Genomic DNA, 124,405 nt, shown 5'->3' on the forward strand with positions numbered 1-124,405 from the left:
ACACGTGAGTAATATGCACACTGACAATTTGAACAAATTCGCTTCAGTATTTTTCACGTTATAAATTAATACATTTTCTCAATTTTTTAAAACAGTGGATATGATGTCACACTTTACCCACAGTTTTTTGCTGGAGAATCAATATGACGGACTACATAATAGTGATGAAAAGTTGAATATATAGAAGAATGAAAAGTGATATAAAAAACTGTAACTTGCTTGCTACAGTTGAAGAGGTCTTTCTTTAGGGAGCATTATATTGTTTGGCTTGACTTCAAAGTACATATCATGCACAAATCATATCTACTATATAACTGGCCCTCGAAGTAAATAAAGCCAACTAAGAGTAATTTAAGAGTGCTGCGTTAAGTCACATTTGAAGTAAATTTCTCGCTACCTAACCACTATATAATAACATGCTATATAGTTATCTACTAAATGTGTCTAAAGAGCCGCCATCTTATAACATTCCAACATTGTAAACTATTCTAACAAAAAAAACAAAAAAAAATATTCTAACATGCATTTTTCATCAATATTTGATGCCCTTTCTTAGAAAAGTTCGGTGACCCTATATTTTTATTTCAGAATCTTTACCATTACAGTAACCCAATCCCTCTAGCTGGATTTCTGAGTATTTTTAGTGGTAGCAAACTACCCTAAGTAGGCATTAACTTTTTACACCCTCCGGAAATCAGTTATCTAGCGTGTTTAGAGTGTGTTATGATCCTCGCTTTGGACTCAATTCCGGCGTGCGCAGGTGACGACCCCCGCTTTAACTAACTTTGACTTAAAGGAAATATTACTATGACGTTGTGTGTTTCATGACTTCATTAAATAACATGTTTTTTATCTGATAAATGGGCATGTTTACTTCAAGCATTAACAATGTGTTTACCATATTCTGTTTATACTTATCAATTTAAATCGATGGTTTGTGGAATAACTATAGGTAACGGGATGAGCACATAATACGTGAATATGGCTAATCAAATTATTGAAATGTTGGAAACTGTTTGAATACATTATATTAAATATATATTATAGCTCACATTTCAAATCAATAGGATGACGTTATGGGTGGTTTTGGTCATACCGTCCTGTAATGGAATGAAGAGCGACTCGTCTGTAATGGAATGACAATTTTGCTTGGCCAATTAAATAATTGAAATGTTCAAAACTGTTTGAATATATTGTATTAAATATATTTAATGGCTCCCATATCAATTCAAGTAAATAGAGCGACGTTAGAGGGTGGTTTTGGTCATACCGTCCTGTAATGGAATGAGGAGCGACTCGTCTGTAATGGAATGACACGATCGCTTGGGCAATTAAATAACTGAAATGTTGAAAACTGTTAGAATGTATTGTATTAAATATATTTAATAGCTCCCATATCAATTCAAGTAAATAGAGCGACGTTAGAGGGTGGTTTGGGTCATACCGTCCTGTAATGGAACGAAGAGCGACTCGTCTGTAATGGAATGACACGATCGATTGGCCAATTAAATATTGAAATGTTCAAAACTGTTTGAATATATTTTAATAATTATATTTAATAGCTCCCATGTCAATTCAAGTAAATAGAGCGACGTTAGAGGGTGGTTTTGGTCATACCGTCCTGTAATGGAATGAAGAGCGACTCGTCTGTAATGGAATGACACGATCGCTTGGCCAATTAAATAATTGAAATGTTCAAAACTGTTTGAATATATTGTATTAAATATATTTAATGGCTCCCATATCAATTCAAGTAAATAGAGCGACGTTAGAGGGTGGTTTTGGTCATACCGTCCTGTAATGGAATGAGGAGCGACTCGTCTGTAATGGAATGACACGATCGCTTGGGCAATTAAATAACTGAAATGTTGAAAACTGTTAGAATGTATTGTATTAAATATATTTAATAGCTCCCATATCAATTCAAGTAAATAGAGCGACGTTAGAGGGTGGTTTGGGTCATACCGTCCTGTAATGGAACGAAGAGCGACTCGTCTGTAATGGAATGACACGATCGATTGGCCAATTAAATATTGAAATGTTCAAAACTGTTTGAATATATTTTAATAATTATATTTAATAGCTCCCATGTCAATTCAAGTAAATAGAGCGACGTTAGAGGGTGGTTTTGGTCATACCGTCCTGTAATGGAATGAAGAGCGACTCGTCTGTAATGGAATGACACGATCGCTTGGCCACTTAAATAATTGAAATGTTCAAAACTGTTTGAATATATTGTATTAAATATATTTAATAGCTCCCATATCAATTCAAGTAAATAGAGCGACGTTAGAGGGTGGTGTTGGTCATACCGTCCTGTAATGGAATGAGGAGCGACTCGTCTGTAATGGAATGACACGATCGCTTGGGCAATTAAATAACTGAAATGTTGAAAACTGTTTGAATATATTGTATTAAATATATTTAATTGCTCCCATATCAAATCGAGTAAATAGAGCGAGGTTAAAGGGTGGTTTGGGTCAAACCGTCCTGTAATGGAATGAAGAGCGACTCGTCTGTAATGGAATGACAATATCGCTTGGCCAATTAAATAATTGAAACATTCAAAACTGTTAGAATATATTGTATTAAATATATTTAATAGCTCCCATATAAATTCAAGTAAATAGAGCGACGTTAGAGGGTGGTTTGGGTCATACCGTCCTGTAATGGAACGAAGAGCGACTCGTCTGTAATGGAATGACACGATCGCTTGGCCAATTAAATAATTAAAATGTTCAAAACTGTTTGAATATATTGTATTAAATATATTTAATAGCTCCCATGTCAATTCAAGTAAATAGAGCGACGTTAGAGGGTGGTTTGGGTCATACCGTCCTGTAATGGAATGAAGAGCGACTCGTCTGTAATGGAATGACACGATCGCTTGGCCACTTAAATAATTGAAATGTTCAAAACTGTTTGAATATATTGTATTAAATATATTTAATAGCTCCCATATCAATTCAAGTAAATAGAGCGAAGTTAGAGGGTGGTTTTGGTCATACCGTCCTGTAATGGAATGAGGAGCGACTCGTCTGTAATGGAATGACACGATCGCTTGGGCAATTAAATAACTGAAATGTTGAAAACTGTTTGAATATATTGTATTAAATATATTTAATAGCTCCCATATCAATTCAAGTAAATACAGCTACGTTAGAGGGTGGTTTTGGTCATTCCGTCCTGTAATGGAATGAAGAGCGACTCGTCTGTAATGGAATGACACGATCGCTTGGCCAATTAAATAATTAAAATGTTCAAAACTGTTAGAATATATTGTATTAAATATATTTAATAGCTCCCATATAAATTCAAGTAAATAGAGCGACGTTAGAGGGTGGTTTGGGTCATACCGTCCTGTAATGGAACGAAGAGCGACTCGTCTGTAATGGAATGACACGATCGCTTGGCCAATTAAATAATTAAAATGTTCAAAACTGTTTGAATATATTGTATTAAATATATTTAATAGCTCCCATGTCAATTCAAGTAAATAGAGCGACGTTAGAGGGTGGTTTGGGTCATACCGTCCTGTAATGGAATGAAGAGCGACTCGTCTGTAATGGAATGACACGATCGCTTGGCCACTTAAATAATTGAAATGTTCAAAACTGTTTGAATATATTGTATTAAATATATTTAATAGCTCCCATATCAATTCAAGTAAATAGAGCGACGTTAGAGGGTGGTTTTGGTCATACCGTCCTGTAATGGAATGAGGAGCGACTCGTCTGTAATGGAATGACACGATCGCTTGGGCAATTAAATAACTGAAATGTTGAAAACTGTTTGAATATATTGTATTAAATATATTTAATAGCTCCCATATCAATTCAAGTAAATACAGCTACGTTAGAGGGTGGTTTTGGTCATACCGTCCTGTAATGGAATGAAGAGCGACTCGTCTGTAATGGAATGACACGATCGCTTGGCCAATTAAATAATTAAAATGTTCAAAACTGTTTGAATATATTGTATTAAATATATTTAATAGCTCCCATGTCAATTCAAGTAAATAGAGCGACGTTAGAGGGTGGTTTGGGTCATACCGTCCTGTAATGGAATGAAGAGCGACTCGTCTGTAATGGAATGACACGATCGCTTGGCCACTTAAATAATTGAAATGTTCAAAACTGTTTGAATATATTGTATTAAATATATTTAATAGCTCCCATATCAATTCAAGTAAATAGAGCGACGTTAGAGGGTGGTTTTGGTCATACCGTCCTGTAATGGAATGAGGAGCGACTCGTCTGTAATGGAATGACACGATCGCTTGGGCAATTAAATAACTGAAATGTTGAAAACTGTTTGAATATATTGTATTAAATATATTTAATAGCTCCCATATCAATTCAAGTAAATACAGCTACGTTAGAGGGTGGTTTTGGTCATACCGTCCTGTAATGGAATGAAGAGCGACTCGTCTGTAATGGAATGACACGATCGCTTGGCCAATTAAATAACTGAAATGTTGAAAACTGTTTGAATATATTGTATTAAATATATTTAATAGTTCCCATATCAATTCAAGTAAATACAGCTACGTTAGAGGGTGGTTTTGGTCATACCATCCTGTAATGGAATGAAGAGCGACTCGTCTGTAATGGAATGACACGATCGCTTGGCCAATTAAATAACTGAAATGTTCAAAACTGTTTGAATATATTGTATTAAATACATTTAATAGTTCCCATGTCAATTCAAGTAAATAAAGCTACGTTAGAGGGTGGTTTTGGTCATACCGTCCTGTAATGGAATGAAGAGCGACTCGTCTGTAATGGAATGACACGATCGCTTGGCCAATTAAATAACTGAAATGTTCAAAACTGTTTGAATATATTGTATTAAATATATTTAATAGCTCCCATATCAATTCAAGTAAATAGAGCGACGTTAGAGGGTGGTTTGGGTCATACCGTCCTGTAATGAAATGAAGAGCGACTCGTCTCCAATGGAATGGAAAAAAAAACGCTAGACTAATTAAATATTTGAATTGTTCAAACGATAGCAAGGCATTGTATTTTATATATTTTATAGCTTTCATGCCAAAGACATGAAATACATAGACGTCAGTAATCGGTTAATGGCATGACATGGGCGCGTTTCACTCCGCCGCTAACAGTGTGAGTGCGTATGGTGCCAGGAAAGATTGTGTAAATGAACAGTGTATCGACCAAGGCTGTCGCTTTTACAAAAACGGTCTTCGAACGAGCAAACTCTTTCGTAACGGTTCGTAAATTCTCTAAACATAACGGTATTTTTCGTTAGAGCGTGTATCCAGCACTTGTCAGGTGATCACACGTCACGTGACCGCTCTCTAATGGAATGCTCTCTAATGGAACGGACGCGCTCTAATGGAATGGCTCGAGCTAGGTCTATTCGATACAGTGTCGCCCGTGGATTTAACGGCTACGTATACAAACGCATTTTCTCCTTTTCTGTCGGCAGCAATAGACTTGTTTGTTTGATCCTAATGTATTTGCAAACATATTCTTTTCATGTTTTTGTTTGAAATATTAACACTGTGGGGAGGTGTCCACTCATCATTTCTAAGCTGAAAACCAAAACAATCAAACACGCATTTGACCTTACCCTCCGCTCCGACTCTAACTCGTTTTAAATAATACTTTTTTTTTGACGTTAACACTTTGACCAAATCCAAACTGTTTTGTCATTATTCTTATTCTTCTAATGTAACTGGGAAGACAGTATTCCGTATTTAACACGTTTTTGTCTCTCAATTCGTGAACACCATGCTGTTTGCCGAAATACATTAACCACGCTTTTTTTTTAGACACGCTGTTTTGCCTACCGCTGCCCCCTCCGTGATTTAATCGTTTTGTATCGGGATTCCCCAGCTTGTACTTCCCACTGTATTGCACATTTTGTGTCTATCGCAGCAAGAGACGTTTTAGAAATTTTCTTTTACCACCAATTGGGCTTGTAAGTGGGCCAATTTTGGAGTGGAAAATTGCGTTTAAAAAGACTAACGCGATAGTCATCGAGATCGCCATCCACCGCCCGAATTGCAGACCAATTGCAGAAAAAGCGTCATGTAAGATGAAATCGGATAGATGCGATTTACAATTTAAATACTTTAATATTCCAGATCAGTTTTAACCTTTGCGCGTCATCACGCCCTCGCCATGTGCACCCCAGGAAGTAACAATAAATTCACAAACTGTAAATTAGACCCCCTAGGTGAGTCATTGATGTCACATTCATCAAAACATCACGCGTACCGCGGTGTTCAGGGGCTTTAGCAAAACCCCGACAAAGATTCCCTCTTTTTCTAAACGCTGAACTCCGCCTGACACCAATATACTGTAATCATGTTCCTTGCAATTCCTGCAAAATATGAAAAATTAAATTTGTCTTATGAATTGATTCCTCAGTTATACCGCGTTAATTTCAATATTAAGGGCACCGTGCAACGGTATGACGTGACTGCATTCAAGGGTGCCGCATTCCGATCAATGGGCAAAGGTGAAACTTGACAGTCGAACGTATTTTCTCGAATTTTATTAGAAATTGCAACGTTTCTGCATATGGTGTGTAGGTAACACCGGTAACGAATCGACCTTCCAGTATGCGATCAAATCGTGAGAAAATTATCATGCCTGCCAGTGGCTCACGGTGAATTACATAATGGTTTTCTTGTGCAATAGGGATGAAAACTTTAATAAAACTGTTCATCGAAACCCGAACCCAGATTCGATTTACTCCAACTCAAAAACACGCCTTCGTCCCCTTCATATGAGTGAGTCCCACTTAGATTTTTATTCATGGCTTGCAGCTGGCAGATCGCTTCTTAGTTCACAAAACAAACGTCGTGTGCTTGTCGAAATAAAAGCATTGTCCGCGTAAGAAGTAAAATCGGTATTCATTGAATACCTCAAACCAAAGCTAACGAGATGATAACAAAAGTTGTTTAGGTAATTGGTCATACGCATTGTAGCCACTGCTTTTCTAGGGTGAAAAGCTGGTGGAACGATGCTTCGACTTCTTGCACGTATACATTCAAATTGCATTTCAAGAGGGGGTTTACTTCTTTGTATTACCTTTTGTTATCAAACCAGGCGATCTGCTAGTACAATGAGACATGTGATTTATTACGTTACCGTTTTGTCCGACAATCATAGTATATGTCCCCCTCCCCATGAATGAAAAGTTGAGGCTCGCTTCTCCTGCTCGACAATTTGTTAAAATACGAGCCTTCTTTGCAACCAATGGGTGTTGAATAATGACATAATGGGACAATAATCCCACTGCACTATTCAAAGAGTCGCGCTGAAATGATGATTGGGCATTAAAACGGGTCGTACATTTGTAGATATTTTCTATTGGATATCTAATAAGTACAAACGTATACATTTCCGCCTTTGTTTTTATGCAAATCAAGCATACATACACCATGGACATCAATTCTATCTTAGTTAATTTAAAAAGCTTTGTTTCAAGTTCTTGTCGTCAAAAATCCACAAATGTAATAACGTATATGTTTTAGCTTGGTATTCTTTCTGGTCAAGAAGCCGATTGCGAGTCTGCAAATGTCGTGTATACTTCGTTTGATGATGACTGCGAGTACGAGTCTACAAATACTAAGCTTCGCTTCACCGGATTGGCCCAGAACAATCACGTGATTGACGGGTGAATTGATTGGGAAATCTCATTGGGAAACGAGAGGTCTCTCTTGTTGTTGTCAGTTGTTTTGGTTAAGAGAAATTTTGGTTAAGATCCAATTAAATGCAATTAGTCTCTTAAGTGTTCCACAAGCGATAATTACCAAGAAAAGTGTCACCCGGTGTCCTTTCATCTCTGTTGATTATCTCCAATATGGCCGCCTTTAGAAAACATTACGGCGCCAGACTACTCGTTTCAATACAGGTTTTCTATCGACATTAGCCGATAAGAGCCGGTAAGAGAATAACCTGGGTTAACATTTAATATAGTTTAGAAGAACAGGAACACGTTTTGATATGTTGAATAACATTGTGACTTGTTCACATACCCCATACATGCATTTTCTTATTTTTTAGACGTAGCCATCATGATACATTCGAGGAAGATGTGCACTCTAATTCATTACTTAATACAATAAATGTGGGTCGTAGTTGACTCAATGGCCGTTAGAAAAAAATATGCCTTTAGTAGGTGTCGACTTGCTCGCCTCTATAATGATGTGATGCCGTAGTCATATAACCAGTCCCATTCCGTACTTGCCAGACTGTATTACCGAGATCTAAATTGCAATGCAGATTGATGTACGCCTACTCAAGTAGAACTGTTCGAATTTGCTTAGTGGCTGCATCGCATTCAAGTTGCGTCATACACCGCAAAACGTGACGTGTTCTCGTGAACATTGCGTCACTATTTAAAATGGGCGGGGTGACACGTGGTTGCTTCTGTGTAGTGTGCTCACAGCCAACTACAGGGGTTTGAAACGAGATATGACAAAAAACGAAGTGACTCGGGCAAAACTTCGCATCAGCCGTCACGATGGCGCCAAACAACAGGCATGTATCCCTGAGATAATAAAATATATTGTTTTATTACCCACGATGATACTTTTAAGTTTATTTTACGTTATTGTATCATTAAAATCGATTTTAATACACTCGTGATAAAGATACCAGAGTTTGGGATAAAATCTTGACTCTTCACTTGATCACGTTAACTAATATCGTTGGCGAAATTCTGATCGTTCAAGTTGCTAAATACGATGTGAACCTGTGCCTATATTTTTGATAACAAGCTCTATATTCATTTGAACATATCCACTCAATATCTTTATTGTCATCCAAATTAGTGACACTCGATATGGGGTCGCATTTTATATTATATTGTGCAGGGAGTTGTAAACTGAGGCGCGATAGAGAACGAACCAGAACCGTCATTCAAGGTTACACGAAATTCGAAAACAAAATTCGTATACGAACGCTTCGAGTTGGACATTTTAAAAAGCTATCATAGTCCCTCTCATTATTGTATACGCTAGAGGTGTACTAACATACTGCGTAATAATTTGTATTCATTTATTTATTGGTATACAGTTGTCATGGAGATTTTGTATTTTTTATATTTATATGTATTCAGATTAAATTAATGAATAATTTGGAGTGAACTCCGATCTGATTATTCAACACGGTAAACTATTTCTACATTTCACACGAATTTTCCAGATGTTATCGTATAATGTCACGAGTAAAGAAAACCAAATGAGCAAGTAGTAACCGTCATTGTCACGTGATTTAAAAGATGCTTGGATTAGCGTGTTCCGGGTTACAAATGCAAAATGATCAATATTCTTAAATATTGCTTATTGTATAGGAACGAAAACATCGTGATAAAACAATCGTTTTCAGCTCTGAAAGAAATCATTAATCACGGTTTTCATCGAGTTCAAAAGGTCACGCATTGTGACAAAATGATATTAAAAATTATTGCGGTAGCTAATATAAATTCCGCGCCATTCCCTCATAGTGTGTCGAAAAAAAGAAATCAGCAAGTTTGAATTCAAGTTCACTACTATGATATAACGCTTCTGTGATCTTTATTTCGGATAATAACACTGATGTTGACTATTTTCACTACAATTACATCGCGTCGCTGAAAGCCAATAAACTGCCATTTCGCCACAAAGGAGGTTGATTCGATGAGATCAATATGTAAACAAGATCATTAGGAGCTAAGACAAACGAGGCAGGTTAAAGAAATTAGAAGCGCGCCCTCATTTATCACAATCGCACGACCGCTGGCGGCTAGTACATATAATCAGCGAGGATTTCGTACATTTCATATATGTGTTTTAAATGGAGAAATTTATATTATTTCATGACAGCGTGCTTATTTTAATCTCCGAAATCAACAATCATGAAATTAACACATGTTAGCCGCTTGCGGGGCTGCTGGACGTAGTCCGGGGGGGGGGGGGAAACTCCAAATGAAATTTAAAATAATTACCGATGACATTTCACTGCGAACAGTATCTAATATAATTATTGTTTTTACTTCTAACTCCTATTTACCATTTTCTCCTGTATTGCTGTTATCGTACAGAGGAAAAACAACGCAATGATACGGCGATGTTAATATGTTGATAGCTATCTAGTGATGGACTAGTTTCGATATCTATTATTGAGTAAAACAAGAAAATTATGAAAACAGCGTGAAGCATGTGCGTTAGAGGTCATATTAGAACCACGAGGTCCGTGTTAGTAACCAAAAAATAGGCTGTTATCCCGACTACCACACAAGTCAGTTAGTAATTCACAGTCCCTCCGCGGTCTCTTCGGCACTGAAGAAAAAAAAAAGTAAACGGTCTCTTGGGTAGCCCAGCATCGCTGAAATGAAATCTATTTTTCTAGCGTACCTCGAGGGAATAGCAAACAAATCACCGAAATAGCGATGTAGTTGTTGTCTGTGCACATCAGATACGATAGATAGCTAATGAAGTCGTGGATAGAATTCACCCATCTGGAAGTAAACTCGCATCGTGTTAAGGATGTCTCTTTCTTATTTGTATTGTATATTTCAAGTCACACACACACACATGTACACACATACATGGCCTGGATAACCATCATCCGGCGTATCAAAGCAGTATGCGAATTTTTAGAAAAATGTAACTACTTAATAGAATAGAATAGAATAGAATAGAATAGAATAGAATAGAATAGAATAGGATAGAATAGAAATAACTTAGTATTCAAAGAAAAAACACACAAATACTGTAAAAGGCTTAATTATTCACTGGGTTTTAATTTCGCTGATTGGAAAATGCGCTAAACATATGTAAAAATTTAGCATAGAACACATTATCTAAATGATAAAACTGTGAACTTAAAACCCACTGAATAGGCCTGAAATGGTAAATCAGCGAAATTTAAAGCCAGTGAAAATTAGTCATTTTACAGTATCCTTTATTTCTCGTAGCTGTAAATTTTATATGAGCAGTGATTTCATTTCTTTAAATGTAGACGAAATTACTGTAAAACTTTGATGAATATTCGAGTCAATATGCTAGTAACAGACCTGCATCAAAATACATTTGTTGTGTTCAGTGATAAGGCATTTATTTCATCTCATACTGCGCAGGGACAATGTACAATAGCCCATTACACGCGGAGCGTCCATTTCAGGGGATAACAATATCATCACCATCAGGTCAATAAAAGACTTTGAAAATTTAACAAAAAGCAAATGTATATTGAAATTAGTCGAAATGGACTGCCACAATATCGACGGTCTTAGAATGCGACATATGGACCTGTATATTCATCAAAGCGTATGGTCGGTGATCAAAATGTACGAGTCGCCCTGATTTCACTTGCACGTTCCGTTAGATGTACCTGATGTTGATTTCTGCAATCAAATGTGTTTTCGTGAGATATCATTTGTGGAACAGTGATAAAATGTATGACGTCATATTGAAGGGACACTGGCTTTAAATTTTTGATATGTTTGCGAAAAGTTGTTCTGATGAGTGACGTCATCGGTGGAAATTCAATTAGTTTACATCAATAATATACTATTAATATTCGAATTTTTAGTCCATATTTGACAGGTGGAGAAAAGAAGTAACGTACTATCGGGAAATGTCAAAACCTAAAAATAACAAAATGTGTTGAAACAAACACCTTCATATGTATTATCACACATGTACACTTGCGCGTGGTCAAAATGGGAGGTCATTGACTTTTGATGTTACACGAGAAGCATATATACTCCCATAGTATATTTTTCTGTAGTATTGATGTGAAAGTTAGTAAAAAAATATTTTATCAATTCATATGCGGAAAAATGCGGAACGTTGCAGATAACATAGCATTAAAAAAAACCATCGTCAGCATTTAGAACTCTGCAACAGACTTTTTGCATGTGACGTCACGAGGGCTACACCGCGCGATGTTATATGGGAAACTCAGACGAGGATTCAATATGGCCGCCAGTAGGCCAGACAACGACGTTCGAAAGATCGTGCGTGCAAAGTGGTCAGGTTTGTACGATACTCGTGTAAAATAAAGCTTCATTCAGACTATAAACAAATTATCAGTTTAGGGAATTGTGACGACTGATGACTACGAAACACATTGGAGTTTGGATAAATTATGGTAACTGGTGACCCCGAATCATTCGAGAAGTATGAAGATCACTCGTTTTCGCGGCGTAATATTACTGTATCTTAGTTTAGTAACCTCAAAGTAGAATGCCTGGACTGGGATCGAAATTTATGACTGTAAAACAAATCCACTTTTACACTGCCTCGTATTATTTTTCATGATAATGGTTTGAACAATGACCTTAAATCAGTCAGTAATATTCCCAGAATTCCCTATACTCGTATAAGTACTTCATTAACGCTTTAAATTTATGTTCACTACTTTCGCTGAAGGGAGGATTCAAGTGAATATACTTTTTTCTGCATTTTACATTCAACTCGGCAAAAATCAGTGAAATTAAATTAAAAGGTAACATCACAACTCTATATTTGAGCACGTGCACTGTCGTACATGGAGTTAAAGATGCCTTAAAGCAGGAGGGTCGTCATCTGCCACGCGCGCGCGGGAATTGAGTTCCAGGCGACGATAACAACACACGCTAAAAACGCAAAGGCTCATGGGTAGACGCTTGTTTGTAAGCAATGACACGCTATGGCCATCTGACGTATGCGCAGGTGACGACTCCCCTCGCTTTAATTAACAAGTTTCCTTCAGGCATCGAATCTCTAATAACCCTATTAATATTGCATACGTCATAATCACTTACGCTTACAGGATGTGACGCATACACAATGTATCTAATGTCCCCCCCCCCCGTCTATTGCGTTATTTGATACGACGCATGTTCCAAACAAGATAATAATATTCTCATTTTCAATAGTTTTCCTTGATGGAAGAAGTTTTTCAAAAATTGTCGTTAGAGAACAGAACGTAATATCAGCGTCACGTTAATATGGCGGCGTTACAAAAGGTTTTTCAGAAGATATTTTATTGTGGTATCTTGAAATATTTTCTGTCATCGCTTTCGCTTTAGTTCTTGGAATGATTATTCAGAGAAACTCGACTTGAATTTGAGAGTAGAAATATTAAGTGTGCCACGATTGTGAGATTTTACTAATTAGAAAAATCGAGAACTGACGTAACCATAAAAGTGGCACAGTGCGTAACAGATCAATTGAGAACGATATGCGCAGACGATGAAGATATTTTTTAACCTAAATGTTTTCCGTTCAATTTCTGTGTTTTTTCAATGATTTATTGCAAATATAAATAAAGTTTATTGTCTGAAGAAGGTCTATGAGAATTGTGTTCAATGCCAAAACAGTGATAAATACGTCTGTCGTGTTTGTTTGCGAATTTTGCATATTTGAACGTACCCATGAATATTTAATCACGTGGTGTATTTCTCAATGACGTAATTTGAAACGAACATTATTATTGGAATGAGTTGTACTGAGTATTTGGAAACCCTTCACTCCATGTCAACCGAAGTTATATACTCTTACTAGAAATTAAACAACAACAGGATAAAGGAACGAGTAAAATACAGTTTAATAATGACGAAAAACAAGACGAGAAACACTAGGCAAGCCACGACATCACAATAGTGCCGGAGGTGTGCCAAACATCAGCAATTCTCACATGATGCAAAACGAACCAGAAACTACAATCACTTAATCCATTCGTTACAATATTAATATTTGATGTCGACTGACAGCTGACGATGGAGTCTATCATTGGATAATCAGACGACTAGTTGCTCCGTTCTCTATATTTTATAACCCCTATACGGTTTGATAACAATCATTTACGCTTCAATCCATAGCAAGAAAACTCGAGTTGCATGCATGCTCGATCAGACACAATCCATCGGTAAATAGCGCACGAAGTGACATCTACATGTGTATGCACGTACAGTTGTCAAATCTCTAGGGGGCAAAGGTCATCATACAACTAGCCTACAACACACATCAAGTCAAACGAATCCTTTAATGTGCTCTCAAATCTCTTCAACCAAATATTGTGAGACCCCAATTTCCTGGGGAGTCCGATATCGATACTAAGTCAACTGTATAGTAATGACTTCTATGTCAAGATGACGAGCAATTCTTCTCATCTATAAATGTATATCTATATTATTTTTATTTTAAACGGGTTAGTTCCTTACGGGCACGTTTTATCTCCACCAGTGGGCCCATCCCTCCTTACTTCATCTCATCTCTTCATCATCCTCTTCTCAAGCCGAGACGATTTTTCTGTGTCCTCATCTAACGACGTTTCGCAGTGACGTTCGTCAAACGTCTTGACACTAGGGAACGAACCATTATAATCAATAGGGATTTGGTTTGTGTTTGCCGTGTTTGACTTAAGTTCTGACCTTTCGGTGTTTGTTTTTGGTCAACTCCGAGGGAAATGTACATTGACACTTCGGAGACGACAGAGGATACATTCAGAATAGTCTTACATACACGGCTGATCCACGCCATTAGAAATAATTCTTGATTTTTGCCGACGTTTTCCACGGCCGTGCATCCTCACGACATAGCGACGTGCTATAGCCCCGGTGACCTTCACCGACTTTTCCCTAAAACGAGACGTCGATTGAAAATAATCGATAGCGTGGAAGAATTTAAACATTCTTCATGATATAAATAGGTAATCTGGAATTGTACATTTCATGTATGATGTATGTACCCACGATGCACCAAACACTTCTGGTGGTGGTGTATGTCGGAGGTCGGGGGAAGATGACGTAATTGACAATGGAGCTTGAAAAGACAGAAGACGGCTGTACTATTTTATTCAATCACTATTTGTTTTAAAAAATAACGGGTGATACAAACCGAACGTCAGGTCGAAGACTCGAGATGGCGCGAATAACCTTGAAACGGTAAAATCTATATGTCTGTCGATATTTGATGTCGCCGAATCCCAGGCTCAAATCAACTTTATAACAAAAATGCGTCGAAAAAAAACGGAATTACTTATAGATAAGTCAGACCAGTATTGACCCGGTCACCTGTTCTTTTTATGAATCATTGAACCGCCTGACATATTCTAAACTACAAGTAGCAGTTAAAAAAACAAAAAAAAACATAGCTCTCGATAGCTATGGATGTGTAATATTTGGTGACAGGCCGGGACGGTGACGTCAAATTAAGAGAATAACCTTTTCAATCATTTTTCACACACTTCTTAATATTGTTTGATATCGAGTTAAGGATTGAAAATAACAAAATATGATGAGGCGCCCGATGTTGTAGCCTGAGGGCAAACAGATGTTTGAAATTGTACTCAAACACTCACACTGACAGCATAATAACCATGACATTGATTGTGTTCGTCACGATATTGCGAAGAGCTTAGTTAGGTAATTGGTTTGAGGATTTTATAATGGCTGTGATGATCTTGAACGCATATTTGCATACCATCTGTGGACAAATACCTTTGTTTAGATACTAACTTTCATGTTAATTGCCCCTGGTAATGATATCGCTTCGCGATGTCGGCACATTGTCAACGTTGCAGTAATATATTATGACAGAAAGGAACAATGAACCCGTCAAATATCAATGATGCCACTTACTGTGAGCCAAACAACGGAAATTGAGATAATAGTTTATTTTCATTTTGAATGCAGTTAATTACAATGTTTTGTTTTTCAAACGGAAATTCTGCTGTATTTATAATTAATTTGTTAAAGCTGTTGAATGTGGTCGTGACGAAAAACTGGAAATTCGCTTGAACTAATGTTAAAACTGTATAACTGACAGCAGACAAAGTTCAACTAAGTTGTTATTAATATTCCCTGTATTGTAGTCAATATCAGCTCGGATGTATTGAATGTCCCGGATGTCCGACGTCATCACTGAACCGAACTAGGATATATACTAGTAGTTTATTCCCGGGAGGCGATAGTCATAACTCTCAGCGTTGCTACACGACGTTCTCGTAATATTTCAAGTTGGTGACCGACAATGTGTCATGGAGCATTTTTTTTTTACTTTTATGAATTGAATCTACTCATTAACCTAGTTCGACATGTGATTATTTTCTTACTTTTACAATTGTATGTCCCAATACACAAAAATATGTCGTGTTTATTATATGTCGCATCTTTATGTTTTACCACGCTACCTTCGCTGAAACATTGTTAGAATGTCACTAAAGCTTATGTGCGACATTTCGTCGTAGTGGGCAGTGCGTGAAAGGCGGTCATCATGCAATAACCTTAAACGTTAACGAAGACGTATGTCAGGGGTGCAGAGGCGGCGGCACGGAATTTTGCAAGGAGGGGCGAGATCGGATCACCATTCGTCGCGCCAAAGCCGCTAGCTTCCGTCCTAGGGGGTCCGGGGGCATGCTCCCCCTTAAAAATTGAAATATATACCCTCTAAAACGCTATTCCCTGTTTTGAGGGGCAAAATTCGCTGACACAAAGGGTTTCAGCTTGATTTTAGTGTGCGACGCCCCAACATTTTTTGAAGGGGATAGTTGCCCATCGCCTCCCCCCCCCCTCCCTTGTGCCACCGCCACTGGAGAGTATTGACTTGGCAAAAACACATCTCAATAAGTCTACAGAATGTTCAACTGTACAAGTAGATCATTATAGAAAATATTTAATTTTTGCTTTGCGTGTTATTTATATCCAAGTCTAAGCTATGGTCACGAGTTCTATCCATCCCACGCTTCTGTTCAGCGTTGAAGTCGGCGATATGTAATTACCTGTACTCGACTGACGTAAATATCTGGGCGGCCAATGAAGATGTGTAATACGACATCCATTAGTGTGTTCACTTAAACATAGTATCGGCAAAATATTAGAGACGTCTCATCTGTCTCAAAAGATTCCGAGTTCTCATTTTAGCTTTTAGCAAGAACGCTAGTTGTTGCTCGTGGTTAAAAATAAGCGTATTGTACACTTGCGTAACTCGGCTCAAAGTTGTCTAGAGTAACTGGCGAGGAAGAATTCAGAGCTTTTATGAATGTATGCGAATTTTGGAGAATTGTGATTAATAGTGTAGCAGCTGGGATAATGTTGTTTGAAGTTGTCGTGGTACATTACGTTACAATCAAATATTATGTAATCGTCAACACATCCAATTTTAACTTGAAGTTGCCTTCATCTTTTCAACAACTTTCAGCTTAGTATTATGAAATTCTCCCACTTTCCGCACGAACTCCGTTTTAAGTTGGAGGTAGTACAGTCTTTTAAATTATGGTCCTGGGTAGTAGACGGACACAACTCACTAATGCCTTTTGTGTCGTTTTAATTAATAAAATATGTCTTATTATAAAAACGATGTAATAAAACATTCATATGATATGTTATGAATTCTAGGGTGGCGATGTTGGGTTTCTATAAATAAATTATGAAACCATACACTATCAATAATATGAGGGAGACTTGTACATTGCACACGTGAGGTTCAGGAGACACTCCAAACGTCACCCATCCGAAAATGGTTACCAATTCAGTGACTCTGTCAATTCCCAGGAAGCGGGCTGTACACACGGGAGGAAACAAAAATAGTTGAACTTTCATGATTTTAACCGCTAGGGCTTGAACTTGAAAATGTACGCTTTGTGTCATATGCATACCAATGACCCCTGATCCACGTGTCACGTCCCCTCTACCAATGTCTCAATTTAAGAGTGAAAATACTCTACACTAATTCACTTTATAAAAGAAATAAGGCGACATCAGCACTATTTTCAGGCACGTGGGGTCGTATAGAATACACCACAGTCAAGTCAATTTCCTTTTACGCTGTTCGAACCCCGAAATCCCCGATGTTCAATATATATACTACCTGAATGAGTAAGGTAGTTCCGGTGATAAAAATCTATTCCACGGCCGTTTTTTTTCAGTTGTTGTACGTTTTCTGACAGAAAGCTTCGACTTCTACGGAGTATTCTTCAAGATGTATTGCTCATTGGGGTATACCGACATTGCTCGCCAACGATACGAGGATCGATGTATTCCCCAGGGCCGCAGCGAGATCGAAATCTCAGAGTGAATATCGACAATGGAACATGCACTGCAATTGCAGATAGTACTCGGCGACATGTCGATCTTGCACTCACTAAACGCGACACCAACTTTACCTCATACGCACATGTAAACACATGGCTGAGTATAATTACACTATATAAACACAATTTTTTGGAAGACAAATTACGGACAAGTCTGACATAATTAAAAGTTTAATCGGATTGCCACATAGTACATGGACTCGGGTTAAGTATTGAGGTGGAAGAGTTGATCTGAATCAAGTTCAATAACGTGGAATACTCTGATAGCGATGATGCATCCGTGACTCGTGAACAAGATTGAAGTGGAGGTATTCATCTCAGTGTTATGGTAACTACATCAGAGAACTAATTTTTATAGTAGTAGCCTTCTAGGAAAAGAAAATGGTATTATATAGAATAATGTACAGAATAGGACAGATACATGGCAAACCCACAACATCCACAATAATTTCTTGATGTTTCCGATATCCTGTAAATGAGAATTCAAATTTGCTTTTATTATTTTTGACAGGTGTAATAAAAAGGCGACGAGACCGGTTTCCGCAGGGCAGTAAGTGGTATTATGAAAATTGTTTATGATAAACTCGAACGGACAGGGGAAAAATGATGAAACTGCGAAGTGTCATTGCTGAGTTGGTTTGTGATGTCGCGGTATTGACACGTCACAGTGATGGACACAGCGTGGAAATTAGATGTAAATTGTAAAATAGGTAAAAAGATAAACCCGATTCCAGTTATCGAGATGATTTCTTTTCAAATCAAACGGAACTATTGAATCCGTCCGCTTCCTTCCGACACAATCATCATAAATATACCCCAACCTTGACCGATTCCTCCTCCCCCAAAAAGACAGTCTGAATATTCACAATACGAATTTCCATCGATGTTTTCTCAACTCACGACCCGATTTACAAGCTTGATCGAGAGGATCACACCCTGTCGCTATGGCGACGTGAAATAAAGAGATACTAATTTCGCATTGATGAATAGTTTTGCAGTTTGGTGTTAAAACGGGAGAGGCGCGACAAAAAGAGACTATCACGGAGTTGGACAATGGTTTCGTCGAGTGAGAATTCTTGGTATGGCGAACTATAGGAATCCATCACGTACACATTGTGCCGACAGACAATAGACCGTGAAGCGATATTTGTGCCAGAAGCGAAAATCCACGATCAGGTCGTGAACTCTCGATGTAAAAAAGACAAATTAAACAAATGATTTGTGAAATTTACGTGCGGTTTGAAAAAAATCATGCGTTTTGTTGAATTATGATTTTGATAAATGACGTTGTCAATCACAAGTTACACCTGCTATCAGACAGCAAATGTACCGTAAGATTCCACAGAGCGGAGAGATAAACACCGCCGCCAACGGATAATAGCAGAGAGCTCGTAAACTCACAGCACACACCGCAGACCGAATATGTCACTTCATAATTTCACCATTACGTTTTTATGCTATAACACAGAAAATGAGGAAAAAAAAAATTGGTTCATCGGACAATTTGTGGATATACGAGAGTCTGGATGTGAAAAAGGTTTCGAAGTGAAAGTATACAAGATATATAAAACAATCATTTCAATTTACCGCGAATTTTCACATATTGTCCTTTATAGGCAATGGAATTTATCACGAAGATACATTTTTTGCGGAGTTTTGACTGCAACAGAAAGCAGCTCCAGCACGTTACAACCTTGAAACAATAGGGTCAGTGAACGAAGATAGTGTAAAATACTTTTTGCTTGGAACTAATTTTCGCTAAAGGAATGATTCAATGAAAATAAAATCCAGTGAATATACTTTTTTTCCCCTATATTCTACATTCAACTCGTCAAAAAGTAAATTCCATACAAAACACCAAAAAAGTATTCCAGTGAACATAAAGTATTGTACAGTAGTTTGAATGCGTGTATGCAGCGTCCTTAACCTGGAGAATTTGTTACTTATATTACTCGGACGAGGGCGCTAATTACTAATAACGCAGTTGTTAGCACCGCTGTCGACGAAGTCGAGCGGAGCTTATAGTATTACTGATTGGCCGTCGTCGTCGCCGTCGTCAACTTCACATTTTCGACTTCTTAAAAACCACAAACTGTATAGCTGTGAAACTTTGCAGGAAGGTACTTTGGGTGGTTCTCTCAGATTTGTTCATTTCGTGTGGATATGTTCAATTGTCTTATTTATAGTGAATATTTTTGTCATTTTTGATCAAAAATGCTATTTTCGACTTCTTGAAAATCGCTAGCCCAAATGCTTTGATACTTGGTATGCGATAAATGACCTTGAGTGGACCTCTCTCAGATTTGTTCATTTTGTGATGATATCTTTAATTCTCTAATTTTGATGAATATTTTTGTCATTTTTGGTAAAAAGTGATATTTTCGACTTCGTCTAATTGCTTTGATATTATATATACTACATAGGTACTACATGTAGACCTCTCAGATTTGTTAATTTCGTGGTGATTTTGTTCTTCAATTATCTAATTTTAATGAATATTTTTGATAAAAAGTTATATTTTCAAATTGCATTGAAAACAGCGGAGCTATCTCTGACAGGCTGCTAGTTAAATATTTGAGACAATAGTATCCACTTGGAGACTGTGTTACTGAAACTACCAGCAATTATTTTTCGTAATTAACAGTATAGCCGTGACGGGAAAACAAGTATTCATAAAGAAGACTGTATTGTAGGGGAATATGTTGGTATACAAATCTCTGCTCCCGCAACTGCACCGGTGATTAATGTGAAATGTATTATAGAACGTACTTGCCACAGACGGTTGGGATCAACACTAATTTGAATACACCAAATATTGCAAGCAATTCTGAAGAGTTGCATTCCTGTTTAAAGCATGCCTTCTTGTGAACTTTCAGATGAGAACTGTCCTTGTCGGACTATTGTCATAATTTTAGTCTAAAAATAGTCAGGATTGTAGGAGACAGAATAATACAGTAGTAAAGTGGGGGAGTCGTCACCTGCGCATGCGTCAGATGATCATGGCGTGTCATTGTTTACAAACAAGCGTCTACCCATGAGCCTTTTTAGCGTGTGTTATCGGCTGGGACTCAGTTCCCGCGCGTGCGCAGGTGGCGATCCTCCCACTTTAAGTGAATTACGACTATCAGAATGAACTATTTAGCGTAGCACTCGCACCAGACGTGATTTACATAGTACATAAAAAAAGAATTGTCTAAATTTAGGAAAAAGTAACGAGAATTGAGAAAGGAAGGCATATCCAGGCAGACACCCTCATAAAACAGAGGATGAAACGTTCAAAAAGCATTAAAAGTTTTGTAAACCGGAGCTTCACAATACGAAATGAAATTGCACAATTTTTCTTTGGAGTTTCTTGCACATGCATTACTTTTTGGTTTTTGTTACCTACACATTTATTGCAACAACTGATAGAAATGTTCACTTTCTGAGAATGCAATAAAATGATACTGAATCTGGGTCACAATCTTCTATTATATACATCAAGAGCTGTGATTTAAACAAACAAACAAACCAACCAACTCACACTTGCTGAAATAAAACATGCATAGCCCATCTGCTAGATTTTATTACCTAGAAAACACCCATGAAATGTACAGTCAAGGATAGAACACAACCATTCTCAAAATGGCCACCAGAGGGAGACAAACATGAAGCGCCAGCAAAGTGCATGTACAACTTTTACCAAATCTGGCAAAAAATGCATATTTTGGTGCAAATTTACTGGAAAATGTAACTGCATGATTGGAAGTGCATTATTCTAATGAGGCAGAGAAAGCATATACACAGTTGAAAATACAGTGATAAATAGTATTATATATGCACAAGACATTGATGATGTATTGATAGCAATAGGGATAAAACGTGATAACAATGATCTATGATTCAAACATTTTCTAAGCATGCTACTTTAACACACTATACATCATCTGAAAGGTTAAATATATGCAAATAAAGAGTGCATATGCTGTACCAGAGTCCCTTTGTCCCAGTACCAATGTTTGTCTAAAATACCCGATGAATTTCACTATTGTGCTTTTTAGGCTGTTCTAGCTACAACGAAAGATGGCATGTCTGTAGTTATTTGGTCCTGCCACAAATACTAGGGCAGATAAAGAAATCAATGTGAAAACGCATGTGATCGTCTAGCCTACTGTCTTGAATCACAGGTCATTTGCACTACTGAAAAAAGGGGTTAAAAAAATTGGTATGGGATATGTACTCCTGTATTTATCGTTATATTATTTAGAAGATGTACAAGTTGTGACAGTAGTAAGCTTAGTAACTTTAAAAGAATATCGGAACCACAAATTAACTCATTTTACCTCTGTTGCTATCCAAAAACAATTACAGTACTTGTTTTGTTATGTTATTATCACTATGAGAACCAAGGTGCTAATTAATGTACAAATACAATGCCAGATTACTTAACACCCAGAGTTGAATGAAGTTTACAACAGTTTTGTAATTACCACCATGACCACCAATGCAGTACTAGTATATTGTCAACCCCATGACACCTAATTGCCACAGCTGCAGGGGACAAGCATCCATTTAAGCATCCTTCGCACCATGTGCTATGAGCAATGTGTCACAGCAGACAGGTGGTACAAGTTTCCCCTTGGTCAGCATACAGATAATATACTTCCCAATTTCCATTATATTTTCCATTATATAAACCTCAAATTGACAATATAATATTAGTTTTGGTTTTCAATTGACTAGGTTTTAATTGCACCATTTGAAAAGTTATATTTATTACATAGAATCCACATGAATATATAAAATTACAATAGAGCTTGTGTGTGAATTTGCAACCCAGACAATTAATCTAAATTTATATACCAGATAGTAGTAAAGCTGAAAGACAAATCTTCCATAGGAAATGCAAAATATTGTTTACCTTGGGAAATAAATTGTTTTGTCAGTCAAGAAACCCATTAAAAAATATAGACAGAAATATACAAATCTTGTTGAAAGACTAAAGTTCCTCTATAAAATATTATTTCTAGAATTCCCAGCTAAGTAAGAAAATAAATGAACTTTTATTCAGAAATAACTACATCAATGAATAAACAGGCTCATATTTACCCACAATGCCCTGTATGTAAACTAGCATTGCCATATGCAGTGCCTACTATGGTCTTTGTAAATGTATCAGAAAGCATCAACGTACGTCCAAATTGAACAGAAAATTAAATAAAAGCTGTGTTTGACTGCAAACGCAGTAAAAAAAAATCAATATTACTCTTCAGCCTTTTCAAGATGTCAAAAATATTGTTAAAGGCAGGTAGTCATCGCGCCATGCATGCACAAGATATATGGGTCTCATATAAACAAAGATGGCGACTCTGACTATTGCGCAAATTTTTAGGTGATTGGAAGGTATCTAAGGAGTGCAACAGTAGAAATTAGTGCATGTCGCGCCCAGGTCAAATCTCATACTTGTGATTTCCATTAGAAGAGCACATTGGATTGTGGAAAAATCAATGTTTATCAACACAAATGTCGCACATGTGCAGCGCGACGACTGCCACCCTTCAAACCCTTATCCTGAAAGCCACAAGTATTTTTACATTGATTAGATGAGGATCACAACCTGTGCACAATTGTATTTTGTCCACAATGGTTAAATGCAAAACAAAGAATGAATCATTATTTCACAAAACTTGGCAGAATACATGGTGGTAAAAATGCTAATAAAATAAAGGTAGATAATTTATACATGATATTTTTACCTGCATGTAAAAATGGTATAAACCAATATTTGTGTTACAGTGGCTATTAAGATTAGACAATGCCACTGTACAGCTTATAAGGGGTGAAAAGGTTGGTCAGCAATATTACCTTACAAAGAATGGTGGATGAGGAAAAAAAACTGTAAAAGTTTTTTACAAGTTGTCACAATGAGCTGAGATAATTTACTGTTAATTGGAAGTGAAGATTTCTAAAAATATTTCAGATAAACCATATTTATTTCAGAAAAGTATCTCCAGGAACCGATGACTACTCGTGTAGAAGGGAAGCCAATTTTAAAGATTGTGTTTAAGTACAGTTTTATTTTATTTTTGATGATGAGAGAAGTAAGAAAGAAAAACTTGTGTAAGTGACCATGCAAGGTACATTTTATTGGTCTTTAATTATAGGCCTATTAATAACCGAATGCAAATGTAATAATAGCTTGTCATATGACAAAACCAGTGTCAAACGGGAGGTCACTGGCCACTTTTAAGATGGTGTTTATGAACAGATCACTTAAAAAGTAAAGTCTGTGTGTCCAAAGATGGCCACTATGAGAAAGTCTTCATAAAGTTGGTTACTAACACAGACTTATTGTTTCTTATACATTAAAGTCAGAATCTAATCCAAAAGAATAAAGATATATACATTTTCCAAATCAAGTGTCATATTGCAACAAGGTGATGTTGTGATAACTGTACAAGTAACAAGTGCAGTGATTAGTGGATACAAATATTATCCACCAATCACACACATTGTTACATGTCATTGCAAAGCAGCTGACCAATTGCAGTCAAATTTGTCATCTTTTGACATGTGATTGGTCAACATACCTCACATCAAGAAATTATTACACATCAACAAGTATATTCTACAAATTTATATCTAATGATCTCATCAAAGAATTACCTGAAGTATCAACAGATACAAAGGTGTCCTAAAAATTTAAACTTGGTAGAAAATATTTGAGATGTAGTAATGCATGTAGTTTAAACTTTATCATCACAGTTTATTCGCGACTTTGCATATACTCTTTCAACAATCGTTTCACTTCTTTCCAATCTCTTTGTGTGTGACCATTTTTTAATTTGGATCTCTCATTTTCCACTTTTGCCCATTTTTGTTTCAGATATCCCTCTCTGACACCTGCATTCACATGTGTATTTTGTGACTTGTACACATCATTTTTAAGGGAATTTTTATCCTCATTTTTGTGAGGTGTGTAAACATGACTGAGCATCTCCTTTATGAGGATTCTTCGTTCTTCTGGGTCTAAAGATTCATCAAACATTGGATCTGGATCGTCCTTATAGATGTCAATAGAAGGGACATTTTCTACCGTGCTACTATCAACATTAGAGATTTCATTCCCGTCAGTATCAATAACCACTCCATTAAATCCATCATCAGTGTCGATATTACCATCAGCAACGTTGTTGTCCGAGTTTGGTGGCAACTCCACGTCATTAGCGAGATTTTGTAGCTCTACAACGATCTCTTCATTGGAAGCTTGTTCCTGATTATAAATTTCAACAATGGTGTCTGGATCACTTTCACCAGCTTGGTCTGGGTTGACTGCAGTGTTGTCTGTTTGTGTACTAGTTTCTTTATCGTTTTCGTCTGACTTCCCACCAGAACTTCCTCCACCAGAGTTTTTTTCCTCATCGCCTGCAGTTCCATACAGTGTCATCCCAAACATTTTCAATGATGCTGTCAATGAATCACGAACTCTCGGCATTGTACCCGGCTTCTCAATAGGTGGATTCATGTACGCTACTTGCGGATCCGGAATATATCGAAATTCAAGCGTCCAGATACCATTAGGGGTTTCACCCCAATTATGAACTGTCATGAACGGCCAATCAGTGAGGCCATCTTCGTTTTCATCCCACATCCGTGTTGATAGTAGTTCTGATTTTGTGCCGCTGGGTGAATACAGGTATATGCTTATATCACCGCGGCGTGGTGAAATGAAACTTATATGAGCTTGAGTGTGTTCTAGCTGTGTTATAGTACAATCAGTTACTTCCAATGTGATGTTCTTAGATGTACCTTTGGCTACTTTGCTGTGAAACAAATGAAACAATATATTATTATTTATATATATTTCGCTTCTAAGGAAGGTAATGAAAAATGCTATAGATTTTAAACATAATGGGGACATATCCCTGGAATCAAAATTAATTTATGATTGGTCATTACAGTTTTATTTTCAAATTTGAGTGTGAAAATAATTCCCCATTTTGAGTGTGGTAATATTGTCAATAGGCGACTTTCTGTTGACTGCAAGATCTTGTGTATTGTGTGAAAAGTGCACACTTAGCTTCTGTCACAAAAATCAAACAATTTGATTTTGAATTTGAAATTATTTCTTTATATACTTCAATGCTAAAATGCTGAATGAAATTTTTTAGAAGGAAATATGGAATTGAGATATCCTTACTTCATTGAAATTTAAACATTATTAGCATAGAAATATCCATAAAGATCTTTCGCATTTGTTAAATTATACAACATGTTTTGACATCACTATGACGTCTTTGCTTGTCCTGTTTTTATGATTTATTTCAGGCATAATGCAGATCACAGTGAACAGAAAATGGTCTGTTATTTACTTAAACGGAAGGATCGTCACCTGCGTACATGCAGGAATTGAGTCCCAAGCAACAATAGCAACACACGCTAAAAACACAAAGGCTCATGGGTAGACGTTTGTAAACAATGACACGCTATGGCCATCTGACGCATGCGCGGGTGACAACTCCTCCACTTTAATATGTAATATCTACAATGAATGTTTGAGTTTCTTTGATGACAACTATATGTATACAGGTGAAAAATAATGATAATTTCACCCAAAATGATGAATGAGCGAACGAACGAACGAACGAACGAACTAACAACCCCCCCAAAAAAGGACAGGAAACTGTAACTCACACATCAAAGAAATTCTTCCTATCGATATCACATTGCAACTGAGGCCCAACATGTTCCCATGTCATGGCTAGCTCTACCATTTTACCAACGTCCAGTAAACCAAATCCAAACTTGTGATTCAAATGAAATCCAGCACCGTTGATACTCCATCCTTCCTGGGTTGGGTTTGGAATGTTACTTCCATGAACAACGATATGTTGCACATCTCTCCAGGTGAGATTAGGACTGCAATAAAGAAACAATCAAACTTATTTAAATCGACACAGACAAATCTTGTTTGATGGGAGTTTCATGTGATGTATACTGTAAACCACTCATTTTTGCTGCAAGGAATTTTTGAGAGTTTATATAATGTTATAGCATTTGTGAAGACGAAATTTCAAAAAACACGCTAACACAGTTACAAAATTTTACAATTTTTACTGACTCGTGAAAATTTGGCTCTTAAATAATTAAAGTGGTTTACGGTGCAATGAATGGGAATACTTTCTACTTTACCCTCCCCCATCCCTTACTATAACCCTTCTGCCCCCTAATTAAGTTGTATATGCCCATCCAGATAACTATTGGTGTCATCAAGATGGGCAATACAATTAATTTGAAGGGCAAAAAGAGGGTTGGGGTTGGGGTAAAGTTAGGATTAGAGATGGGGGAGGGGTTACATTGGAAAGTCTTTTCCAATGAAGACAAAATAAAACTTTTATATCATCATATCACCTTTTGCAATTAACAGTAATTATTTACGGACATTTATAACCAAATAACAAAGAGAGTCAATTGAAAAAACACAAACACATTCTTCAGTACTAATAATTAACACATTTTAATATGTACACATTAACAGCATGGAGCAGTTTTAATTGCTGTAATGGTCTAAATTCTACTTAGTATTACATTGTTTTCGGGCTGGTGCCATGTATTTATTTACCAAATCACAATTGTTATTGCGTGTACCGCTGCCATGTATTCATTCAAATTTATTGTGTAATGTATAACATTTAGCTCCCTCATACCTCTTAGGAGGAAGTAAAGGGAAATAAATATATTATTATACATCTGTCACCGTAACGCCATAAGTTACAGCATGCTGTTTTTTGCAGTATTTTACGGGGTATTTTCATCCTATCATATTTGGAAATGCGAATTCCAAATATGGAATGATTACGCGCGCAAGCATCCTCTAATAATAATAAAAACAAACATGGCTGCCCCCAGGGTTTGATCGAATTCCACACAAAGAAGTTTGCTGATTCTGTTCTAAACTTTTTGGATTTCAGCATTCTCATGATGTATTATTGGGAGGAAAAGATGTATAATAATAAGGTCATTACGAGAATACCGAAAATAATGCACTCAGACAGTATGCCGCTGCATCGACCTCTGCTGTGCATTGATTGATACTCTCGCTGTACTGTCTTCATGCATACTTTTCGGTATCCTCATAAAAACCTCATATTAACAGCGACTTACTTGGCCTCCAGGACTACAGCTATTGAACCAGTAGCAAAAGGTGCAGCACTTGATGTACCAGTGAAGTGTTCTGTACACTGATGATTTAAAGAAGTTGTAATCTACAAAAACAAAGAGTCAATAGATTAGCAAAACATCCCCTTCTTGACATGAAACATGATTACTGACAACATAATAAATGTTTTGACATCTATAATTTGTTTTAAGAAATCTGTGAGTTATAAATTTCAAGATGTACACAGTGGTTTGAACTCTTTATGGTAAAAAAAAAAGAGTGAAGAAGTGAATATGACCATTGAGGGCGCTCTACAAAATGAGACACTTATGATTCAACAAGTGGTTGCCAGTGTTAATGCACCCTGAATGATCATTAAACTTGATGCACTGTAAATTCGTGAAGTAGATACATTAGCTATGTATAATTAGATGAGTGAATACAACTATAAAATGCTGTGAGACAATTAATACCAGAGTTTTAGCTGGGAATGTGCAAGTATGTAATGATTTGGAGGAATATGGTACATCATATAATCATTTTTTTGAGTACTAAATTAGTTTACATTTTCAGTGAGTTTCATCAAATTCACTCTTTTTGATTTTGGTACAAAATTTGTTTCCAGTTTAAATATAGGTAAATTTGGTCCACATTTTCTGTTATTTTCACTGAAGTTAATCTTAATTATGGAAAAAAAAACGACAAAATATGACATAGTTCTATTTTTTGACAAAGAAACTTGTCCTGTCTTGAATAAAAAAAAAAGTGGAACTTACCACCCAGTTATCATCAGATTCCAACATAACCCCCTCAGGTGCATTGTGTGTTGCACCAACTAATGTGACAGCCATGACAGGGGAGCAGGACTCAATAAAAAATGCACTGTGTCCTTGTCCAGATATGGCACCAATGCCAATGGTGTATATACTACTAACATAGCCATCAGCTGCACAGTCGTCATCAGTCAGGCCACCATTACCAGATGCCCAAACATAAATGCTGCCTTTTCCATCTCGCCCCTAGAATTGAACACACAATGACTGAAATTAATCAAGATACATCATACACACTGAAATCATCAAAAATCTATTCATCACTAGCATTACAACTGCACTCTGATACTATTTAGTTTACTAGTATGTTTTCAAATACTAAGTTTCTCTCTTACATGGTAGTAGGGTACCATTGAATCTTTTTAACTATTTTCTTTTTTCTAATACCATATAGCTTTATTTTAAGTAGCTGCTCACAAAATCAAGATGAAAAAAAAAAAGTATCATCACCGAGCTAATTTTTGTACTGCAAAATGTGTCAGAAACCCATGATGGTGAACTGCGTCTGAACGGGGACTAAAAATATAGAACCCTAAAAAAGTGCAAGAAAGTGTTTTTTTGGGAAATTTAAACCCGAGATAATTATTTATTTTTTTACTTACATTTTCAACTCCATTCTTTAAAGCTTGAAAGCCCTCTTCCCCAGGTCCTTCAAATGTCTCACCATCATCCATAGGACCCCAACAACAGTTATAAATATCAATGTAATCAGAAGCATGGCTGAGTGCTGCAGCTTCAATGGCATCAGTAATTGGACCATCCAATACACGAATACCTATAACAAAATATCAACACATTATGACATCATCTTCACCATTAACATTCGGTCAGAGGCTACGGTGGGGGAAATAGTGACATACTGTAATCGCTTATTTTTGCTGCTAGAATTTTCTCGTTTTGAAGTTTTTGTGGCATTTGTGCAAACAAAATTTCATGAGATAGAATCACTGCTACAAAGATCTACAATTTTCACTGATTTGTGGGAATATTTCTTTTGAAAAATTAAAACATCCAGCACTCAATATTGTGTAATTTGGCATCCTATATAACTGCATATCTGGATTCATGAAACATATAACCACCTGATCAAAATTTCAAATGTTCCCTTTGATTTTACAAACTACTGTAAAACATGTCTTTATCGCGAGCATGTCTTTTTAAGCGAATTAAGCAAGAGAACTGATTTGCTAATTCAAGATGTTGCTAATGACTTTATTATGAATTCAAAATGGCCGACAAACAAAGTCTTTTTCTCCACACACACTTTGTAAACAATACAAAAAAAAAAAAAAAAAAAAAAAAAAAAAAAAAAAAAAAAATCGGACTGACATGATAGATACACTTTATTGAAAAGTAAATCAACACAAAAAAATTAAACTTATTCATTGTAGTCATTATTTCAATAAAAATAAATAAATGAAGTGATACTGATATATTATTACGGAAATTAGTAGTACTTAGTAATTTTTGAGTCCCAATACAATGTTCTGGATGTAACGCAGCAACGATACCCACTTTTTCAAATTTCTGTTGAATCATTTATTTTATCATTGCGAACAGAATCAAATTACACTTGACAGTTTTTCTTGAGGTGGTGATAACTGCACATTTGTTTTGACGTGCAACAGACAAGTCTTGTGAAAATAGAAAATCAACAATCACAAGAGAGATCGCTAAATCAACATTTCGCTATTACGTCATTTTTCCACAAAATTGCATGACGCTTTTTTCAACATATTTTACAAGATGTAGGCCACCAACAAGTTCCATGTTAAACCTTTTGCTTCGTTTACATTGGATGCAGAACTGCATGATGGAAATAAAAATCCTGAATGTTCACTGAGCATATAACAAATTTTTGTTTGCATTTTAGCAATTATCCTCTTAATAAATCATTACTACAAACATAATAATAATAATATTAAAATGTCATGGAATACTGCAAATTATGCACTCACATTGGCCTTTGCTACACACTGGACAATACGATCACCATACTGTTTAAAGCATACCTTTCAGTATTCTCATTGAAAAACATCATCAAAACATATATAAACTATTTGTTTGCTTACCTCCAAGGCTGACACCATATGCCACACCCACACCACAAATACCATTATTAGCCTCGGCTCCGACTTCACCACCACACTTTGTACCATGACTATTTGAATTGAGAGAATCACATGTTATAACCAAAAAATAGAATGGTTACCGCTAGTTTTTTTTTTGATTTGTGAAGATCACCAACCATGGTAGCCGTCACTGTGAATCCCTGCCTTAATAAACACTATTAATAGTAAAATGTTTTTATTACTCAGAATTTTTTACTCTCGCTGACTCATGGCGATTGAGAAAATTTGAAAGTTTATAATGTTGTAAAGATTCAAATAATTTTTTTTTTCTCAACCAATAAACTCAATGTTTTGTAAAATAATAAAATGATAGTTGATGATAGAAAGTTCTCCTTTCCTTATTACATGGTAGCGTGATTCATCTGCTTGTAAATGTACTTACTCATTTTCTCCTTCCAGTGTTGGAGAGTCGTTGGGATGCGGATCTTGATCACCATCATTAACACCAGGGTGTGGACTGTATGGATTGGTTAAATTGTTGTAATCATAACTGGCATTCAAATCCTGAAGTATTAAAAAGAGTACAATATGTACAAATTTATAATTTAATTATTTCTGTTAATTGTGATATTGTAGAAATTATTTAACAGGCTACATATACTGATTGGACAAGAATTTATGGGAAACTCAGATACGTACATTAAATATAACTTTCCAAAGACATAAAAGTTCACTATTTTGATGTTTTCAGCATATTCACAGGGTTTTAAGTTTTAAATTTGCCATGGAAACAATATTTTATTGTTATTTTACATAATTATTCAGATTAAATTTAGCTGATTCTAATTATCAGTGAAAATAAAAAAATTAAAACCCAGTGAGTAATTAATGCATTTACAGTAGTTTTGCTCCTGTAGCAGCAAAATGAGTCTATAACACAAGTTATAAAATTTTGACATGCAAGTCATCTGCCAATAAAGCATAAGGAATGACTTGTCACCCTTCAATGATGTATTGCTTTCATCTACATCTGTTACACACCGGAAATTCACCACCACTAGAAGGCGCTATTAATAAATCTTGAGGTCACGGGGCTTCCCCTGACTTAGATTTATTTCTTGGTCATTGGCTGAATTGCAGATTAATGCCTACAGTTCAAAATAGTCATTTTGACGGAGTCTATGGTGGGTAATTCAACGTAGTGAATTTCACTGCCACTAGAGGGCGCTATTATTAATAATGGAGTACTCGTTGAAATATTACATAGGAAATGCTGGGTATGTTTAAGGGTAAATGCCATCAAACAAACATGTATTGAATTATCTTAGTAAGTAATCAGTCATACTTACAAAGTTGTCATCCAAATCAGGATGAGATCCATCAAGACCTAGAATTAAAAAATAAATAAAATATATTTATTACAATACAAATTTTAAGAGCTATCCAGGCATATTTTTGTGACTTTATAGCCAACTTTTGTACATTTCTGGCCAACATTTGTGGCTTTTCACAGAACTTTTGCTACTTTCAACCTATTAATTTTGAATATCTAAGTAGATACCCTAATTTAGGCGTCCTTTTTGCAACATTTCAATTCTTCATGGCTCCAAAATTAGAATACATTTAGCACAATTTGTTGCAAGTGGCGCCTATTCAAGGGTCATAGGGTCAAACAAGTATGATTTTTTTTATTTGCACCTTTTTGGTTTGTGGAATTTGGGGCATCAAGAATATATAACTTCTGGTTGAGTGTTAATTGGAACAGGAATTTTTTTTAGAAGGATTGTCAACAAAATGGAACAAGACATATACTGATGAAGAACCAGGTGATTTATTCATGTAAATGTAAACTTTATATACAAAATAAACAAGCAGTGATCAACACATTTTTTTGTACTTGACATGAAAATTTATTATTACAGTTTTCAATACAACTGTCAGGTTAGTGATTTAAAAAAAAAAGTATATTATCAAAATTTTATGAAAAATTAAAACAAAATAGTGTGCATGATATCACGGTAAAATAATTAAGAAAAATTCCTGGAGTTCAAACATCGTCCACATTAGGCGGTGGAGTGCCTGGATTATCTTCTGTAGGACGTTTGGCAAAATAATTTGTAATAGAATTCATTGTCGAGTGGCGTTGTGCATCACGATGCGAGAAAGAGTGATTCATCAACTATATTGGTCCTATATTTATACCGTAAAAACAAAAGTGTTTATCACAGGTACGTGCCAGACTCGAGAAACGATGTCAGGAAACCACCCCGGCAGCGGTTATCAGTGTCAGACTAAACGAGTATCAGTGTAAACGAGTATCCGGTGGCCAGCTTTCGGGACTGTATGCCTAGCACGAGAGGCGAGAGATAATTCATACTCAATTATTCGAAAGTAACTGGCCTCATCGTTCAGTCGAGAGTTACGATTAATCCGGGATAAATGTCTTTAAACAATCTTGTTTTTAATCGTACAACCGAGATTTGTTTTGCCAACTGTACCAAAAGTTGTGCTCAAACACTCCGCAATATGTTGCAATAGAAGTGCGTGAAAGCGGCGTTTTGATTGGATGTTAATGTGACCTCCTGTCAAACGATGCACAAACTAACACATTAAGGCGGTCCTTTCTCACGCGATGAATTCGTGAGACTGAGAGGTAAAAAAAAGCAAAAATATATAGTGGTCTGTAATCGTTTTTTTAGAATGAGAACTATCTGTTTTCCACATTTAATGTCAACAACATTACATTTAGAAAGAAGTTACAGCATGCGCATAATATTTACATACACCCAACTTCCGCACCCGGTAGGTAATTACCGAGGGACTTAGCAACATCCCCAGACACTTTCCTAGACACTCCAGTGACCGCTGCAGACGCAATAAAATTACATACTCGCTCACGCGACAGTTAATCAAAACACCGGACGCGGTATGCCTTTGATGCTTTGTAGGTACAAAAATCATTGCTGTGTAACACTTGGAAGAAATATAATACGAACATAAAACTGGGAATGAATATTAACAAGAAATGATAAATGTAAATTCCTTTGATTGGTAGTTTATTGAAATGGCATTGTTTTGTCTCGTGCGTTTTTCTTTTGCCTCCAGACGCCATAAGCTCCTTTGGTGTACTGCGTTCACTAAATTTTCTTGTTTTAATTAGCCATGACGTCGTTTAGTTAGGAAGCTATCAGACTTTTAGATAAGTCGCTTTGCATCATACCAACTATGGCAGTACATGTACATCAGAGATCGAACGAAATACGGTACCGGTATATGACTGTGCCCATGTGATCATCGCTCAACCAAAATTGTGAAGTTGTTTTTCGTTTGCATGGATTGGTAATTCACACTTGATGTACTAGGTCTGAAACAAAGAAAGTGCCTTTCTAACAGGAAGTCAAGCTGTCTGGATTTGACCGGGAAATTTAACACATGTTCTTAGCTTAGTGCACTTTACAACTTCGATACATTGTGTACAATTTCAGGTTTGGGTGACGCCTAAATTAGAATTCTTTTGTTAGGTTTGACCTTTGGGGGACGCCTAAATTAGAGGGACGCCTAAATTAGAGTACATACGGTACTCAACTTTGACTTTCCAGCTAACATAGTTTTGAATAATTGGTTGATTGTAATTGACATAGTTTTGAATAATTGGTTGATTGTAATTGAGATGCTAAATCATTGAGTTACGGACATCAAGTTATGAAAACATTACAAAACTGATCACACCCAAATTTTTAAAAAAACATTGCCAATTTGAGAAACCATGCCCAAATTGTAACTTAACATTCAATTAACAGTTAACAAAACTTTGAGTTACGACAACATAGATTTTTGTTTTGTTTAGTGTTTTATGTTGTCTGTAACTCAAAGTTCATTTAACTGTTTATTGAACATAGAGTTACAATTTTGGTGTGTTTTCAAAAAAGTCGGCATGGTTACTTTTGTAAATTGATCCTTTGATAACTCAATGACCATAACTAGAACAATTCAGCAACTCATTGTAATTAATTTATAATTTGTAAACTAACCATCATCCACAATGGTAGCAACGATTCCTTTCCCAGTATAACCTAACTTCCAAGCCGGCATGACATTCAGATCCATGCCTTCCACCGCACCACCTTGTCCAGTGTTATGCTAGGTAAAACAAAGATGAAATATGCTTTTTAGTGAATTGAACATGATGATTAAAGGATTAAAGCGAGGGAGTTGTCACCTGCACATGTGTCAGGTGGCCATAGCGTGCATTGTTTACAAACAAGCATCTACCCACGAGTTTTTGCGTTTTTAGCGCATGTTGTTATCGTCGCTTGGGACTCGATTCTCGCACATGCGCAGGTGAAGACCCTCCTGCTTTAATATTCAAATGATTAGAATAATTACTTTTATGTTGGATTAAATATAAAAATGTTGAGACTCACCAGGTACCATTGTTTTGGATATTTTGGATCATTAAATGGCATATCATAATCATCTCCAGTGTAATCCGGTGACAGCACATCAATAGTGGGGATCAGAGTTTTCCGAGAAGAAGATGATTTCTCGCCACGCTTCTTCCATTCATTTTCAATATCCTTGTTGACGTGAGCCACCCTAGTTCTTGTCGGTTGGTGCTCAGCTTTTTTCTCATCTTTGTTAAATGTCTGAGCCAGCCAGTCTTTCAAAATTCTATCAACTTCCCCAGCACCGTACTCACTCCTCTTACTCTGCAAAACATCCACAAGAACATCAAATTAATATTTTAAAATAAAAAAAATGTTGTAATCATAACAGTAGCACATACACAAATTAAATTTTTTGGATCCTTCAAAATGTGAATCATGATTTGTATATATATTTATTTTTAAAATATTGATCAAGTCCAGTAGGCCAATGGGATATATTTCACCTGGACCAAAACCAACAAAGACACTGCAGAAAAAATCATCAAAATGTGCAAAAATATAAGAGCAATGAAACCTTCTGCATCAAACTATCAACTTGAAACATTTTTTTCCAGCAAAAGATTCAATTGTTTATATTTTTTCAAAAAACACTTTTCCGAAATTTTCGAACTGCCTGGAAATCACCCCTGACTGGCCGTTAAAGGTCATATTTTCCACCCATTTTTGAAAAATAAAAAACTGTTCATAGTTTTCATAGACAGATTTAGGATGGCAAATCATTTTTCAAAACTCTTTATTTTTTTTAAATAAATTCATACCTTATGGGTTATCTTCTTTAATAAATCCAATTTCTCCCTCAGTCGATCTTCCAGCATTTGGTTTGTTTTCTCATCGTCTCGCTTAACACGTACCTTCAACTCTTGTTGGGTAGCCTTTTTTATCTGCAAGTGAGCAAGTGATAATTATTAAAAATAATATTATTTACAGTACAAATTTAAAACATCATTACATCATAATTTCTACTCAATCATAAATTCAGTTCTGTTAGAGGCCACATGGTTACACACTTTCAAGATGCATTAGGAATTTGGGTAGTCCCAGTTGGCATATATTGTCAAAAATTTTCAGATGCAAAGAATAGCATTCAACACACCTTTATCTGATTCGTATTACACATCACCCCATAGTAAAAAAACACAGAAATATCAAAGTAAAAAAATCTTACCAAACACAATAAAGCCACACCATATATATAAAAGTCATCAATTGGCTAAAAACAAGTCACATGTCCTGATTTGAAGTTTTTTAACCAATGGAATAAGATATAAAAGCAGTCCTGCCTTGAAAACACCTGTTGATTCATAATGAGCAACTTACCATAGGATGTGACTGTAATAGCTCTGTCAAATCTTCAGCACCTCGTTTTGATCTTCTGGATTCTTTGAGATGTTGAAAATGATAAGAACTATCAGAATAACTGAGCTGCAAAATAAAACACAAACAGTAAACAATTTTGGGTAAAACATAGATTGGTTTAACTGATTTGACCATATTTGCTGGTATATGCATCATTTTGTAAAACAATTCTATGCTCACCAGAGGTTTTTCTAAAAAAAAAATGCATAAGAGAGCACTGCAATTCAGCCGCTTCACCAAGACAGGGAGATTGGGTTCTTCCTACCAGGGTGTGGAGTTTTTGATAATTCTAAGTTAAAATGGAGCATTCTCTGGCTTCCTTGCTGTCAAAATTACTATCAGACAGGTCACAGTTAAAGACTGTGGCCACATGTGATCCTGGTCATTTAGAATTTTATGGTTGCCAGAGAATCTGCTCCCCAGGGTAAAGGGGCACATGGCCATGCCATGAGGACGCTGCGCCCATGTTTCCTTGTTTAAAAACCCCTGCTCACAATCGTACACATCACTTTAGTTTTCCTGAAATTAACATAGTCAAAAGCTGTTAGAATAGGCAAAAAAAGGCAGAGGCTGTCCATTCACTGAGAATTTATTCATTTTGCAATAATTGTACTCCTGACCAATGTAAAAATGTTGACAAAACAAAATTGAGGTCACTAGCCAATTTTTACAAGCAAATGGTTTATATTTATTATAATGTTTTTACCATTGGTTCTTATAGTTGATATTGTGTCATTGTTGGCTAGTGACATTAGGTAAAAATATTTTTTTTTTAAATTAACTGTCACAGAGTACTCCTTTTTACCCTGAATTATTTAAAAATATCTGTTTTATTGGATGGAATGGTTTTAATAAAATATTTTCTGTAATACTGTTAGCATAAGATACTTGCTTCCATATTAATCCAGTCTGGTCATGAGATTTATGATCAATGGTCTCATTATTTTTAACTTATTTTTTTTATGATAGAATCATACTACTGTAAAGAGATTAATTATTCACTGGGTTTTAATTTTGCCTATTTCGCTGACTGGAAAATGTGCAAAATTAAAACCCAGTGAATATGTAAAATTTAGCATAGAACAATTATCTAAATAATAAAACCATGAATATAAAAACCCAATGAATATGCCTGAAATGGTAAATCAGCAAAATTTAAACCCAGTAAAAATTAGTTATTTTACAGTATTATTTACAATATCAAACATTTGGAACAGTGAACAGCGTAGGAAACAATGTAGTAATGCAATACAGGAATGGCAGTATTGTATGGAATTCTCGGTATGACGCATTGCATCTTATTACCATATGAATTGAATCTGATTAATACAAGTACATAGAGTATCTAACAACTCCAGTAACCAGACAAAGAAAAAACAGTTTTGAATAAACACATCACTAGGTAAATTTAAACCAAGACTACTGTGTCAGATTGAAACACTATTGGGTGTATAAAATTCGTGATTGTTTTTTTTAATATAGTTTGTTCAAGCCTATTGAAGGGCAAGTATTATTTCTGTTAGGGGAGGGAGTTGTTTATGGATGGAAGGGTTACTGCAAGTGACTAGATCAGCATTACCGTTGTAACAGACAAAATCGAATTGATCACCTAAGAAAGTGCAGTGTGCATGCGATTTTTTTTCTTGTTTTTTATGTATCTAAAACTTTCCAGACTCCAAATTTGACATGCTTTAACTATGTCTTGTGCATCTTAGCTTATCACTACTAGACTAGACTAGACTAGCTTGAATAAGCTATTTGTGTGACCCCACCAGAAACAACAATATATACTATATATTACTATCATTATAATTACTGCTATTATTAATTTTAGTATTTCTTTATTTATAATTTACTATTCAATGTATACACTGTTTCTGGTAAAATAAATTCCATTCACTCAAAGAGACATAATATATATTTACGTTTATGGTCTCTGTATGTGTCACTTAAAAAGTTCATCATATCTTTTTTCAATATTTGCCAGAATAAAAAAAATAGGCCAATGGCCTGTTGCTCAACGGCTATTGTACAAAAGATTAGTGCTGTATATGACAAATACCCCAAAAGGCAGTGAGTGAGACAATAAAACATAATGCTAAAAGTGGAATTTTTTACAAAAATAACAAAAATATTCGATAAAATTAGAATCAAAGAGAGCCTTAAAAGAACTCCAGCATGTTGAGAGAATAACATAACATGATATTTGCAATTATCTGAATTCGTAATACTTATGGACTTAGGGTTCGTTGAGCCAAAAATTACCAAAATTATTTAAATTGGCAGACGAAAACAAATAAAAATGGGGAACAGATTACAAATACAACATGTATAAAATTATGAATGCTTGCTTGCAATATATACCATATTAGCCGGTGAAAGCTAGAGTGTTACTAGGTAATTGAAACAATTTGTTTTTGGATTTGGTTACATACCGTTTTTCAAAATAACAATTTTGTGAATTTAGTTTTAAAAAATTCATAATGTACTCGTTGATTTACAATAAAAAAAATACAATCATCTTCAAATAACAAATACTGTTCAACAATATCATTAAAGGGTGACAGTCGTCACGCCACGTCCTGTTCAATATGGGACTCATAGCGACATACACAACGCGTGTAAAATACATTGTTTACATGAAATTCGAACATGCTCTGCGCGGAGTGGCGCGGCGACTACTGCCCTTTAATTGACCACACCAATTTTGTATGATTATAAAACGGTCAACTTAATTATAAGAACACACATACCTTTTGTAAATATTTAAAACCATGATTATCCGCAATACTTCTTGCTAAACTTTCATTTTCACCGTACAATTCCACCACCCATTCATTGGTAAATTCAGCAGAACATTGTACAACTACTAAACATAGTAGCAATGTAATGCTCTTCATAATAACTCCTAGAAAACAAAGACAGTTTTAATTAATCAGATAAGGAAACAATAAAATGTTTGTTTGTTTTTTTATCTCCGAGGAAACTGAATAAAAATGGTCCATAATTTTTTGCGTATTAATGTTATTCAATACCACAAAAAGATATTTTCAGCATTTATTAAATAATGCTTTTGCATACATTCATTAACAAGCAGCCAGTCGGCTGAGATAGCTCCGCTGTTAGCAATGCACATTTCAATTAAAGAACAGAAGATATCATTAGAAAATGAACAATATGTATAGTATCAAAGCAATGGGACTTCAACAAGAATTCAAAAATATCCCTTTTCACCAAAAATGACAAAACTAATCATCAAAATTAGATAATTGAAGATATCACCACGAAATTAACAAGTCCGAAAGAGGTGCACAAGTAGTACCTATATATGTAATATCAAAGCAATCGGACTTGCTGTTTTCAACAAGAAGTCGAAAATATTACTTTTTACCAAAAATGACAAAAATATGCACCAAAATTAGAGAATTAAATATATCATCACGAAATGAACAAATCTGAGAGAGGTCCACATGTAGTACCTATATATGTAATATCAAAGCAATTGGACTTGCTGTTTTCAACAAGAAGTCGAAAATATTACTTTTTAACAAAAATGACAAAAATATTCACCAAAATTAGAGAATTAAATATATCATCATGAAATGAACAAATCTGAGAGAGGTCCACATGTAGTACCTATATATGTAATATCAAAGCAATCGGACTTGCCGTTTTTAACAAGAAGTTGAAAATATCAAAATAACAAAAATATTCATCAAAATTAGAGAATTTGAGATTTTGACATGAAATGAACAAATCTGAGAAAGAACCATCCAAGGTACTTGCATATCAAATTTGAAAAAATTCTGACTTGCGGTTTCGAAGAAGAAGTTGAAATTGTAAAGTTGACGATGACGGACGACAACGACGGACAATCAGTAATATGAACAGCTCCGCTGTGTTGACAGCGGAGTTAAAAATTGATTTGGATCAAAGAAAACATCTTTTGAAACAGAAATCAAATATTCTATTTCATCACATGCTTTACCGATACTCAAAATTACATAGTAAAAATGTGTAAGATTTAAATTTCCAACTCGTGTTCATGATGACGAGAAACAAAACCATATATTTCTTAGTCAAATATTATTTAATTCATCGTACTCATAAGAAGAAGATTGACATAAATTACTACAACAGACACATGCCCTCTTATACATCAACATTTTAAATGTCAAACCCAACTTTTGTTTCATAAAATAAACCATAATAACCTTTTCCAAATTATGATTAAAACCTATAACCAGAAGAAAATAAATTTTGTTGATTAGATCTAAAAATAATAACAAAATGATAGAAAATATTTAACAATGTTGCACTAACAATGTAGCAAGAAAAAAATTCATGGGATTCAAAGGTTTAACATTAAGGCTTAACAACAAAAAGTATTGATGCTGTACAAAAGTATTCACAACTCTATACACAATGGTGTAAATACTGTGTCCTGTCAATTACATGCTACAAGTGCGAAACATGTTGCCATACAGTAAGGTTGGCCACAAGCAATTTCATCAGTAGCTAAATACAAGTTATTATAAATTAAAAGTTTCAAACTTGTATTTTAGCCATGCATGATGAGAATTGATCAGTTTATAGAATGCTGAAAATTAGAGTTAAAATAGCTATAAGCCAGTGTTGTACATTAAACCACTTGCAAGTGAAAAAAATATGGCCACAGTCTCCAGAGGGCACCATCTAATAAGATTCCATTTTGTTAAGCAAACCTTAGGGTTCACGATACAAGATGACAACTCACTGAGTGTCCAGTGCAAATGTCAAATACATTGCCATCTTGAGAGGCTACGCCCATCTCTGAAGTACTCTGATGATTTTATTTTTCAGTTCCCATAATGTATAACAATTTTCTACAGTCCACATCACATGACTGATTTAAACAAAATGGTGACTACTTGACCTTTTGTTTTCACGTCTCATTTTATGTGCATTTTTGTAAGATTTGGTCACCTTTATGTAGTTAAACAAAACAAAAAAATCTAAATCAGTTATTGCTGCTTTTAGTCACCAAACCTCAAACATTCCAAGCAGTAAAAAATAAACTATTCACAGTATGACAAAAAACTATTGAGAAAAAAAATATATATTAATCAAAAATCCTATACACAAAAAAAAAATGTACAGTTTACTGGAGTAACAATGTATTGTTTTTGTTCATACAACTATTAAAATTGCTAGAAACCAGTATTGAACTTAACTACACACTATAGTCATTGCAGAAAAGAAAACCACACACAGGTTTAAAACTACCACATAAGCCAGATGAAAACACTGGGCAGCGTTTTAAAATTACATGAATCAAAAGGTAATATATCGCTATTACTGCAATTATAATATACTACATTATAACTAATTTCAGACAGAAATATATCAAACTAACAATACGTTACTTTTATATTCTATACAACAACCATGGAAACCATATTGTGACGGTTAATTGGTTTCAATTAATTCAAATGGTGACTGAATGTGTACAAATTTGTATAGTGTTTATATTACAAACATTCAATCGACAAGTCAATCAATTTTTAAAAAACGCAGCTGTTTAGGAGAAGTCAGTCTTGCCTACTTCTATGGAGGAACATGTACTTTCTGATGAACAATTTGATTGGAAATGCAGTCCTGAGCTGCAATAACAGTTTATAGGAATAACAGGAGTGAGAAATAAAGTATGGAATAATAATAAGAATAAATTGAGAAAAAAATTTAATTATTCTGATTACTGAATTGAATTGCTGAAAATATAATATTGAATGTTTTGTAATTAAACAAATGTTCTGGGCTCAATTAAGATGATGAAAATTTGTTGATCAAAGTATTGCAAAGTCACTTTATGCAATTAAAGAAGCTTGTTTTAAAAGGGTGGGGGGGGACTAGGATTTTAGCAGCAGATGATTAAAATTTCGTGTGAACAAACAATGTTTTTCTCACACAAAAACATGGTAATTTATGACTGTGTCAAAATCCATATGATGTGGTATTTTCAAAACAAGAAATTGTAATAAAATTGTTGCCCCTAGAATACATGTATAACTTCATATTTTTTGCCTTTATGGTCAAAATGACGAATAATGGCATATTTCAGACATTACAGTCAAACTTAACAACATGCAGGCTACAAAACTCAATCAAATTCAAGAAAATCGGGAAAGTGGGAAATGCAGAAACAGAAAAAAGGTTTCTTTTTACATATAACACCTTATATCCTACCTGAGTCCACTCACTTCTCGCACAAGTAATGACTAACATATGGTGAATTTTACTTTTAAGTCAAGCTTTTAAAACGTCGCCCCCAGTTCTGTGTGCAATGCGTCATACATATGTCACACATAAAAAGTTGCACACCTATCAATTTTAAATAAAAATGTTATTTGTTGTTTTCCTTTTAAAAATTAAATACAACCGGCACTTTAGTAACGACTTCATGTCCGGACTTGTCGACTTCTTTGTCAATAGAAAATTTAAGCTTAATATATAAATATACGAGTTTCTAAATATTAATACACAATAAATATACATTTCATTGTGTAAAAACAAAACAAAAAATCAGTGACGTAAAATACTTAAAAAATCATCATGGAAGAATTCATTATGCAGAGAGGTGTGGGAAGGTATGTGCAACAATTCTCAGTGTGCAACAGGTGGCCAAAAACATGATCTGCCAAACTGAAGAGTCCAGGAAAGACTACTTATTTTCATTGCTAAATAGAGTGCACTTTGACCAAAGTAAGGTATGAAATGTAGGTAACATATAACAACCCCCCCAAAAAACAAATATTTGACACCCCTCCCCCGAGGTGTGACATGTGCAATGAAACTGATGCATGTGCTGGCCAGAAAGAAATATAATGTTAGGGTATGAAAATTGAAAAAATTTCATCATTGCCAATAAAAATTATTAATTAATAAGGCCCAAGTATATCAACTCTCACTCAATTTCCCGCATCAATTATTTTTTTACTTTTGTGGCGTGTGTTTTTCAACTTTTTTTGGTATTTTTTTTATCAATGTAATACTGAGTTATTTGTGGTGCCAAATCAATGTAGACAAAAATTGAACTTCAAACTTTCCAGGTACTGCTATCATATGTATAGCCTGTATATTACCGTACATTAATTTACAATAAATTATATACTAGTAAATTAATCCCACAGTGTTTTTCAAAATAAGACATCATACAAAAACATTTTGGGCAAAAATTATGAAAAACAAAAATTTGGTTCAACTTGCTCATTGCTGGGAACTATCTTTTCAGATTTTTGTTTTTGGTTTGAAATTAACAAGAAAACCTTGACAAACTCTGGTGGGAGAATTCCTTTGGTGAAAAGGTCATTAACAGGAAGAACCATTGTATGCTGAACAATACTATTCACTAAAATTGAGTCTTTGGTTTAGCATTTGACACATGGACTGGTGTTGCCTGTGATTTGGAACAGTTACATGAAATCCATGCAATTCAAATAAATATATCGAATAGAGTTAGAAAAAAAATATTTTTGTTCTTGCTATTTTGCTGGAATTACATTTTTTTTTTTGATTAATATCTCCTGGTTTTAGCTCAAAGCATTTAAAATTCATTAAATCTCTTGAGCTTCGGTATATACCGGTTAGTACATTATACATAGTTTCCAGTCAAATTACATGATATTAATCCATAATTAGAACATCCTCAAATCTTTGAGATTGCAATTTCCAATCACCTAAATTTCTAAGCTAATTCCAGTAACCCTAGCAAAGAACTTACAGTACAAACAGTTGTATGAATCGTGCACTGTGTCAGCATTACATGTACTTACAACAAACACTAGATGCCAACTATAGCTATGCAAAACCTTCACACTAATTTAACACACTGCCTGAAAGGAAACGCAAACACAAAAACCATTGACTAGTGTTACAGAACCACGGGTGACAAGCACCAAGTACATGAATGCCAAGAGATTGGGAAACAATTAGGCACTGAAAGGAACATTTTCTAGTAAATGAATCTCAGCTTCTTATTAAACACAGAGACAGCAAATATCAAAATGCATATAAAACAGGTGGGGTGCGGTCCTGTGTAAACATTATTTCCATGCTGTTTTCTAATCTATAGCCATAAAATCTGGAAAGAAAAGGAAAGAAAACAACAAGGCAATTTATATTCCAAAACAAATGCAAGTATGGCTGTTGTATTTTAATTGAAAAATAGCTCAAAAGATCAAGCTTTTATTTTGATATTTCATGAAAATTTAATATTCTGTTTCTTAAATTCATGCAACAAAACAATGTATATTTAGAGGGCAGGACAAGAAAAACAAAACAAGAATATGTTTATCAAAAATGAAATTTTGAAAGTTCAGTTTTACTAACTTGAAGAATTATTGCGAGTTAAAAATAGAGAGACGATAATGCCACGAGTACCGGAACTACGGGGAAAGCAATTGCTGACGTCAAAGCTTCCAATCAGTGCGACCAAAATAAACAGACGCGACTCTTTGATACAATACAACTGACTGGAGATTAAAAAAAGTGTGTGTGTGTGTGGGGGGGGGGTGTACAGAGTATGGCCGGCGTCGTGAAATAGGACGATTTTCACAGGAATAAGTACACGACACTTGTTTGGAACACAACAAAACAAAACAAACTTAAAACGGGAATGTACCGTTTACGCCCGAACTGAATGACATTCCAGTACACGTTCTCACAGTAAATTGCACAGCTATTTTACGGGACTGTACTGTCAGGTGCTGTTCCTTTCTCTGACTGGACTAATATCGGCCTGCGACAGCTCGGGATACAACGTCAAGACGTACGAACGTAAACATGACCACCGAGTCGGAGAGTCGGAGAGTCGCCGCCATTCCAACAGGTCTTACCTTGAATGTCAACGGAGTCCCGTAATTCTCTCACACGACTTCCAAAACTTCGGTGGTGATTTCAACTTTAGAGGAAATGTCACCACACCATTCTAAGACGAGATGATACAATATAACAATAGTAGGTAATACTCTTTAGCGCGACAAATTCCGTGAAAAACGCCGGATGATAGTTCGCCCACAATCTCGGTCAATCTAAACTTTCTTGACCAGTGTGACGATGACGTCAACGTAATTATTCTGAGCATGCGCATTTAAGCAACCACCTGCGATCCCGCCATTCATTGCAAATTTGCGAACTTTTCTCATAGTTGATCCACTGCAGAAAGTAAAGTCACTAACATTCACAATGCTGCATCAACCAGTTTGGGTTCGAGCGAAAATTATAATTAATAAAAACATAAAAAAGACAGTAAGATGAATATTAGACAGGCCCAGGCGTGGCAATTTTATTGTTTTATGTAATACTAGTAATAAGAACTGCTTACGCATAAAGGAAGGTGTATAGTGAATAAAAGTCCATTGTTCACGAAACAGTAAGTTGGTGAAAATATTTATTATTTTCTTTTTAATTGACCCATTTTTATGAAAACAAATGGATTTATCGCAGAACTTTTATGTGGTTAGTGACTAAATTGACATACAATGTACGTAGTTACATTTTATCGTTTATAATGCCGAAACTTCAGATGCAATGTGAACACTACAAAATCTTGTTGCTAGGGTAACCACCTAAATTCGGTTGGTTCTCTTTTGTATGGTCAATAAATACAAATCTGCCAGCATAATTAAAAAAAGAAACATTAGTCCACGGCATTGTTTAAATGCGTCAAAGGAACATCATATTTATTAATTTTTGAACGTTTTTTTTAATCACAATACAAAAATTAGACGACCTTCAAAGACGAACATGCAAAGTTCAAAATTTTTAAATGTAAAATATATGAAAAATTATGTATCAAAAGTGTATGTGGCGATTATAATTACAATGGACCTACCGAGAATATTTCCATGGTGCTGATAACATGGACACAAAGCTACAGACAAAGTAGATATTCTACTTCTTTATATCTCCGTGTCCTAGGATTCCATGTCCTGGACTACACCAATGCGTTATTGAAAATATAAATTGAATATTGTTTGAATGAATCTCCCATTAATTACTATGTATATACGTGTAACTGGAAGTGTTAATACATCATGTGTGTTAACATCCTACGTACATTATTGTCTGCTTGGAAAAACATGGCTTGGCATGAGACTCATACTTTGATTTCAATAAATATGGGAGGTTCGTCACCTGCGCACACGCGCGAATTGAGTCCCAAGCGACGATAGCAACGATAGCAACTAACAATCTCTAAAATGCTGGACAGTTGAAGTAGGATGTTCGTCACCTGCGCACGCAAAGGCTTACGGGTAGACGCTTGTTTATAAACAATGACACGCTATGGCCGTCTGACGCATGCGCAGGTGACGACTCCCTTGCTTTAAAAGATTCTCATATTAAAACATGCATGTCATGTAGTTCATTTCTGTTAATGCTGTCGATTCCTCCCATACACTCATTGTGTTTTGTGATGTGAATGATCAGAACATGAATTATCGGCGTACGCAGGGGATCTTAATCGCATATCACTGCCAGTGTGCAAGGATAATCACCATTACAAACTCTTGTCTTATCTTATAAATCCTTGTTATTACAAAACACAAAAATAGTGTGTATGTTTAAATTCATGGTTCCTATAATATTCTTAGTGATTTGTTCCAACGACTCAAACTGAAACATACTAACCCCCCTATCCTCGGGGCGGAGCTACGTCACAAGACGTTCCACGTTGCTACGACGCGCACCACTGTACATGCATTTCTATGGGCTCTGTGCGCGCTGCTGTGGAACGCCGGTCGAGCCGGTGAAAATTCGAGAAAACAACACAAACTCAACTTTGAAGTAATCCCGAACAACCAAATTTATATATGTTACACACGTAAGGCTAATCTTGTTACGCTGTTCAGAGGAGTCTCAACAATCATCCCAAAATACCGTTTGGGCCTTTGTTTTCACCGCCTCCGGTTGCCAGGCGGTGAAAATGCCCGGATGTCCGCCCTCGAGGATACCGTAAACAACAAGTAAGGCGACCCTGTCACCTTTTCATTAACCGTATTCCATAATATTCCATAAATACTGACATAGTAATATTTCTAAGGGGCGAGTGAAAACAAACCAACATCAAGAAATCTACCGAACAAAGTATACGGTTGTCTGAAACAAACATGTCAACTTGAACCAGGGGTAACGTAGCACTTTTAAAAATGAATTTGAATATCTGCGGCCAATGAAAACAATCTTAACTACGTCGTTTGGGGCGCTATCGCTGTCGGAGAATTCAAGATGGTGTTGCGTGAGGCAAAATTTTGTATTATTAATTTTAGTCTATTTAATTCAACTGAACGTCCATTTGTGGCGATGGTGATATTCTTTTACAGGATTATTTTCCCCTCAATCTGATCAAAATAATAACTATTGTTTTGGCTTTTGAGTATAATTCAAGTTATCTATTACATTCACATTCTCAACTGATGTTTTCCCTTTTTTATTATGAAAGCCACAAATATTTGTATTAGCGGATAGTGTTGGCAAAAAGTGAGATGAAACAGCACTCATGTGGGATACTCTTTTTTTAATCAGATTTACTTCCTCTGCGCTATAATTCAATCACAAGCAAAACTAGACGAGATACCGTCTATTATCGCGAGACTTCGAACTATCTAGAAATGGCTGAAATCCTGGCTAATGCCAACACCTCAAATGTTTGTGTCTACTGCGTCCCTCTAGTGACGGGTCGCTACAGTGACGTTAAAATGACGTATATGGTGAATACAATGTCGCCAAAATCGACCACTATATCATAGTAAAATCAATCAAAAACGTAATCTTCATTCATGGACAACAACAAATTAAAATGATTTTGACGATTTGAACGTTTTTTGTGCCACTCATTTGAGTTATTGAAGCGCTTTCAAAAGAGGCAACTTTCTGTTTTTCATATTAAATTTTGTGATAATAAAAAGTGATTTTCCCACAGTGTGCCCTCTCAGTGGCAAGTATGAATGCGGGTATTTCTCTGGTAATGCGATGTGTAGGAAATACCGACGTTAAGCCATTATATTAGGTCACCCCGGAAATTAGTGTCACCTGCGCATGCGTCAGATGGCCATAGCGTGTCATTGTTTACAAACAAGCGTCTAGCCATGAGCCTTTGCGTTTTTAGCGTGTGTTGTTATCATCGCTTGGGACTCAATTCCCGCGCGTGTGCAGGTTACGACCCTCCCGCTTTAAACCTTATTGTATGCATCGATCTGCACACCATTGAAAGGCGCCATCTTTGTTAATATGGGACACGCGACTCGTGCACGCATGGCGATAGGGGCATTGTATTATTACGAGAACAAACTAGGGGAAGCTTGTTTGCAAGCATATTGTTTTCGTTGAAATTATTATGTTCATGACACACTTGTGCAATACGTAAAATGGACCAACTTGCACTATTACTATGACTGTCCTACTTAGAGAATACTAATTTTTGTACATGGATGCTCATTGTAGTATTTTGGGGATATACCGCTATCTGAGATTTGTATATAGTGGGTATAAAAACAGAAAGTGATGCTCTACGTTAAAAAAACGCTATTTTTGGCTTCACATTAATTCAAAGCAAGTATTTACTTTTTATTATATCAGCATAAAGAACAATTCTACAAATTTGTCGATGTTGTCCCAACACAGATCATTTCATTTCCTTTGCTAGATGAGATATTCATAAGTGATTCCATTCTGGTTTTCAATCTTGTGACACTATCAACTTTTACTGATTTGACTGATTCGCAATAATAACAAGATTATAACAGCACATGGAATTCACAAAACCGGAATCATAATTACTGGAAATAGATTCCATATAAATGACATATAGATCATATTTTCAATTTAAAATTAAACACGATTATACCTTTAAATGGTTATCATATTACTCTTAATTACGTTTAATGATAAATATAATAACCAACCATTTGGAGCGATTATTACTTTACGTACAGTTATATTCGCCAACTTTGAGTAACGCATCCCCAATTTCTTGTGAATTGTACTCACATTATGTTGCTTCACGTGTTTGTGTGCTTCTCATTGGTCGGGCTGAATAAAGCAGCGCCGAACGTAAGTTTTTCACCTTTTGTTATTGCTATCGCATATGTGGCTGCATATTATCAGGCAATGAAGACACTCACAATGCATTTCCGTTGTTTTTGCAGTTTTTGTCTCAGGCTGCGATCAAGGAATATGCAAGAGAGGCAGGTCTTCACTCAGGTACGTCACTGTTGGAATTTTTAATGCTCAAATCACTATTATGGAAGGCAAAATGTGATTTTTTTATCGTAATACACACACGTTTAACTTTGTATTCCCATTCTGTATTAGACATAGAACATTTCTCATGGATTACTGTGCTCACCATAAATATATGATACAATCAGTTTGTTTGGTAACAAACTCTGAGACGTGCATTGAAGCTATCCAATACAGAAGATCATGGTGTCCAATCATCAAATCGAACATAATTGATCTATTTACAATCGTTCAGAGATTATGAACATTACAAATCTAAAGCTATCTTGGTGCTCACGTTTATCAAGGTTTCTGTACATCATATAAAGTGGGATGCAACTTGAAACTCAAGATGTGTTCAGTCTTTAGTCTGTGCAACTGTATTGCAATTGACGTGTATTTGTAATACTAAAATGTCTTGCATCATCTTTTATTAAGTACCTGAACATGATGTATCTCACCTGACTATCGGTGAACAACCTCTGAATGGCCCACTTCACGTGCAATTTCCAGCGTTTGGAGAAGTGTACAATGCCCAGGTCAAGAGTAGTGGACGTAAGTTACATGCATGGCACATCGTATCTCATACGTTTAATAAAACAGGTTTAGCCATTAATTCCAACTCCCACAATGCATTACACATATGCTCATAACAAACTCCCTGAATCGCTCATTATTATAATATTATTACATGTATTATTATCATGCAAGTAATTTGGATGCATCATCCATGGCAACATCTTCCATGTTATATCACAATATTTCAAATAGTGTTGAACAGACATTGGTATAGTGATAAGAAAGAAGAATGTCATATCACTTACAGTAATGCCGAAACAAACCACGGCTGCATTCATGTGTACGATTATATCACTGCTTTATATTGCAAATCTATTTCTATGATTAGCAACCTTTTACATGTATATTTGACTGTACAGCAATTGTCTCAGCCCAGTTTGTGGAATTCTGTGGAGATGAGGGTCTTCGTCCAAGTCCCGATAAGTTATCCTTAGACGTCGACAACACATGTCTCTATCGGGGATACTTGGAAGGGATCGATAATTCATTTGTGGCACTGACAATGTGCAAACCTACATCTGTCGTAAGTAAATATGACATTAAATTTAATTTTGTCATGATCAGTGAGTATATTGAATATTTTTATAACCGATATTACATGTATTGCAGATATATTTGAAATTCACGTAACTAGACCACCAGCCTGGAATCGATTAATCAGCACAAGTACCTGTAAATCTCAACCAAGATTTCCTCAAAAATATCATTAATCCCAGCCACTGCCTTTGACCTCAACATTCCAGTTTCTTACCCGTTATATATAATGGTCCATTTTTGTGTTTTGTGCCAAATGAAATATTTTGGCCAGGGAACTCGAGATTATAATCACGCGCCTACAATAAAGCTGTCGGGATGTGATATTCTCTTTGTTACAACTTCCAAGCCTAACCTAAGCCTATCTTAATAGACGCGAGTATGAGACAACAATACACTAAATGTGTCAAGTTTATCGACTATTTCAGACTGGTTGGTTGATTGGTAACTACACATTATTGATTCACCCGGTAAGAGAAGACCATGCAAGATCATTACGATCTACCAGTAACTCAAACAACAGCCATCCACATTTAGCATTCAGAGTTGATGAACTATATCAACCAGAACTCTATAAATACGATGTTCTTGATACGATGATGTCAGGTTTGTAAACACGCTGTGTGTTAAGTGCAACATAATAAGTAACGCATGATATTATCCTGGCTTTGTGGGAGATATGTTAAAAATGTTTTTTGTGTATGATTAAAATAGAAATATATGGCACTTAAAATGGAAAAAAAACACACATAAGAAACCACATTAGAACAGTATACCTTATTATTTCATCTTTAAGGTCGACCATCCCAGAGGAGTGTGAGACAAAGCCCATCCGACAACTCAGTACAGCCACCAGTATACGTGGAATTGATGGTAGCGTTTGATAAACAAGCCACAAGTGATCTCGGAACGAATTTAATACCATACGTTGTGTCGATGACAAACATGGTAACTGTCCAGTTATATCAACTGTCACGTTGAATCTGTCACAAGTGAATATATATTATGCTACACAATGATTTGACATTGTATAGTGTGTGACATCCGTATGAATATGACTATAACCTCCACTGATTCTCTTTTTATTTGGACCGTTTTGTTTTATTTCAGCTTGCCACTGGTTATAGACATCCGACTGTAGAAGAGTTTGACATCACTATTCGACTCACAAGGATCATACTGATAGACGATGATACGGTGAATACAGTGTATATAGTCTAGATTTGAAATCATATGATTACATAATTCAAGCTTTTAATATTACAAACACCATTGCAGAATGGATACATGACGATCATTTTAAGATAGATATGTTCTTCTTTTATTCAGTGTCTCCCAACACTCGACGTTGCGGATCATTCAAGTACACGCTTAGGCAACTTCAAAGGGTGGGCTAATGAGATCAATCCCAGTGACGAGGACAACCCATTCCATTTTGATTACGCATTGTTTTTGACAAAGTACGTTGTGTAGTTTAATATTTCTAATAAATCGAGAACTATGTTTCTTCAAGGTCATGTTGACGGTAATAATCATGGGCCATTAAATGAAACAATCAACAGGAGATATAAATGCAATACGTTTATGTATGTATACTATGCGTTGTATTTATATTCCAGCAAAGAGTTTTCAGATGGAGTTGGAGGAAGGGCTTACCAGCCTGGAATGTGTTGGGGTGTTGGGGAATGCCACACGAGTACATCATTATGGTGTATCGGCCATGAAGTGGGACACTCGTAAGTATACAGTCTGGACCTGCACCATGGAAACATAGCTAACATTTTAAGATCTTTACAGTAAATAATAAAATATTTGTTAATATAGTTTCAGTCCATTATTCTGATTCTTGATAATAATCAACTATTTGACACGTGAGCACTAAATGAAATCATATAAATGCCGTGTATTGTCACTAATCACAGGTTTGGGATGACACACGATTCTGAGCGATGCCCTGATGGTAAAGAGAAGGGATGGGTATCAGGCAGTATGTATAAGTTTACACCATGTAACATGGGGGAAGTACGTAACTATTTCAGGTAAAGTGATGATACTAGTCAAAAGTTGTCAATCACATCACACCACGTCACGCCACGTCTCACCACGTCACATCAAATCATTGTTCATGCTATTTTACAGGAACCCACCATCTTGCTTACTGGACAAACCAAATGATTCCACTTCTTGGCCTTCACCAGAGTGGAATTATGGAGACAGACCTTTACCAGCAAAGGCATTTCCTGGCGACGAGCAATGCAAAGCATATTACTACCGGGAAAGTGTTGGAGAGTGTTCATGGAAAAGTATGCTGGTTCAGGTTAGGGTTAGAACTAATTTGCTAGAGACAGATCATATATTCAGACGTATAATTAATGCGTTACGCAACGGTGATTACGTTTCACTACATATATGGTATATTCATTCCACGCGGAATTTGCATGATATGGATGTATCGCGACTGTGTACTAAAAACTGTGATTCCAAGCAAATTCATTATCGTCCAACCCATATTTTAACAGAACTTAAAACCTGGAGATAATTGCTATGTTTACTGTGAAATGAGAGATGGTAGTTGTCAGTACTGGGCAACCGGAAAAGAAGGACATATATGTGGACCCAAACAGGTAATTTACGCTTAGCCTATTACCTGAATATAAAATTTCACTTATAATTCAAAATATTTATTGTTTCTAATCAGCACATTTAAAATGATTTTTTTTGTAATTTGAGTAGTGAGTATATAATTGCAAGATCCTCAAATTGAAAGATTAAATTACAGAGATAATCATTTGGATTTCAAATATAATCACGTTAAGAAAATATTATAGCCATTGTATTATGCATCAAATAAAATAGTTAATGTTATAGTGTTGGCATGTAGCAGGTTTCCATGCTCTGACCGTACCATCTGTGATCACTATGATTAATACAATTGTGTAATCTCGATTTGCGTAGATTTGAAAAAGTATGTTAATTTTCAGAGTCACCAGATACACAACGTTGTCACTGCTCATCAGATGGCTAGATTAAGACAAACATGTTAGAATGTAATATACAAACCTGTCGACTCACATAGTGTACCGCTGTCCTTACCTAGTATGCTTTTTCAAAATCGAGAAATCTGTATATATCGACCTTGGTTGTGGTATAAGCGAGCTCACTATTATAGATTATAGAACCATATCAGAACTGATACAACACATTAATGACGTGCTCTTACTTTCAACAGATGTGCTCTGAAGACGTTTGTAAATGTATTGATGAAAATGATTGTCCACAGGAAACAGGATATGGCAAGTGTTGTTAATAAACATGTTGACATTATAAGATGACATCTATTTCGTTAGACAAACGTTTGCTCAAAAAATGCGTTTTTTCTTCATTTATTTCAGGTTTACCCCCTACAGTTTACACGTATGTCCCGTTTTTAATGGCAGAAAACCGTGATACAGCGATTGACATATGCACGAGTAACTCTGGTCGGTTAGCCAAGATTCTGAATAAAGATACGCTAGATTTTCTGAAAATGCAGCTGGCATCACTAGGTCTGATTAACGTTAATTTTCAATTTGATGGGCGTCGTTACAGTGATAATGGCAATGACTGGGAGACTGTTGACGGTGAACACATGACGTATTTTGATTGGTATTCCGGAGAACCCAACAACGGTGGAAATGAAGAGAAATGCCTGCACATATGGTAAGTCATTACATCCAACTGGCGTTTACTTGAATTTTACTCTATGTAATGCTAGGTATCCCGCTATATATGCAACGCTTTATTAACGAAATGAATGCAATATTAGATAATTCTCAACATTTGTCAATGCAGGAAAAGAAACAAGCAACTGAATGATATTAACTGTGAGACACCCCAGCCGTTTATTTGCCAGAAAGGTAAGCCAACACAATATACACGTTACATTGTATCTTCATTAAAATTATGCGCAACGTTATACTTGCAAAATCATTGAATTTGAATTATCCATTGCTTTAATAGAAACATATTTGTCAGATTATAAAAGTATGATTCTCATTTGCATTTATGGTTTAAGATGGGAAGGGGGAATGTTTTATGGACGAACTTGCTACTGACTATCGAGGCAGAATGTCGACAACAGCTAATGGATTTACCTGTCAGAAGTGGTCAGAGCAGTCACCGCATACACATGCCAATACACCCGAGAAGAAACCTTATGGCGGTCTCGGCGATCACAATTATTGCCGCAATCCGGATAATTGGGAAAAGGGACCATGGTGCTATACTAATGATCCCGGTAAAAGATATGATGTATGTGATTTAGGAACACCTAAGGCAAAGTGTGGTATGTATGATGACGTGCACTCTCCAGTGCGGCTAATCATAGATTTAGATTGTTTACAGAATACTTTGAGCGCAATATATGTTGCTCAATGTTCGAGTATGAACTCATCTTGATCATTTATCATTATGTCCAGGTAGAGGAAGGGAAGATGCCTTGTTAGGGGCGTAGTACTTAATTTGAATCCACTTCATGTTTTAATTTTGATTTGAATCGACATTCCCGTTTAAAGTATTAATTGTTTTTTTCCAGCGGATTTATTTATGAAATGACTAAATCCTTGAAGAGCTACTTCCGAGTAGCGTATAGTAATAAATTTAAAAAATATTTATATGTGTCTCTTTACAGCTGGAAAAAGCGAATGCTATGAAGATCCTATTGGCACAGACTACAGAGGGGCTTTGTCAACAACAGCAAAAGGCTACACTTGCATGAAATGGGCAACACAGTCACCCCACGAGCACACAAGAACGCCGGCCAATTACCCAAGCAGTGGTCTTGGTGATCACAATTACTGTAGGAATCCCGATAATTCAGAGGGAGCCTGGTGTTATACAACCGACCCTTCAGAAAGATGGGGACTATGTGACATTGGTCATCCCGGAGAATGTGGTATGTTAACCATTATTGTGAGGGAGGGGGAATAATTTTATTGAATGAAAAATAGAGGAACTGTAAATAGTCTGTTTATAGAATAATGAATTGCTTAATTATTGGACATCACTTATGTTGAATCTGAATTGTATATTGATTTGGTTGATTCAACATCTCGAATTGTGTTGTCTATGCTAAATTATATGTGGCTGCATTAAACTCAACAATAATACCATTCATTCCACTAAGACAGTATTAATTTAAATAAGTAAAACAGTAAATAAATAAGCCCGACCACGAATGGTTGAATTCTCTATAATTATGTACTACCTTCAATATGTTCAGTCGTGCTTATTGAGGATTGTAATCATTCGACAAACAAACCCAAATACGTCATATTAATCTTGTGCAAATTTCGGGCTAATTGAATACTAAATATGATAATCGCTTCATAACTAAAGCATTGACGTATTCCAATGTAACATGATTTTGTAAAGAAAGTATCACGAAGTCACAGTAACTGCAAACATACATCACAGAAGCAAATAGCATAGTTCTATTTTGTATTTCACAGCTCGTATTGGGTCATCATTAAAAGGCAAAATGGTGGCGTCTACGGAGAAAGTGGCCATAGTCTCGATGAAAGAAATTATGTTCAACGTCTCGGCAGTAACAGTGAGCTACTGGATACGGACTAAATCAGACGACTGGAGAAGTACTGCGTTTATCTATTCAACTGATCACATCGAAGACGCGTTCAGCATTCGCAACGCTGATAACATAGTCCTTTCCATAAATGGCGTTAAGGCTCCAAAGTCAAATGTCGCCGTAAACACCGGATGCTGGCACCACGTGTGTGCCACGTGGGAAGGTGCTTCCGGTGATTGGAAGATCTATAAAGATGGCACCCTTTCCGGGTCTGGGTCGGGTTTCCAGACAGGCAGTACAATAGTAGCAGGTGGCATCTATGTTATTGCTAGAGGTCAAGATACTGCGGGTGATGTTTGGGACACTGGCTTAGACGGAGACATGGCTCACTTCAATATATGGAGCCATGTGAAGGACGACGATGAAATAAAGGAGCTGACAGCCGACTGCAATGGAAGCATGGATGGCGATGTTCTATCCTGGAACACAGATGCATTTAGTGTACAATCTCGTATGCTAAACCACCACCCGATAGTTAACTCCGAAACTTGTTGTAAGTACTAAGTATTTTATATTTTATTTCATAAATTAGAAAGTCTGTTGTACTATGTCTACCACGTATATGTGTCAAATTACTAACGAAATATTAAAAGAGAAAATAATCGCCAACTTTATTATATCTTCAACCCCAGAAACACAATTCTCAACTTCATTTATGTTTGTATGAATACTAAAATGAATGTTTATGTTTTTCCGAAGTAAATATTGAAATAATCAAAACCTGGAGAGATGACGAACAATGTGGCGCCCCCAACTTGTTACCAAATGGTCAGGCAGCTGAATGTGATCCCATGGGCAATGGCCGTTGTTGTTCTGCCTCTAGTCAGTGTGGGAGTGGTGACACTAGTTGTAATTGCCAAGGATGCATCGATTATAGTATGTATTTTGCAGTCAGTAATACGATACAGGTGTTTAGTATAACGTGACGTCATAATACATCAAAATATCACTATGAGTTTTCATAAATAAAATCAAACTCTATTTATTCCGTTCTGAAGTCATTGAAATCTATTTATAGTTTATTATTGTTGTTCTTGTTTTGTACATGCGCATAACAGTAACAAATATGGCGATGTTCTAAATGTGGGCTTATGTTGGAAGTGTAAACACTGCGGAGCCAGACTTTGGACGCAAATGTTTTATGTTTTACAAGTATATTACGAGCAGAATGTCAATGGTAATATAAGCAATTATGAAAGGCTGTGTTGGATCATCAGTGATTTTTTTTTATTTTGAAGAACTACAGTGTAAAGCGCCAATTGTCAACTAGATTAGTTTGTACGCAAAAGGAAATTTGAAAAAAAAAATATCCCAATAAAGAATTGTGAAAATTCTTCTGTACTGGCTGCATATTAAATAGTTTCTGGGTCATCGACAACAGAGGAAAATGCATTCTTTGAATATTTTAAAATACCAGATATTTAACCACAAAACAGTAAAACACAAATAGTTTCATAGGCAATTTCATCATACCAGACGTTCAACTTAGTGCTTATTTATTCATGCAGGCTGTAAAATCGATGAAAACACCGAACGAGGTGGTGATGGGCTCGTCAATGGCATATTCAACATCGTGGCTAGTAGAGAAGAATGTTGTGTTCAATGTCGAAGTATCAACAGTTGCAAGACTTGGTCCTTTGATAAGACATCTCAGCAATGCTGGCTACGTGACGCCATCACTCAGCCAGAAGACAATGATCAATTTGATTCTGGAATAGTATCGACTATCCTGACAGGTTTAGCAACACTATACTAGTCACAGTGTTTTATAGTTGACCACAGGAGGCTAGTGTCCTGGTACACTACCTCTAAAGTGGGTTCAAGTAGAGGCATTAAATATCACCCATGTGTTCTTCCTGTAGACATGTGAATAAGTACTGTGTATATCTCTCTATATTGTCACAGGACCAACACTGAATTGCATTGAGTATACACTACACCTGGAGATAGCCAACTGGGACGACGCTACTGCAGTGTGTCAGAGCGAAGGAGGTCGACTCGCGATAGTCAAAACAGCAGCTATATCCGACGTAATCAGCGCCTTTCTCATAGACAACAAAGTGAGAATGAGTGTGTGGATTGGATTGAAACGAGATAATAAGGGCGTTCTGCACTGGATAGATGGCACGGCAATTGATGACAACTCTTATACAAACTGGGCTCCTGGTGAACCATACTCTTCTTCATGTGTGAATCTATGGTGAGTTATAACATGTACTGTATTGAGTAAGATGTTAAATATGTTGGTAACTTTGGATATGCCTAAAAATCTAAATCTATCAATCTGATTGGCTGAAACATGGTATACTATCTGGCACTAGAAAACCTGTGATTCGCTCCGAATCTAACTGAATTGAAATCGCACGACTGGGAGCACTGATGAAAACAAGCAAACCTGGTACACGTACTAATATAAATTATTATTGCAAAAATGGTAACATGTAGCTAATTTTGCGAGAAATCTCCTTGCGAGGAACGTGTGCGTTCATTGTAACATAGCGTTCGAATCGAACACGTGGCGTCATTGAAGCGTACATTCCTGGCACTTGCCGGTTCTGTTTTCTGTTTTGCTTCGTTTATGTGCGGAAATAGTGTATGGGTGGTATTACTACTAGTTCGTTGAAATATACTAGAATTGCTGAAGGTTTTGTCATGCGTCTCACCCATTATTGCATATGTTCTATGTAGAGCGTTTTAGCCCAAAATTCGAATACGAAATCTAGAACGCATACTACAAGGTGGGTAAATTCTAACCCTCTCAAAATGAATTATAACTCCAGTTCACATAAAATAAAACAATTCACGTGTAAATAATTATATAAAGCAACAACAGTGAAATCGTGCAATTATATTTTCAAAATTATCACAAAAGTGTTTTAAAAAGTATAATCCGATAAAAGACGCTGGGAAAATTGTAAATTTTCACATAGCAACGTGATATAAAGAGTGAGTTTGTATTGCATTATATATGTACGAGTAAGTTATAATGAGGCTATAAACTGTACGCTCGGTTATATAGTAGCGGATATAAGGCTTACGTTCAGTGATTATCTCCCGCCAAATGTGCTAATTTTACCCAGAGATGTCTCGTATATCTCTAATTAGAGTTCAGTGTCGCACACATAATGTATATGATTAAATTACACCCAAGAACAGAACAGTTATAGAAAAAATACAACGATACAATAAAGGCATAGATTTGTTGGACCAGATGGCCTCAGAGATACCATGTGTCGCGAAAAGACAGAGCAATTCTTACATAACATTTGACACCAACAAGGTATAATTCCGAATCCTATTCATAAAGTAGTCTTCAAGAAGGCACAATATCCAATGTAACGCAAATTAACATAAATTGACACCACAAACATGTCGTATCATATGCAAGTTAAATAAAACAGTTTGTTTATGTTTACGTTTCAAGGCAATCACGTGATTTCAAATGGGATGATACGTATTGCTCATATGCATTGATATTCCTGTGTGAATTTGATGGTAAGTCTGCAAATGTTTTACATGTTTCCATGGTAACAATTCTCATATTTTACTTTAACTATGGTTACGTAATATATAATCTTAAATACTGTAATCTGTCATGTTTTCTTTGTTGTTTCCCTCGCAGTATGTTGAGGCCATATATGGAAAAACCATAAAGAATGTACCGATGGAACTCGATGAATATATCATTTCTTTATTCATTCAATATCAATGAAATATATGTTATGTGGTGCACAAAACAAATACATAAATTAAAATTATCGTATTATTCAATTTGATTCACGAAGACCTGTATTACAGATACAAGAATTTTGTAATGTTAAATTTGTCTCGATTTTGCACCACATCCAATCCACATGCAATTTTAATGAAGGTTTACATTTTGTGAAGGCTGGGATACGTATTCAACGAAATAGTTGGCGATGATGTCGGAATGAGATGAAGAAGCTGTAGGAATATTGCTGCACACCATTAGAAATAATCGCAAATATGAGACAGCTAGACTCCAGAATAGGGTCTGAATGTGTGACCTTTTGAGGAGTCTCAAATAAGGCGTATCAAGATTGTTGAATGAGTAGACATGTCAAGTTGGTTGTATTGTATGTATCGTATTCTGACCTTCAGTATATAATTACAACTTATGAAATATAGCTTGTTTACCAATCTTCAAGATACATCGAGATTTTATAAAGACTGATGATTTTCTGATTTCTGTCACTGTACTGTACGAAACCCTGGTTAGAACGTTAAATAAATGTTAATTTAACCCTATGCTTGTTAACACTCAAGCGGCAAAAATTACTGAAATAAACTACGGGATCACGTGTTAGTAACGATTTAAGCCTTCTGAAACAGATAACAGTTTTTCAAAAAATAAATACGTTAAATTATTTCATTGAAATTAAAATACAAGAAAAATACAAAATATAAGAAACGAAATATTGGAAGGGAAAGATAAGTTATAATGCGATACGATAGAAGGCGTTTGGAGCTTCAACTAATCTGTTCTATACCTATAATTTTTGTCACTGTGTAGACACAAAGTAATAAAACAAGTGAGGCAAATAGGCCAGTACATTTTGGAAGCTTTTCATGAGTAAAACCTAATCCCAGGGCATTTGTGCCTCTATACTTAAAGTGTAACACATAAACACTATGTTCACACAGGGGTTAAAAAAATAATGTTATTTATTTAAAAATAAAAATATATTTAACCACACAGTTATAGCTTGACAGTGTGGCATACATTGTAAGTGAAAAGTACAGAGCCCTGACTGTGTGAATGAAAAGCACACATGTTTGGATACTTTGCAACAACTCATTGCACATGTTTATTTTTAAGACTGCTGATACAGTCACTGGATTGTATTGTCAACAGAATTTGAGTGACATACATCCTGTCTCTCCCTGTGGCATAATGGTATGTCTCAGACAGTGGCATGGTGATTGTGAAATACCTTGGAATGTGCTGAGCCCAGTGTTGTTGGCAATGAAAATAGATATGACATCATTTACCCGAGTTTCCTACTTTGAATTGGTAGAGCTCGGATTAAAAGTGGTCTATTCCACTACCAAAATGGGCATTCTTGATACACTGATTCGTCCGTTATTTCGAGATAGCCAATCATTTCGTTAGATACACTTTATTATTTGCATGGCCATAAATTAGCTAGAGTATTTAAGTTGAGGCTAGTGTGAAAATCTTAAGTCAGGAAGGTGACCTGACTTGATCAAATATAACCATCTTGTGATTCTGATTCCTGACTCCAGTGAGCTGTACCCTATACAGGGGTACATATGCAGACGTGCTGTGCAGTAATCCCTGCTGATCACCAGGAACCACTGACGCTCACTGCCTGAACTATTCCCGTTGTACCAGTGCTACCAGTAGCAGCAGATAGCAGTGCAGTGTTCGATACTCTCTGGACACAGAGCACGAGTTTAAATTGTAGTACAGCTGCTTCGACAGTGTGCCAGATACGAAGGAACGCAACATTACACATTGCTGTCCAATGGAGAGTGGAGTGTTCCCTGCAGCATCGATCAAGTCCCTAATTTATTTTATTTTACAGTGTATCCCCCTCCTTGCTGGTTCCAGTGACCAGCATCCCTGTTATTTGTATATTAAAGTACAGGAAACCGTATATATTGTGTTGTGTTGATTTGTTATAATCGTTACTGGTATATTTCTTTCTCTGTTGTGGTGATATACATTCACCAAACGATCCCCACCCCGTGACAGCGGACGAGCTGAGAGGAAGGAGACTTATAAGATAAGCACGCTACCAAAGACAAAGACTATTAGACCGGCATTAAAGACAAGCTCCCCGATCTTGAATACGGTGAAGCCCCACAAAGGCCCCTCGCATTTAACGTCACAATAGTTATCAAATTCTCAAACCAATTGCAGTGACTAAACAGGGGAAATTATATGCAAAAAAATAATACCATGAAAGGTTTGTGCTTGACTAAATGTGCAGCCAATTTCTGAATTAGTGAAAAGCTCTTGCCAGAGATATAACGACTTTCCCCTCACCTAGAAAGTCCAAAAGAGAAAAAGGAAGGCTATTGGGAATGAGTTCGACATTCGACCTCTATCCTGCATAAACAAATTTCCGAAGATCTAAGCACAGCCATAAAAACATCTGTCCAATAATGAAAAATACCCAGGCAAGCACCATTGGTAATATGGCCTGCATATATATATCACGACCATCTATTTGGTGCAGACTCAATAGCTTTCGTGGACAAAGTGTGGCCAAAAATTCACCAGAAACTCATTGAAGACCCTAATGACACTGCACACAGACTTAATAACTTTCACCTCATTATGCAGTTTAGGTGGAGGGCAGGGAGTTCTGCATTGCAAAAGACATAGAAAAGTATATTTACTTGCCTCTAATGCATCAGAGGTTTTTCGACAGAATTTCATTGACTCTTCTTTGCATGTTGGTAAATCCCAAACTAACCTGAGACCTTCTGGATTACAGCCCAGTATGTGTCTCAGAGAGTAGACCAAACATTTCCTTAGTGGAAGAGCAACTATCCATATGAGTACATGGACTCTTGGGAGTATTTGCCAAGTTGCAATTCCCTTCTAAGAAAATATAAACATTCTACGGCAAACTCACTGAATAGAAAACCGATGCACATGTAATCTTTATGCATATTCGTAATCCTAATGTTCAGTGGAATTAACTTAACCTTCAACGCTTCTCAAGTTATACTTTGTGAATGGTTCCTGTATAAAACAAATACATAATTTATCAGCCTTTTCCCACAAGTCTAAATCATCAAAAGATAAAGATTTCTTGTATCCCTGAAAAGCTGACAGAAAAATAGTTCCTGCACAACCAGGCTATCTTTCCATCATTAATAGAATTATAACAGTCTGATGTGGTAGAACATCTATCTGTGTCGCAGTAAACCTGAAATTCATGAATCCTAAATTTAGGAGAAATAAAATTCAGCCTCTGACTCAACACATTACTCTCGGGTGCACTAAGAAAGGTGTCGTTCGGGATAGTGAACACTTGGCGATCATAATCAACTTCAGATACCCATATGGTATCATCTGTCTACTCCGGATATTTGTAATTTCAATTCAGGGTCATTTGAACACGTAGGTTACTTTTCAAGTAATCTTTTATCTTATCAGTGTAAATTATCGATTATTTATTGTGTCAAAAAAACCTAAGGTTAAACACAAATAGAACTATTTACTTAAACTGTGTAGTTTATTCGCGGTAATGTGTCAACAATTATATATCTATCCCGCTCATCTCTTGAAATACCATAATAAAATACTTAATAAACATTTCAAGAAATATTGATTAATTAAAAGTGTCACTTCAGTTTTATACAATTATATTCTATTGCTAATTACAATGCTACCAATAACAAATGATAGTCAGTGTCTTTAATGGTGGATTTATACAACTCTTGATCATGTGATCCACTGTCCGGCCGAATATTTATTAATGAAAATATCACGTAAACCTTTGGTTAACGGCTATAACGCCGCGTATCTGTAGTCAGTACCTATGAATTATTTGGTTGGAGTTATATCTTTGTCGCCTGATATGCACGGCAATGTGCTGGAAACAGTCTGTTGTGTTCATGCAAATGTACCCCTTCTATTCAACAATGGGGCGAGGAATTGTCTGCAAATTATTTTGCGTTTTCGTCAGATTGCAAAACAAATATCGTTAATCCAAACCACTAGAATAATTATACAATGTACATTACTTATTTCAACTTATGGAAGTCGCTTCAATTCAACCAAGCTAAGACAATGCTTTCGTGTACAGTTGAATGCATTTGTACATTTAATCTAGGTCACGAGTTCAACTTTCGACGGGTGCAGTGCAGTGAACTATGCACTATACAACAAAATATATTAGCAGTTCCTCCAACAAATAAAATTGCCTTGAAACATAATAACAGCCTGTTTATCCCAAAAAATAATGATATAATGTACCTGGGCACAACTTTTCAGTTCTATTATTTAACTAATTTTAACTATTCGTATGTTTATAGATAGCCGAAAGCTTTTAGTTTTACTGTGCTAGTATTTCTGTTGTTATCAATGTCGTTTTATGTTGGTTTGGTAACTTCAGTGTTAAAGCGTCAGTGATGATATATAAATCACCATGCTGACAGTAAATAAACATACAACAAAGCTTTTGTGCGATAAACCTATTGAATACAGTAAAGAAAAGCGACAGTTGACATGTATTCCGTCATGTGCATTCAACTATTTATAAATTAAATTATTTCCAAACAATTCTTTAACAATTGATACTTGCGTTATTAACATAATAAACTGATTCATTGTTTGAATACAAGGGAAAAGCTGCCCAGTGTCATTAAATTATGTTTGTTGATTTGTTAATATATCGCCTTAGCAGGTACCAATTACCGTCAGTCATGTCTTGATCGTCTTAAATATCTTTTGAATAACAATTGTGGCCTTGGAGTTTTGCTTTGTTAGTTTGTCCAGCTGCACATTGCTATACGAGTATGGCGGTTGAGTAATCATATAAGACAAGACCCTGTTCATTGGATTCGCTTGCACTTGTCATATATTGTTTCTTTGCATCGAAAATCACTTGATCATCGATGGCATTGTAAGATTAAGTGTCTCCTTCACTGCCACACTCATGATCAGTTTTTGCTTAAATATTGGTAAATTTTATTCGGAGTGTCCGTGTTTGCGAGGGAAATTAAAGATGAGTATACCAAACCTTTGGTCAAAACAATTACTCTGCTCTATTCGGGCAAACACAAATTGAATCGCTGCCCAAATGTTTTCCCAAGAATAATCCGAATGAAAAGAATTCTATTTCTGGTTTGAAGAACTATTGTTACACCAATGGTATTTAACAAAAAGCCTCTTTACAAGTCTAACAAAGAGTCGATTGCATTATATAAGTTACTTTCCCTTCGTCGATTTTAATCGCGTATAGACGTTACTGCAGACGTTGCTGGTGTCATGATAAGACTTCGGACAATCCATACTAGGTATGTGCTAAAATATTGTCAATACCAAAAACAATATCACATTTGCTCGTTTGCCCGTTCTGAAGTCGACCATGGAACGCTAAACAGAATGTGTAACGTACGTACACTTAAGCCACCTCGTGTGCAAGAGTTATGTCTCACATTACGTGGTCTATTTTATATTACACGAGCGTATAATATGAACGAGAACATCTCACACATGCTAAAACTGAATAATATATTTGACTAAATGGCAGTCAGTTAAATTATTTTGTGGTTTCAGAAACAAATGTACATCGTCAAAGCGTTATCTAAACCGAGTAAATTGTGTGTTTGCACATCACACTCGCTGACACTCATATAATACAAGTGAATATGTTGAAACCAGACACTATGCACGCATGTACTTTTCGTTAAGTGTCATTTTACCCTGATCATTTTAATGTCTTGATACAAATCACAATATTTAATACACATTTCCAGAAATATTGAATAAATCAATATGTCAGTCTATACTTCATACCGTTGTTAAATACATTAAATATGTCAAAAGTTGCCTTGACTACACACAATGCCATGTGTCTGCATTAACAATGCAACCAAAGCAAGAATGTTTAGAGCGTGAAGACGGCAGGTATTGCGTCATCTTACTGTTTCTGATATTTGAAATGTAAATGTACATGTATCATCACCTACCTAGTGTTCACTATTTGCCATCTCACCGCGACACAGATGCCGACAGTGACATATATGAAAGTAAACTAGTTGAAGAATTTGAAATAATCTATGTAATACAATGGACGTATTGTGGAGAGTATATGGATGTATTGTGTTTCTCTGGATAACAAACAATATATTAAAATAGTTCACTACAGTCATATTATCCGATACATGCTGCTTGTAGCATTTGAACGTTTATACGAATGAAGTAGTAAGTGAAGTATAGCAAGTGTAACAATCATACTATTCGCACGTTGTCAGAGATGGATAGCATTTATCTAGATTCAGCTTTGAACATGGAACATTTCATACTTCCTAGGTGGGGATTGCAAACAGCGCTGCATGTCGGGATTTTAGGTATTCCAGATTATGGTTCTTTTTACTACATGTGTCCATTACTTCAAATAAAGTTAACAGATAATACAGCTTGAGCCAGACATACAAACAAATTGTTCTAGCAAAAGGTCCCGATGCGGTGAGCGATTTTATTTGTTCAAATGTTGGAATGTTTTAATTATCTTGATTATCAACTAATTTTTTAAAATTATATATATTACTTCCATCTTTAATCCTTCTCATTGTAAAACACATGCAACTATTCACTGTATTATTTTTGTTTTGCTTACAATATACGTAAATCACCATACTGATGAGTATTTATTTCTATAACGATCACATTTATGTACAGTAACTATATCAGGAAGAAGAAACCGGAGACCATTTTTGGTCAATCTTGGTTTTAGTTTTATATATATGATCAAAAAAGTCCTATAGATTGTTTTTTAAAAGCCACTAACGAGGGGCGTTCAGTAAGTATAGCCTCTCTTAATTTCACCAAAAGTGAAGCGTAATAGGCTCCTGTAATTTTGGTACCTTTTGCCAGGAAATCTGTCATCACTAATCCGTCCTGGTCCAAGAAGACTATGAGCATGACATTGTCAGCGAAGGGCTGCACCCTTGCCTTTTTTGGAGGTGGTGATTCCAAGTGCTTCCACTACATTGACTGGGCTTTGGTCTCTGGACCAGAGTGATGGACCCAAGTTTGACTCATCTTTTTGGCACATCTCCAAATTCATCCTCGAGCACTCGACGCGTTCTTGCTTCTGGAAAGGTGTGAGCAACCTGGGAATCCATTTGGCATATGCAAATGGTCATGAATGATAGTTTCCACATACCTCAACTTGACGGACAGATGACTCATCAATGGCAGAAGAGGGACGACCAAGTCTGGGAGCTGTCACGACGCCAGTGTTTTACAAGGTCATATAATGGGGCAACATCACACCTCCATTTCACACCTGACTCGGCTCAAACACCTGTGAATCAGAAACCACAGTTAGTTCAGAGCTGTTTTTGCAACATAACCCATAGAGATGTAAATCATTACACATGCAAAATTTCATTTAGATCAGACAACTGGAAGTGGGTCAGGAGCATTACTTATTGAACGTCCCCCGTACTACTGTATGACTTGCACTTTGATATTTTGGGCTGGAGTTTTGGCCATTATGTGGTCTTGGGCACTGATCTGTGTCACTGTGTGCAAATAACTGTGTCGCACCTGACGAGATGGGCAACAATAACAGTATTTCAGGGATTTCAGTAAGATCTATTATATAAATACATTGTGGACTGCAGTGGACAGCTTTTTCTACCATATATTGTCAGTGGGATTTTGGTGATGATTGTCATCTTTCATCTCTTCCCAGCTATGAAGTTGTTTTTGAACGGAAAGCGTTTCCCAGATGATGCAGCCTTGATTTCGACGTGGTTGGAGGACAAACCTGGGGTGTTCTACAAAAACGGTGTCCAGAGCTGCATCAAACGATGAGAGAAATGCATAACTATGGGTGGTTCCTATGTAGAGAAAGACTAATAACTGTGCCAAGTTTCATTAATCTCTTGCTATGGGAAATGGGTCAGGGGCATTACTTATTTAAAGCCCCTAGTACAAGTAGTCTTTGATTGTTCTGCGAAATGATGTGGTGTATCTTTAAACGACTTGTTACTACCTGATCTGACTAATAACCTACTTGGTGCTCTTTTGCGGTTCAGGCAGGAACCAGTAGCCCTTATGGTAGACGTAGATACTGTTTCATCAAGGGTTCCAATACATGACAGCGACTGTCTGCATTTTTTTGGTGGCCAAATGACAAACTTGATAGCAAACCTGAAGTTTATATAATGATGGTTCATTTATTTGGTGCAGTATCATCACCAAGTTGTTCAAATACAGAGCTACGCATGACTGCTGCAGCTGATAAGGATGAATTTAAGCCGGAAATCATTGAAACTGTTCTAAAGAACTTTTACATACATGACTGCCTCATATCCTGTGATACTGAGACTAAGGCAATATCTGTTATACAAGACCTGATAAGTATCCGCCGCAAAGAAGGATTCAACTTAACCAAGTGGATTACCAACAGTCATACGTTCTTGAAATCAATTCCTGTGGACAGTCAAGCTAGAAATGTGAAGTAGTTGAATTTGAGTTATGATGATCTCCCTATCCAGCGTGCTATTGGTGTGTACTGGAATGTTAAATCTGATATGCTAGGATTTGGGATAGACATTCAAGAGCTTCCATCTACAAGAAGAGGTATATTGTCAGTAATAAGCTCTATTTACGATCATATCTTACAAAACTTGTGTCATCGTGGTAATGATTGGGATGATGATATTGGAATTAAAGACCTGCAGGAATGGCACAGATGGGCAGCAGACCTGCCAAAGCTGGAGACAATCTTGGTACCAATGTGTTTGAAGCCTGTGAGTTTTGGTAAGATAATGTCCTGCCAGATCCATAACTTTTTCGGATGCCATGCCACTGTGTCATATCTACGCCTTGTAAAGGAGATAGGAATGATTCGTTGTGCCCTCCTGGTTGGTAAGTCTAGGGTTGCACCACTGAAGAAAGTAACTATCCTTCGCATGGAACTGTCTGCAGCCACTATTTCGGTACAAATGAATAGAAGGATACAGCGAGAGCTAGACTTCAGTGAAACATTCTTCTGGACAAGACAGCATGTCTGCCATTCGCTAATGTGCAAATGAAAGTACCCGCTTTCATACCTTTGTAGCTAACTGTGTTAACACTATTAGAGAGGGCTCTCAGATGTCACAATGGAAGTACATGGACACAAAGTCCAACCCAGCAGATGACGCGTCCAAAGGTCTCAAGGCGAATGACTCCATACGTAGAGAGAGAGATGGCTAAACGATCCTGACTTTCTTTGGAGACTTGAATTAGAATGGCCTAAATGTAATGCAATACCTATGACGATCATAGATGGAGACCCTGAGGTTAAAAGAGAAGCTAACTCTGCGATTCTTAAAGGGCAAGAACCAGAGACAGAAATTGATGGACTTTTTGCAGGCTTCTCCAGTTGGATGAAACTGAAGAAAACAGTCGCATGGATCTTGATAGTCAAATGTAACCTGCAGAGATGGGTTGCTAAACGTAAAGAGTACAAACAAGCCTTAAGTGAAAGTGGAATGGAAGAGAGAGACACAATGGTGAATGAACAGATGAGAAATCTAAAGATGGCAGCAATGTTGAATGCAAAGAATGCAGTAAATGAAGTATATCTTACAATAGATATTTTGAGAAGCGCAGAAAAATGTATTGTGGCTTAGATTCAATACCAGTATTTTTCTGAGGAGATTAACATCATTAACGTCAGATCAACTGGGAATTAAACATACCAGTCGTTTGTACAAACTAGACCTGATTAGGGAAGACGGGTTCATAAGGGGTGGACGCCTAGCGCATTCAATATTATCATACAGTGCAAAAGACCCATTTATTATGTCTAAAGATTCCCCAGTGTCGAAGTTACAGAGCTAAAGTAGGTGAGCAGAAGATGGCATACTTGCCTATAGAGCGGATAACACCAGCGCACCCACCCGTTTTACCACTTAAAGTCAAACGGGTATGTGGTGCAGTCAAAAGATATGGGGTAATATTTACATGTATGGCCACTCGAGCAGTTCATTTGGAGATTGCTCATTCACTGGATACAGACTCCTGCATTAATGCCTTCAAAAGATTTAAAGCTAGGAGGGGTAATGTCAAATCTGTTCAGTCAGATAATGGTACGAATATTGTTGGTGCAAAGCGTGAACTGCAGGCAGAAATTGATAGGTGGAACCATACTTAGATTAGTAATGCACTCCACCAGGAAGACATAGACTGGAAATTTAATCCGCCAGCTGACTACTACTTTGGAGGAATATGGGAAAGGCAAATCAGAATCATATTTCCCTCTTTAAGGAGCAAACAATTCACCTGAATGACGAGGCACTCTAGACACTTCTTTGTGAGGTTGAGTCCATAATAAATGGACGTCCTATCTCAACAGTATTCGAAGATCCCAACGACTTAGAACCCTTGACACCTAACCACTTATTGTTGCTTCAATCTTACCAAAGCTTACCACCGGGAGTCTTTGAAAGAAATTATATCTACGCAAGACGTAGATGGCGCCATGTTCAGTATGTTTTGGTAAAGATAGATGAATACTTACCGTTGCTTCAAGGAAGACAGAAATGGTTACAACCTAAAAGGAATCTTGCCATTGGAGACATTGTCTTGATTGCAGATAATTCCGTTCCAAGGAATGCATGTCCCTTTGGCAAAGTTATTGAGATAATAAAGGACCGAAAAAAAATAGTGCGAAACAAATATTGACTAACTATGCTTACTTTTGGAAGTAGATGTAGACAGTGTCTCTGACAATTCCAAGCTACTGCTATAATGTATCTGAATTTGATTGCGGTGTGTCTGCGTGGTTCGCGTGCATGGGTTGTTGACGTCACTTTTCTGCTTATGCATGGCTTACTATTTGCGGGACTTGGTGCTGACCCATAGAAACACCTAAGTTTGGAAGAATTTTAGAACTTGGCATTTATAAAGTTTTGTGTAATTGTTACAACGGATCTTCACAATTAAGGAACCAGAATTTTATGGCCAAATTTCTGCTTTATTATTTTACTTAGTCATTGTCACTGAAATTTTATCTTAGGCTCTATAGCCCTATCTTATATTTCACATAAATATGCTATTCGTTAGCTGACGGTATAGCGCCATCTTTAGTTCGAGTTGAATTTATTACTTTGTTTAAGAGGCAGCAGATAACGAACACACAGGCGCAATCTACTGCCTGAGAGCTGGTAGAATTATTGACCTAATACTTTTATGTCGAATCGTGTTCAATGAACATATAAACTTCTGAAATACGACTATACTGAGGTCGATTGTGCTCGAGAAGATCTACAAATACGGTATGAAACATTTGATTGCGTTTTTGAGTGATAAGTCATGTATTTGCGTTAGGGCATGAAATGTCTATTTACCGATGATGCATTAACATGTGCTTTTAAAACCCTGTTCAATTAGTACTTTAATGTGATGATTTCACATCATTTTAACTCATGATATTTCACAGATTACGCATGCCTAATGATTTCTAAGTGATTATTTGATATTTAGTGATAGGTTTCTTGCCCTTATTTTTGCTGCATTGCGTAAGTTGCTTCGCCACTAGATGGCGTTGTCAGTCTACCACTCATAGCATTGTCAATTTATAATGCCATAGCGTGTTAGTGTTGAGATGAGACATGATATTTATTCTTTCTTTTATTTATTTGCTATTTCAGTCAATCGTTCATCATTTGCAAAGTTTGGTCGTACTGAGCTATACTAGAAGGAAATAAATTGTCATCAATCGTTTCATTTGTTTTATTATTGTGAGGAGGACGCATTGACGACAGAGTGACCCAGCTAATCGCAATATGCATCTATAGACATTTTCATGAGTTACTAGTATGAGACACAGGGCTCTGGAATACAGGTTTATAGACGCTACACTCACTGTAATTATTATAGATTAACGTTTATGTTTAAAAATTATCTCTGGGGTGGTTATTCATTTGACAAAGAAGGGCAGGGCTCCAGAAGGAGTACCTACACTTTATGCAATTTTTTTTTTAAATTATGCTAATTTATTCATGACGTAGCAGTTTCTGTGCTCATGAATATTCATTAATTTGTGGGTCAATACATTTTAAGAGGGGTGATATATTATTTTTGGGGGAAGAGTTAGAAAGGGGGATTAGTAATCCTTAGGGGGTCAATACAAAAGAAGGGACCCATTTGGAGAGCAGCCATGCTCCTCGTGTCTGTTGTTGCACGTGACGTACAGCTGTCAACTGTGTTCGTTCTTCGACCACTTCGACTGGCTTCCATGTGGGGTAGTATTCTTGTGTTCTGTTTTTTCTGACTTGAGTTTTATGTTTATGTTTTTAACGTCTTTCATGTCTTTTGTAGGAGTGTCCAATCCGTGATTCGAACTTGCGATCTTTGAGTTCCCAGCGCACTGTCTTGTCCACTGTACCACGAGTGTCTTCACACAAGAGATAGGATTTAAGTCCTATTCATAGGAGCACTGTCTTCACTAGCATTCAAAAATCTAACTAAACATACTGGATTCGAATCAGCGATCGCTCACATTGCTGACATAGTACAAATCAACTGAGCTATGTGGGTAGTCATGCAAATTGAATAATTTGTTGTCATATTTAGCTTTATTGCCAAATAGTATTTGCAAGAAAAATATGGGCAGGCATGGGAATTGAACCCGGGTCCTCCTGATCACTATGTAGACAACTGAACCACAAGACCACAATTGATTGACTGGATGTGTTTGCATTTGATAAGACTATATAGTGTGTATATATATAGAAATACAACATATTTCTATTATTGAGTTACAATTGTCCAAAAAATTGCCAATTTTGTGTTTTTACTTGTGTAAACTATATGCATGCCATAACCCGTTAGTGTACATCTTGCCAATTGGGTGTTTGCCATTTGCGTTGCCCATACCTGACCCGACCCTAACCCTAATGCCAAGACACGTTACTGTTAATAATTCCGTTGCCCATACCTGACCCGACCCTAACCCTAATGCCAATACACGTTCCTGTTTATAATTGCTCAATAATGATACTCTGTTGTGCACTGTCTGCGGGTAAGTTGCATTGATTTCAACTGATTAAACAAGTCGCATTTCCACTATTAACAAATGGATAAATTGTGACAATAAATGTGTGGACAAATATTTGAGATTAATTTTGGTGTAGACAACTCTTGTTTAATTAATTCCCACAATTACAAGTTGTTAAATTGAGAGAATAAATGTGCGGACAAATATTTTAGACTTATTTTGGTGTAGACAACTCTCGTTTAATTAATTCCCACAATTACAAGTTGTTAAATTGAGAGAATAAATGTGCGGACAAATATTTTAGACTTATTTTGGTGTAGACAACTCTCGTTTAATTAATTCCCACAATTACAAGTTGTTAAATTGAGAGTATAAATGTGCGGACAAATATTTTAGACTTATTTTGGTGTAGACAGCTCTCGTTTAATTATTTTACACCATTACAAGTTGTTAAATTGAGAGAATAAATGTGCGAACAAATATTTTAGACTTATTTTGGTGTAGACAGCTCTCGTTTAATTATTTTACACCATTACAAGTTGTTAAATTGGGAGAATAAATGTGCGGACAAATATTTTAGACTTATTTTGGTGTAGACAACTCTCGTTTAATTAATTCCCACAATTACAAGTTGTTAAATTGAGAGTATAAATGTGCGGACAAATATTTTAGACTTATTTTGGTGTAGACAGCTCTCGTTTAATTATTTTACACCATTACAAGTTGTTAAATTGAGAGAATAAATGTGCGAACAAATATTTTAGACTTATTTTGGTGTAGACAGCTCTCGTTTAATTATTTTACACCATTACAAGTTGTTAAATTGGGAGAATAAATGTGCGGACAAATATTTTAGACTTATTTTGATGTAGACAGCTCTCGTTTAATTATTTTACACCATTACAAGTTGTTAAATTGAGAGAATAAATGTATGGACTAATATTTGAGACTTATTTTGGTGTAAACAACTCGCGTTTGATTAATTCCCACAATTATAAGTTGTTAAATTGAGAGACTAAATGTGTGGACAAATATTTTAGACTTATTTTGGTGTAGACAGTTCTCGTTTAATTATTTTACACCATTAAAAGTTGTTAAATTGAGAGAATAAATGTATGGACTAATATTTGAGACTTATTTTGGTGTAGACAACTCGCGTTTGATTAATTCTCACAATTACAAGTTGTTAAATTGAGAGATTAAATGTGTGGACAAATATTTTAGACTTATTTTGGTGTAGACAACTCTCCTTTGATTAATTCCAACAATTACAAGTTCTTAAATTGGACAAATATTGACCATTATATTTGTTAGTAAATACCTGTTGTTTCATTAATTTCCACCTCTACAAGGTTGTTAAATTGAGAGAATAAATGTGTCGACAAATATTTGATACTTATTTAGGTGTAAGAACTCGTGTTTGACCAACTTCTACTATTGAAAGTTGTTAAAATAATGAAATAAATATACTGGTATCATTAGATATTTGATTTAATTGTGAAACTTTCTAACAAAATGTTAACTGCTGGCTTCGAACCCTCAGTCAACAATTCCGCAGACACAGTATAAATTCCACAACACCACAGAAGATATTCGTCTGTTGCCTGAATTGTTTTCGTAATATAGGGAACGCGGCCATCGACACTTTAACAAAACTTACCTTGACTTGGGTCTTGTTTATTTCTTGTCACAATCTGGAAACTGTTGAACAAATTGCGCGTCGTCCAGTTTAAGACGTTAGTTATTTTATTATTTATTCTTTCAGTTTTGTATGGTGGAGTTTTGTAAGGTTTATTATTTTTTCGCGACGTTCTTTGCTTACTTGTTTACGGTTTGAGAGATTTCAGTTCATTTGATTTACGTTTTTACGGTAGCTCTGAGCGAGACTCAAACCCACTGTCTTTTCAAGCTAATTTTGTTTTATTTTGATGGCACGCTTGTGTACAACGCCACAACGTTGGTCGTTAAGTGGTATTCATTTTTCTAATTACTCCAGTGTTTCGATGAGTTGAATGGAAAAGCCAAAACGATTGCTGGTTTCTGATTGCTTCGGTTCTGGTGAGTGTGTATCTAGTGTGATTCGAACGCATGTCGTTTGTATTGGGCGTTTTTTTATTTCCCATGTTGGCTACGCCTTAATATGCAACCACTTGTGTGTTTAATGATGTCTTCCTCACCCGTCAGGCCATGACCCAGTTTCAACAACACGGCCATTTTGGAACAGAGTGCGTGACCCTCGGCGTGACCCGACTGACTATTTGAGCATTCTGTTCAACTGTTAAGCTAGGATTTATTATTGTTATTATCATTATATTGTCACGTGATTTGTTTTACCTTATGTGTAATGTCTTAAGTATCTTTATTGTAATTTGTATATACCAATTCGTATATACCGAGGAAACGACCCCGATTGAAGGTCATGTATTTTGTGGCGTCACCAATTCGTGTGTAGGTAATGCTTCTAGATCCGTGCCCAAAGAAGTTCCACACATACATATTGTATAGAATGATTGTCCATCTAAAAGATGGGGTGAAAAACAATACGAGGGTGAGTAGTTAAGGTCGTACTATAGGGACAACCATGAGGACGCTGTTCATATTGGGATGCGATGACGTCATACGGGGATGGATGGCGTCACAATGGATACGTGCATAGATGAGCATAAATAATGACGTCACAATGGGAATTCGTGGATAAATTAGCATAAATGACCGTCCCGTGAATACATTTACATACATAAAATACATTTGAATACGAGGTCGTAACGAGGTCATCGTGAATACATTTGCATAAATTACCATCAATTTTTTTTAATTATTTTTTAATTGGATGTTTTAATTATTTTTTAATTGGACGAGCATGGATGTCACAAAAGATTTTCAGAATGTATCGTAGAGGGCGCTATCAGTCAATTCACTGATTTAAACCACAGTCACTCTACTAGGACGGTTAGGAAGCGCCGAGTCGTTCTATTGTACCTACCCTTGTGAGGTGTTAACGAGCTAAGAAGTCATTAGCATTAAACGGGCGACGGAAAACACGGGATAAATCATGAGACAGTGCGAGAGTTGCGTCATTTTTCCCACAAAGCATTGCAATACATGGCACTTTGACCTTTCAACAAAGAGCAGTCTCAAATGCGGAAATGAACATGCTTTGTATATACACGTTTTTCCCGAGAAAATCTTGCTGTCTTGTATGGCATTCTGAAATTATAAATAATTAATAGAATACTATATTAGTGAATTTCCCCAAAATAATCGCCCCTGTCTCGACTGAATCAAAAAACAGTGCGAACATGTTGAACTAATTCGTTCATAAAATTGTTGCAAAGCAAAGTACCGATACGGCTGAACGGGATTTGTATCAGTCGTTAGATAAAGAGAATAGAGGGATATGAAAGCACGACAATCAAAAATATCTTTTGTCCGATTACCTCCTATGAAAACTATGCAATAAAGCAACACGGCGACCACCTCCATAGACGACGAAAAAATGCAAAACTTCGCCATAAAGTAACTCTAAAAACACACAAAAAATATGAGAATGGACAAAGGAATATTGTAAAGGTTTGCAGACATCAATGTTTTTAGCGATAAAATTGTTTCAAACTGAGTGAAGGGTTTATTTTACGGACTGAAAGACTGTTAGAGATCAAGACAAAGAGACTGTCAACAAAACACCGTTTTTCTCGAGTAAAGCAAGATTGCAAAAGAATGCTCATCTGAAAAATACAATATCACTCCTAGTTACAGTTCAGTTGAGATTGTAGTTTGATGTAAAAATAAAGCACAATTTAAAAAAGTTCACGGTCTTCATGAGCAACATCAAACGCAATAAATAATGGTGAAAAATAGCACCTTCCGATGACAAATATGTCATAGTTTTGAGACAAGCGTAGGTTCTCAGAAGCTTCTCGTTCACACCTTTAACCAATAGCGCTTCCTAACTGTCCTAGTAGAGTGACTCCTAGTACAGTGACTGTGCTTAAATTATTTTTATCGATTAGCCTTTGCTAAAATACTACCATCATTTTCCACATCATTAAAAAAAACATGGCCCGCAGCGGAGGGATTTTAAATAAAACACATTCAATCCCGCTTTTTTCAGATTCGATAACGCAAGACATCCTGCCAAAATCTCGTAATGACGCGTTCTCCGTGTCAATGTTACGATTATACTCAAAATTGACTCTATGGGGGATAAACACGGGGTCAACTTGATTCAGTCAACATGAATCTGACCCAGGCAGTATGATGGTTCCTTTCCATCATCTATTCATTTGTCTGAAAAGACACGCCCCCAGAGTGTAATGGCATTCTACAGCCACGACTATCGAAGTGCTACAATTGATTTACTCATTACAGTAGCTCTATGAAATGGTCCATACAACCATGGATTTGTATGAGTGAGTGAACTTTATACCCGTTAATTTGGATTAGCGCTTTCTTCGCATCACTTTTCTCATCACAGTGACGTCTTGTATGGTTATATAGTATCTTCACATACGTGCTAAAGATTCCAGACCTGACACCATTCAGCCACTCTGATCGTTTCTGTATCATCGATATTTCAGTGTACCGCTCGAACGCAATGCGTCAATCAATAGTTTATTTTTGAAGGTTTATTTTACATTGACTGCAAAAGCGACCGAAAATCAAAACTATTCAGTTCATCTTCACTAATGAAATGGCAGTACTCAGCAAACTATCATTCGTCGTTTTTTAGCTCCGCTGTCGACTTTGTCGAGCGGAGCTTATCATATAAGTGATTGTCCGTCGTCGTCCGTGTCAATGTTTTACTTTTTTGACTTCTTCTTGAAAACTACAAGCCTGAATGCTTTGATACTTGGTGTATATGTACCTTGGGTAGACCTCTCTCAGATTTGTTCATTTTGTAATGATATCTTTAATTCTCTAATTTTGGTGAATATTTTTGTCATTTTTAGTAAAAAGTGATATTTTCGACTTCTTTTGTTAAAAACCGAAAGTTCAATTGCTTTGATATTACATACATAGGTACTACAAGTGGACCTGTCTCAGATTTGTTCATTTTGTAATGATATCTTTAATTCTCTAATTTTGGTAAATATTTTTGTCATTTTTGGTAAAAAGTGATATTTTCAACTTCTTGTTAAAAACCGCAAGTCCAATTGCTTTGATAATTACATACATAGGTACTACAAGTGGACCTGTCTCAGATTTGTTCATTTTGTAATGATATCTTTAATTCTCTAATTTTGGTAAATATTTTTGTCATTTTTAGTAAAAAGTGATATTTTCGACTTCTTGTTAAAAACCGCAAGTTCAATTGCTTTGATATTACATATATAGGTACTACATGTGGACCTGTCTCAGATTTGTTCATTTTGTAATGATATCTTTAATTCTCTAATTTTGGTAAATATTTTTGTCATTTTTAGTAAAAAGTGATATTTTCGACTTCTTGTTAAAAACCGCAAGTTCAATTGCTTTGATATTACATATATAGGTACTACATGTGGACCTCTCTCAGATTTGTTCATTTTGTAATGATATCTTCAATTCTCTAATTTTGGTAAATATTTTTGTCATTTTTGGTAAAAAGTGATATTTTCAACTTCTTGTTAAAAACCGCAAGTCCAATTGCTTTTATATTACATACATAGGTACTACATGTGGACCTCTCTCAGATTTGTTCATTTTGTAATGATATCTTTAATTTTGGTGAATATTTTTGTCATTTTTGGTAAAAAGTGAGATTTTCGACTTCTTGTTAAAAACCGCAAGTCTGATTGCTTTTATATTACATATATAGGTATTACATGTGGACCTTGTTAATTTCGTGGTGATATCTTCAATTAGTTAATTTTGATGATTATTTTTGTCAATTTTGGTGAAAAGTGATATTTTTGAATTCTTGTTGAAAACAGCAAGGTCCTTTGCTTTGATACTATACATATTGTTCATTTTCTAATGATATTTTCAGTTCTTTAATTGAAATGTGCATTGCTAACAGCGGAGCTATCTCAGCCGACAGGCTGCTTGTTTAAACATGATTTCGAATATCCACGATTTCGCAATTCTAGTAAAGGAAGGACAAACGTTTGCATGTTCAAATGACAAGAGACTGACCCCGCTTGAATGTGCAACAGAATGTATTAAATACAATCATATTCACTCTTTTGCGTTTTTAGTTTTGACCCATTTGAAGGACTCACTACGACCGTACACAACATGGCTTGTTCTCCTTCCAATGCGTGCATACGCAACACTATCTGTGACCACTGAGCTTGTCAGATATTTACAAAGCATGATGGGATAACCGAGGTGGTAAACTGACCATGATGTCAATATTCAACTACCTAATTTGCACAATAATAATACGGTCGCAGTGAGTTGAATTGAAAAGCCTGTTTCAAGTTGTGTACATAGAGGAATAGATTATTTTACATTATATTAGACATAATCGCAATCAAGAAGCAGATCTTTCTCATCGATAAAAGAGCTACTTATAAATAGATTGCCGACCTCGTTAATATCCTATGTGTTTACCATGTTGTAAGGACAATTTGATTCATGGCTTTATTCAATACAGGATCGCGATCAGACCGCATTACAATAATATCACGCATCGTGCGTTACTTCAATAATAACACCCAGCTGATTTGAGGACTATATAGTTGTCTTCAATTATTGTTTCAAAGGCGAATCTCTTTCACGTACACACTATAAACATTACAATCGGTAACATCGGTGTAAAAGTATTTATTTCAAGAGCAAGTCAACACTGTTCATAATGTAAGAATCGACAAAAAATGGCAAAATAAAAGAAATATCTAATCATTCGAACTACAACGTGCATACATACATACAGTATTCTGAGGATCGTCGATTGATATTACGCCATATTGCAAATGATACTATTATCAATGGAAGTGTTGACGTACCGTGCATGCACGCATTCCTCGTCCACCGATGTCTTAGTCACCTTAAAGAGTTGGTGTACGAGAGTGTAAACAACGGTCAGGATATTATAATTGTATAATGGAATCTGCCTAATGGATAAGCGAGTGCTCCCTGTACATTTTGGCAATATTTGAAACTTACCGCATTTTATTAAACATGAATTAGCATACAAAGTGTATGGTATTATTACTGGTCGATGTTCGTCGTTGAAAAGACTCTGTATGCAATGCATACGTGTTTACCGTACTGTTTACTACGCACCATCTCTATAATATTGAACAATTACGATTTCCTGACCCGCTTCCCGTTTGCTTATTGAATCTACAATGATAATAATAAAATGTCACTCATTCTCTCCAGTATAAATAGTTATTTTAAATTATTGGTGTCCTATTTTTCGACAGTCACCTTTTCTGAAAATCGTTGATGACCGACATGTCGTCACATCAGTCTGAATTTGTCAATGGTATACGAACAGTATATTGTATGTACAGTGATTAAGTAGTTCGATAGTAAAAAATGGTAAGATTAGTATTAAAGTATGTATAATTTCGAAATTTAGATAATTTTGTCTTAGAAATATGGAGATGTCTAGTAATGCTGTTCTGAGGTTTTGCGTGAGACACAAATTCAAAGGGTTGAACATTATTTTAATGCACGAATATCTACTCAATGATTTTTAAAACTCGGAAAATCAATTCATTCATAAAAAGTGTTCTAAACAGTTTCCAATCGTAAAGTAATTAACATATATACTAAAATTATGTCCTTTATCTTGTGGGTCTCCAGAAATGTTGTGCTGACGTTCACATGATCTTGCAATGACCGTAGTTTGGGTATTATGTCAGGATTGTTCTTGTTGGAATTCATCAATCGGTTGTTTTGTTGAGACGTACCGTTTGTGAATGGATGTCTCGATGATGATTGGCTAGATTTCCCGTTTCAAGTGTTCAATTTGGCGAGCTAGTAACTTCAATTGTCTCTCTGTAGCTGAGCCAAGCCCGTTACCTCGAACAGGAGATCGCCTATGATGTTTCGTTTTTGTCATTGATTATGGAAATTCGAATCTGGTGGTGAGATTATTTGAGTGATTTCTTTTGCCAGGCTGCGAAGGATGTCAGCGTAATTTGCGAAGAATCATAGTGCTCCATCTAATTTGGTTTCGAGCCATTGGAAGAGAAACTCGTTTTTTGGTGCATCGGCTATAGCCCTTTGTGCTTCGAGACTGGTTCTGTCCTTCAAATGGGTCAAAACTAAAAACGCAAAATAGTGAACAGTTGATGGATAGGAACCATCATACTGCCTGGGTCAGATTGATGTTGACTGAATCAAGTTGACCCTGTGTTTATCCCCCATAGAGTCAATTTTGAGTATAATCGTAACATTGACACGGAGAACGCATCATTACGAGATTTTGGCAGGATGTCTTGCATTATCGAATCTGAAAAAAAGCGGGATTGAATGTGTTTTAATTACAATCCCTCCGCTGCGGGCCATGTTTTTTTTAATGATGTGGAAAATGACGATAGTATTTTAGCAAAGGCTAATCGATAAAAATAATTTAAGCACAGTCACTCTACTAGGACGGTTAGGAAGCGCCATTGGTTAAAGGTGTGAACGAGCAGCTTCTGAGAACCTATGCTTGTCTCAAAACTATGACGTATTTGTCATCGGAAGGCACTATTTCTCACCATTATTTATTGCGTTCCATGTTGCTCATGAAGACCGTGAACTTTTTTAAATTGGGCTTTATTTTTACATCAAACTACAATGTCAACTGAACTGTAACTAGGAGTGATATTGTATTTTTCAGATGAGCATTCTTTTGCAATCTTGAAGATGCTTTACTCGAGAAAAACGGTGTTTTGTTGACAATCATCGAATACTTTGATTTCAAGCCATGTGTTGCCAATACGTCCTGTATGACTCGTTGTGGCCATGAGATGAACTTTTCACGAAGGTCAAACTTGGTTTTACCACCTTTGAATCTTTCGCAAGAAGCGAGGACATATCTTCTTCACCAAGGGAAAAACGAAAATCGCTACGTTACACGGTAAACTCATTCTGTGTGATGATTATGTATGTCGAAAGTTATTCTGTGAAACGATCAGGTAATTATAAATTTTAACTCATAGTAGCATAGTCCGCCATGTTTTTGAAAAACAAGCTGTACGTCGATCAACCTACTTTGTATTTTAGCGGATTGATGACCGCAGTTTTACGGGGTGACTCATACTTTTAAATTTTCAACACATAACTTATACTTTCTTTATATAACTATAGGTTTTTAATATTATTCTCTCTCTCTTTTTCTTGTACGACAGATGAGCGATTCTGATTATAGTGATGGAATAAAAAAAAGTGTACAGACTGCTTGACTCATTGATACGAAGTAAGAAATGTAAAAATAAACAACATTTGTATAAATAGAATGAATTATTTTTTATTGATCACTGTTTACTATTATTGACTTTTCTCGTTTCTGTGTTTTAATCGAATCGTTTATGTACTCGTATTTTTTGTGACGTTAAAAATAAATTTAACCACGCCGCACATTTACATGTATGTACGTATTTTTCGAGGTGTTAACAAAGAAATATTTAATCATCCTAAACATTTATACACTACACAACTATTTTCCTTACTCGCATCGTATGTCTTTTTTGTGATGTTAAAAAAATACTCAACCATGCCATACAATGTAAATATATACTCCATGTCAATATTTCATTCTTGTTTACTTCTTTTGTGCAATAAATGTAATAAACTCTGTTAGTTTTTAAAATGACGTGTATTATTAGTGTGTGTGTGTGTGTGTGAGCGCCATCTACGATACATTTTGAAAATCTTTCGTGACGTCCACGCTCGTCCAATTAAAAAATAATTAAAACATCCAATTAAAAAAATAATAAAAAAAAATGATGGTAATTTATGCAAATGTATTCACGATGACCTCGTTACGACCTCGTATTCAAATCTATTTTATGTATGTAAATGTATTCACAATATCCATTGTGACGTCATCATTAAAATTAACCCTCTTACGGCCATGGGCGCTCATTTATGCTAATTTATGTACGAATTCCCATTATTTATGCTCATGTATGCATGTATCCCATTGTGACGTCATCCATCCTCGTATGACGTCATAGCATCACAATATGAACAGCGCCCTCATGGTCGTCCCTATAGTAGACCTTAACTACTCGGGTGTCCACGTGTTTTAAAGTGTTCTTTTTCTTAGTTGCATTTCACATCCCATGTGTGACATTATTATTGAACAACACATCACATACAAACCATCAAACCTTTGTAAACAAGTGATCAAGATAGTGTTGCAGACTCACAGGAAAGAAATAATTTCTCTAAGGGTTATTTGAATTTGACTTCCCCCATTAACCAACTGTAAACTGCGGAGATATAATCATTCATTCATTTTTCATTTATATAGATACAACCCTCAGATAAAAAGATCCATTATTGTTTTGAGATATTATTTTGTATACAAAATCGCGTTTTAGAATTAAATTGAATTGTCAGTATTTATGAGTGCGTTTGGGTGTTTTTATTAGTTTATTGCACTTGCTATTCAAATTAGCAGTGTGAAACCAACACTGAATGTAAAAAAGGAAAACATCCCCAAAATATCCAAGTGGCAACGAATCTGCACTCAGACATTTGAGAAGTATTTTGTGAACGGCGATGAATGAAATCATATACTGTTTTTGTTTCAAAGTGGGTATGTTGAATATATTTTCCAGATTACACATCCCGACAAATGACCATGAATCATTCAAAAGCCAAACAAGATTCCAGTTTATATAAATGGGTTGTTGTCATTGGATGTATGTACATACAAGCTGTATTTGCGGGTAGCATCAGTGCTTCAACCATGTTTCTAGTATTATTCGCAGAATATTTCCAAAAAAGTGTTGGCGAAACATTCGCAGTATCATCACTCCAGTTTTTAGTTCGTACTTTGACAGGTGAGATGATTATTTCGATTTGAATTTTGTAATTTTTCAACTACACTGTATATGCCAGTTATATATTGTTAGCGGCTTTGGTATACGATTTTTGCATGTTAATAATTTAAGACAATCGTATATAGGTTATGGATCAACATGTATTCGCAGCTTGATGAAACCAGTTCATATTGGCCAATATAAACGGATTTTCATCGACAACATAGCAGAAACAAAAGCACGAGTGCATGTGTTTCGAACAAGTACATCTACATCCATCGCTCAGGTTGGCAGTAATCAGCATTTTATCCAATATATAAATATATGTGCATTGGAAATATATATGTGCATTGCAAATTTAAATTATTGGATAACAATCCAATACACATTACTTTCTGTCTACTATCCATCTATTGTAGCCCCCTTTATTGGTGGTTTAACTAGGCGGTTTGGATGTCGTCCAATGGTAATAGCTGCAGGAATTATATCAACTATTGCAGTCATATTGACCTCCTTTGCAACCAGCTTAGTGTGGGTATATATTACGTATGGCGTGATGTTAGGTATGAAACAGTATAGGAAAATATTTATTCGTTAACAGAAAGAGAAATAACTAAATTTATTTATTTAAGAATGTTTATATCTTATCGGATATGGGGTGCCGTTTGTGCATTTATTTATATAGCGTTTTTTATGGATTTAAGCTTATTATGTATACAATTCTGTGATTTTTCATTATTACTAAATAATGATATTTTAAATCAATTATATAGAAATCATGAGTTTTATTTACAAATAATAAGATTCGTAATGTTATATATATAATATCATTATGTACATTTTATTATTTATAAATAATTTTATTTTCATTACGCAAATGTAATGACTTGAGAAATGTTATACATATAAAGAAATTATGAAGGTCTGATTCAATTCTATGCGTTCAGTAACATTATACACAACATAATTCTACTATATCTAAGGCTTGGCAGTTTCGCTGATGTATGGTCCATCGATCGTGATCGTCGGACAGTACTTCACACAGCGACATGCCTTGGCGAATGGGATGGTGTTCACTGGTGTTGCGATTGGAATGATGGCCCTACCACCTTTATATCAGATGTTAATTGAAACATATGGATGGCGGTCGGCATTAATCGTAATAGCAGGTTTCTACATGAATATCATTGTTTGTGGAATGCTGATGAAACCACTAAATTCAGATAACACAGTGGTTCAAGAAGCGGATTTCAATCAGGTACAAGATAACCAATCAAATCATCATGGAGACACATTTGAATCAACGGATATCACGGAAGAGTGTAGAGTTACACAAGGTGACAATATAACATACAATGAAGTAAGAACAGACATTGCGCATAACCAAGTAGACGAGGTAAAACACGCAGCAGTAAGATCCACGAAATCACAGAGATGCTCAGCACTACGGGAAAACTTCAATATTACTTTGTTGCGACATAATTCATGGTTGCAAGTAATGTGCGTTGCTGGTGTATTCGTGGGGTTTGGGTATATTATTGGATTGGTTCATTTTGTGTCAAAAGCTGTTTCTGAAAATATAGAAAAGCTCGACGCTGCATTCCTAATAACTATTATGGGAATCACAAGTTTAGTAGGAAGAAGTTTACATGGATGGTTTGTCGATTTAGGATACTTCTCCCCAGCTGCAGTGTTTGCGATATCACTCTCCTCTGCTGGAGCATGTCTCATGGGCATGCCATTATCAAATGGATCTTATGCAGTACTTGCCGCTGTAGCTGCTTGCTTTGGATTTAGCATTGGAGTTTGTATGCCAATGTACGCTGTTACTCTGAAAGCTTGTGTAGGTGTTGAGCATCTACCAAATGCAATTGGCTGGTATTTACTATTTAGTGGTATTGGATCTATGCTTGGTGCACCTGTGGCAGGTATGTATGAGTTACATTCAAACAATGACATTTGAAAATTCAATCCTGACGTATTTAACTTGTCTTTAACCGTGTAAATCATATTCTAATGATGTGTGCACGATAACACGATTGCATGTGGTTTCATTTTAGTTTTTGTTTTTGTTTTTCAGGGCGGCTTTATGACTTAACGTCCAACTACAATGTGTCTTTCATAATGGCCAGCTCATCCATCATTCTTGCGGGATGCATTGTGTTTGTAAAGCTGGGTTGCCAGAAATGGGAGTCAAAGAAAAATTCTGAACAGGAAACGAATGTCAGTTCCAGTTTCAGAATACCAATGCGGGACAGAGATTATTCATAGTGCGCGTGCATGGACAAAGTGAACAATAAGGACAACAAGAACATTAACATACTCACAAAGTCAAAAACATTATGTATTGTACCTTGAGTTTCAGGACTGTGAGAATCATGAGATAAAGTCTGAGTAGAGCGTCGTCATTCAGACTGATCGAAGACGTCTTACTAGTGATATGCCTATGGCGCTTTTACAAATGATTTGATATGTCATTGTCAGTCTTTCGTTTTGTGATCTTGGACATTCCCTTCATGATATTTGTCAACAAATTTCAACTTTTCCACAATAGATGTATGTGTAACCATCAACACATTTTTTAGAAAAGATTTACATATCACCAGAACTATTCGCTTTGGCCTCGTATTGATATGTGTGTAGAAGGACGTTTCAAGAATAATATGGTGTATCCTGCAGCCATATTTTTACCCACGAGCATGACCTTCATCAACACTTGACATTCAGAGCTTTTCTTTTCATTCGCTTGCGATCTAGGTTTTCAGAGCTCTCAAAACAAATGTAAACACAACTTAGTATTACATTTCAATTGCATATCATCGGAATTACCAATCATTTTTCAAAATATGCGGGAATGTCAGAATGTTAAGAATCTGTATTTTTTATTATTGTATCTCTTCTTTAATTATGCTTTGATTAGATTATTTTGCAAATTCCGAGCCCATGGATACATCTATGATTCAGGAACTGTAGACTGTAGGCTGAGTGATTAGCAAGTGAAACCGGAATGATAAGGCTCTATGTGGTGTATAGGCCTAGAATAATATTATGAGACACATTGACCTCAACAAAACAAGGAGTGCACACAAGATATAATTATAAAAACAATCTTAAAGGGCCGTGGTCGTCGTAGCGTGCAATTTTGTTGATAAACATTGATTTCCCCAAATCCTCAATTCTCTTCTAATCGAAATCACAAGTACGAGTTTTGTGTACCTTCCAATCACCAAAGATATTACCTAGTTAAAACTTTGTAATAACTAAGTCTGTACTCGTTTGTCTGCACAACAGTCAAGTCGCACCCACTGGATACTTCCACAAGACCCATTAAATGTTTCACCTTTTGATTAAATGAACACATGTATATAAATTGGTGGAGGCCACTAATACGATGAATTGGATGATGTCTATGCCAGAGTTAGCACTATCCCCAAAAGACACAAAAAATAATTCGGAATTTGTTCAGGTTTTGTCTAATCCTTGTAATGTAAGCTAAGTAAGATAAGTCAATGACTACTCAGAAGCTTTTCTATGGAACTGTTGATAAAGAAGAGTAGGTTATTTGAATGTCTTTTAGGGTCTCAGAAGTATACCATAAATAACTTCATTTGTAATGTAGTCAAATTAAGATGATAAAAGATATTGTGATTAGGTGACATAGTCAAAGGTTAACCATTTTCTGAACAGTCTGCTATGATACTGTCATGATGGTTCTTTAATGCTTTGTCGGCATGTGGAATGTTAAATGTGAATATCACTGGTATATGACTGCAACATTAATTTGAATGGTGCGAGACATACACAATATTGTGTGTGTTAAACAAGGTTCAGCTTCATTGATGTGTTCGGTATAGGTGGCCAGTCTGATAATGTGTAACGCGGTTTGTGGGCAGTAACTGCATATGTTGTATTTGGCTGAAAAGAACTGTAGTGTGGGAACTAAAACGATGTATTGACATGATATGTTGTTTTTGTTCAGTTAGCTTTGGTGATATTGGATGACAGCAAGTGAGCAGCAATGGTGATTGGACACTGTAACATTCTGACAGGTAGTTGTGCATCAGTGAATGTGTTATAGCTTGAATCTGAATGATTTGCATCATTGAACAGGTAAATCGGTAAGCATCGGGGGCTACATAACCATCGATAAAAGTTAAGGATATACATATATGAAGCGTATGAAGCCCTATATCCACAGTAGGAAAAAATTCTGAACGCCCCATAACAGAAGTAAACAATGGTCAAGCTGTGTGAAAAAACACAAAGGCTGAAAACTGAAAAAAAAAAACGGTTTACAAAAAACCAATCTAGGCAGGGAAATCCCCAGGACGAAATAGAAAAGAGAAAAACAAAAATTTCCCAGGAATAAAGATGAAATGAAATCCATAAGAAAATAAACTGTTACCTGCAAAATACTATGTTACCTACAATGAAAATGACTGCCCAAGAAAAGATGGTAACAGAGATAAAATAATTTATTGCCAATTGAAGTGAGAGGCCATAATGTAATTTGCATAATCTTCTACCGGAGCTGATAGCGAACACAAAATCTGAAAGACACATCTCAGAGGCTCTTAACTATTGCGAATAAACAAAAGAAAAAAACTATCAACCGTTGAGAATTACTGCATGAGTGGAATTGACGCAATTGTTGGTGACATGTTAGAAAGACGGAATTAATCGTGGTGGATCTGAGCGGAAAGGAAGGAAAAAAAAACAAGCAGGATGAATGAAAAACAGAGGAGGTACGTATAACATCTATAAGAAAATAAGAAAAAAAATGATGGCACAAAATGAGAAAAATGTTATTGTGAAAAAGCAACATATTCAGGACATCTTCTCAAATCCGCCAGCCTACTAGAAATGAGACATAACAAAGTCGCGCCAAAGGTGAAAGAAAGCTGTATAAAGGCGTTGAATTTGTGCGATATGGCGGGATGTACTGAGTTAAGCACCAACAGAAGGTACATGGTGATTGGGTCTGAGCGACCTTGCAATTTCTGAATTATAACCAGATGCACAAAGCCGTAAATACATGTCACGATATGTCGAAGAAAACTGCTACCACTTTCGTCTGCCACATGACGATAAAAAGCACCATGTATTGTCAACAGTGTTATCATTGCCGTTATATTTTTCCGAGAAGCTCATGTTATTACTGTATTATTATATTTGACAAAAATCATGTGTCATCATGTAATTCATCATCATATCCTAGCATTTACCAGATCCAATGCAATCAATACTCGACCAAGTTCCTGTTTGATCAGCCGAGCTAATGATTGTTAGATGTTCAATCCTGTATTGGTTGAACGGCTCTTGTGGCCAATGTATCATTCTCAAAATTGTATTCTGACATATTCCTTATGATTTGCTAAGCATATTATATTTCAGTAGTAGACAAAAGTGAATGTCTGTGTTATGAAATAATTGTTTTAACCAAATACTGTCATCCGATAATTATTGATTATTTGAAATATTTAACAGTGAATGTATGTATTCATACATAAATATGATATTGATATGTTATGATATTTGTTTTGTTTTTCTAAATCCACTACCTGGACAATTTTAAAATATTTATAAAAAGCCAGTCACATCTTTTGTACCATGCTCGCGACGACTAAACCCTGAAAAACGATTCCATTTCTGGCAACAGTTTCTTTTACAATTCATCAATTGCATCGAGGAACAATTTAAGGCGTTGCTTTTACTATTTTGTAATATTTATAACCGATTATTTCGTTTCATTTCTTGCAGAATCTCTGTCCACACATCGTCTTCCTTAAACTGGACGTCATGGTATGCTGTTTTATATTTAGATGTTTTCTTCGACTTCCATTCTTGGTAATCATAATTAGCAAAAAACTATACACCCCATAATAATAATAATAATAATAATAATAATAATTTATTTATTTATTCGATATTCATCTTGGCAGACAAAAAACAGTCTTCTCAGATCAAAACATAAGTTACATCAATATTTTGTCTAGAAACATCGCCCTCAACGGGGAACAATACACTGTATGAACTTTATAGATATGGACAAGAGGCAACATCAACCTACCACATTGACATGAACGCTACCTAAGGTAATCATTGCCTCAGTTTTTATAATACGTTGCGTGTTGTATTAAGTCAGTTGGATTTTACTGCCGAAATAATAACAGTAGTAGACGTGTATGTCATATTTAGATAATGTTTTTGAAGTTCTGTCGTGTGTAGTACTCGAACGCATTTTACACCCTGCTAATTTGACTATGAGCGAGTGTAACAGTTGCAGCCCAAATTACATACTGGTTTGAGTATTGTTTGCCCAATAATGTTCTCGACTTGACGTCGAACGTGATCCGTATTTCATTTTCTGTTTGCTACAATATTATAGATGCACAAATAGTCTGCCACATTCAAATACATGGTAATACACATGCCATATCCTCCAGTCATTTCTGACGAATAGTTTAATTTAATTGAATAATAACAGTGCTTAATATAGCGTATGATGAGTGAGTATACCAGTTTTATACTGGATTCCAGTTTTAGTTGACTTTACAATTCACCGACCGTGATCTAAAAAACAGGTTATGCCTTGGTTTTGTCGACACTAAGGGTATTATACTTCGGACTTTGTAGTGCACTTGTTGACCTAGAAACCATTTTAATATTACTATTGACATAATTTATCAGTAGATATGACCAGCGTTTGTCAGCGATACGTCACCGATTTACATGCAGGCATTCAATGCAATTAGCCATATCACTTTGAACGTTGTTGTCATGGGAACAATTATGAACTAAACTGGTCGGGAGATTATATAACAAAACAAACTTCCAGTAGCGCATATGTGCGTATGTATTATTCTGTACTCTTTCATATACCCCTAATGTGCCATGTGTTTTAGCATTACATTGTCAAATCTCGATGATGCGGACTGCATCAATATTTACCAATCGATAATTAAATGATTTAGCAAATGAATAGCGTTGATCAAATTGACTGTATATTCCAGGTTAAAAATCTTTAAATAACCATGAAGCCTTCAAGGGCTAACCATGATTATAACAGTTGGTATGGATGGGTAGTTGTACTTGGGTGTATGTATATTCAAGCTGTTATTGTAGGTGGCCTAGTTGGTTCTAGCATGTTTTTCGTGTTATTCTCTGAATACTTCAAAAAAGGTGTTGGAAGGACCTTTGCAGTCCAGTCACTCCAAGCTTTAGTGGGAACTTTGGCAGGTGAGTTGTTATATTTCATTTCTGGAATCACAAGATTAAGATATATATATATTATATATAAATGGAATTACAGAGAAACTGTTTTAAAATCACAAATTATATCAATGTACAACATACATCAAGTGCCATATATTACAACAACTGTGCTGGATCTGTTATGTTGTGTGTTGTTCCTATTACCAATAGGACCATTTGCCGGTGGTTTATCTAAGCGGTTTGGTTGTCGTCCACTGGTAGTGTCTGCAGGAATTATAGCAGTTGTTGCTATAATCTTGACTTCATTTGCAACCAGCTTGGAGTGGGTGTATATTACATACGGATTAATACTAGGTAATGATAATTATAAAAATAAAACAATTTGTGTTTTATATAAACTATTTCTGTCGAACATTATTACTGATAAACAAGTAATAGCAAGTAAAACACTCAGTACTATCAGTTTCTATCAATAAAGGGGCATTTGAAATTGCATAAAAATATGTGTTTTATCCTACTGTTTTATCCTATCCTTTCCTGTTCTCTATACTGTTTTTCATGCACGTCGTCAATTACACTAGCTATACCACTGAGATGGTATTACGTTCATTTTTCTGTGAACGTAATACTCTTACATCACTATGACTAATATTAGTCATGGAGATTCAATTGTATGGTGCATAACAATATTGTTACTTTATTTAAGGTACGGCACTCACATTTATGTATATCCCATCTATCGTGATCGTAGGACAGTATTTCACAAAGCGTCATGCCTTGGCCAATGGGATGGTATTCACTGGTGCTGGGATTGGAATGATGGCCCTACCACCTTTATATCAAATCTTAATTGAAACATATGGATGGCGGTCAGCATTGATTGTGATATCGGGTATTTACATGAACGCTATTGTTTCAGGAATGTTAATGAAGCCACCAATTTTAAAGGGTTCTTTCGGTAATCACGTGAAATTGGAACCAGAAGATAGCACTGAAATGTGTAGGGAAACTAACAATGATGACATTATACATAGTGTTGTTGCAATTGAACAAAATAATGTAGACAAGTTAAAACAGGAACTGGCGAAACCCCAAAAAACACGAATATTACAAGAAACCCTCAATATTAGATTGCTGCGACGCAATGCCTGGCTTAAAGTAATCTGCGCTGTTGGACTATTTCTTGGATTTGCGTACATGATTGGATTAATTCATTTCGTTCCAAACGCTGTTTCCGAAAATATCGAAAAGCTCGATGCAACATTCTTGATGTCTATAATGGGTATTACAAGTATTGTGGGGAGATCTCTGCATGGATGGTTTGTCGATTTAGGATACTTCTGTCCTGCTACAGTGTTGGCAGTGTCACTATCCGGGGCTGGTTTGTGTTTAGTGGGTATGCCTTTATCCAATGGATCATATGCAATATTGGCCACTGTTGCTGCTGGCTTTGGATTCTGCATGGGTGTTGCTATGCCTTTGTCTTCAGTCACTCTCAAAGTCTGTGTAGGTATTGAACATCTGCCGAATGCTCTTGGGTGGTTTGCACTTTTCAATGGTCTCGGAAATATGATGGGTGCCCCTTTTGCCGGTATGTATATATATATATATATTATATTAACCTTGTACTTGTTAGGAAACTTTGTTGTTACTACTAATAGTATTATTTTTACAGTGGTATTTTAATCATCGTCATTGTCATCATCGTTTCAGCAAGGTTACATAATACTTGTGCCGTTGAATGTTCATATTGCTCGTAATGTATGATCACTATTGGGACTTATATATATATATATATATATATATATATATATATATCTCATCAACGTGATAAGCTTCATGTTTTATTTGTTCAAGAAATGAATCAATATGAGTCATAATGTTAATTTAAGAATATTTGTTATAACTTTATTTTAGGGTGGCTGTATGATATGACATCCAACTACAATGTGTCATTTATAATGGCAAGCTCATCCATGATTATTGCAGGATGTATATTATTTACCAAACTTGCCTGTCAGAAATGGAAGTCGAAGAACACTTCTGAACGGGAGACAGAGTACAAGGACATTCCAGTTTCTGAAAGCCAGTGTATGGACAATGATTACTCATAGAGGCATGCATGGAAAATATTGAATAACGATTTACAGATAATTCCTCGGTCAATCATGAGCAAAGTATTATATTGTGACAGCCATGCGTAATTATAGTGTATCGTTGCAGTGAATGTCCTGTTGTTCTGTTTCAGAATTAAGATTTCTTTCTCCTATTGTTGGAAATATTTAGAATGAGCATTTAATTTGGGGGAAGTGCGGCCTTAACGAACGCTATCGCCTGTTTCCCACCTACAAGCCTATAACATTTGCCCTGATTATTATTATGATTATCAGTGATATTTTTTAGTAATGTATAGTTATACATAGTTTTAATCGTCATCAATACATATAGTATAGTTTGGTCTAATATGTGATTTGCAAATGAAACGTTTGTTAGTTCAGTTTTGATGCAATCGATTGTTATATTGTTGATTGTATTTCCCCTAAAATATGGTGAATGAAGGTTTCATGCTAGGGTGTTGTATTACCATGTATTTCAATGTGTATTTAATGTAAACTTGTTTTGGTTGTAGATCGAAAACCGTTGTTCTATTCTGGTAAATTTGTTTTAGCAATGTATAGTATCTGATGTCACCAGAAAGTGTGTGATTATTTTTTATGGTAAATTTTTGAAAATACGCAGAAATTTGCGGTTTTTAAAATGACCGTTTGTAGGAATTATCGGCCCATTGCTCTGGCTATTGGTTTCTATATACATTGACCCCAATTAATTGTCATTCATCAAGGCACTCTCAACTTGTTTACACATGACATATCATTGAACATAGTGAAATGAGGAGAAATTTAATGCACAATGCCCGTGCGTGGCGTCACAATAGAGCATCTCTAAGATAAATTCGAGTTCAATCTTGTGTTTGAATCACTTCCTGGGTAGTACATGTCTTAAACACATTATTTGTATGTCTTCTTGCTTTGCATCTTTCATGGATTAGTTTAGCACTTATTATACTTCCTGATAATATTAGACTTCCACCAGCAACCAGAAATGATACATCATAATTATAAGTAATGTCGAAAATCAAACCTGGGAAATGAGAAAACAGAATTGAAAGAAATATTATGAAAATTATGAAATATTGTCAACTGACAGGACTGACATAAATATAGCCAAGCTTATGCACTTTTTCCTAATGCATAAACTTGTAGCAAAACTTGTTGTCAGTCTTTTTATGCCATTGTTGTAAGCATTCTGTATTTTAAGTATACAAATACTCTGTTTGGTTAAGGATTGATAAACGTGGTTATCGTTTTTTTTATAAATGTGATGCGCACAATTGTATATAACGTGGTCTCTGTTATAAATCATTTAAGTTTATGTTTCTAGTTGCTCGCAGCATTTACTGTTATTGGCCAATAGCCCCAAATACCCCTTTTTATAATTAATATTGTCGAACTATCCAAAGCTTGTAAAGTTTATGTTTCTGTATCTTAAGTGAAGGTACGACTTCACTTGTATGTGACATATATTATATGTATTGTTGTGGTAACATATGTCCTTCAGTAAATATTATAGAAATATGTTGACAAACACAGAACCTCTAAGAATTAATTTATTTTACACATACCTCCAAGATAAGGACCTAAAATTGTTCCAGTACCAAGACATAACACAAACCACCCAAAGGCTTTTGGAAAACTATCGACACCCACGGCTTGTTTCACACATACGGCAGCAAGGGGAAAATAAGTTCCACTGCACAATCCAAACAATAAGCTGATAATTGCCATATAATAATAGTTTCCTTTCGTGAGTGGAAGAAGCATCAACACAGTTCCCGCCCCTGTTGTGCTGAACACGTACACTGACATAGGAGTGAAATATCTCAAATTCGCAAACAATCCATGTGTACATCTTCCAACAAGAGAACTAATGCCGATCATTGACATCAGTATTGATGCATTCATTTTCGGAATGCCCATAGTCACGGCATGGTTGACATAATGGACAATAGTTAATAAATGTCCAATCCCCATGAAAAACACTGATATGCACAGAACGCAGAAAGCCGAGTTTTGGCAGAAGAGGTTCAAGCCGAGCACATTGTAAATTTGTGATTGCTTTGTGCGAGTTCCTGATTGTCCTAGTTTTCGATTCTGAGAAATGATTGGTAATTGTGTTTGTTGTGAACACATATTGCCAGTATCGATATGTACGTCTTCAGATATGGAGCCTTCATTGTTAGGACCCATGTTATCAACTTTTGGTGGTGATCTCATCAACATTCCACAGACAACAATGTTCATGTTTATAGCGGATACGATCATGAGTGCTCCTCTCCAGCCATATTCAGTAATCAAAAGTTGATATATAGGGGAAAAAACAATCATCCCGAGAGCAGCTCCAGCGTAACTCATCCCGTTAGCAAGTGCATGTCGCTTTTGAATATGCTGTCCAACAATCACAATACTTGGCCCATAAATTAGACTATTACCAAGACCTGAAAACAAATATCAACAAATCAGAAATCGAATTGCATGCGAAGGCCTATTTATAATAATTTGTTTTTGAGAATAGTTCTTATACTTCCCGTATACACCGATTTGAGAGTCACTTTTATAATTTTTTAAATCAATCATGAAGTCTGTATATATATTATATTATATACAAGTAGATAAGTTTACAATATTTACAATTACAAAAATACTCCAGCAGAAAAATTAATCAATTCATAGTCATAGTCATAGTTTTACTCTTTAACAACTAATGTGTTACTTACCTTCCATCACACCAAAAGTTAAATACAACAACGCCAAGTTATTTACAAACGAACTAGCAAACAGACCAATACTGCAAAGCAGTCCTCCCAATAAAACCAATGGTTTACTTCCATATTTCTTATTCAAAACGCCGATAAATGGAGCTCGGCGGAATAAAAAGTGAGTATATTTCTATTAGTTTGAATGCGAAGCTACTGAATAATGCTACTCGTCGATGGAAAAAAACAAAACTTTTAATTAATAACAAAGCATGTACAACAGTATTGTGCAATTACCGGGAATGATGGCCATAGCTTCACGACATGATATAATACCAGCTGCAGTTCCTGTACGTATATCGAAATATGCCAAGAATGCAACCAGGAACACACTCATCGACGCATACGATCCGTCATTTAACATTTGCGTGAAAAGACTGCTAATTACGATGACTAGACCATAACGTGGAGCGTATCTTCCCTCGGCATCCATTTTAATTTCTCTATTGAATATAAAATGTAAACAACAGCAGATGCAGAAGTGATAACATATATTTGAATAATATATCGGTGTTGTGTTTTGGTTTTGTGGAATTATAGTGTAAAATAGTGATAGGACTACATAAGTTGATCATACTAATCAACCCATGTTTATTTATGTTTGTCATGTGAAGAAGCAGTGAATAGATTATGCGAACATGATAAATAATCACAACGCAAGGCATGTGTTTTCAAATTGAAGTCAAACGTAATTTCATGGTAAAAATTTCATTGCAGATTGAAATCCACGGCGGGCTGTCCGTTATTCCAGAAAAATACATAGATATGTATCTTATATTGCGTATAAATGGATTGAAATCAAATACATGAAAATATTGTTAAAAGAAAAAAACAACAACCGCAGAGCGACTTTGATTTGAATCGATTCAAATAAAACCTGCTGGTTATAATAGTAAAATACCGCTTTGGCTTATTTTAAGCGGTGCTCCGTAATTCAAGGTCAAAAATCAGTTGGATAAGATAACTATGGTATTCACTCTGGTATCATTATGCATATTTGAAGCACATTGTATGATTGTGCAACTGTGAATGAAGTTTCACGCAACGCAAAGGTTGACATGTCATAAGATATAAGATATTGATGTTATTTTCCAAATCACTAGAAACCACTAGCTTACCATGATTTTACATATTTAGTTGAATACCTAGATCAGGGTTCTGTGCGATATGAGAATGTTCTTATTGCTACTTTTATGTAGGTAACTGAATACTATCCATGAATTTATCTGCACACATCTTACAGGAAAAGGTACTATGTCATTTTATTTAAAAACAAGAAATGACCAACCTATATGAATCACTGTAGCTAAATAGAACAAAAATAAATTTCATCAAGATGGTACTCAAAAGAGTGTTTGTTAAATTTAAACAAACTAGCACTTTTGTTGATTATCTATAGTAATCAATAAGTAATGAGCGGCTAATGTGAGTAACAATTACTGAAAGTATATTCAGTATAAGTCTACTGTCTACTTGTTCTTGGGGTCAATGCACACATTATATTAGCTACGATGTATGTATGTATGATGTATGAATCCCTGTTTTTAGAAAATAAATGTATGGCCTCGCACTAAATGATTGTTTGGAATTCACCTTGTTTATAACAAAATGGCTACGCAGTATTTTCGATGTATTTCACTATATCATCACTTTAATAAAACATACATAACTGGTAAATCTTTGTCATTTCCAGATTTAAACAAAATCTTGCTACCAAATTCGGAATTCTGTTCTACAATAGTTTGATTTTCTTTCATTTGTTTCTACCTTTGTTACAAGTTTGTCATCTTTACACAATTGTATATTCGTGTCTATGGTGTGTGTTTAATTTTAAGTTTTAATGATACCACTGCATTGCCAAGCATTCTATTTTGTGCATTTGCTTGTAAAGAGGCCACCAGCCAGTCATCGTGAATAAGCTCTTGAAACAAATGCAAGTACATGTCAATGATAGGCTGTGATGTAAATGAGATCCACACGACCGCATGATTTTTATTCATTGTACCACACAAATGTCTACCACCATACATTGGATTACAAAACAATTGTAATATATCCCAATATAGATTGCATATCTGATCTGCCAAATCATACCCGCAATGTTGTACTAGAATGGCATACAATGTCAACCACTTTGAATCCGATGTACACCAGTTCTTTTAATGTCTAATGCATATACTAAATATAAACGAAATTTGCGGGAACATGACTTAATTTATGAATAGTGTCCAAGTCCGTACCACGCTACAAAACATTATAATTAATTTCATTTATTAAGTCTCGTGCTATGTGTTATCAGTAATTTAAAAGTGATATTTACGGTGTTCACATTCAGTTTTGTTATGGCTAATGGCAACACATGCAACATTACAATATCACTCTTGGTGCACTATTATAGCAATGATAGGGAAAAAATGTTAAATCCTAATCCAACACATTAACATTTGAGTCCACGCTGAATCCACATGTATTCATAATGGATGTATATATTTTTCAACTTTCAGCGACAGTCCAATATTTGTGCTGGGAATAAAAATGTGTATTTTTTTTTGTAATCTTTTGTTTTATTTAATGCATCGATTTTGTTATTACAAACACATATAAACAAGGAAATCTTGGTCACCAAGGGAATCGAGGCGATTCAGCTACAATTCAGAAGATGAACTTTACACGCTGGTGGACAACAACACATGTCTTTACATCGTTTTATATCTAGTTGACGTCATAAAGAAGGGAAAGGACGACTTTTGTGTGAGTAGGTGTAAAGTAATATAAAATTAAATGATGATACAAAGATCAAAATACTAGAAGTCATAAATCCAGTTGATTACACAATAACTAACCAGAGACAATGATATGGGCAAAACACATTCCAGACACCACATTTAGGTACGTTTGATGAGCGTAACCATGCAGTTTAAAGGTGATTGGTCAATGTCCGAGATACACATGTACTGACAATGGTGTACATAAACTAACCCTAAATGAGCATAGAGCATAGTCATTACTTTCGTGCCATACGTGTTTAGTAACGAGCTGACTGACGTATTATTGAAATAGCACAGCTTGACACGAATTGACACGTATTAACCCTCATAGTAAAAAACGGTTCCGCACAATGGCACAACATTTGTGAAATTACATAATGCCATAAAACACATGCTAACTGACAAATTGTATATAGTTACTCAACAAACAGGTCAGTGACATCAACGCGTTTTTGTTATTTTATACCACAAAATCGCTATTGTAATCATCAGTGTGTGAGTGGTTTTGTAACTGTAGCGCAAAAGCAATGTATATGGTATCAAAAATACCACAGAGACATCTAACTAACAAACTGTGGTGTCAGGCATGCAATGACATGTTGTACAAAACTAATTGTCTAGGCTACTTCAGCTCCTTGACTGAAACAGCTCTCTAAATAACGAGAAGAATGTATGGAAAAGGTAACTTACAGGTGAATTGGGATGTAGTAGAGTATTAGTCCAGTAGGCTTTGATATGTTGGAATGGTTTGTGCTGCTACTATATACTCGCAATATTGTTGTTTATAGGTACCAGTAGAAATGAGCGGGTATACAAAATTGTAAACCACAACAAAAGTCCCGGATGTTCCTAGTCCCTCGAAATAGAACTATTGATACTTTTTTTCTATAATTTCGTCATCCCGTGGAGGCTTTCATCAGCCGATTTGTTAATTTTAACGAGACATGTTAATGACTCAATCTTGTTGCAATTACGGGAAATATTTTTCAAGTCCAAGATAAAGTAGTATGTTCAAAGAACAAGATAGCTGCAAGTCTGTTGTCTTTTAACTAATCACAAATTGAATTGTTATAGACATGTATTACTAGGTGCATGTCAAATTTGATATTCAAATTCAAAAATTGTTTTTGAATGAATTTGTTGTGTGAAGTCAGTATGATAGGCGTGTGCCACCTTAATTGTTATGGTATTTAAAAATGGCATTCCTCTAACAATGTTTCATGATAGGAGATAAGACACAATTTAATGAGAACGAAGCGTAGGTCATACAATAACGTGTAACGTGTGATGGCATTTTTTGTATCCAAACAAAAGTGCAGTATCATAGGCTGTGTCAACTTATCGTGTTACCAAATGATAGTCTTTCTAACAATGTTTTCATCTTACAACTTAATGAGAATGAAGCACGATTCAAACATAAACGTGTGACTAACATACATTGTATCTTTGGGAATATACAACTATCAATGTCATTTGAAGTTTACTCACACTCATAGTCGTAATATAGTGTACAATATTTTAGGAGGAAATATTGCCATCATGAATTTCCTTATGATCAGACTCACTCATGTTATTATATTTGAACTATACACATTTTTTCATTAACTTGTTTTATTATTTTGATGTTTTTGATTAAGAACATTTAATACAATCTCTGCAAGATATTCCTACAAATAAACACAGGCGTCTATTTCGATGAATGTGACAAAATATGAGACTGTATATAGTATCATAGATATAGTTGAATAACCAAATAGAACATTCGTCTGTGATTCAATCATAAAATGAATCATTACAAGCCAAATGGCAATCAATGAAATCACAAAACAAACAGTCATGTATTCATATATGACAAATGTGAAAGATATTAAGCAGTTTGGCAAAAAAAAGAAAAGAAAAAGCTGTCATTCAACCGTCTTTAACCTGATTGTGAAATTGTTATGTACATGTATCCAATCCAATGAATAGTTTGAAAAAAAAAAACATGTTACCAATATAGCCGATCGCAAATCAAATCTCAATATACTATATGTATCAAAATTCATCAAAAACCGACATAGCATGTCCAAGATACACCATTATCAACAACATAATGTAATGAACAGAAAATGAATGAACGATGCGCGTGCGTGATGTCACAATAAAACATCCTTAATCGTGATAAAAGTATAGTTCAATCTTGTGTTTGAATCTCTGCCACGGTAGTACATGTCCTAAAAAACATTATTTCTGTGTCTTCTTTCTTTGCGTTTTTCATAGATTAGTTTACCACTTATTATACTTCCTGATAATATTAGATTTCCACCACAACCAGAAATTACACATTGTAGCTGTATGTAATGTCGAACATCAATCCTGGGAAATGAGAAAACAAAATTAACAAATTATTCTAAAGATAAATGCCAATCGCTGAGAATTAAACCACCGAGAATTGATAAACTATGTATTTGTGATATATTGTTGAGTGTATTCTGCATTTTAAATGTTTAATAAAGGTGGTTATTGTTTTAATATATGTGATATGCAGAATAATATATGAAGTAAGGTCCGTTCTAAACGACTTCCTAGTGACGAAGTGTATGTTTCTACTTACTAGCTGCCTTTAATTTTAATGGTCACAAGCCACTGCACTTTTTGTTATTTAATTATAACTATGAACAGTTCTTATACATTATTTTTTTTATAGTAAGTGAATATACATATACTATTTATAACATATAAATTGTGTCTTTTAGTAAATATAATTGAAATGTGTTTACAAACACAACATGGAAGCATACATTTATTTTACACATACCTCCAAGATAAGTTGTTTTAACCTAATATATTTCCAGTACCAAGGAATAACACAAACCACCCAAAGGATTTTGGTAAATAATCGACACCCACGTCTTGTTTCACACATACGGTAGCGAGAGCATAGTATGTACCACTACAAAATCCAAACAACACAGTTCCTGCCACTATTGTGCTGAACACATAAACTGACATAGAAGAGAAATATTTTAAATCTACAATCAATCCATGTTTAAATATTCCAACAAGATAACTAATACCGATCATTGACATCAGTATTGATGCATTCATTTTCGGAATACCCATAGTAACGGCATTGTTGACATAATGGGCAAGAGTTAATAGATGTGCAATCCCCATGAAAAACACTGATATGCACAGAACACAAAAAGTTGAGTTTTGGCAGAAGAGGTTCATGCCGAACATATTGTAAATTCGTGATTGCTTCATGCAAGTTTCGGAATAGTGATTGGTAAATGTTTTTGTTGTGAACACATGTTGTCCGCCTCGATATGTACGTCTCCAGTAAAGCCTTCATTTTTAGGACCCATGTTGTCAACCTTTGGTGGTGATCTCATCAACATTGGAAACACAACAATATTCATGTGAATCGCGGATAATATTATGAGTGCGCCTCTCCAGCCATATTCTTCTTTACAAATTAATATATTGGTGCAAAAACAATCATCCCGAGAGTAACTCCAGCATAACCTATCCCGTTATGCACCAAGTGCATGTCGATTCTGAATATGCTGACCAATATTCACAATACTGCCAAGACCTGAAATCAGACAAATATCAGCACACGAAATATGTACATTTTTAGATGTTGTACTACTGTACTGTGGATTTATATTGTTAAACTTTATCTTGTGAAAATGTACATTTAAATTCCCTTTTAAATGTACAATTATTTGTTAGTGTTTTGTCAAAGAATATAATTTACATACAAGCTGATTGTAATTTGTTTTTTGATTTGTCCTGAGTTACATATAATCGTTGACGAAACTTCCAAATCAATTTTGAGAGTAAATTGTTTAATTTTATGTACATAATAACAATACATTTACTTAACTTGTGTTATTTAAATGTATGTCAGCATCCTTTACTCCATGTTGTTTTTTTTTCATATTATCAAAACCCTGCAAATAGAAGTGTACATTGAATTATGGGAAGAAACGGTGTACATTGCCGTGTAATGACGGTCATAAAGGTGATTGACATGTCATACTTGTCTACAACTCAGGAAGGACAATTGGAATTTACCAGGTGTGCTCGAGATTTACATAACAAAGGATGTTTACAGCTCTGGAAGGACAAGTGTAATCTACCATAACAAAGGATGTTTACTATCTACTGCCTTGCGTACAGCTGCTAGCAAGTCCACATTCAGATTGACTCATGTGGAAACCCAGGTAGTGTACCTGAATCTGGGCCATTTGTTCCTATGAATAAGCTAGACTGAGAACAGTTGTGGTCCACTATGTCAACTGAGTACTGTGTGTTGCTGCTGCGATTTTGTGAGACAAGTGATACAGACTTCAATCATCATTCTGTGAGACTTATGTGAACTGCTCTGCGATCTCCTGCTATCAGCGGTGCCCTCCAGAATAACAGCGTTCTTCTGCAAGCAAAGACTCCTGTATTTCTTCGTCGTTGTGTTGCAGAAGCCATTTACTGTCATCAATCTCCACATTCTGAAACTGTGAGTTATCACCAATGCACACTTCCCTAGGCAATCCCTTGTTGTAGCGAATTTATTCATTGTATTATTCTGTGCTTTGTTTCTTGTATTATTTTGAGAGGTAATAAAGCCGGAGCTTTAACTTGATATTTGGGTGTATGTGTATCTCATTTTGAGTAATATTGTTTTGTCTACCCCATTCTAGCAGTTAAAGAACCCTCTGTCCAATGTGAGTTATGTGGGTGCCCTTCTAAATAGCAATAAGCAGGTCTTACACTGTGACCCACAGGGTAATATTTTTTTCGAAACAATCCAGATGTATATTCAAGATCTACTTCCATCACGCCAAGTTATTTGCAAACGAACTAGCAAACTGACCAATACTAGAAAGCAGTCCTCCCAATACAACCAATGGTTTACTTCGATATTTCTTATTAAAACGCCGATAAATGGAGCCATGGGACCCCAATTAATTAACATAACCGTCAACGCTTCCCAAGTAATACTTTGTGGATAGTCCCTGTATAAAAATAAATTATTTATCAACCTATATTATCAAAAGATAAAGATTTTTTTGCATTTTGTTGGATTGTATTATTCATACTCTGAATAGCAATGCTAATTGTAGGTTTAGTTTAAATATAGCTAAAATACGATGGTCATCGGCTAAATGTTTGCTGTATGGCGGGATTCACACTCATTTACAAATCGCATAAAGTGCAATAACTCATCATGACTGTTTTGTTGTGTGACACCATATCCATCATCAATGTATCTAACACAATATTCTGCGTCGCAGTAAACCTGAAATTCATGAATCCTAAATTTAGCAGAAATAAAATTTAGCCCCTGACTCGGGTACAATAAGAAATGTGTCGTTCGTGATAGTGGCCACACGGCGATCACAATCATTTTCAGAGACCCATGTGGTATCATCTGTCCACGAAAGGTGTTTGTAATTTAAATTCGATGTCACTTTAACACGCGCGTATGTTATTTTTTAAGTTATCTTTTATTGTATCAGGGTAAATTATCGATTATTTAATGTGCCATAAACCTTAAGGTTAAACAAACATATAACTACATTCTCAAACTGTACTTTTCCCGGTGTAATGTTTCATCAATTATGGTGGCACGCCGATTAAGTGCTATACATATTTTAAATGACGTCATTGAAGCATGATTTGTGTCAATTGACGTTTTGAGTCTTCCTAAAAATGACTAATTTCGTATACTCATATACTGAAATTAAAACCTGTTAATAAGTCGGGATAAGCATCCTCTAATTTCACGAAGTCTTTTACCACCTTCACGGCTATAGAATTTATTTTTGTACATTAATTTTGTTCTCATCTAGTGGCAAATGGTTTGTCTTGACAGTCTTCTTACGATATTTTCTTACATGGTGGAGTGCAATTGAATTGATTCCCATTGCTAGTCAAGATGTAGAGGATATTACAATCTTAAGCTGTGGAGTGATCTCTATGCAGATACGGGTGAGTTGAACCTCATAACAGAGACGGGTAGCGATCATCAAGTTTTGATAGAGTAGTTGATGCGACAAGTTATATGAATCTTTTCCAGCTAACGATAAACAACTTGTTGCATTGATAAATAAGTTTTACATGATGCTCATTTGATCCAGAAGTGAGTGAATAAATACAAAAGTTTGTGTTAACCAGTGTTAACTTCATGGTTCACATCAAGAGAAAACATTACTTAGTAGTCGACGTATCAGAACACAGATAACAACGGATTGCTTTATAGCCAATTCAATACCGAGAAAATCAGAGTGAGAACAGGAGAAAACGGTCAACAAAGCAGTTATACGAAGATTGGCACTGTAAATATAATGTAGTGCAAACTGAACATATTGAAAATAATAAAATGGACACGGCACAACAAATTATGGAAACGCCCAAACAAATCAGAGAATTACAAGGAAGTTCCATGCTCAGAGACAATGTGCTGATAATGGATAAAGTGCATACTCGGGAACCTCTGCCTCTGTAAAGAACTGAACTAGGGAGTGATTTCTGGCCTGAATATCCGGCCAGCGTGGAACTTTCAAAGTCACATTCAGTAAACTGAATGACTTCAATACATTACCATGGGCACTCGCTCGCTAGACTGACACGTTCGTAACCCCCCCCCCCCCACAACCCTCTAGTTCGATTCACTGGGCTATTATTCATAGATTAAAAGTCACACAGTAATAGAGGACATATAGTCTACGCCTCGTATAACATATGTTATTGTACATCTGCCACCATAACGCCATAATTAACAACGTGCCGTAATTTTCCAGTATTGCTCTGGATATTTGCATCCTACTATTTTAGGAAATGCAAAATCGAATTATAGAGCGATTACGCACGAGGAAGCGCCCCCAAATAATAAAAACAAACATGGCAAATCTGTTCTAAGACTTTGGATTTTGGCATAACCACGTCGGTCGATACTTTTGCTGTACTGACTTCGTGCATACTTATCGGTATCCTCTTAATACTACACATTGTCGTATGTATGCTACGCGTTGCCTCATACGTTGCTCGGTGCGTTGCCTGATGAATTGCCTCGTGTAACGACAACGATGTAATGTACGAACATTCAACACAACTGAACGTTTTATGCATGGGCCATATATGAAGTATTTTTTTTGCGAGTTGTGACTGCTATGAGAAAATAAGTTCATCCTAATTACCAAAGTCCATTTGAATTTAGCCTTAGTTTCCCCTTTATATATATATAATATTATGCATGCATTGCCGCTTATTTCGTTTTTTTATTTCCATCATTTATCTTTAGTTGTTTTTTCCCCACTCTTGTCGGTTTGGTTGAGCAATAAAAAGATGTACTGCTTTTAACACTGCTTTTATTGCAAATGAACTTGACATTTGTTTTAAAAAAATGCATCGCAATTAACATTATGCCATATACGTTTTGACATTTCTGCTTACAACTCTTCCAAGGGGAGTTTGAATTATAACGATCTAAACCATACTTTAAGCCAATAAACTTTACTCTGTTACAGTAAACAATTGAATTTGTGAATATTTACTTTGCAAACATGGCTTTTTAATTATTTCAAGGTTTGTTTTTTTGCTTTTCAGCTTTGAGTGAATAGTTGCAATATGCTGTTATCTTTTTCTCTTAAACATATATCAAAGACTACTTTTTTAAATGATGGTCATCGTCACGTTCGAATTTCCTGTAAACAAACATTGCATCTTACATGCGTTGTGTACATCGATAATGGGTCCCATAGTCTTAAAATTTCCATCTTGGAATTCATGGGATAAACAGTAGGCTGGTAAATACTGATGTCCTATTCCCCTTGTTGGATCATTCCTATCCTATCTGTACAAGTGATAACATAAATACACGTAATGAAAGACATGTGTATGTCAACTTACACGCGTTATGTCAACATATTGCTAGGTATATCGCCCTCAACTGGGAAACGTACTGAATTATGTGACCCTTCGCTGGTCTGGCGTCCTTTACGAATTGCAAGTATGACGCATGTAACTAGTAATCGCCATATTGGTCCATTTGGGTCGGTTTTCCGGTCGGAAGGCACGTGACTGAGTGACATAATTTGAAAATATTCCAAGTTCCGTTCTGCGTAAATGTGTCTGTAATACTACAATACAGCAATGTTCATGCATACTTCCTGCTCTTAGATTTACACATTTGAGATGTTTTTGACATTCATCGCTGTTTCTGTGCAAATTTATAACAAAAGAAACAGTCTGACATAGAACAGGCAACGAGAATGTGATGGACCAATCAGATTGCCGGACTCGTTACTAGTTACCGGCCTCTTGTGGCTTGTACGCCATGACACTTGAGGCGGGAACCAGCCAATATATGATCCGTACTTCAGCATGTGTCAACGTTTCTCTACTACTGTAGAACAGTGTCTATGGTATTTATTGTATGTTCATGTAATATCAAGAGTAAGGATTGTGGGACATCACAGCGGATATAACAGTTAGTGGTATTAGTCTAAACCATACTCAGATTATTTCGCGTGTGTGCGTTTATTGAAATGTGCTCTCATCTCTCACCACTCTACTATGCAGAATATAATGTCATTGTTTAATAATCTATTTGACAAGTGGATATGAGTAAAACGAGTGACAATGTAACTGGTAATGTCACTATATATTAAACTTGTCTTTTACCTCAGTCTAAATTTAAATTTAAGTTCTGCCTGCTAACTGTACCTGGGGTCAATGGCAAGCAGGAATAAACGCATATGGACTTTGTACTCTACCCAGGGTCACACTGCAATATAATATCCTATCAACCATATCTGACACACTAATAAATGTGACAGAAAAGAATGTTAATGGCAACGATATATTCGCAAGATGTTGGGTTGTGTATCGCTGTACTTATGTTTTTTTATTACCAAACGCTTCAATACAAAGGTGGAAAATGGATTTACATATGGGGTAATTCGTGGAATTGCAATAGAGAGGGTTCAGGCCGAAATACAATCTATAGTGTTTTCATGTTTCTACTGATATTTCTGTGGTATTCTGCTACTGTAACTAATGCGAGATTTGTTTCAAATTTAGTGTATTGAGTGCACTCAAGGGTTATTTGTTTTTTGCTGAAAACCCCCCTATATTTCAATGGCAGAGTTGAACCAGTTTCACTCCGACTGGGAAATCTGCAATGTTGCTTGAATGAGAGCTAATTAATTACATTTTACAGACCGGCATCTATTTTAATAGCCTATTTTACTGAGAATGTTTACATGGAAAGAGGCTATTCCATTTTACGCAGGAATAATTGGGAGTAGAATATGTGAGGGATTGTATCAACGAGTACTGAAAAGTAAATATTTATTCTTCTTTTGCATCGCTGAGCATTTCTGTTGTAGTATACTGGTTTGCGATGTTTTTTTTTTACTGAAACGCCCCTTATAGTTGAATCCCGAGTTTGAAGGAGAATGTAACAGCGCACTACGTGGTTCGTTTGAATACAATGGTGAAGAATTGGAATGATAAGGCGCCGTCCGATCTCGGTGGAAAGTTTCGAAGTCAGTCATACCATGGTCATACGTAGTTGAAATTTATGTTGAAGTTAAAAGTTCCTCCACAGAATTGGGCATTCGTAAACATGCCGTGCAACTGCGGAACTCCACTGACTGGATGACTTTCGTCGACATCGGTCGTCGCTGAACAGCACGCTACAACTTTGTTTGTGATGTTACTTGCTAGTCGTGGATTGAATGAATCTTGATTACTAGTTAAAATGTTGTTCATTTCGTTGGTAATCTTTATTTGGAACTGAGTAACGCCACAACGTCGCAAGCGGAATCCTCCTGGTACTTCGATGTTGATGGTTGCGCCTCCATGGCAATCGCTAAATTTACTGTGGGTAGATCTTCAGAGAACCCTTCAGTGTTTATAAAACTCAGTTTCCAGGTGGTCAACATACATAAAGTTCTCCCAATCATAGTATTCCATGTGATGTACACCTAATATGCCAAAAATGTTACTGAACTATTTGAACCGGATAAAAATAGCAGACTAAATGTTTTTTACAAAATAAAAATAGTTCGGTTGCCAATGGAAATAACATGTTCATTTGCATATCGACCGTGAAAATACCGAAAGCATTATAGCATGGATGATATGCAAATTAGTTTTAGTCAAAATACTGTAAAATATTATTATATTATTTTATATACAACAAAATCGCGTCTTAGAATTAAATTATAATTGTCAGTATGTGTGAGTGTGTTTATTTTTAGTTTATTCCACTTGTTATAAAAATTAGCAGTGTGCAACCAACACTGAATGTAAAAAAGGAAAACATCCGAAAGATATTCAAGTGGCAACGAATCTGCACTCAGACATTTGAGCAGTATTTTGTGAACGGCGATGAATAAAATCATAAAACGTTGTTGTTTTAAGGTCCATATGTTGAATATATTTTCCAGATTATACATCCCGACATGACCATGAATCATTCAAAAGCCAAACAAGATTCCAGTTTATATAAATGGGTTGTTGTCATTGGATGTATGTACATACAAGCTGTAATTGCGGGTAGCATCACTGCTTCAACCATGTTTCTAGTATTATTCGCAGAATATTTCCAAAAAAGTGTTGGCGAAACATTTGCAGTATCATCACTCCAGTTTTTGGTTCGTACTTTGACAGGTGAGACAATTATTTTGATTTGAATTTTGGATGTTTTCTACTATATGCCAATTATATATTGGCTTTGGTATAAGATTTTTGCATGTATCACATATTGTTCATAATTTAAGACAATCGTATATTCGCCAGCGCAGCTTGATGAAACCAGTTTATACTGGGCAATATAAACGGATTTCAATATGCATGCATTCGTATCAGGAATAAAAGCACGTGTGCATGTGTTTCTTACAAATATATCTTCATCCACCTCTCAATCTGCATATAATATATATATATATATATATATATGCAAATATATATTGCATTGCAAATTTAAACTATTAGAAAAAGGTCCAACACACTTTACTTTCTGTCTACTATCCATTTATTGTAGCCCCCTTTATTGGTGGTTTAACTAGGCGGTTTGGATGTCGTCCAATGGTAATAGCTGCAGGAATTATATCAACTATTGCGGTCATATTGACCTCCTTTGCAACCAGCTTGATGTGGGTATACATTACGTATGGCGTGATGTTAGGTATGAAACAGTATATTTATTTGTTAACAGAAAAATGTATTTAAGAATGTTTATTTCTTTCTATCTTATAGGATATGGGGTGCCGTTTGTGCATTTATTTATATAGCGTTTTTTTATAGATCTAAGCTTGTTATATATAAACAGTTCTGTGATCTTTCATTATAATCAGATATACATATTCAAATAAGTGGTGTATGACTCACCAATTGAAAGCAATACATTTCCTTATTTCAAGCGTCCCGTGCTTTCATTAACATTATACACAACATGATTCTGCTATATCTAAGGTTTGGCATTTTCGTTGATGTATGGTCCATCGATCGTGATCGTCGGACAGTACTTCACACGGCGACATGCATTGGCGAATGGGATGGTGTTCACTGGTGTTGGGATTGGAATGATGGCCCTACCACCTTTATATCAGATGTTAATTGAAACATATGGGTGGCGGTCGGCATTGGTTGTGATATCGGGTATTTACATGAATATCATTGTTTCTGGAATGCTGATGAAACCACTAAATTCAGATGACACAGTGGGTCAAGAAGCGGATTTCAATCGAGTACAAGATAACCAATCAACTCATAATGGAGACACATTTGAATCAACGGATATCACGGACGAGTGTAGAGTTACACAAGGTGACGATATGACATACAATGAAGTAAGATCAAACATTGAGCATAACAAAGTTGACGAGGTAAAACATGCAGCAGTAAGATCCAGAAAATCACAGAGATGCTCAGTACTACGGGAAAACCTCAATATTACATTGTTGCGACATAATTCATGGTTGCAAGTAATGTGCGTTGCTGGTGTATTCCTAGGTTTTGGGTATATTATTGGATTGGTTCATTTTGTGCCAAAAGCTCTTTCTGAAAATATAGAAAAGCTCGACGCTGCATTCCTAATGACTATTATGGGAATCACAAGTTTAGTAGGAAGATGTTTGCACGGATGGTTTGTCGATTTAGGATACTTCTCTCCAGCGGTAGTGTTTGCAGTATCACTCTCCTCTGCTGGAGCGTGTCTTATGGGCATGCCATTATCAAATGGATCTTATGCAGTACTGGCCGCTGTGGCTGCTTGCTTTGGATTTAGCGTTGGTGTAGGTATGCCAATTTATGCTGTTACTCTGAAAGCTTGTGTAGGTGTTGAGCATCTATCAAATGCACTTGGCTGGTATATACTATTTAGTGGTATTGGATATATGCTTGGTGCACCTGTTGCAGGTATGTATGAGTTACATTGAAACAATGACATTTGAAAATGTGATCCTTACGTATTTAACCTGAGTTTAACCGGGTAAATCATATTCTAACGATATGTGCACGATAACACGATTGCATGTTGTTTCACTGTTGGTAAATCGTAATATTGAATAACAAAATTGTATGCATAAGCATGATCGTTTTACTCTTTTTTGCTTTTAGGGTGGCTTTATGATCTAACGTCCAACTACAATGTGTCTTTCATAATTGCCAGCTCATCCATGATTATTTCGGGGTGCATTGTGTTTGTAAAGCTGGGATGTCAGAAATGGAAGTCAAAGAAAATTTATGAACAGGAAACGAAATGCCAAGATATTCCAGTTTCAGGAAACCAATGCGGAACAGAGATTATTCATAGTGCACGTGCATGAACAAAATGAACAATAAGGACAACAAGAACTACTTACTCACAAAGTCAAAAACATTATGTATTGTACCTTGAGTTTCAGGACTGCGAGGATCATGGGTTAAAGTCTTAGCAGTGCGTCGTTATTCAGAATGACCAAAGACTTCTAGCTAGTGTATATGTATATGACCCTTTTACAAATGATTTGACATGTCACTGTCACGAATTTCGTCAAAGCATACACTCAAAATGGGTTTTTGTAATTCTTTTAATTTTTGTAATTCATTCTGACATTGCTTCATGTATACCATAGCGTCCATATACATTTCTTTTACTGACTATGCAGTGTAGTGTACTTTTCAATTTCAATTTTTGGACATTCCCTATATGTTGAGTTTATTAATTCCACTATTCTACAATAGATGTATGTGCAGCCATCAACACATTTTGGAGAAAATATTTACATATCAGCAGAACTATTTGCTTTGGCCTCGTCTTGATATGTGTGTGGTCTGAAAGGACTTTTCAAGAATGATATGGTGTATCTTGCGCCGAATTTTCACCCACGAGAATGACCTTGGTCGACACTGGAGATCCAAAGTTTTTTCTTTTCATTCGCTTTCGATCTAGGTTTTCAAAGCTCTCAAAAACAAATGTCATGTAAACACAACCTAGTATTACATCTTAATTGCATATCAGCGACGTTTTTTTCAAAATATGGCGAATATCAGAATGTTAAGAATCTGCTGTTTTTTAGTTTTTATTATTGGATCTCTCCTTTAATGTTGCTTTGATTAGGTTATCTTGCAAATTCCAAGCCTATGGCTACATCTGTGATTCAGGAACTATAGACTGTAGGCCGAGTGAGTAGCAAGTGACACCGGAATGCGTTGTGTCGCAGAGAATAATATTATGAGACACATTGATCTCAACAAAACAAGGAGTGCACGCAAAATATAATTAAATTAAAAACAAAACTTAAAGGACCTACCTTCCAACCACCAAAGAAATTACCAAGTTAAAACTTTGTAACAACTAAGTTTGTACTCGTTGGTCTGCGCAATAGACAAAGTTGCAGCCATCTGGATACTTCCACCAGACCCATTAAAGATGAATTGGATGCCGTCCATGTAAGATTTAGCACCATCCCCAAAAGACACAAAAAAGAATTTGGAATTTGTTCTGGTTTTGTCTAATCCTTAGTCTAGTCCTAGTCAATGATTACTCAGAAGCTTTTCTATGGAACTGTTGGTTATCAAGTAGAGAGTAGAGTATTTGAATGTCTTGTAGGGTTTCAGAATTGTACCATAAATAACTTCATTTGTAATGTAGTCAAATTAAGACGATATTGTGATTATGTGGCATAGTGACATGCAGCCAGTCTGTCGAATAGTGAATGGGTCAACCATATTCTGAACAGTCTGCTATGATACTGCCATGATGGTTCTTTAATGTTTTGTAGACACTGTGGAATATCAAATGTGAATATCACTGGTACATGACTGCAACATTAATTTGAATGGTGCGAAGCATACACAATATTGATTGTGCTAGAAAGGTTCAGCTTCATTGATTAGTACGGTATAGGTGACCCGTCTGATAATGTGTCACGCGGATTGTGAGCAGTAACTGCATATGTTGTATTGGGCTGAAAATAATCAGTACTGTAGAGTGGGAAATAAAACGATGTATTGACATGATATATTGTTTCTGTTCGGTTAGCTTTGGTGATATTGGATGACAGCAAGTGAGCAGCAATGGTGATTGGACACTGTAACATTCTGACAAGTAGTTGTGCATCAGTGACTGTGTTATAGGTTGAAGCTGAATGATTTGCATGATTGAATTGGTGAGCCGGGAAGCATCGGGGGCTCATTATCAGATGGGTGATTGGGAGCAGTTGGCAGGAACACCAGGTGCTGCTAACTCTAATTTCAAATTGCAGTTGTGGAGCATTTTTCATGGTCCTCTCGATGCTGGCATCTTTTCAAAATCAAATACGTACATTTTACTGTTGAGTTGGCGAAAACGTCCAGTTCGACCACTATGTAAGCTTATGATCTGGTGAAGAAACTACGCCTTTTTCCATGAACGGAGTTTTTGAATTGTGAAAAATATTTTTTCAAAAACAACAGAGAAACAAATTCAAAAGCATGATAAACATTAAATAAAAGTAATTAAAGCACAGCAAGGTTTCAACAGAACATTTGCTAGTAATCCCATGAAAACAGGTGAATTTGTATGACTACATGATCCCACAAAGAAGAAAAATACAACACCAAATCTAAAAGCAACATATATTGGTCCCTTTATTATTGTGAAAAAATTACCTGAGTCTATCAAGTACAATGCAACCATCGATAACAGTTAAGAAATATATACATATGAACCGTATGAAGCCATATTTGAGAGAATATATCCATAGCAGGAGAAAATTCTGAACGCCCTATCACACAAGTAGACAATGATCAAGCTGTGTAAAAAACAGAGGTCGGAGTATACAAAAAAGGAGTTTAGGTTGGGAAATCACCAGGACAAAAAAGAAAACAAGAAAAACAAATGTTTCCCAGGAATATGAAATGAAATCCACAAGAAAATAAGCAGTTGCCTGAAAAATACTATGTAGGTCAACCGCTGAGAATTACTGCATGAGTGGAACTGACAGCCATTGTTGGTGACATATTAGAAAGACGGAATTAATCGTGGAGGAGCTGAGCGGAAACGAAGGAAAAAAGAAGCAGGATGAATGAAAAACAGAGGAGGTACGTATAACATCTATAAGAAAGAAAATGGTGGCAAAAATGAGGGAAGTGAAGAAAAAAGTGATGTGAAAAAGCAACATCTTCAGGACATCTTCTTCTCAAAACCGCCAGCCTACTAGAAATGGGCCATCAGAAAGTCGCGCCAAGGGTGAAAGAAAGCTTTACAAGGGCGTTGAATTTGTGCGATGTGGCGGGATGTGCTGAGTTAAGCACCAACAGAAGGTACATAGTGACTGGGTCTGAGCGATTCTTGTAATTTGTGAATTTTTACCAGATGCACAAAGCCGTAAAAAACATGTCAAGATATGTCGAAGAAAACTGCTACCACTTTCGTCTGCCGCATGACGATAAAAAGCACCATGTATTATTGTCAACAGTGTTATCATTGCCGCTATTTTTTGTATTCCGAGAAGCTCATGCAATTGTTATTACTGTATTATTGTATTTCACAAAATCCATGTGTCATAATGTAATTCATCGTTATATCCTAGCATTTACCAGATCCAATCAATACTCGACCAAGTTCCTGTTTGATCAGCCGAGCTAATGATTGTTAGATGTTCAAACCTGTATTGGTTGAAGGGCTCTTGTGGCCAATTTAAAACTCTCAAAATTGTATTCTGACATATTCCTCATGATATGCAAAGCATATTATATTTCAGTAGTAGACACAAGTGAAATAATAATAATAATAATAATAATTATTATAATAATTATAATAATAATAACAATTATTATTATTATTATTATTATTATTATGAAATAATTGTTTTAACCACATACTGTCATCCGATAATTATTGATTATTTGAAATATATGAAACATTTCTGATTCATTCATACATAAATATGATATTGATATATTTGTTTTGTTTTTTTACATCCACAACCTGGAGAATGTTAAAATATTCATAAATAGCCAGTCTCATGTTTTGTACTTGGCTCGCGACAACTGCATCCTGACAAACAATTCCAGTTCAGGTAACAGTTTCTCCTATAATTCGTCTTGTCGGTTGCATCGAGGTACAGTTTAAGGTGTTGCTTTTACTATTTTGTAATATTTATAACCGATTATTTCGTTTCATTCCATGCAGAATATCTGTCCACACATCGGCTTCCTCAAACTGGACGTCATGGTATGCTGTTTTATATTTAGATGTTTTCTTCGACTTCCATTCTTTGTAACCATAATTAGCAAGAAACTATGTACCCCACAAGTAACCTGTAGAATGCTGTGTGGGTAATATTTTTATATTGATTTTTGCTGCATTTGCAGCAAATAGTTACCAAACAATGAGAAATCTATTGGATTGAATATACCTCTCAGGTGGCTTCACATGCATAGTTCAAGCCTGCCTAACCGGTGCTTATACCAGGATTTAGTTACAGCTTCATGTTCCCAGTAATCGCAAGAAATTGACATGACAATAGAAATTCATGAAAGACTGGCACTCCCATGCAATTAACAGCGAGTTAAATTCTTGGGATTGAAACATATATTTTGAAGTCACTAATGCACGGTACGAGGTTTTACCCAGAATTCAACACGTTCTGTACCAACGCATATTGCTATGCGCAGAACTGAAATTCTGGCATCGTTCTGCGCAAAAACCGTTTTTAGCTCGTGAGTTGTTTCCGGGTTCGCCTTCCATGTGCTTATCGTGCGATTTATTGTACCAATATCACATTTTCTGGACGTATTCCTACACAATCATGCCAAGAGCATTCAAAAGAGTCAAGCAGGCAAGTTTAGCCGCAAAATTACGTGGGAAATTGGCTTCAACTGCTCACTCGATCGCCGATGTTGTCCGTCGGCACACAAGGTCGTTCGCTTTCTGATCTTTCTTCCGAGATTTTGACTCGAATATTCGGGTTTTGTTGCTTTTTTAATGACAGTGATGACGATAGTTCACAGTTCGAGAAAGTTAAAACGATGTGCTCACTTCGAATGGTTTGTAGGCGATTTTATGCTATCGCGTCGAATGATTTGTTCGTTATGGGAATGACAGCAAGCTCTATTGCCAGCCGTGCTTTTCACAGATTTAAGCTGATGAAGGCGAGATCGCTCGTTGCTCATGAAATAGGGCAACTTTCCGATTTGATCATTCAAAAAGGGCCATCTCAAGTAAGACAAGTGGTGAGAAATTTGCTGGAAAATTTAAAGGGTCACGAATGGGATGATTCAAAGAAATATTTGGAAGTCTCTCTTGCAGTTTTATTTAGCACGAAAAGATCAGCAATTTCTAAGAAAGCCACTGGGAGTCGAGCCTACATCAGTAAAATCTTAAATCAGCACCAGGCAGTAGGTGAAAAGTTGTCTGGATTTGATGAGAGTGCCCTTTGGCAATTACGATTAAATAAAGATAAAGCATTTGCCAAATCAGTATTATCTGTATCATTTTTCAAGGAAGCCATTACATCAGATATTCTGCCTCCTTCTGTTAAATTGGCTTTATTAGCAGCACCATCTTCCCAGAAATTAGATCAGACAACAAATGACACTAAATTATGGAATGATTCTGAAGCACATATTTATCCATCTAGGGGGCGGTCTATCTGAATCTGACAATGATGGTTTAGAGAAATCTCTGAGAACACAAGAAAATGTTTCAAGAATTCTCAGATTAACCACTTTGAGAAATAATTTGAAACGGTTCCACAATATGGTGTCAGAAACTGCCTCTCAAAATAAAAAGGGCTGGTTTGTTCATGATATTGAAGGCCTGGTTTGGAGAAGTGTCCTCAACATATTGACTGAAAACAAATTGGATTATGACCTTGATGATGAAAATGAGAGACAGAAGTTAGAAATAGTTGTAGGTGAGGGTGGCCACACTTTCCAAGATTTCAAGGGAGTGTCCCAAAATTTCAAAGTATTTGCCATCAGTGGTGCTATACGTCTGATAAAATATAATGGTAATGAAGTATGGAGAAATCCAAATCCACAGTCTTCTGATGCAAGCCGCATTCCATTTGCCATTATAAATGCCCCAGAGAGTGGTGCACTGATAGAAGTTGATATTCTTCCTGTTCTGGCATGCACTGAAACATTTGCCCAACATGGTATAAAGGGAATGAAATACTGCAGAAAACTGGAAGGAGATGAAAAGTATAAAAGTTTGGTCTTGCAGAGAAAGAGTACCAGTTTTTTCTGCAATTTATGTTTGGCTAAAGTTCATAAATGTCACAATCCAAATCATGAATGGGATATGTCTATCATTCTTGCGGATATGAATTCATGGGCAGAAGAAAAAAGTAATGGTCATAGTATTCATCCTCTTATAAAGTATTACCCCATTAATGAATACACTATGGATCACCTTCATGCTAAATTGAGAAACGTGGGTAAACTAATTGACGAGCTCTTCAATGAGGCTCAAAAGATCGACCAACAACTGGAATTTATACAAAAGTTTGCAAAGTTATCTGAAGATCAAAAACATGATGTGAAGCAATATGAAACAAAACTGGTCGACCAATTTGATACCAAGGTTGAAATTAATGAAGCAAATCATTCAGCAAAGTTACTTCAAGTTACTAAAAAGGATGATCTTAACGAACTTGATAAGAAACTTGAAGCAGCTTCACTAGCATTTGAAATTAGATACACTGAACACATTGAAATTTTATTTGGCACACACAAGGAATACAAATGCACACTATGTGCATCACATCTCCATGTTGTATATAAAATCAAGCCAGGTATCACTCGTCACATGCAAACTGTCCATGGTAAGTTCAGCACAAAAGATCTGAAACAAAACACAAGATGCATTACTAATCTCAATATTTAATATCAAAAATCTGTCATAATAATAAATTATTATTTACACTTGGTAAAACTATTCCAAAGTCAGCCTAAATTGTCAAATTTGTAATGACACTATTTTCTATGAGGTATTTGACTGTAAAAAATAGGGCATGTGGAGGGGGCCTAGCACATTGTCTTTGAAAATCATTTATTATTAAACTAATCTCAATATTTAATATAAAAAATCTGTCATAATAATAAATTATTATTTACACTTGGTAAAACTATTCTAAAGTCAGCCTAAATTGTCAAATTTGTAATGACACTATTTTCTAGGTATTAATTCTTCAACTTCAAGCACATCAATGTGTGTCACGTTTACTGGAGAAATGGGGCAAGTGGAGGGGGCGTGGCACATTTTTTTTTGAAAATCATTTGTTATTAACTATATTTAGTATATTCTCACTTTAATATTACATAATTTATTATGAATAATATGTCAGAAAATAATATTGAGAGAAACGAATGAAATGCATTGGTATCAAAAACAGATACATGGAAAATGTTCTTTTTATCCCTATACCCATAGTATCTCAATAGTGTATATATTATCTCAATAGTGAATATATGGTATGCAAATTAATGACAAAATACATTATGACACTTTATTCACTACTCCTATGAGGGACATAACGTGTATATGGTCGATCTACATATCGTTGTAAAGCTCCCGAAATCCCCAACAAAATTACGTTTTTCATTTTCACGACCAGCATTTTTGCAACAAAAAAGGCGCCAACAATTGTAGAAATCGAACGTTATTTTCTAAAAATTGCATTTTTTCGTGTAAAACGTAAAAAAAAGGACTTACCGAACGTAACATTGTGAGCCGCCATGTTGACAATCCATAGGAGGCACTCTCGCGGTAATTCTAACATAACAGTGAGAGGAGTAGGCCAAAATCCACCAAAAATGCAGTAATTTCGCATAATCAATTATAGTCTATAACTATTTATTGAAATGGTTAAAACGATCCGGGTAAAAAACTTTAAATACATCAAAAATATGAGAATTCCAGTATCAAGTTGGGAATGAGGCTGGTGGTTCAATTGAGGTCATAGAATGCTAATAGCGTGTATGCTAGTTTTTCTTTCAATTTGAAATTGCGCCCTCGTGCGGAGATAAAGTGTATATTGGATGGTACAAAACGCATTGAACTCTGGGACATTTGCTGTGTGATGTAGGCAATGAATAACTTAAAGTTGACATAAAGACGAGGTAGTTTATGATTTAATCAGTGCTCAACTAGAGGCTGAAATTATAATTAATTTGTTTATTTCAATTTCTCCTGAAGTCAAATAGAATACACTGGTGAAACACGATAGTACCCATGGGCGAAAGGATGTTTTGGGGTGTAGTTTACATTGTGTATGGAGTGGTAGGGTCGGGTGTAATTTGTTCATTTCCAACTCTTATGAAGTCACGTAGAATTTCACTTAATTTATTTTTGCTGACATGTTTTCAAGCATTACGTGTGAATCCAATTTTCACTGTGCTGTGTCTCAATAGAGTGTGAGGGAATGGCATTTTCACTGGAATTTATTTCAGGGGGAAAATGTTTTCAGTGATAATGAAGTATTATGACAGAACCCCATACCCTCCCCGTGGCTTTCATTGCGTATGGAAGTTATTTTCACGAGTGATGCGGTGTATCCTGCTGCCGTACTTTCACGAGCGAAGCCACTGGGAGGGTATGGGGTTCTGTTATTATTACATATGTTCCATATTTGATTATTTCATATTAAAGAAAGAACGTGCAACAAATCGGGATAGAAATTTAGGTCGGGGAACCCAATTGCCCATTAATATGCTCCAAGACAATGCTGCGACCTAGCAACGTGTGTCAGTGTAGAACGCGTGTCACTGTACGTGTGGAAATAAAATAATCAGACGTCTAAACTTGAGTCATTGTCCGAATAAATACTGCTCAAATTGACTAAGTGTTCAAAACGTCATAAAAAAGACGCCGCCGACGATGCGCGTCGCACAATCTTTTTTGCTAGCTGTCAAACAACTTGTCAAGTCAAAACATTTACGCGCCAAAGTCAACTTACATTAAGTTCTCCCAATCCTAGTATTCTATGTGATGTACATCTAACATGCCAAAAATGAACGATTGGTGAACGATTTGAACCTGACAAAAATAGCAGACGGAAATGTGTTTACAAAATAAAAATAGTGATTACTTGATTTAGATACCAGGAAGGGGAGGGGGTAAAAGAGAAGTTATATAACATTTTATTATTCAATAATTTATTAAAATATATAAGTTTGTCCAATTCCCTGTGATACAACACCTCAGACATAGCTCATTGTACTCGGTTTGAGTGTGGGTGCAAAGTTACTATTTGATTTTTTTATATCTTTTTTCATTAATGAGAAATTTGACCCCAAAGTTAGAGTAACTGTTCACCAGGAATGGCTTTTTAACTCTTCTGTGATTTTTTTGGCTTGGCTGATTTTGTTCAAACTTGATAGGCAGATCGTACCATCACTAATTGGAAAAACAATCCTGACCCACCGCTACCATGGCAACAGCCAAAATCTGTTTTTTGAATACTTTCGCCCCAAATTTATTACCTCCTACCAGTCTTGTAATAGCAGTGGCCAAATGATCATGCCTTTTATTCTGGCTACGTTGCGCACTGGTAAGAGATCACTGGCGCCGACATTGTTACACTGTCAACGTAATCCCAATTGAACTTTGAATAAAATCTAAATGCTGCCTCCAATCTAGAAAATACTATCGCAAAACGGTTGGAAATAATACATTTAACGGCTGAATACGTCCTAGCAATAAAATAAAGTGACTTCTAAAGACTGAATGTTATTTTGCGAACCTCGTATAAGGTGCCTGGTTTTAGTTATAAACCGACGTTTGCTTCACGTTCATGTCCTACCATGGTAACAGCCGAAAACATATTGCTTGTTTTTTACCGGCTTGTTTCCATTGGCAACCGAAGTATTTTTATTTTGTAAATAAATGTTCGTCTGCTATTTTTGTCCAGTTTAGCAAATTTTTTGCATATTAGGTGTACATCACATGGAATACTACGATTGACAGAACTTGGTGTATGTTACTTGGCGTTACCCAGTTCCAAATAAAGATTACCAACGCCAAATGAGCAACATTTTAACCGGTAATCAAGATTCATTCAATCCAAGGCTAGCAAGCAACATAAGAAGCGAAGTTGTAGCATGCAGTACTAGTAAGTCATCCCATCAGTGGAGTACCACAGTAGCACGGCATGCTTGCCTTCAGCATTGTATTCAAATGAATCACGTGGTGTGTCGTTCTCGTTCAAACCCGGAATTCGATCAATAGGGGAGTTTCAGTAAAAAAAACACATTGCAAATCATGCAAGTTCAACATTTTCAAACCAATATACTAAAACAGGAATGCTCAGAGTACAAAAGTATGATAGTTATTACTTTCCAGTATACACATCTCTGTTAATACTATCCCTCACATATTCTACTCCCAATTACTCCTGCGTATAATGGACTAGCCTCTTTTCATGTTGACATTCAGACTAAAATCATGTGACAGGCTGTTAAAATTGGCTGTTGCATACTCTTTCGCCGGTCTGGGAAATGTGTTTAATTAGCTCTCATTCAAGCAACAATGCAGATTTCCCAGTGGGAGTGAAACTATTCGACTCTGCCATTAAAAAATAGGGGTGTTTTCAGCAAAAAACGAATAACCCTGGAATGCACACAAAATACTGAATTTCGGAACAAATCGTGCATTACTTACAGCAGCAGAATACCACAGAAATATCAGACGATACATGAAAACACTATATATTGTATTTCGGCCTGAACCCTCTATATTGCAATTCAAGGAATTAACCCCTTATGTGCATCCATTTCCCACCTTGGTATCACCCACCCCTGAAAACAAACTCTTAATACCACGCTGAAGCGTTTGGTAATAATAATAATAATAATAATTTATTTATTCGATATTCATTTTGGCAGAAAAAAAACATGTCTTATCAGATCAAAACATGAGTAACATCAATATTTTGTCTAGGAACATCGCCCTTAACATGGAACAATACACTGTATGAACTTTGTAGATATGGACAAGCGGCAACATCAACCTACTACATTAACATTGAACGCTACCTAAGGTAATTATTGTGTCAGTTCTTATAATACCTTGTGTATTATATGAATTAATTAATTAATTAATTAGGAATTAAGACATTTTTAGTGGGCCAGCCAAGCGTTCACATACAAAAATACACATACTGTTTCTATTCAATTTATTTTATTTTATAATATTTTCACTGAATTCTCCAAAACTAAGTTACCATATACAAATTAATTTGTTGGACACTATTTCATCTTAATATTTCACAATCCATATCCTTATATTTGAATCTGTTTCAAGACATTAAAAAATATTTTAGAAGCATAACAATACAACGACTAGATTTGGTGTCACAGTTTGCTCCCAATTCATATTGGAATAGTTATGCAATAATTAGTAAAGTTTTTAAGCATACCATTTATTTCTGACGTCATATTCAGTTGCTAGTTCTCAGGATTTACAACAGTAACAAATAAACAGAAATAATTTTGTTGCCATAGAAGACACAGTCATACCAACTCTTTATTGGGACCATACCATTTCAAACTGCAGGGTGTATAAACAATGGCCCAACATTAAATCAACACATCTTCTACCCACCACAAAAAATGTATCCATAAACCAAGAAAGCAACAAATATCAGGCTGTATCCTGAAAACAAGATAGCATATTACAACTAGTCATTGTAAACATGAACTCCTCCACACCTCCCAATACACTGTACAGCATTAATGGTTCCTATACTTATTTGAATGTATGTACAACAAGCTCTGCCAATAGATGGCACGTGACTCATCAAACTTTTGACCAACCAGTCATTCTAAATATTGTTGAGTGAGGGCGCTATTTACTAATGAAAAGGATCTTTTAAAAGAATTAAACATATCTAATATTACAAGCAGTGAACATCAAGTGATGCCTTCAATGAAGAAACATTGCAATTCACTCACCTCAAAAGACAATGGAACAGTACATATAATTTGAATCCATGGGGCTTGCAGTCTAGCCACAGCTTCATTTCTGCAATGTACCATTTTCCAGCTAGGAAATCACATCTAGTGTTGAAATTACAATAATATATTAAAATTAATTCATTACAACTACAAGCAGTGAACATCACGTGATGCCCTAGAATAATGAAGCATTACAATTCACTCACCTTAAAACACAATGTGACTAGACCTATAACTTGTACCCATGGGGCTTGCAGTCTAGCTGCAGCTTTATTTCTGCAATATACCATTTTCCAGCTGTGAATCACATCTAGTGTTGAAATTACAATAATATATTATAACTAATTCATTAATATTATAAGCAGTGAACATCAAGTGATGCCACAGAATAATGAAACATTACAATTCACTCACCTCAAAACATAATGAGACAGGACCTATACATTGTACGCATGGGGATTGCAGTCTAGCAACAGTTCATTTCTGCGATATACCATTTTTCAGCTGGGAAATCACATCTAGTGTTGACATTAAAATAATATATTAAAATTAATTCATTAATATTACAAGCAGTGAACATCAAGTGACGCCTTAGATTA

At 35.8% G+C, this 124,405-nt stretch overlaps 6 protein-coding genes and 3 long non-coding RNA genes across 10 annotated transcripts; 6 read left to right on the plus strand and 3 right to left on the minus strand.

The window, feature by feature from the left end:
- Positions 1–21,591: 21,591 nt before the first annotated feature.
- On the minus strand, positions 21,592–45,978 carry LOC100376687 (neuroendocrine convertase 2-like). 2 transcript variants are annotated; one of them, XM_085504992.1, is made up of 14 exons: positions 45,765–45,978; positions 39,645–39,799; positions 36,853–36,957; positions 36,294–36,416; positions 35,512–35,796; positions 35,119–35,227; positions 32,437–32,474; positions 31,530–31,651; positions 31,088–31,176; positions 29,618–29,790; positions 28,959–29,201; positions 28,188–28,288; positions 26,718–26,942; positions 21,592–25,846 (listed from the first exon to the last, which is right to left on the minus strand). In XM_085504992.1, the coding sequence occupies exons 2-14, from the start codon at positions 39,789–39,791 to the stop codon at positions 24,790–24,792; spliced, it is 2,817 nt and encodes a 938-aa protein (XP_085361118.1). In that variant the 5' UTR covers positions 39,792–39,799; positions 45,765–45,978; the 3' UTR covers positions 21,592–24,789. The 2 variants fall into 2 exon arrangements, with proteins under 2 accessions (XP_085361118.1, XP_085361117.1); XM_085504991.1 differs by lacking the exon at positions 45,765–45,978 and adding an exon at positions 43,117–43,207.
- A 6,219-nt stretch (positions 45,979–52,197) lies between these two features.
- Positions 52,198–61,153, plus strand: LOC144360991 (uncharacterized). Its single transcript, XM_085505245.1, has 18 exons — positions 52,198–52,209; positions 52,372–52,458; positions 52,591–52,721; positions 52,881–52,997; positions 53,184–53,300; positions 53,401–53,578; positions 53,781–53,885; positions 54,491–54,554; positions 54,654–54,960; positions 55,093–55,157; positions 55,316–55,585; positions 55,931–56,194; positions 56,751–57,377; positions 57,584–57,760; positions 58,393–58,620; positions 58,790–59,084; positions 60,309–60,379; positions 60,507–61,153. Exons 1-18 carry the CDS (start codon positions 52,198–52,200, stop codon positions 60,512–60,514), a joined length of 3,123 nt encoding a protein of 1,040 aa, XP_085361371.1. The 3' UTR covers positions 60,515–61,153.
- A 10,598-nt stretch (positions 61,154–71,751) lies between these two features.
- LOC144360996 (uncharacterized) lies at positions 71,752–72,338 on the plus strand. The gene is made up of 2 exons (XR_013422331.2): positions 71,752–71,890; positions 72,266–72,338. It is a non-coding gene; the product is annotated as an uncharacterized LOC144360996 (long non-coding RNA).
- Positions 72,339–82,426: 10,088 nt separating this feature from the next.
- On the plus strand, positions 82,427–83,347 carry LOC144360994 (uncharacterized). Its single transcript, XR_013422329.2, has 2 exons — positions 82,427–82,673; positions 82,887–83,347. It is a non-coding gene; the product is annotated as an uncharacterized LOC144360994 (long non-coding RNA).
- Positions 83,348–85,623: 2,276 nt separating this feature from the next.
- Positions 85,624–87,466, plus strand: LOC100376384 (monocarboxylate transporter 12-like). Its single transcript, XM_002739565.3, has 2 exons — positions 85,624–86,455; positions 86,608–87,466. The coding sequence occupies exons 1-2, from the start codon at positions 85,624–85,626 to the stop codon at positions 86,796–86,798; spliced, it is 1,023 nt and encodes a 340-aa protein (XP_002739611.3). The 3' UTR covers positions 86,799–87,466.
- A 4,095-nt stretch (positions 87,467–91,561) lies between these two features.
- Positions 91,562–93,856, plus strand: LOC146736270 (monocarboxylate transporter 12-like). Its single transcript, XM_085505246.1, has 4 exons — positions 91,562–91,766; positions 91,953–92,096; positions 92,449–93,333; positions 93,660–93,856. Exons 1-4 carry the CDS (start codon positions 91,562–91,564, stop codon positions 93,854–93,856), a joined length of 1,431 nt encoding a protein of 476 aa, XP_085361372.1.
- Positions 93,857–94,616: 760 nt separating this feature from the next.
- Positions 94,617–100,138, minus strand: LOC102801320 (monocarboxylate transporter 13-like). Its single transcript, XM_085505000.1, has 5 exons — positions 100,074–100,138; positions 96,853–97,058; positions 96,577–96,720; positions 95,425–96,297; positions 94,617–94,883 (listed from the first exon to the last, which is right to left on the minus strand). Exons 2-5 carry the CDS (start codon positions 97,046–97,048, stop codon positions 94,702–94,704), a joined length of 1,395 nt encoding a protein of 464 aa, XP_085361126.1. The 5' UTR covers positions 97,049–97,058; positions 100,074–100,138; the 3' UTR covers positions 94,617–94,701.
- Positions 100,139–109,840: 9,702 nt separating this feature from the next.
- LOC100376231 (monocarboxylate transporter 12-like) lies at positions 109,841–112,207 on the plus strand. The gene is made up of 4 exons (XM_006822543.3): positions 109,841–110,048; positions 110,422–110,565; positions 110,853–111,797; positions 111,999–112,207. The coding sequence occupies exons 1-4, from the start codon at positions 109,841–109,843 to the stop codon at positions 112,205–112,207; spliced, it is 1,506 nt and encodes a 501-aa protein (XP_006822606.3).
- A 6,349-nt stretch (positions 112,208–118,556) lies between these two features.
- Positions 118,557–119,675, minus strand: LOC146736271 (uncharacterized). Its single transcript, XR_014930928.1, has 2 exons — positions 119,566–119,675; positions 118,557–118,695 (listed from the first exon to the last, which is right to left on the minus strand). It is a non-coding gene; the product is annotated as an uncharacterized LOC146736271 (long non-coding RNA).
- Between the last annotated feature and the right edge of the window lie 4,730 nt (positions 119,676–124,405).

The sequence above is a fragment of the Saccoglossus kowalevskii genome, chromosome 11 (genome assembly GCF_978046115.1).
Source record: "Saccoglossus kowalevskii chromosome 11, keSacKowa6.1, whole genome shotgun sequence".
NCBI classification, from domain to species: Eukaryota; Metazoa; Hemichordata; class Enteropneusta; family Harrimaniidae; genus Saccoglossus; species Saccoglossus kowalevskii.

Coding starts and splice junctions, on each gene's coding strand:
- LOC100376687 (XM_085504992.1), bottom strand. CDS start 39,791: ATGAAGAGCATTACATTGCTACTATGTTTAGTAGTTGTACAATGTTCT. Junction 29,202..29,617: donor TAAAGAATGGAGTTGAAAAT/GTAAGTAAAAAA, acceptor GTTCAATTCTAG/GGGCGAGATGGAAAAGGCAG. Junction 28,289..28,958: donor AATCTGATGATAACTGGGTG/GTAAGTTCCACT, acceptor TTGTTTTTGTAG/ATTACAACTTCTTTAAATCA.
- LOC100376231 (XM_006822543.3), top strand. CDS start 109,841: ATGACCATGAATCATTCAAAAGCCAAACAAGATTCCAGTTTATATAAA. Junction 110,566..110,852: donor TACGTATGGCGTGATGTTAG/GTATGAAACAGT, acceptor GCTATATCTAAG/GTTTGGCATTTTCGTTGATG. Junction 111,798..111,998: donor GCTTGGTGCACCTGTTGCAG/GTATGTATGAGT, acceptor TTTTGCTTTTAG/GGTGGCTTTATGATCTAACG.
- LOC146736270 (XM_085505246.1), top strand. CDS start 91,562: ATGAAGCCTTCAAGGGCTAACCATGATTATAACAGTTGGTATGGATGG. Junction 91,767..91,952: donor TTTAGTGGGAACTTTGGCAG/GTGAGTTGTTAT, acceptor TATTACCAATAG/GACCATTTGCCGGTGGTTTA. Junction 92,097..92,448: donor TACATACGGATTAATACTAG/GTAATGATAATT, acceptor ACTTTATTTAAG/GTACGGCACTCACATTTATG.
- LOC102801320 (XM_085505000.1), bottom strand. CDS start 97,048: ATGGATGCCGAGGGAAGATACGCTCCACGTTATGGTCTAGTCATCGTA. Junction 96,298..96,576: donor AACTTTTGGTGTGATGGAAG/GTAAGTAACACA, acceptor ATTTGTTTTCAG/GTCTTGGTAATAGTCTAATT. Junction 94,884..95,424: donor TTTAGGTCCTTATCTTGGAG/GTATGTGTAAAA, acceptor CTCATTTCCCAG/GTTTGATTTTCGACATTACT.
- LOC144360991 (XM_085505245.1), top strand. Junction 54,961..55,092: donor GAGAAATGCCTGCACATATG/GTAAGTCATTAC, acceptor TTGTCAATGCAG/GAAAAGAAACAAGCAACTGA. Junction 57,378..57,583: donor AGTTAACTCCGAAACTTGTT/GTAAGTACTAAG, acceptor GTTTTTCCGAAG/TAAATATTGAAATAATCAAA.
- LOC100376384 (XM_002739565.3), top strand. CDS start 85,624: ATGGCCCTACCACCTTTATATCAGATGTTAATTGAAACATATGGATGG. Junction 86,456..86,607: donor GCTTGGTGCACCTGTGGCAG/GTATGTATGAGT, acceptor TTTGTTTTTCAG/GGCGGCTTTATGACTTAACG.